The sequence below is a fragment of the Pleurodeles waltl genome, chromosome 6 (genome assembly GCF_031143425.1).
Source record: "Pleurodeles waltl isolate 20211129_DDA chromosome 6, aPleWal1.hap1.20221129, whole genome shotgun sequence".
In the NCBI taxonomy this organism is placed as follows: domain Eukaryota; kingdom Metazoa; phylum Chordata; class Amphibia; order Caudata; family Salamandridae; genus Pleurodeles; species Pleurodeles waltl.
The window spans coordinates 330,795,694-330,939,872 of NC_090445.1; the positions used below are offsets into that span (position 1 = coordinate 330,795,694).

General features: G+C 44.4%; 1 protein-coding gene across 1 annotated transcript; it reads left to right on the forward strand.

The window, feature by feature from the left end:
• The first annotated feature begins 30,750 nt into the window (after positions 1-30,750).
• Positions 30,751-104,536, forward strand: SLC22A17 (solute carrier family 22 member 17). Its single transcript, XM_069238190.1, has 10 exons — positions 30,751-30,974; positions 35,541-36,072; positions 41,322-41,425; positions 42,720-42,874; positions 44,166-44,331; positions 45,269-45,414; positions 48,572-48,677; positions 69,027-69,250; positions 70,215-70,326; positions 101,750-104,536. Exons 2-10 carry the CDS (start codon positions 35,617-35,619, stop codon positions 102,036-102,038), a joined length of 1,758 nt encoding a protein of 585 aa, XP_069094291.1. The 5' UTR covers positions 30,751-30,974; positions 35,541-35,616; the 3' UTR covers positions 102,039-104,536.
• Positions 104,537-144,179: the final 39,643 nt, after the last annotated feature.

Below are 144,179 nucleotides of genomic sequence, written 5' to 3' on the forward strand. Positions count from 1 at the left end.
AACAGGCACTACGAAGTGGAGTGAATCGGTGCTCACCCGAAGTTACACAAGAGAGTCCCACGCCGCCGGAGGACAACTCAGGAGGTCGTGCAATGCAGGTTAGAGTGCCGGGGACCCAGGCTTGGCTGTGCACGAAGGAAATCCTCGGTGAGTGCACAGGAGCCGGAGTAGCTTCAAAACACGCGGTTCCCAGCAATGCAGTCTAGCGTGGGGAGGCTTGGACTGAAGAGTCACTGGACTGTGGGAGTCACTTGGACAGAGTTGCTGAGTTCAAGGGACCTCGCTCGTCGTGCTGAGACTCCTCAGAGGACCGGTGATGCAGTTCTTTGGTGCATGCGGTTGCAGGGGGAAGATTCCGTCGACCCACAGGAGATTTCTTCGGAGCTTCTAGTGCAGAGAGGAGGCAGACTACCCCCACAGCATACACCACCAGGAAAACAGTCGAGAAGGCGGCAGGATCAGCGTTACAATGTCGCAGTAGTCGTCTTTGCTACTTTGTTGCAGTTTTGCAGGCTTCCAGCACGGTCAGCAGTCGATTCCTTGGCAGAAGGTGAAGAGAGAGATGCAGAGGAACTCTGATGAGCTCTTGCATTCGTTATCTAAAGAATTCCCCAAAGCAGAGACCCTAAATAGCCAGAAAAGGAGGTTTGGCTACCTAGGAGAGAGGATAGGCTAGCAACACCTGAAGGAGCCTATCAGAAGGAGTCTCTGACGTCACCTGCTGGCCCTGGCCACTCAGAGCAGTCCAGTGTGCCAGCAGCATCTCTGTTTCCAAGATGGCAGAGGTCTGGAGCACACTGGAGGAGCTCTGGGCATCTCCCAGGGGAGGTGCAGGTCAGGGGAGTGGTCACTCCCCTTTCCTTTGTCCAGTTTCGTGCCAGAGCAGGGCTGGGGGATCCCTGAACCGTTGTAGACTGGCTTATGCAGAGATGGGCACCATCTGTGCCCATCAAAGCATTTCCAGAGGCTGGGGGAGGCTACTCCTCCCCAGCCCTGACACCTTATTCCAAAGGGAGAGGGTGTAACACCCTCTCTCTGGGGAAGTCCTTTGTTCTGCCTTCCTGGGCCAAGCCTGGCTGGACCCCAGGAGGGCAGAAACCTGTCTGAGGGGTTGGCAGCAGCAGCAGCTGCAGTGAAACCCCGGGAAAGGCAGTTTGGCAGTACCCGGGTCTGTGCTAGAGACCCGGGGAATCATGGGATTGTCCCCCCAATACTAGGATGGCATTGGTGGGGCAATTCCATGATCTTAGACATGTTACATGGCCATATTCCGAGTTACCATTGTGAAGCTACACATAGGTAGTGACCTATATGTAGTGCACGCGTGTAATGGTGTCCCCGCACTCACAAAGTCCGGGGGATTGGCCCTGAACAATGTGGGGGCACCTTGGCTAGTGCCAGGGTGCCCACACACTAAGTAACTTAGCACCCAACCTTTACCAGGTAAAGGTTAGACATATAGGTGACTTATAAGTTACTTAAGTGCAGTGTAAAATGGCTGTGAAATAACGTGGACGTTATTTCACTCAGGCTGCAGTGGCAGGCCTGTGTAAGAATTGTCAGAGCTCCCTATGGGTGGAAAAAGAAATGCTGCAGCCCATAGGGATCTCCTGGAACCCCCATACCCTGGGTACCTCAGTACCATATACTAGGGAATTATAAGGGTGTTCCAGTATGCCAATGTAAATTGGTAAAATTGGTCACTAGCCTGTTAGTGACAATTTGGAAAGAAATGAGAGAGCATAACCACTGAGGTTCTGATTAGCAGAGCCTCAGTGAGACAGTTAGTCATAACACAGGTAACACATATAGGGCACACTTATGAGCACTGGGGCCCTGGCTGGCAGGGTCCCAGTGACACATACAACTAAAACAACATATATACAGTGAAATATGGGGGTAACATGCCAGGCAAGATGGTACTTTACTACACTTAGGTCTTTGACCTCAGCTCCCAGTAACGACTCACTGTGAATCCCCAAATTCCTATAATGATTTAGTACAGGTTCCCGGATATCAGTAATGATTAAGGATGGGTCCACAGAAGTGAAAAGTTTAAGAGCTATTGTCCTAGGGATTGGCAAGCAACATTCATATTTGATTCTCCATCTTTCTATGTAATCTAGCAAAGTTTGTAATGCACTACAATGCATAACCTCTCTTTTTGTACCCTCACAAACTGTCCATTTCTAAAATACTTAAGTCATAAGGCCCAGTTTTTTCAACACGCTGTCACTTATATCTCCAAAATGGTTCCCATACTCGCTGCCCTTCAGCATGGCCGGGAGGGTGGGAGTTGTTGGGAACAGACACAGCTGCGGCTCCTCCGCTTTGGTGGAGGAGCACTCCCCCCACCATCAGCAGACGCTGCAAACCTTTCACAGCGAAAGTATAATAAACAATCCTTTCATTGTGAAAGGGGCAGAGCCATGTGGGATGACGGGGATGAGGGGAGTGTACTGTACACTCCCCTCGGTGCGCTTGTGTGTTTGGACGGCCGTCTCGGACTGGCCAAACACACATGTGCACTGTGCTTTCTCCAGCCCGGCACTGTGTTGCAGGCTAGAGAGAGCTGGCACAGGCTCCCGGTCTGCCTGAGAGCGCCCTGGCTGGACGCTACCAGGCAATCCTAACGCTGCTCTGAGCAGCGTCAGGATTGGCCGCAGGACAGGCTGGGAGCCAGTGCCTGCCTACAGTGACGAGGGAAAGAGGAGAGGCAGAGCAGATAAGTTTTTATTATTATTTTTTTTTAAATTAAATGCCTGCCCAACCCCCTCCACTCCAGCGCGCTGCCTCTGCCCCATCCCTTCAGAGCGCAGCGAGCCACGACTGAACAAACATCTGAACATCTGAGCTCACTACAACTCCACTCTTTTGCTCCTCTCCATGAGGAACTACACATTTTCATCCCTAGGAAAACCTTTATTTATCCTAGTGTTTACTGGCTGTCCTCTAATCTCCCCATTTGTTTTATACATTTGGTGCCACAAAGGCAAGCAGAGATTGTGTGTTCATAAATCAGAAGCGCACTTCATGTGGTCCAGGTCCTTATTTTGAAACATTCTCAAGCTTTCAAATTAATACCGCTAAGGCCAGTAGATAATGGAACAAGCAAAAACAGTTAGAGCTATTGGCATTGTAAATTCATAACTAGACTTTTCTTGACACATAAACTGGTCAACCCTGCCTCATAATTTCGTCTTTTCCTGCCATATAATTCCAATGGCACAGCATTTAACTAAATCACTTCCATTTACCTTTTTCCTCTATCTTAAAACATTTACAATTATCATATAAACCTTTATCAGATATAACCTTTTGGCATTAGAGTGTGATGCTCAAAACACCAAAACAAAAATATAATTTGTGGTGGATTGGAGATTGAAAGGAAAGAGGGAGTCTGGAGTAAAGATGGAGAGGACAAATGTCACAGTAACGGTGTCATGGACCCTGGAGTACGAAAGGAAAATAGTTGACTGCAATTTTGGAAGGAAAATACAGCAATAATTAGAGCTGAGTGAGGTCCATGGGTCTCTGAGCCCCGGTGCCACTGCACCTGTGGCTCCATTGATAACTAGGCCTCAGGAGAGAAAGTGGATGGGGCAGAAAAAGAGAAGTGAAAAGAATACAACAGACAAAAGAAAGAAAGAGAAGGGGTCACAAAGAAATAAAAGAAAGAAGGGAAAGAAAATGAAAACACAACTAACAGAAGAAATAGAGCAAATGTGTGAGAGAAAAGGGAAGGAAGCTAGCGAACAAAAGATAAAGAGGAAAATATAATGAAAGAAGTGTGAAAAGAAAGAGAAAATGAACATTAGAGAAAAAAAGAGAGATCATGAGAGAAACAAGCAGCCAAAGAACCAGGGCATGTATGTACTGACATTTCCCACAGAATAGGAAAACCACTTTGACACTTCAGGTGCCAACAAGTAACTTGTGGCTTCCACACACAAGTGGGAAAAAGAGGGATCTATAGTAAAACATGAATTGACAGACAGAGATAAGAAAAACACTAGAGAAATGAACGAAGAAAGATCTAAAAAAAGAAGTGAAAGGATGCATACTGAGTCAAAGGAAAGAGCAAAGAAAGAATGAAGGAAAGAGAAAAAATAGTGAAAAAATGAATGCCTGATCAAGAAAAAGAGAGGAACGGAACAAGAAAAGAAATAACCATGTTTTTGCGAGTTTGAAAAAGGAGGTAGCAAAAGGAAGAGGGAAATAAAAAAGGGAGAGGAGTTGAAATAAACAGCTGAAAGAAGGAGCAAAACTGTTAATGTGTGGATTTTAAGAGTTGGAAAGAGGAAAGTTGGGGAGAAAGAAAACATTGAGTGTAAACAAGGTAAAGGAAAGAACGGAGTGAATTGGGTGAAACAGACCCTCCCAAATAAAGTTGGCAGCTAAGAATATATTTAATTGGCTCCTCCAAGCCCTCAAACAGAAGTCAGAGTGTGGATCAGCAGGGGGCACTGCAGAACAACAGGAAGTGCATTAGCATAGTTGTAGGTGAACCCCAATACAGCATTATTGGGGCACTTCAGATCAGGATTGGGGTCATAGAGAGAGCTGTGTCCCGGCCCAAGGCTGGAATAACAGAAAGGCAGCGGGTGAGGAATGAGAAACGGAGCGTCGTGTAATTCCTGATATTGGAATAATGGGGCAGTGCAGGTTAGGGTTGAGATGCACTGAAGGAGTTGTATGTGGGCTGCAGTACTGGAATTGTACCAGGCACACAAGGTCGGAAGTGAGGTATATTAATGGAGTTATGTGTGGAATCTAGTATTCAGTGCTGTCGAGTGTTAGCCTCGAGGTGCCCTTGGGAAGCTGCAGCTGGGGCCCAGTATGGGAGTGGCATTGTGTTGTACTCACGGTTTGCGAGCAGCGTTCTGGTGTTGCCTAGCGCGACACCAGGAGAGCGAGCGGAGCAAGCGCGGCCGTAAACAGTAAACGGTTGCTGCTCGTGTGCCGCCTCAGACGCGTTTGGAGATCGGGGGCATATTTTATAATTAATAAAATTTACCGTGTCTGCCGCAACTTTGTTTTCCCTCGCATACTTCATTTGGCGACGAGGGTCATCTCCAAAAGCTGCGGACCTGCTCGGCAAGTCTCTTGTCTGTGATTCTTCAATGTTGGAGGCAGTGACGACGTCGGAAACACCAGGAAATAGGAAAAAAGTGATTTCAGCACCTCGAGGGAGTGGCTTTGCTTCATGGAAATACTCCAACTGCATGCAAAAATAAGCCCAACGCAAACTAAGGAGTTTATTTACTACTAAATTCAAAAAGAGGTATGGATCTGGTCTACTGATGATTAGGGCTTTGCTACTTTACGTTGTCACAGTATATGTCTACAGACAGCGTTTAACAGACTTAAGACAATTGTTCTCAGAAGGTTTTTAGACTGTGTAGCGAACAGTTGTTGTTGGAAATCTATCTATTGATGTAAAAAAAAAAATAATAATAATTTAATTCTGGTGTGTTGTGGATAATTCATCAAAATTATTTTTTTTCAGTTATATATTTTTTTATAAATATTTTTGAGTAGCCTCACCATGCAATCGGTTCTGCCCCCACCGCCATTTCTAGACAGTCCAGGTGAACCAGCTATATGTTAGAAACAATGGTTTGATGCCTTCGAAACGTATTTAGGGGCGATTGGTGCATCACGTTACAGGCCAGAATGGAAAAAATGTCTGCTGCTCCATTCTATTGGCTTTGAGGGTAGAGTGATTTTCAAGCATCTACCTGAAGTACAAATGGAGGATGATGAAATGGATGATTGTGAATCTGCGGTGAAGAAAATGAGCAACAGATTTGATGCTCCCCCCAGCTTGGTGGTGGCTAGACACAAATTTTTTAAAAGAGAACAACGCTCAAGTGAAGATGTGGACACATATATTTCGGCGTTGCGCGTTCTAGCCGTAGAATGCCAGTTTGGAGTGCTGGGTGATCAACTTATTAGAGACCAGTTTATTTGTCAAGGAACAGACAAGTCTATCAGACAGAAGTTGCTATCGCTGGACAATCCAACGTTGGTGGAGACGATAAGGATTGCTAAGAGCATAGAATATTCTATCAAGTCTTCTAAGGAAATAGAATTGGCAACGTCCAGCAGAGTCAATGCGGTTGTCAACAAGGATGACAAAAAGACTGGGGTCAAATCTTGTGGACAGAAAAACAATAGGTTTGCCAATTCCAATGTGTTCTTTAAACAAAAAAATGTTTGTTTTAGATGTGGTAATTCTATGCATCAAAAAGGATTTAGGAGTTGCCCAGCCTTGGGTGTCCAATGTAGGAGTTGTGGCAGGTTGGGGCATTTTGCAAAAGTTTGTCAAGGTGGTAAACGAGAATCTGTCATGACGGTGATGGAAGAGAATGATGAAGCGGTGGAGCATCTTATGGGAGAGGTTCAGGACATGGTTTTGAGTGTGGTTGAGGGAGCGGTTAAGACTGGTGATCCGGATAATTGTGTGGATCCCTATGTTTGCATAAGAGTGGGAGACAAGTCGTTGCAGTTGCTAGCGGACTCAGGGGCTAGGATCACCATGATTACTCTGGAATTGTTCAAGCTGAATTGGGGAGAGCGTGTTCTTGAACCGCCAGACAGGGCTCCAGTGTCCTACGAAGGGAGGAAGATTGAACTTCAAGGTTTCTTTGAGGACATTCTCGAGTTTAAGGGGAGACGCATATTTGGTAAAGTCTATGTAGCGGCTAGAGGGTTGAACATTTTAGGCTGGTTCCATCAGGGCCTGTTTGGAATGGTGTTGAGACCTGGTACGTCTGAGCAGGTTGCAGTACTAAGAGATTCGGGGGAGATTGAGGCCCTTCTTAATGATTTCCCTAAGGTCTTTTCAGGTGAATTGGGAAAGTTGCATGGGTTTAAACATAAAATAAAAGTGAAAGCCAATGCCATTCCAGTCAAGCATAAACTAAGATCTGTTCCTTTTAGCGTGAGAGAAGATTTAGAAAGGGAACTGGAAAATTTACAGAACAATGGGATTATAGAACCAATTGAATCCTCTTTGTGGCTCTCTCCATTAGTAGTGGCTAGGAAAAAGAATGGGGATTTAAGAATTTGTGTGGACTTGAGAGCACTCAACAGGGAAATTTGGCTAGACTCACATCCCCTCCCCAATATCAACAAAATGTTGTCTACTATCAAAGGTGCGAAGATTTTTACGAAGTTAGACTTGGCTAGTGCGTACCATCAGGTAGAACTTGATCCAGAGTCCAGGTTTTTAACAGCTTTTGTGTCGCCTTTTGGTGTTTTCCAGTTTTGCCGTATGCCATTTGGGCTGGCATCGGCGGCTTCGGTGTTTCAAAGAATCATGTGTACATTGTTAAAGGGGATTTCCAACGTGGTGGTTTTCCAGGATGACGTATTAATTCATGCACCTGACCAGCAAGTGCATGACAATGTTTTACGACAGGTTTTACAGAAATTTATGACTCATGGCGTGGTTCTTAGGAGAGAGAAATGTCATTTCATGAAGTCGTCGGTTGAGTATTTGGGTCATGTAATTAGTCAGGAGGGTGTTAGTCCCAAACCCGGTTTGATTGATGCGATCACAGCCGCTCCTCAGCCTACAGACAAGGCTGGAGTTAAAGCATTTTTGGGTATGTGTGAGTTTTACTCTCGGTTTATACCAGAGTATGCGAGTCGAGTGAGAGTTTTATCCAATTTATTGAAAGACAAGACCAGTTTTGTGTGGTGTTCAGAATGTGATAAAGCATTTGAGGACATCAAAATCCTGTTGACACAGGCTAAGATGCTGAAACCGTATGATCCACGGTTTCAATGTTGTCTTACGGTTGATGCCGGCAATGTTGGTTTGGGTGCAGTGTTGACACAAATGATTGATGGTGTTGAAAACACCATTGGTTTTGCCTCTAGAGTATTAAGAACACCAGAAGTGCATTATTCTGTTATCGAAAAGGAGCTGTTGGCTTGTGTTTGGGCCATTGAAAAATTCAGGTGTTATGTGTGGGGGAGACACTTTCTGTTAAAAACAGATCATAAACCGTTAGTTTCAATTTTGAAAGGGACTAATGACAAAACAGGTACACCCAGAATTGCTAGATTGGTAGCGAGATTGATGCAGTATGATTTTGAAGTGATGCATATACCTGGGGGGCGTAACGTGAGGGCAGATTTTCTGTCAAGATTTCCCAGTCAGTGTAGCCTGATGTTTGATGATTTTGTGGATGACGAATGTTGTATGATTGCAGCAGTTGAGGTTGAACAAGTGTGTGTTTGTTCTGAGTCAGAGTGGAAGGAGAAGATGGCTGCTGATATTGACTTGTGCACAGTTATGAAGTGTATAGTTGAGGGCTGGCCGTATGAGAGGGACTTGACGACGGCCATTCAGCCATTTTGGAAAGTTTCTGATGAGTTGACAATTGAGGATGGTATTCTTTTGAGGAATGACAAATTAATTTCACCGGAGGGGTTGAGGTGTTCTCTATTGAAGAAAGCGCATGATGGTCATTTGGGGGCCACATTGACAAAAAGACGAGTGAGAGACAGCTTTTGGTGGCCTTGCATGGACAATGAAATCAAACAATTAGTAAGGAATTGTGTAGTGTGTTCCAACTCCGACAAGAGTTTGAAACCTGTGACACCACCCCTAATGCCCATATTGTGTCCTGGTGGTCCTTGGCGTAAATTGGGGGTTGATATGGTAGGACCTTTTCACTCACTAAATTGTAAGTTGCGGTATGCGTATGTTGTTGTTGACTTTTTTTCAAAGTGGCCTTATGTCAAATTTGTTCAGGACCCGAATGCAAAGACTCTGGTGCTATTCCTGAGGGAAGTGTTTATGAGTGAAGGGTTTCCAGAGGAAGTCATTTCGGACAATGGAGTTCAATTTATGTCTGAAGAGTTAAAACATTTTTGGAGCAATGTCATGTTAAACATCTGAGATGTTCTCTTTATCAACACCAAACGAATGGTTTGGTGGAGAGATTCAACCGTGTGTTGGGGGACTGTGTCAGGTGGGCGTTAAAGAATGGGTATGATGTGCAGGCGCCGGTCCAAGCAATGCTGTGGTTTTATAGAACAACTCCTCATTCCACCACAGGGGTATCTCCTTTTGAAGCTTTGAAAGGTAGAAAGCCCAATACGCAAATCAAACCTGGGTGGATGTCCAAGTTTTTCAAAAATATGCAGTTTGGAGACCGTACTGACCTCATCAAAACTAATGTGGATAACAAACAGTGTGCACAAAAGAGATACTTTGACAACAAGAAAGGGGCAAAAGAGTCGCTTATTGCAGTAGGCGATTGGGTTGCAGTAAAATTGCCTACTTTTGTTAAGAAGGGCAATCCCAAATTTTCTGAACCGGTTAGGGTTGAACTGGTTTTGGGTAATGCTGTAAGGGTTCAGGGCAATAAGTGGTGGAACAAATCCAAGGTTGTCAAACTGAAATGGAGATCGGATCCTCAGGTCATACGCAAGGGTGATTTAATAAGACAGTCTGATTTGAATGTAAGTGGGGCTGGTTTAGTGAAACAGTCTGATTTGCGTGACAGTGCTGGTGAAGGTTTGGTCGTGCGCAGGAGTAACAGAGTAAGAATATTGCCTTGGAAACTGCGTCAATGAGTTACCGTATGAGATTTGTCTTGAAAACTGTATTTATGAGACAACGGGTAATTTCGATGTATTTTCTGGCAACGTTAATTTCTTATGTGTTTATATTTGATTGTGGTTTGTAGCATTTGTAAATATTGGTGTATTTTTTCTGTTGGGTTGGGAGTTGTGATTGTTATAAAAAAACAAAAAAAAACAAAAAAAACTCAATGTTGTACTCGCGGTTTGCAAGCAGCGTTCTGGTGTTGCCTAGCGCAACACCAGGAGAGCGAGCGCAGCCGTAAACAGTAAACGGTTGCTGCTCGTGTGCCGCCTCGGACGCGTTTGGAGATCGGGGGCATATTTTATAATTAATAAAACTTACCGTGTCTGCCGCAACTTTGTTTTCCCTCGCATGCTTCACATTGTCTCTGAACTACAGAAGCGATGAGTCCTGAATGGCGTATGTGTGAGCCGAGTACTGAGAAGAAATGTTAGAATTGATGGATTCTGGTGGAATTGGGATGGTTTCCATCAACAGTGGTGTTGGATGTTAGACTTGAGGTGCACTGACTAAGCTGTGTTTTGCTCTTTTGGGTCCACTACTGGCTTGGCAGTGAGACTGAATATTAGAATAATTGAGCTGCTGTAATTGAACTCTACTTTGGCAGGGTCCCAGTATAGGAAAGTACTGGCACTGGCACGGCTGAGGGCTTGGAGTGTGTGAACTGTGGTGCAATGATTAAGCTGCACCTGAGGACCAAGTACTGGATCAGCAGAGTGTATTGACTGCGAGAACTGAGGTGCTCTGGCAGACAGCGTGTGTGGGGTTCCTGGAACCGGCTGGGCTGAGGGCTTGGAGTATGTGAACTGAGGTGCACTGATGGAGCTGCACCTGAGGTCCCAGTACTGGAACAGCAGTGTGTGCTTATGTAAGAACTGAGGTGCTCCGGCAGACAGTGTGTGTGGGGTTCTGGCACTGGCACTGGCACGGCAAAGGGGCTTGGAGTGCCTGAACTGAGGTGCCCTGATGGAGCTGCGCCTGAGGTCCCTGTACTGGAACAGCAGTGTGTACTGACTGTAAAAACTGAGGTGCTCTGGCAGACATCATGTGTGGGGTTCTAGCAATGGCACGGCACAGGGGCTTGGAGTGCCTGAACTGAAGTGCACTGATGGAGCTGCGCCTGAGGTCCTAGTACTGTAACAGTAGTGTGTACTAACTGTAAAAAGTGAGATGCTGTGGCAGACATTGTGTGTGGGGTTCTGGCACGGCTGAGGGCTTGGAGTGTGTGAATTGAGATGCTGATGGAGCTGCGCCCGAGGTCCCAGTACTAGAACAGCAGAGTGCACTGACTGCGAGAACTGAGGTGCTCTGGCAGCTAGCATGTGTGAGGTTCCTGGCACTGGCATGACTGAAGGCTTGGAGTGTGTGAATTGCTGTGTACTGATGGAGCTGCAAGCAAAGTCCCAGTACTGGAGCAGCAGAGTGTGCTGACTGCGAGAACTGAGTTGCTGGCAGACAGCGTGTGTGTGGTTCCTGGCACGACTGAGGGCTTGGAGTGTGTGAACTGCGGTGCAGTGATAAAGCTGTGCACAAGGTCTGAGTACTGGAGCAGCAGAGTGTACTGAATGAGAGAACTGAGGTGCTCTGGCAGACAGTGCATGTGGGGTTCCTGGCACCAGCACGGCTGAGGACTTAGAGTGGGTGACCTGCGGTGCACTGATGGAGCTGTGCCCAAGGTGACAGCGATGGAGCAGCAGAGTGTACTGACTGCGAGAACTGAGGTGCTCTGGCAGACAGCATGTGTCGGGTTCCCGGTACGCTGAGGGCTTGGAGTGTGTGAACTGGGGTGCACTGATGGAGCTGCGCCCAAGGTCCCGAGACTGGAGCAGCAGAGTGTACTGACTGTGAGAACTGAGGTGCTCTAGCAGACAGCGTGTGTGGGGTTCCTGGTTAGGCTGAGGGCTAGGAATGTGTGAAGTGCGGTGAACTAATGGAGCTGTGTCCAAAGTCCCAATACTGCAGCACAATAGTGTATTGACTGTGAGAACTGAGGTGCTCTGGCAGACAGCATGTGTGGGGTTCCTGTCACCGGCACGGCAGGGGGCTTGGGGTGTGTGAACTGCAGTGCACTGATTGAGCTGCACCCGAGGTCCCAGTACTGGAGCAGCAGAGTGTATTGACTGCGAGAACTGAGGTGCTCTGGCAGACAGCGTGTGTGGGGTTCCTGGCATTGGCACGGCAGAGGGCTTGAAGTGTGTGAACTGCGGTGCACTTATGGAGCCTCGTCCGAGGTCCCAGTACTGGAGCAGCAGAGTGTACTGACTGCGAGAACTAAGGTGCTCTGGCAGACACTGTGTGTGGGGTTCCTGCCACCGGCAAGGCTGAGGGCTTGGAGTGTGTGAACTGCAGTGCACTGATGGAGCTGCACCTGAAGGCCCAGTACTGGAGCGGCAGTGTGTACTGTCTGTGAGAACTGAGTTGCTCTGGCAGACAGCATGTGTGGGGTTCTTGGCACCGGCACGGCGGAGGGCCTGGAAGGTGTGAACTGCGATGCACTGATGGAGCTGCACCCGAGGTCCCAGTACTGGAGCAACAGACTGTACTGACTGCAAGAACGAACGGAGGTGCTCTGGCAGACAGCATGTGTGGGGTTCCTGGCACCAGCACAGCTGAGGGCTTGGAGTTTATGGACTGCGGTGCACTGATGGAGCTACAAGTGGGATCCCAGTATGGAGCAGAAGTGGGCACTGTCTCTAAGGATTGCTGAGCCCTGGTAGAGCTGGGTGCCTAGGCTATAAGCAATTATAAGCAATTCTCTGCCCTTGCTGTCAGCACACAGGCGGGCACGGCTGGTGAAGAAAATCCAAGCCAAAGAAGGCAGGGATCCAGGCAGCTGAGAGAGGGTGCAGAGAGCCCACAAAGACCAAATGTGACGAATATAACAGCCTGATTTATAGCCTTGTTTACAGTGAATCTCAGAGGAAGAATGCTCTGCAAATTAAAAGAGAGAAACTTCCCTGCATAGGAGCAGGAAACAAAGTAAAAAAAAGTCTCCTACACACCAGATAAACAGAACAAAGCATAATTATACAGTAGTTGGTCTCTGCTCCCACACAGAAGAAGGAGGGACAAAGAGGCATGACTGACCACTAGCAAACAAGGATTTTTAAATGACACTGAAACTAACAAATGAAATAGCTGGAAGCCCACAGAAGAAGTATACTTAGAAGTATACAAGAGATCGTAAACTTACGCTCGACCTAAAAAGAGACGGAATGAGGTAAGAGTAGTCTGTAACCAATTATAGGCATCTGGTAGACAAGGAAGAAGTAGGTGAGGAAAATAGGCTGTGGGAGAAGAAAGGAAGGAAAGAGGTGGGCTTATAAATCAAGGATTGGCAAAAAAGTGTGAAGGACTCAGCTTAATGCAGAATTAGGAATGGTAACTTATTAGGGATTTGACAGTGCAAGTCAAAGACGGTACAGAACCTTCTGACACACAGAAAACGAACACATGGGCACCCACCCTTTCCTACGCAACACGCGTGGTCATAAAGCACACCGACAAGAACAAAAGGACAGAATGAAGGATGGCTCCGGGCTGTTTGGATAAAGGTTAAATGAAATAGGGAGAACTCAGTGCCCAGAGTACATGGAACAAGCAACCTAGCAACATTATGTATTTTCATATTCCCAAGTTTAAATTCAACATGTTGCAGTGTTTTACAGAATTGAACAAATTAAAAAAATGCTACATGTTGATTTTGTTCTTTTTCTGTGCTAAATGTAGATTTGGGGTTTATAGTATCTTATGTTTGGGGCCCTTCGTTCACAACAGTTAAATGTTTGCATTTGCAACCTATTCATGGTTCTTTTTAACTGTTTCACAAAACCCACTTTCTGCATTTTTTTCTTGCTTACATTTATTTCAAAGCAGTTAATCACTAAAGGCAGCTGGCATTCCTGGACTGAAAACATAGTCATGCAAAGATCATTCAGCCACACAAGGGTATGGTTCATGTAGCCATCAAAGGAAATGCCTGAACGAAAGTGGTGTCTATACAAATGTACTTGGATTTTCCAAGTTCCATTAGGCCACTAATAAAAACAGCAGATATGGATTAGCATGCAAGATATGCAAGTTCCCTTGCTAAGCCAAGATGATGGCAAGCCGCTCTCTTAACAAATTGCAAAGCAACTCTAAAGACTAGCCCCACACTTCTTTCTTGTTGCATGTTGTATGCAATATTTTACCACAAATGGCTTAAGTACCAATATGTCAAACCTGAATATTACTTGATCATTCTGCAAAACATGCTGAGTAATACTCTGGTCCCTACTCTGAAGAAAGACATTAATCAAAGGGAGGGCTTGCTCAGAGGCTCATTCACAGGTTCTCAACCGCTCAAGTAGAAAAGACTAATCAACCATGTTGAAAGCCACTGCGAGATGCACCAGTATAGACAGTGATACTCCCCTTCACCTGAGGTGGAAGCAGATCATCCAAGACACCCACACAAGCTGTCTGTGTACCACGGACGATGTGCTGGCCTAAAACCAGACAAGAACTGTTGAAAACAGAGTCAGAGTAGCATTCTCCACCTTTGGCCTTTCCTGGGTAGGCTGCAGGTTAGGGGTTGCTTTCAGAGCAGGCTGGGCTTCCACAATAAGTGAACCATGTCCCTCTGGCATAGGTCTAATTGTGGCCTCATGCAGTATGGGGCTGATTTTGATGTTGTATTTTATATAGTTAACTATCTGACAATCTTGCTGGGATAGAGAGAGGGTGAAGGGAAAGGCAGTGGGATGCCTGTTGTTTTGTAGAACACAACACTATGGGGATAATTTTGAACCTGGCGGTAAAAACCACCTACCACTTGCGTGTTGTATGTGCATGTATGGATGTGTGAGTGCGTGTATGTTGTGTTGTGTGAGTGCGTGTATGGTGTGTTGTGTGAATGCGTGTGTGCTAGTACGTATGTAAGTGTGTGTGGATGTGTGTGTGAATGGATGTCTGCATGCGTGGATGAATGTGGGAATGAGTGTGTGAATGCGTGTGTGGGTGTGTGAATGAAGGTGCATGAATGAAAGAGGGGTGTAGGAGGGGGGCGGGAAAAAACATGGGGAGGGGCGGGGAAGACCCCTATCAGTGACAGGGAAGGAATTCCCTGTCACTGACAGTACCTTCCACCATGGTTTTCGTGGTGGTAAGGAAGCCAAGTAAACCGTGGCAGTAGGTGGGGTCATAATCCCACGTACGAGCTAGTGACGGCCACCTGCTGGAGACTGAAGTCTCCCGCGCGGCGGTCGCTACTGCCGCGACGGGCGGTGTGGTACATTGGCGGTTTGCCTTGAGCCAAACCGCCAATGTTTTAATATGGAGAAAAGTATGCCAGCCTGCTGACAGTACTTTCCTTCATATTAACGCCGTCCGCCGGGGTCATAATGACCTATAAATGAAGGGTAGAACTAATTCACAATATATTTCAGTAGTTAGAAAAGCACAAATGAAGCACTTTTTTGTAATTTTGAGTTGTGACAGAAACAAGGATTTAAACAGGACCAAAACAAATCAAGAGTTTGTGCACTACATAGTTGTATTAGTAAAACTGCATGTCAGTGTGAATTTATTGGAAAATGTGGTGTCTGTCAATGACAGTGTACCACGTCACCATGCATCAGTAATATATTTGTAACAGTGTGCTCCACAATGCATAACTGGCTACATACCACACCCATACCACTCTCCTACTGAATTGTCACTGGTTTATTTGCTAACTCTTGCTCTTTGTCTGATGCTTGGATTTTCAGAATCACTATGACATCAGTGATGTAACATTGATGGCAGCACCCCCACTCCAGAAAATGTTCCAGTACCACTATGAAACCATACTTGCAAATTAGCACAATACCGGTAGTTTCATTTTATACTTTTTCAATTCATCCCCCTTAATGTCATTGCACCCTTGTGACAACCCTGCCCCCAGCCCACCAAACAAAAATGTTTGCATCTCCAGCATATCTGAATCTTCATGCAAAACCTTGGTTCTGACTTCTAGTCCCTCCCAGTACTATCTTCTCTGACTCCTATCCTACCTTCCACAAACCATTATCTCCCATTCCGGTTGCTGTTGCCACCCCTCTTTCCTCACCACACTCAGCCCACAAATCCCCACCTCCCTACCTACCTTTTTTGCCTCCTGCTCCAACATCTTCCATCACCAGACATCAACAACCAGCAGCTTCCCCCGCTTACACTTCAACCCCACAGAGGTCAAGAGGTCATCTCTGACAATTCACCCCAATCCTCCCACAATTCTTGAACACAACTGGCCCCTTTCCTCGTTCTCACACCTTTGTCGAAGAATGGACATCCTCACCTCTGCTTTATTCCAGCTTAGTGACTCTCTGTCTTCCCGTCACTCCTGTCTTCATCATCCCCCTGCGGGCCCGGCTCCCACACCTTTCTAGCATACACAGAGACAGCCACCTACCCAGACCCAAACAAACAAAACCTCCCCTTGACAATTCAGACCTTCTCCATCTCCTAAAGAGTTATGCAGCTTCAAATTCTGCTACCCTCTTCTCTAATCTACCTGCTTTCCCCTTCTCCTACCTTCCCATAGGGAGCTGCCACATTTCCACTATCATCTCTGGCTGCATTAAAACTCACACACACTACCTTAGCACGCGCTTATTCCCTCATAACTTGATACAAATCCCAACTACCCTTCCGGATCAGCCAGTTCAGAATGACAACACCTTCTCCCGGAACTGCAAGCTACAAAATTGTCATTCTGTCATCAAACATTGCCTTGAGCTTTCAGACTCAATCCTGACCTATAACCTTGACATCCTGATCCTCATAGAAATGTGGCTCAACGTCTCATCTAACCATGATCTTGACCTTTTACTCCTTCCCAACTACTCCATTTTGTGGTGGGACAGGGAAGATAGTCACGGTGGAGGTCTCGCACTCATTCACCAAAACTCTCTGAGATGCTTAACTCTCCCAATGACTCACTTTCAATCCTTTGAAAGCTTGTCGGTGGAACTGTCCACATCTAATTCCTCCAACCCCACACTGAATGTGATTTACCATCCAAAGGGTCAAAACAACACCTTCATTGAGGAATGCATTGATTTCTTCACCTCCCACCTTATCAACTCCGACAACAATATCTTACTTGGTGACTTCAACATCCACTGGGGAGACATGGAGAATAGTGATGTGGACACTTTTACCTCCTTTTGCAATGCCAACAATCTTCAACAACACTGCTATAAACCTACACATCATAAAGGCACCATTTTGGATCTGATAATCTCCATTTCTCCCTGCCTAAAGACATACAACCCCATTCAAGTCGACTGGTCTGATTACATGCAGATCCCGTTCTCTCTAACTGGCTCTTACACCAAATTTCATGGGTAACACAAGAAAGAGAAAATATGGTTTGGGGATACATCTAACCTTGACAGAGAAGCCAGGGCCATGATTGCCCTTCCCATCCTAATTGCAATCACACCGCATCTTGACATCAACAAGGCCACCAACAAGTTCAACTCCTTCATGGAATCCCTGATTGACAAATGCGCACCATCGAAGTGCAAATTATCCAGACCAAAACCCTCTAGGCTCTGATTCTCTAAAGAGCTTTATGAAGAATGAAAGCTTATCAGAAAATACAAGAAAGGATGGAGAAAAGCACCATCTTACCAAAGTATGACTAACCTTTGCATAGCAAGAAAAAAATACAAAGACCAAATCCTCAGAACTAAATCCCCTAGTGAACTCTGCAAAGAACTGATCAAATTGCCAATTTGAGGGTTATTGCCTAGTCAACCAACCCGCTATCACTTCGGCTCCCAAGCCATCCATGTCCTGTGCAATGCCAGTGGATTTCTTTGATAAAAAAAGTATCGCCCGACGCCCGGGACATCTGGTTTGGGGTCAAGGGCAACAAGTTTTTATGTTTACTTTGTCCTTGGGACAAGTAGGCCCAACCCCCTGCAGCACAAACCCTTTGGCTGCCTGTTTACAGAGAGTGGAACTCTCTGCAGTTGAGGTAATGTGTTTCCAAAAGATAAAGCTGTTCGAACTTGTATTTATGGTTCATTATTTGAAAGCGTTCATTATTAGGGTGAGTGCTGTAAATAAATGTTTTAAGGTCACACTTCACTACTGACGTTGGTTCCAGTACAAAAAAAAAAAAAAACGTGTACACACGTTTGAAAAGTTTAGACTAAGAGGCTAAGTATAATGCTCCCAGAATGCTCTCTGGTTATATGCAAATTGTCATTTAGTAAAATGTGCTGATGCATGCTAGTATTTCACAAAAAATTTCTAATGGAAAATCAGTGTAACCATTTTCAACACGATTATGGGAAGCATGAAAAACAAACACTGACAAAGCCAACTGATCTGACATATTTTTATAAGTCTTTTAGTTTCATCAATGCGTGTCTTGTTTTGACATGGCTTTTGTAATACTTTATTGTTGTGGGAGCTACCAGGCCCTCAACATTGTAACAAACACTGGCAAAACCCCCTAAAAGGTTTTTGAACTCTAAAAGCACACGTTGCCACCAGCGGCATAACAAAGGCCCGCAGCCGACCTCCAGGGGGCCCCTTCAGCACAGCACCTGCCCTGAGTGAGTCTGGAGAGGGGGCTCCTCCATGTTCTTTGCAAAGGGGCACCCTCCAGTTTCGTTACGTCACTGATTGCCACTGTAGTTCCCGACACTGAACAAAACTACTTTGTGTGGCAATATGCTCCTTGTGGAAGAGCAGAATGCGATCACTCACAGTAAAGCCAGCCGAAAGAGAGAGAAATAGAAGTTTAATAAAAACAAAATGTCTTCGTTAACACCAGACCTAATTAGGGACCAAGACCCACATGTAGGTAGCTTTTTGCATGTCGCAAACAGCGACTTTCGCTGTTTGCCACGTGCAAAAAGCACATTGCGATGCACAAGCCCAGTTTTGCGATTCAGTTACCTGGTTACCGAATCACAAAACGGGTTTGCGACTCGCAATTAGTAAGGGGTGTTCCCTTCCTAATTGCGACTCGCAGTGCAATGTAGGATTGTTTTGTGACCGCGAACGCGGGCGCAAACCAATCGCAGTTTGCACCCATTTCAAATGGGTGCTAACACTTTCGCAAAAGGGAAGGGATCCCCATGGGACCACTTCCCCATTGTGAATGTCACTGCAAACATTTTCTCAGAGCAGGCAGTGGTCCTGCGGACCACTGCCCGCTCTGAAAAAATGAAACGAAAACGTTTCATTTTTCGTTTTTGTTGTGTATCTCGTTTTCCTTTAAAGAAAACGGGCTGCATTACAAAAAAACTGCTTTATTGAAAAGCAGTCACAGACATGGTGGTCTGCTGTCTCCAGCAGGCCACCACTCGCGAAGGGGTCGCAAATTGCGACCCACCTCATGATTATTCATGAGGTGGGCATTTGCGAAGCCCTTGCGAATCACAGATGGTGTCAAGGACACCATCCTACATTCGGATTTGCGACTCGCAATTTGCAGGTCACAAATCTGAACCTACCTACATGTGGCCCCAAATTCTTTAAGAAAGTCACAAAAGTGCACCCATGGTATATGTCGTACCCCTGTAAAATATTTGTGAACTGTATTTTAGCATGGGTTAAATACGATGTGTAGATTTGCTCATGTGAAAATCTATTGAGCATTTGCAAGTTCATTTTCCCTCTAACCACTTTCTTCCCAACCCTGGAAGAAGTTCTAATTCTGCCATTTGCAGGAGTAAATGTCCAACCTTTCTTATTATGGGAAAATTTTAGAGAGAAGCTGGTAAAAATCTTTAAAACATGCAGGTTAGTAGGTTTGCAGACTCAAAGGCATTCCAGCCCTGGAACTATTGCTTACTGCTTCCTCCAGCCCCAGTATGCAGATCTGCAGAAAGGTGGCAAAATAAGGAAATTGCTACAGTAGGGATTGAAACTGCAAGTATTCAAGCCCTACTATGGTAGTAGCCCTGGCATAATCAGAGAGGCTATTAATTGCGGCCATAATTTGTCGCCACACTACATGGCACCAAAGGGACAAGTAGATCTTTTTACAGGACAAGTAGATTTGAGAAGCAACCTGTCCCCTGGACAAGTAGATATTTTAATAAATTCCACACCCCTGCTCACCCGTGCAAGTCAATACAACCATGGTCATTTTTCTCTCCAATCTCTGAGCAGGACCTACTACGAATTATGTCCAAAGTGAAACCATCTAACCACCATCAGGACTCTATTGCAGAATCTAGCAGCAAATCTCTTGCCACACACCTACTTCCCAATTCCTCTCTTAATCAAGGCCCCTTCCTCAAACAGCTAAAAATGGGTCAAATCACTCCACACTTAATAAAACAAACTCTTGATCCAGAGAACTTGAACAACTACCACCCAGTTGCCACACTCCCATTTTTAGACAAAGCAATTGAAAGCTGTGTAGTGTCCCGACTAGCCTCACACATCCAAACTAACAACCTCCTAGACACTCTCCAATCAGGATTTCGTCAGGGTCACAGTGCAGAAACTGCGATCCTCTAAATAGTTGATGATTCCCTTAGAATCCTCCACTCCAGCAACTCCTGCATCCTGGGCCTCCTGGATTTATCCACCGCATTCAACACTGTCAACCATCATGACCTCCTTTGTATTCTTGAACTACGCATGGGAGGTGGAGGAATGGTCCTCAACATATTTGCTAGACCAGTGTAATGCTATTGGTACTTAACCACAGACTCCATATTGACCACTGACTCCATTTTGTACTTAGCTTAGCTTCAATTGCCGTCACATTGGTGGCTCAGGGATTTTTCCGCACAGAACTTGTTAACTTGTTTTCGCTTTTCTCACTAGGGAAGGGAACATAACATGGGGAGGCAATACTGATAAGAATGTACCAGGCTGAGAATGTTTATGGTAGAGCAGGGTACAGCTCGGTCTTGGAAATACACTGTGAAATCTGGCCAGTCACTATCATGTTTTTTCAACACTGACCTGGTATGGCCAGTCCTTGAATTTAACAACTTACTCAAAGGGAGGGTGTAGGAAAATGCCACTGTTGGCATGGTTACTGTAGGAGGCTGGACTGGCTTGTAGTGAGTACCAAGGGGTACTTGCACCTTGCACCAGGCCCAGTTATCCCTTATTAGTGTATAGGGTGTCTAGCAGCTTAGGCTGATAGATAATGGTACCTTAGCAGAGCAGCTTAGGCTGAACTAGGAGACGTGTGAAGCTACTACAGTACCACTTAGTGTCATATGCACAATATCATAAGAAAACACAATACACAGTTATACTAAAAATAAAGGTACTTTATTTTTATGACAATATGCCAAAGTATCTTAGAGTGTACCCTCAGTGAGAGGATAGGAAATATACACAAGATATATATACACAATAGCAAAAATATGCAGTATAGTCTTAGAAAACAGTGCAAACAATGTATAGTTACAATAGGATGCAATGGGGAAACATAGGGATAGGGGCAACACAAACCATATACTCCAAAAGTGGAATGCGAACCACGAATGGACCCCAAACCTATGTGACCTTGTAGAGGGTCGCTGGGACTATTAGAAAATAGTGAGAGTTAGCAAAATAACCCTCCCCAAGACCCTGAAAAGTGAGTGCAACGTGCACTAAAGTTCCCCTAAGGACAAAGTAGTCGTGTTAGAGGAATAATGCAGGAAAGACACAAACCAGCAATGCAACAACTGTGGATTTCCAATCTAGGGTACCTGTGGAACAAGGGGACCAAGTCCAAAAGTCACAAGCAAGTCGGAGATGGGCAGATGCCCAGGAAATGCCAGCTGCGGGTGCAAAGAAGCTTCTACTGGACAGAAGAAGCTGAGGTTTCTGCAGGAACGAAAAGGGCTAGAGACTTCCCCTTTGGTGGACAGATCCCTCTCGCCTTGGAGAGTCGTGCAGAAGTGTTTTCCCGCCGGAAGGACGCCAACAAGCCTTGCTAGTCGCAAATCGTGCGTTTGGCGTTTTTGGACGCTGCTGGGGCCCAGGAGGGACCAGGAGGTCGCAAATTGGACCTGAAGAGAGAGGGGACGTCGAGCAAGACAAAGAGCCCTCACTGAAGCAGGTAGCACCTGGAGAAGTGCCAAAAACAGGCACTACGAGGATGCGTGAAACGGTGCTCGCCGAAGTTGCACAAAGGAGTCCCACGTCGCCGGAGACCAACTTAGAAAGTCGTGCAATGCAGGTTAGAGTGCCGTTGACCCAGGCTTGGCTGTGCACAAAGGATTTCCGCCGGAAGTGCACAGGGGCCGGAGTAGCTGCAAAGTCGCGGTTCCCAGCAATGCAGCCCAGCGAGGTGAGGCAAGGACTTACCTCCACCAAACTTGGACTGAAGAGTCACTGGACTGTGGGGGTCACTTGGACAGAGTTGCTGGATTCGAGGGACCTCGCTCGTCGTGCTGAGAGGAGACCCAAGGGACCGGTAATGCAGCTTTTTGGTGCCTGCGGTTGCAGGGGGAAGATTCCGTCGACCCACGGGAGATTTCTTCGGAGCTTCTGGTGCAGAGAGGAGGCAGGCTACCCCCACAGCATGCACAAGCAGGAAAACAGTCGAGAAGGCGGCAGGATCAGCGTTACAGAGTTGCAGTAGTCGTCTTTGCTACTATGTTGCAGGTTTGCAGGCTTCCAGCGCGGTCAGCAGTCGATTCCTTATCAGAAGGTGAAGAGAGAGATGCAGAGGAACTCGGATGAGCTCTTGCATTCGTTATCTAAAGTTTCCCCAGAGGCAGAGACCCTAAATAGCCAGAAAAGAGGGTTTGGCTACCTAGGAGAGAGGATAGGCTAGCAACACCTGAAGGAGCCTATCACAAGGAGTCTCTGACGTCACCTGGTGGCACTGGCCACTCAGAGCAGTCCAGTGTGCCAGCAGCACCTCTGTTTCCAAGATGGCAGAGGTCTGGAGCACACTGGAGGAGCTCTGGACACCTCCCAGGGGAGTTGCAGGTCAGGGGAGTGGTCACTCCCCTTTCCTTTGTCCAGTTTCGCGCCAGAGCAGGGCTAAGGGGTCCCCTGAACCGGTGTAGACTGGCTTATGCAGAATTGGGCACATCTGTGCCCAACAAAGCATTTCCAGAGGCTGGGGGAGGCTACTCCTCCCCTGCCTTCACACCATTTTCCAAAGGGAGAGGGTGTCACACCCTCTCTCAGAGGAAGTTCTTTGTTCTGCCATCCTGGGCCAGGCCTGGCCGGACCCCAGGAGGGCAGCTGCCTGTCTGAGGGGTTGGCAGCAGCAGCAGCTGCAGTGAAAACCCCAGGAAGGGCAGTTTGGCAGTACCAGGGTCTGTGCTACAGACCCCTGGGATCATGGGATTGTGCCAACTATGCCAGGATGACATAGAGGGGGCAATTCCATGATCATAGACATGTTACATGGCCATATTCGGAGTTACCATTGTGAAGCTACATATAGGTAGTGACCTATATGTAGTGCACGCGTGTAATGGTGTCCCCGCACTCACCAAGTTCAGGGAATTGGCTCTGAACAATGTGGGGGCACCTTGGCTAGTGCCAGGGTGCCCTCACACTAAGTAACTTTGCACCTAACCTTTACCAGGTAAAGGTTAGACATATAGGTGACTTATAAGTTACTTAAGTGCAGTGTAAAATGGCTGTGAAATAACGTGGACGTTATTTCACTCAGGCTGCAGTGGCAGGCCTGTGTAAGAATTGTCAGAGCTCCCTATGGGTGGCAAAAGAAATGCTGCAGCCCATAGGGATCTCCTGGAACCCCAATACCCTGGGTACCTCAGTACCATATACTAGGGAATTATAAGGGTGTTCCAGTAAGCCAATGTAAATTGGTAAAAATGGTCACTAGCCTGTTAGTGACAATTTGGAAAGAAATGAGAGAGCATAACCACTGAGGTTCTGATTAGCAGAGCCTCAGTGAGACAGTTAGTCACTACACAGGTAACACATTCAGGCACACTTATGAGCACTGGGGCCCTGGGTTACCAGGGTCCCAGTGACACATACAACTAAAACAACATATATACAGTGAAAAATGGGGGTAACATGCCAGGCAAGATGGTACTTTCCTACAGTTACCCCCCCCCACACCTTTTGCCTAATGTTGATGTCAACTTTGATTGCAAGTGTGCTGGGACACTGCTAACCAGGCGCCAGCATGAGTGTTCTTTCCCTAAAACTGTACCTTTGTTTTCACAATTGGCACAGCCCTGGCACACAGTTAAGTCCCTTGTAAAATGTACCCATGGCACCAAGGACCCTGTTGCCAGGAAAGGTCTCTAAGGGCTGCAGCATCTATTATGCCACCCTGGCGACCCCTCACTCAGCAAATGCACACTGCCTGGCAGCTTGTGTGTGCTGGTGGGGAGACAAAGACAAAGTCGACATGGCACCCCTCCCAGGGTGCCATGCCCACAAACCACTGCCTGTGGCATAGGTATGTCACCCCTCTAGCAGGCCTTACAGCCCTAAGGCAGGGTGTACTATACCACAGGTTAGAGCATAGCTGCATGAGCAATATGCCCCTACAGTGTCTAAGTCCATTCTCAGACATTGTAAGTGCAGTGTAGCCATACTGAGTATAAGGTTTGGGAGTTTGTCATTACGAACTCCACAGCACCATAATGGCTTCACTGAATACTGGGAAGTTTGGTATCAAACCTCTCAGCACAATAAATCCACATTGATGCCAGTGTGGAATTTATGGAAAAATGCACACAGAGGGCATCTTAGAGATGCCCCCTGTATGTTAGCCCAACTGCTAGTGTAGGACTGACCAGTGTGTGCCAGCCTGCCACTTTCAGACGAGTTTCTGACCACATGGGGTGAGTGCCTTTGTGCACTCCGTGGTCAGAAACAAAACCTGTCCTGGGTGGAGGTGCTGCACACCTCCCACTGCAGGAACTGTAACACCAGGCGGTGAGCCTCAAAGGCTCAAGCCTCATATTAAAGTGTCCCAGGACACTCCAGCTAGTGTAGATGCCCGCCCCCTGGACAAAGCCCCACTTTTGGCGGCAAGTCCAGCAGGAAAATTAGGGAAAACAACCCCAGCCAGGACCAACCCTATGGTGTCCAGAGCTGAGGTGACCCCCTCCCTGCAGAATCCTCCATCTTGGTTTGGAGGACAGGGACCAATAGGGATAGGAATGTTTCCCCCTCCCCAAAGGGAGTGGGCACAAGTAGGGTGTAGTCACCCTCAGGGACAGTAGCCATTGGCTACTGCCCCCTGAACCCAACATGCCCCTAAAACTAGGATTTAAGGGCCTCCCTGAACCCAGCTCACCAGATTCCTGATGACCTCACCAGAAGAAGAAGGACTGCTGACTTGACAACCCCGGAGAGAAGAGAAGGAGACAACAACTGACTCAGCCCCAGCCCTACCGGCCCGTCTCCTGCTTCAAAAAGCTGCAAAAGAAGAGCGACGCGTTCTGCAGGTTCAGAAACCTCTGAAAAGCCTCTAAGGACTGCCTGCATCACAAAGGACCAAGAACCTCCCACCCATGGACAGCAGACCTGTCCAACAAGAAAGAAAAAAAAACTGCTTCTAAAGGACTCCCACCTCACTCCAGAAGCGCGAGTCCTAAACCACTTTGCACCCGACGCCCACGGTCCGTGTCCAGGTGGCCCAACTACCCAGAGAGGATCCCCGGGCGATTCCAACCGAGTGCCCACCCCTCCACCACGACACCTGCAGAGGGAATCCCGAGGACCCCCCTTACCGCGACTGCCCGGGACAAAGATATCCAATGTCTGGAGAAGCACTGCACCCGCAACCCCCCCAGACTCGAGAGAACCTGACCACTGGTGCAGCTACGACCAGCAGGCGTCCCTCCTCCCTATCCAGTCGGTGGCTTGCCCGAGAAGCCCTCCTGTGCCTTCCCTACAGCCCCAATGTGACCCCCGGGGTCCCCCCATAATGTTCCATTGGAAACCCAAAGCCCTGTTTGCGCTCTGCACCCAGCCACCCCTGTGCCGCTGAGGGTGTGGGATTGGTGCCTACTTGGGGCCCCTCCAGTGCTCCTCTAAACACTCCTGGTCTGCCCTCCAACAACGCGGGTACTTACCTGCAAGCAGACCGGAACCGGAGTACCCCTGTCTCCATAGGGGCCCATGTTATTTTGGCTCTTGTTTGACCTCTGCACCTAACCGGCCCGTGTTGCTGGTGCTGGGTGCTTGGGGTTATCTTGAGCCCCCAACGATGGGCTTCCTATACCCCAGAGACTAAACCTGTAAGTTTGTACTTATCTCAGAAACTGTGCTTTACTTACCTCCCGCAGGAACTGTTGAAAATTGCAATGTCCACTTTTAGAATAGCGTTTTGCCATTTTAAAGAAAACTGTATGTATTGTCTATTTGATTCAAAGTCCTGAACTTAGCTATGCAAAGTAACTTTCATGTAATGTACTTACCTGCAAACTGAATCTTGTGGTTTTAGAAATAAATTAACAAAAGATATTTGTCTATATAAAATCCTATTGGTCTGGAGTTAAGTCATTGAGTGTGTGTTTCTTCTATTGCTTGTGTATGTTCAACAGATGCTTAACACTACCCTCTGATAAGCCTAACTGCTCGACCACACTACCACAAATAGAGCATTAGTATTATCTATTTATGCCTCTGTCAAGCCTCTGGGGAACCCCTGGACTCTGTGCACACTGTATCTCATTTTGAAATAGTATATACAGAGCCAGCTTCTTACAGAGGGGGTTTCTAGAACCTTCCTCTTAAGTTTGTTTAAATTATATAAGGTGGGGAAGCTTGACACTGAGAGACAAGGAACTCATCTCTGAGGGTGGACGCATTGCTCAGAGAGTAATCCTATTGGGGTTGTTCTCTTTTGCCTCAGTTGTCACGGGTTCCACAACTTGACATTGGCAGACAAAGGATGATGTTGGATTCAAGCCCCATGGTGATGCATTTTTAATTCTTAATATCTAGCTTTACTGAGTGCATGCATAAATATACATAGTCACTATATATGTTGATGTATTGCATTTTCTTTGATTATTATCATTCCACTGCTTTGATTATTTTAAGAGTTGCACGTGTGTTGCTGCATTTACATTAAATGCTCACCTTATTATCTTTATGTAACCTGGGAAGTGGCTTAATAAATTCATTACTCAGACTAAGAGTGCTGCATTCCGTGCATTCTTTAGCTCCGTTCCCTCTCAGTCTGAAGCAAAGCAGAACAACCTGAAAGCCTTAGGGTGGTCATCCCCAAACATTTGCCTGCCTCCCTCCCTCCATTTTTCTGACTCTATTTTTGCTGGTTTTAGGACTCTGCACACTTTACCAGTGCTGACCAGTGCTAAAGTTATGTGATCTCTCCCTTAAACATAGTAACATTGGTGCCTGCCAATTGGCATATTTAATTTACTTGTAAGTCCGTAGAAAAGTCTACTAGAGGTGCCCAGCACCTGTAAATTAAATGCTAACAGTGGGCCTACAGCACTGATTGTGCCACCCAAATAAGTAGCCCCTTAACCATGTATCTGGCCTACCACTGCAAGGCCTGTGTGTGCAGTTTCACTGGCACGTCGACTTGGCATTTTAAAACTACTTGCCAAGCCTTAAGCCCACCTTTTTCCACACATGCCACCCCTAAGGTGTGCCCTAGGTAACCCATAGGGCAGGGTGCTATGTAAGTACAAGACAGGACATGTAATTATGTGTTTTACATGTCCTGGATGGGGAAAACTCACAGATTCGTTTTTGACTACTTTAAGGCCTGCTCCTCTCATAGGCCAGCATTAAAACTGCCCTTATATACTTTTAAGTGGTAGATTCTGATCTGAAAGGAGTAGCCCTGTCATGTTTAGTATGGCCAGAACGGAAATAGAAAATCCTGCTTACTGGTGAAGTGGGATTTAATATTACTATTTTGGAAATGCCACGTTTTTTTAAAGTGGGCATTTCTATGCACTTACTGTTGTGAATCCACGTCTGGTCTGTGCTGATTGCCAGCTCCCTTTGTACACTCCACCCAGACAGCCATAAACACAGGACACTCAGTCACATATGCATTCATCTGCATACTGAATGGGTCTCCCTGGGAAGGAAGGGTGGAGGAGCTCTCTCTTACACTTCCAAGGCCAGTGGCCGGCCCTCACACAAAGGACTGATAAACCCCACAGTGATACTGGCAGACAGGACTGGGCTGAAAGGGGAACTTGTGCACTTCAAAACCACTCTTTGAAGTTTCCCTCCATTTCAAAAGCAATTTTGGGTTTATATACTGGGTCTCTGACTCCACCAAATTAGACAGTTCTGGATCTACACCTGGACTCTGTCAGAGGGATTGCCTGGCTGCCCAAAGGACTCATCTGGACAGCTTTGCTGAGAAGGACTGCTGCCTTGATTGTTTCCCTGCTGTCCTCTGGCTCTGCTGGAAGGACTCTGCTTTCAGCACAAGTGCTCTCCAAGGGCTTGGATTGAGCTTGCCTCCTGCTCTGAAGTCAAATGGACACAAAGATTTCACCCCAGAGAAGAAAATCCCTGTGCATTGAAAAATCACTGCAACGCCTGCAGGAATCGACCCAGCACCTGCCTCACAGTGGAAAAATCGCTGCATTGCCTACCGGATCAGCGCAGCGCCTGCTCCTTCTACCAGCACGTCAAGGATTTTCACTGCATGGTCCCTGGGCGTCAAAATATCCCTGCATCACAGTGAGGAACCAAGGCTGCGCTCCTGGAAATCGAAGCATCACCATGCAGCGTGGAAAGAAACGAAGCATCCTCTATGCTGTGCCAGGAAATCTGACGTAGCGACTTTTCAACGCATCTCCTCCTCTACGGCCCCCGTGCGTCATTATTTTTTACGCATCCCGGGTACTGTGTGTTATAAGGATATAAGCACTGATTCTTCAGGATTGAGACTCATTTAAACCTTTAAAAAGTGATGGCTCGACTTGCGCATTTTGGATTTTTGACATTTTGCTCTTATTTTATTCCGCTAAATATTATCTAGTTTTCTAAACTGGTGTGGAGTACTTTTTGTGGTGTTTTCCCTGTGTTACTGCACAAATACTTTATGCATTGCCTTCTAAGTTAAGCCTGCCTGCTCCGTGCCACGCTACCAGAGAGTGAACACAGGATAATGTGGCTTGTGTTGTGACTTACCTGACTAGGATTGTGGCCCCTACTTGGACAGGTTGCATACCTCTGCCAACTAGAGACCTCAATTCCTAACACTGTCTAACCGTTCCCACATTGTGAAAATGGGCAACTCATTCTCAAGACTAGAGAGCATTCACCAAGGTGTCCCTAAAGGTTTGATCCTCTCCCCAACCCTCTTCAGCCTCTACCTAGAACCACTATGTGTGATTCTCAGAAACTCTGGGATTGTCTTCCACCTCTACACCGATGATAACCAAATATACTTGAAAATCCCATCCTGAGGGGATGCTGCCCTGCTTTCAAATACTCTCTCAATGATTCATAACTTAATGTCTAACCATTTAAAACTCAACCCAACTAAAACAGAATTTCTTTTGATCTCACCTCCGAAAGCAAAAACGCATGTACAAGAATGGATGGCCAACCTTGTCGCCTCTGTAGGCCGCCCTGCCATATCACAACTACCAGATCAGTCTGAATCTCCCTGGGCAGTAGTCTTAATCTCCACAGTCATATATCATCAATGGCCAACTGCACACGACACCAACTTAGGCAGCTTTGGGGCATATGATTCTGGAACAATACCTCAAAACAGTGGTTCAGTCTCTCGTTCTCTCTAGACTAGACTAAGGAATTGCCCTTCTCTCAGACATTCCCAAAGTTCACCTAGGCCGCTGAGAGCAACACTACCGGCTGCAGCATGCTTCATCGTAGGTCTCAAGAAATTTGACCACATTTCCCCTGCCCTACTAACTCTCAAATGGCTTCCCATTACAGCACAGGCCCTATTCCAAAATCCAACAGAACGCTGCACTCTTCCTCACCCTCCTATCTAGACAAGAAACTGAAAATCTCTGGAACACATAGGGGTTCCAGAAATGCCCAATCCCTGCTCCTGGAACCCACCACCTTCAAGCGAGAACAATATATGAATCAGTCCTTCTCTGGCAGCGCCATTAGAATCTGGAACTCTCTGCCTCCCTCACTGCGTCTAACCACCTGCCTAGCAACCTTCAAAAAGGACCTCAAGCGCTCCTCCTATTTGATAGACATCTTGGTTAATTCACCCTGGACCAGCCTTACTCACTTTCTCCAATGCGCCCTGGTCTGCTTTAAATGTTCATACCCACCGCCCTACTGTTGTAACAACATATTGTTGTAACTGTCTTCTGTGGTAATTCCGGTATACTTACATTGATGTAAACGTCCCAGTTCAATTACTATTAATGTAACTAGTGTATTGTCCATACGGAGCACCAGCCCTTTTTAAATTTTAGAGGGAGAGTACCTGCACTTCTCAAGAAAAACATATTACTTTCAATTGGAAAGTACTGGCACTTATCAGAAATAAGTAGGTAAGCTGGTACAGAGTACCCGCACTTCTATTGTTCCATTTCAAGCACTGGATGTAACTCAGTATTCTGTGTGTTGTAAAGCGCTCTGTTGCCTTAGGGCCATACCCGCTATATAAAATTGCAAATAAATTGAACTTCGAGGGCAGCCCACTGTGTCAGCGGCTCACGAGGCCTATGCTAGCTCCTCCTGGCGCACCCCATTGCCCAGCCCCCATTAGCCCGCAGGCTTCCCCGAGGGCCCTCTCCGCGTTGACACCTCCCTTTGTTCGTCGCTTCTGGGTGAAGCTCATTCGGGGCCTTTGCCTTGTGGGCGGATCCTGGAGTTGCAAGGTATCCCCTCCCTCCTCTCTGGCTCCTCCTTTAGGGCCCTGCCCCCAGTTCACTTATCTTGTTGTCTTGATCTTTGCCCTTCCCATTCAAAACTCTCACTTTCACGTTTACTCGCCTTATTCATCCATTGCTCCTATAGCTTCTCTGTTTCTACCTCTACCCGCATTTTCTCCTCCCGCACATCCTTGTTTTCCACTTCTGCCTTCTTTGCCATCCATCGCCTACTTGTTATTTCTCCCCTCTTCCCGGCCTCCCTCCTTTACGTCCGTTTTCCTGTCCCTACCCCTTTCTCCTCCCTCGCTCCTCCTTCTCGCCTCTCTCCTCCCTCCAGCGGCTCTTTCCTCCTCCTTCTCTCTGCCTACCACTGCTGTGCTGCAGGCCTTGTCGTGCCGCACTGTCACCTGTCAGCCTGGTACTGCCGGTCGCCCCGCTGCAGGTAGCACAGGGCGCAGGAGACTCCCGGAGCCTCAGCCGCGAGATCCCCGTCCATCACCGAGGCCGGACAGGGCAGGCCCAGGGCCGGCGGTTGGATGGGGGCACCGGGCGTCGCACCCGGGGACTGAGAAATCGGCCAGGTGAGTGAGTACCTGTGGGAGAGTAGTCGCTAGGCGCGCGCACCGCGTTGTCAGCACGCAGACGTGGGTATTGTGTGCTGAGCACTTTGTGGTGGCGGGTACTAGACCCTGAAATGAGTACCGAAAAATTAGGATTCCCTCCCAAGTAGGTGACCTGCACTGCTTGTTATGTATACATTAATAATTACTAATGATGACAAGGCAGAACACCTTGAAGGGAGGTGACTTGTACTGCTGATGTTGTGGTTTACGTCACGCCATCTCAGCTTTGGTTTCTGTCTCTAATGGGTTCTAGTTTCTGTGCCTATATCCCAATGATTTCGGAACTGTTCCGGACCCTCATTATCTCGCTTACGTCCCAACTTTTTAGAGCTTTAGTAAAGGTAAATTCTCCTTCAAGCGTGTGCATCATTTCTGTGCACCTCCAGTGAGTTAAGGTTTTGTTGTACCCCCTGAGTTATGGCCTCCCCCCTTGTGGGCTGGAGGAACATTCATCGTATTTGTGGGGTTAAGTGGACCTGGATTCTAGTTTCTTTTCCCCCATCATGGGTAATTTCCTTTTTATATCCTTTTTAGTGGGCTCTGTGGCAACCAACTTCTTTGTGAGTTCAAACACTTTGGTAGTGGGGCCTCGATTCTGTGCTCCCCTACTTGTGCATTCAAACTTAATGCTTTCACAATTAGTTAGGGCTTCTCTGTACCTCGTTCTTAAATAGGTTGCAATTTTATGAAATTTCTGTGATGCCTGTGGATTCTGTTCCTGGGCCGTGCCATTGCCTCCAGTTAATGCCTCCTCTGCCTTTTGGTTCTGTGCCACCCCTCCGTTCTTTTAGTTCTGTTTTCTAACATTGTCTAGGTCTCTGATCCTTCCACCTTTAGAGGTGCTGTTTTCTGTCAGTTCCTGTGAATTCTTCTATTGAGTGGCTTTTGGTTTCTGTTTCCTTCTTGGCCTCACCATATGTTCTGAGTTAAGCACCGGTCCTGTGAGTTCAGAAGTTGTGTTAAACAAGGAAAGGACTGTTCGTGCCACTGGTGCATGGGCATCACCCCTACCATCCCAATTACCCATATGTGCACCTTGTTTGCTGAAACAGATCCGAATTCCCAAGCTCTTCAGTAAGCGTAACCTCCATAAGTGACCAGTATCTCAATCCTTACGTGGCAGCCCTATTGAGGGGTGGCATTTTATCCCTGTAAGAGGCTTAACACATTGCGAAACTCAGTAGTCACCGGGTGTATAGGAATCTTTCATATTCCTGTATGAAGCATTGACTACTTTCCCTGACTATTTCCTTGGGGCACACCCCACACCTCCCTGATTCCAGAAGAATTGTAGAGTCGAGGGTGTGGTGTGTCTGGCCTTGATACTCTCTTTCTTGGTACATGGTGTCAAGTCTGGTGTAGGCTGGGAAGACTGAGGCGGTCATTCCAACTTTGGCGGGAACCGCCAATCGGCCGCCATGCGGCCAAAAGACCGCTGCCGGCATTCCAACATTCACGCTGGGCTGGCGGGCGCTAACCAAGTTAGCACCCACCGGCCCAGCAGGAATGAGGCCGCAACACAGAAGCCGGCTCCGAATGGAGCCGGCGGTGTTGCGGCCGTGCGACGGGTGCAGTTGCACCCGTCGCGCTTTTCACTGTCTGCTAAGCAGACAGTGAAAAGCGGGCCGGGGCCCTGTTAGGGGACCCCTGCACTGCCCATGCCAGTGGCATGTGCAGTGCAGGGGCCCCAGGACACCCCTTACCGCCAGCCTCTTCCTGGCGGTGAAAACCGCCAGAAACAGGCTGGCGGTAAGGGGGTCAGAATCCCCAGGGCAGCGCTGCTTGCAGCGCTGCCCGGGCGGATTCGTCCAGCCGGGGCAGAAACGGCGGAAAACCGCCGGCCCCGTTTTTCCGACCGCGGCGTCAGAATGGGCTTTGAAGCACCGCCAGCCTGTTGGCGGTGCTTCCGTCATTCTGCGCCCTGGCGGTCCAAGACCGCCAGGGTCAGAATGACCCCCTGAATCCCAAATATTGACGGGGAAGTAGATCATTACATTTTGAAAAGTAAGTTTCTATATTTAGTTCCACATATACATACCTTGGTAATATATATGTGTACCTTTAAGGTGTGTAGTTAAGAATAGTAAATCCTTACCTCCTTCTGTGCAATTACTTTTCAGCATTTTGTCCCTCAATACTGTGGCAATGATATTCTGTCTTATCAATATTTTGTTTTTGATATTCTCTATTAAAATTGTCAAGTCCTCGGTCTCTTATCTTGTACCTAACAGTAAACATCCACTGGAAGTTTTGCCTTCAGATCCATTCTTTGCAATCATAACAGTGCTCTTGTGTTTGTCATCAAATCACCCATTCCGCAGGGGCCAAAACTTTGCACGGGTATAGGACAGATTGCACGTCCTTACCATTCCACTAACTTTGAATGTCAGTGACACAGTGGAGCCATTAAGCTTCATCCAATGTATGCTGGATTTTACACACAACCATGGGCACATCCTGGACGAGATATCTGGACTTTACCTAATACGATCTCTGCTCATTTAGGTCTATGGTTGTACTGACTGGTCATTGGTTTCTGCCTCTATTCCTTCACAAAGGCCAAAACCCTGACAGCAAGCTTGGTTCCTTCGACAAAAAAAAGGTTCCTGGTCACCAGATCGTCAGTGCACTCATCCTTTGCCTCGCCCGTGGAAAATACCAAGCACCTCTGCAGTATTACCTGACTTCAGTACTTCCAGCAAGGTTTCTCCACCACAAATATTTGTATTTTCAATGGAATGCGTTGCCTTTATAAATATTTGGAAGGGCCTAGCCAACTTCTGTTTCTGCTGTAAATGTTGCAGCCTATGGGTTCAAGAGTGGAGACATTATTCATCTGATTTGTAATTGTCCGGCTCTTCGCCCTCCACATGAGTGTTCATTGTGCTTAATTGTTAGTCAAAGGGTGTTAACTCTATTGAAGCCTGCAGTAAGCAGTGCTTGTCCACCTCTTCCAGTATGGATCTGAACCAAACCAAAGAGTAATTTACTCTGCCAGATATAAATCTGTGCCTATGTGTCCTCAGGGTAAGTTTTGTCAGATCATTATATACACAGTTAATGTCCGATACAGATAATGTTGACACAGTGATACATTTAATAATGAAGATATGTATATGTGTGAACTTATTTATTCAGCAGAGGGTTCATACATTTAATGTATTCACAGTCCTTCCAATGTGTCATACTTGTTAATATGTTTATTCAATTGAATATAATAATTGACATGGAAATGTGGAAAGTGCAGAGTGTTTTATGCTCTGTGAAAGTGCGTCATCAAGTGCCAAGACGACATGGCCTTGTATAAAAGTCCTGATGTGAGCATTTCATCTTGATAAGGACGATGATTGATCTATTCTTGCTCTGCTACCAATGAGAAACAAAGCTGAGTGTACATCTCAAGACTTCTAGATATGGCTATAATTCATTTTCACAATTAACTTGTACATTTTCAACAACTGTCCGGCAGCCAATAACTTCAGCTCTGATCTGTTAGCGTCCGGTATGTGCCAGCTCTAGTGTGTCTGTGTCATCCAGACCCCATTTACATGAGCCTTATTTTGCTTTGTAAATGTTCAACATTTAAAAGCACTGATAAATAACCATTTATTTGCATGCAATTCTGAGCCCTCCTAAATACATTTCTTATTTTCTGGAAGCCTTTACCTTCCTCAGGATGGTCTAGACTAGATACATTCTACTCCAGAGATGGTTCTACTCCATAGCAGTATTGTACAAATGTAGCCATCCATCTAGGCGTGAAGCAACACAGTTACGGATCTATTAACGTAATTAATGTTGTATGGTCTCTGCCTATTGGTAGCATTTTTTTGGGCCAGGTTTCTGGTTGTTAGTATTTCTACTTGCAGTACAATTGGGACAAGAATAGCCTTGAGGAGATCTGTCAGAGCCTCCAGCTGATTTCCAATAATCTGTCCACAGCTGCTTCCTTCAGCTCCTCTATAAAAGTTCCATGAGATAGTTTGTTCTGCGTTACTTTATTTGGGAACGAGATCTGTGTCTGCCAGGATTAGTTAGTATTGCAGATAGTGCATTTTTTAATTACTTTATGCACACAGAGAATAGAAATGTTTGGACGCAATGTCTTGTCCACCAGATCCTCAGGTCATTTTAGCTCACACTTAATTATGGCTCAAAAATGTATAAAATACAAAGGTCAGCATGATTTGGTGTCACCCTGCTAGCTACCCAAAAGGCCATACACATTCACACAGATCCTCGCAATCTTCTCTCTCATATTCTTTCTGTCTCTCTTCCTCCGTTTATCTTACTATCTCTCTCTGACAAGTAAAAATGTCCAGTTGCCCCATTGTACATTTGTCACTTTGAGTCTCCTGTATCCTTTTCCCACATCCAGCGATCAACTCATTTACTATTAATACTCCAGACCCTACAGATCACATGACTTCACTCTGCTTGTTGCTTCCCAACCTTTCTTCCGCACTGTCTCTCTTCTAATGCGACTTTTAATGCTTACCAAAGTTGTATTCTTGTTTCTTGCAGGGAGCACCTCAGCGTCTCTCCCGTACCATCAGCTTCTGATTTTTCTTTGGACCCCGTGGAACCAAATTTTCCAGAGATGGATGGGTCAGTGACAGAGCCAGAGGCCCCCTCTCTGCCAAGGGATTACTCAGGACATAGCACACTGGAGCCTGCTCTTGAACCACCATCCTTTGAGGTCACCATGGCGAGATTGGAGGGCTTTGGCCAGCACCAGCGCCTTCAGCTGATTCTTAGCTGGCTGCCTAACCTCCTAGTGGCATTTGGAATCTTCTCTGATATCTTCATCACTTTGACTCCTGATCACCAGTGTCATGTGGACCTGAGTGACCTTCCTTTGGCGCTGCGCAATGCCACGGGTGAAGAGCTGCTCAACGCCACCATTCCATTCAGTCGCGATGGTGAGGGGGACTTAACACACAGCCAGTGCAGCCGCTATTTCTACAATAGCAGTTCTCAGAGGCAAGAGGGGCCTTGTGACAAAGGATGGGTGTACAGCAGCCAACCAGCACTGGCAAACAACATGGTGACCCAGGTGACCAATTAAATGAGAGCTATTGTAGTGGTGTGTTGGGACTAGATAGGAGGGTGAAGGTGGTTTAGCAGGTCCTATAGGAATGCCTGGCTTTGGGCGTTGTGGAGGGTCAGTGATTGAATATGTCTTTAATTTGACTGGGGCTGCTAGGGTTAGTCAGGGGGCAGTTGGGATTGGTTTACAGGAGGTTACAGTTACTGGATAGTCATACATTATGCCGAGGATGCCAGGAGCGGACTGGGGTGTTGCAGTTTATTGAGCGGAGCGAGGTTTAGGTATGTTGCAGTTTGACCAGGGGGATGCTAGATTTGGACTGAAGTGCTGTACAATTGGGGATGTTAAAATTGGACTGTTCTTGTACTTCCAATTGGGGATGTAGAGGTATTTTTGGGGCCCGTTCGTATGCATGACAGTGGGGTGCACTGTTCTACAGGTGAAATCCGGAAGGCTTAACACTCCGTTTTGAGGGTGACTTGGGGTTTAGACATTATACCAGATTGACCAGTGTTATGTTGGATGGGTAACTAACTTCACACTAGAATGTGTTATTTTGACTAGGAAAAACAAATACGTGGAATAAGGAAGGCTGAAAGATCACAGAATATGACCTCCTAATCTAACCAGTACTACCCATTTACATATGCTGCTCAATTAATGGAGGAGAGGATAGTCTGTCTGTAATGCGTCAGCCTTTAATTCAAAGGACTACAGTTCTCACCCCCCTGCGGTGGCATGCGTCATCATAGGGCTCCTTTTTACACCAACGCCAAGCGTGGTGCTGGTATAGGCTACAGACGCCAAGGGAAGGAACTCATGGGGTGTTCAAAGGAAAGGAGGGAGACCTCCATAAGGCGAATTGCAAAAATAAAGATGTCTGTAGAGGCTGAAAAACAGTTAAAATCACTTGCTGGTGGACCTGGAAATGTTTTATACCTGGTCCCATTGGGCAGATAGATAAAATATATAGGGTATAACTAGACCCAATTCATAAGATCATCATGTTTCTGCCTAAATGGTACCCTCAAAAATGAGGCGTGGGTCAATTCATCAGGACCAAAACACCTCTTTACTAATATGAATAATCAAAAGAAGGTAAGTAAAATGACAATTCTACAACTAGTGAGGGCTAATTACGTGCTGGATTGCACTGCCGTTCTGAACCTGGATTTATTCGAAGATAGGAAACAGGTAGTTTACATGACACAAAATAAACCCGAGATAGAGGATAAAAGGTGCGATTCTTCAGTTGTGGGTACCGGAGCCATAGGAGTACCACAGAGTAAAAGTGACAAGTGGACACCATATTCTCGCTACCTCTCCCTCCTAAACACCCCACCGCCCCCCAGAGAAAGTTGGTGAGTGGCTTCCACACTTCCAGTTGGGATCACGCCCCAACTCTGCTTAGCAAACCCGGCATGAATTAATCTAAACGGGGCCCCGGGGAGGGGTTAGGCAAGATACGTGTATGAAAAGTCAAAACCATCATATTCAGAACGTAGTATAAACAGCAACATTTTGTTCCTTCTGAGCGGCCACCAATAATGACTGGTGATATGGCACTTGCAGCCTATAGTAGGAAGTAATGGCGGACTCACAACGTTTGAATTACTGAGTGCTTGGCAATGTTAGAAGTGCAAAAAGCCGACGACGTCACCTGCCGGTCTGGCGTGCCAGGGGCAACAATGAAGGCCCGCGAGCGACCATTATGATGTATAGATACAAGGAGGCGGTGGGCCTACCCTGTATCTTCCAGGCCACCAGGCTGCGGTGCCTTCTGAGGCACTTGCCATAGGCTGGGTCAGCCATTAATACGGGAGCCTGTGCCACCCACACAGCAGCAAGAACTTCATTCACCCACTGCATGATTGATGCCGGAATGTTCACATAAGCCTCGCGAGGGACAGTTTTTAGTTATATTGTGCAGACTCAGTGATGCCTCTTAATACGACGTGTTGCCGCACGTGTTGCAAAGGAAAAGGTGTGATCATGCTACCCACATAACCTAAACATGCATTCTCTTACTCCTTACGTAGCCATCCTATAGCCCTCAAAGACAACCTTCCGTTAAGACAGTTCCTCAGACTCAGAAGAAAGTGTTCCAATGTACATACATTTAAGACACGTGCTAATCTACTGAGTGAACAACTAGTACTGAGATCATATCCCCGAAAACTGGTTGAGTGACCTATGAAAAGAATCTGCAACTACGATACACTCGCACTTCATGAGGCCCATAATACACCTGCCTCAGAGAGACTAGTCTGTGTCAATATTTTCCAAGGGTTCTCTAATGATATCAAGAACGATATCCATAAAAACGGGCACATCCTCAACAGAGGACGGATGACCCTAGATAGCTGACTTTTTGTGTTCAACCATAGTAACAACTTGAAGGACTTTTTAATCCACACCAGATCAAGGCAGACTTCTTTTAACTTCCAAACAACTCTGTGGAACCTGCCAAAAATATCGGGGCATCATCAATGTGGCAATTGTGGAGTTTGTATGTTTACAGAACAAAACACTAATCTTGATTTAAGTTACACCACCTATTTAGAAGTTTGTAAGCTCATTAACTGCAACAGTGAGTGTGTTATTCATCTGATCTCCTGCCTCTGCGGTTATTGATATATAGAGATGACTACTAGAAAGACCAGGATTACAGAGCCCAGGAGCAAGATCAGATGTAGACACTCCTGAATCAAAATAACAATACATTTCTTACAATTAGGTCATAATGAAAATGACATTAGATGGATGGCCATCAAAAATCTCAGACCTCCATTCATACATGTGATTCCAGTCATTCCCTTTTCTTAAAAGAACAAAGCAGGGTTAATGCCAGCACTTTATCTAAAGCGGTGGGGGCAATTTTTGATTTTGCAAAGATCCTGGGGGCACAGCCACTACAGGCCCTGGCCAAGGTGTATCAAGCCAAATGTATCCCAGTGGTGTTGTGGGTGTGATGTCCGAGGATACAAGGATATGAGAGAACTACAGACAGAGGAAGTAACTTTTTGCGCTGACTATTAGTAGTTCCTCATGGAGTCCCTTCATACATGTTATGTGAAGGACATGAATTGGCCTGGGTTACATTTCCGATCTCGTGGCCTTGGCCCATGTAATGAGATGAATTAGGATATGGGCGAACCCTGACTTAGAGCTCAATAAGGCTGTGATTGAAGACTGTTGGTACCTAGAGGGTGCAGCACACATCCCGTGGCTCAGTTATATTAGGATATAGTATGCATCCCCCGGCATCCAGAGCTTTTCGATAATTCAAGATTGATCGTTAAGAAGGCTTAAAAGGCATTAAGAAACTTTTATTGAATTATAAATTAACAGAGATAAAGGCGAGAGAAAGTGTCAAACCCCCCAGTGCAGTCCTACATGTTATTACAAACCAGCACCTCTGTAAAGCCCTATTTAGTGATGGTCTCCAACTCGCAACATTGGTTCTTATTAACAAGGTTTATGTTCTACCTCGCGCATCGTCTTTTGGCGACATCTAATGAGCATTATAGAAAGGAGAAGATGGGCCCGTGTTTATGTGACAATTTTTCTAAACAGGATAATTTGCATTTTATTCTGTTCTGTGGTCATTATTGTAGCCCAAGTCATCGTTTTATAGTTCCACTGTTAAAGGGAAACAATTCGCACCTAATATATTTGTAAATGCGGTCAAACTCAGGGGTAGGTTTTGGAGTGCGAAGCTTCTTGGCAGGTGCACTTAGAATTAGGAAAAAAGGTGTAGGGTTAATATGATACTCTTATGCAAAAATGTCCGAATGTATGTGATGTATCTTTTATTTGGATGTTTAAGTTTTTTTATTAACTTGGTGAATGCCTTTTTATGGTTTTAACCGTATGTTAAATATATAACGGTGTATTTAAATGTATTTATAATGTTTTATGGTACTCTTATGGTTTTAAGTAGCCGAACAATGTATTTTCGGACCCTGTGTTATTCATCTGATCTCCTGCCTCTGCAGTGTAGGATATGTAAGGATGACTATTAGAAAGATCAATACCTGGATAACAGAACACAGGAGCAATATCATGATGTAGACACTCCAGAACCAAAATGACAACACATTTCTTACAATTAGGTCATGATGAAAATGACATTAGATGGATGGCCATCAAAAACCCCAGACCTCCGTTCGTCCATGTGATTCCAGCCATTCCCTTTTCTTGAATGAAAGAACGGAGCTGGGTTTTGAGGCCCCCTTCACACACTCTGAGCCTCAACAACGACATTGCATTAATATCCCTATTTACATCATAAAACACAACCTCCTCTGTTTTTTAGCATCTTCGCCCTTGACTTACATTGGCATGCATCTGGATAAATGTGCGAGTTCTGTTGGTAATAGGATCATATCTGTATTTTTTGCAATACATGCTGTAACAAACCCTCTTGCTACTCTGTTAGGAGGTATCACAAGGTCTACAGCCTATGATTAAAAGTGTCCCTCACCAAGGTTTATGTGAACATCATGGCATCAAACTGCAATCGGACTACATATCCCTTCAACCCCGTCTGCAGCGCAACATGAAGGACGCCACTGCTACCTCGCGGGCCGCACACTCTCCCTTCTTAATGGCTGACTAGGCTTGAGGCAAGTGTCTCTTCTGACTCGCAGAGAGCACTGCGGCCTGGCGGCATGAAAAACAGAAGGTAGATCCTCCACCGCCATCAGTTTAGAGACCATAACAGACCCTCTCTGGCCTTTGTTGTCACATTTGTGACCAGACCAGCCTGCAGCTATGCTGTCTTTCTGCAATTATTACATTGCAGAGCACTCAGCAATTTAAATATTTTTAGTCCATCTTTACTTTATGCCATAGGTTGCATACTACTAGTCATTAATGATAACCACTCAGAATAAACAGAACGCTGTGTTTATACTACGTTCTACTTATGATGGTTTTGACCTTTTACAGCCCTCTGAACACCTCATGGAGTCCCCTCCCTTAAGCTTTGTATAACCCTTGTAATTGGTATAACGAAGAACCTGATGATGGAGCATGCTACCCGAGAGTGGGTGAAGACTACAGGCCTTTAAATTAATGTGTCTGACACAATACAGACAACTGTCCCCTCATCCATTAACTAACCACAAGTCTTATTGTGTTGTAATATTTTGACTGTACATTGCAATGTGACTGCCTGCTAGTGTGGAGTTAGTGAAATGTTGACATGTGACACTAACACAGGTTAACACCCTTATGTGTTTTTGCAACAGTGGAATCTGGTATGCAGCCAGTACTGGGAGGTGCCTCTTGAGGAGGTGTGCTTTATCATGGGGTTTCTGACTGGATTCCTCATCTTGGGATTCTCTGCTGACAGGTAAGAGAGAGAGAGGCTGCTGTTGGATAAGAGATGCTGAGGAACAATGCGAGTGTGTGCCTGCTGTATAGTTATAACATTCATGCTGCTCATTGCTCTAGAAGAGGAACACTCAGGTTGGTGCTCGCTTCACTCATGAACAGGAATGTGGTCTAGGAAGTGCAGAGAGGTAAAAATGGAGATTGGCACTGAGGTAACGTGGAGCCCGGATCTGAATCCTCTAGATATCCATCAGAATGAAAATATGACCCTAGGCTTTATTTTGGGATCCTCTCGAGTCGTGGGTATTGGCTATGTCAGTCCCTCCAGTGCACAACGGGTGTGCTAGTACTAGAAGGCTAAATGTGGTGCCCTATCCAGACTGCTAGAAGGTTGCAGTCAGACAGCTTAGACAGACAATTTCATTTTTGCAAAAATCTTGTCCTACTATTTTATCTTCCCTGTTCTCACCACATGCCTGACTGAGGTTACTATAAGCAATTGATCACTTCACTTACAGAGGTATTAACAGTAGACTGTACTTTTTGGCTCTTCACAGGCCCTGCATAAAACAGCACACCCTCCAAAAGATAGCAGTAGTTTCCGTAAAGGCTTTAGTCTTTAAAGTGATCAGAAAGTGATCAAGTTTTTTAGTTACCCACAATGCCATGTTCTGGATGTTGCTTTGGCTGGAATGCATCGTTTCTCATGACTTAGGAAGTAAGGAATTAAACTGGCGGCCCTCCCTTTGTCTCTTCCCCTTTGCCTCATTTGTTATAAGCATGGCAATTATAACAATAACATCACTATAACACACTTCTATTATTGATTAATTTAGATAAAGCACTCTGGAATATGTTTTTAACTATGGCTTAGTTCCTCAGGTAAATTGGTGGGATAGATTCTGCTCTTGACTCTCAAAATTGTCTCTGACAACAGTAAAGGGTCTCTTGAATCCATGACGCCGGTTGCTTTGTATTGCAAATTCATCTGTTTTGGTTCTAGTGAAGCTCCTTTCCTTGCTCATGTTTTGGCTGCCCCTACATAAGTTCCACTTACACTCCTTGCTTGCAGAAGTATCAGACAGGGTCCTGTGTATTGTGGTAGAGATAACCACTGACTGTTTCTTGGGAAACCATCTTGGCTTTGATCTCTAAGATGCAGAGCGGATATTGCTCCAATATGGTCATGTTTGTATTAGGGACCATGTCTTGAATGCCACGGTGCCTGGATATGAGAATGATGAACTCTACCATACCTCATACTCTGTTTTCCTTGCATTTCTTCCTTTCTCCCTCCTCCTCACACTGTCCAGGTTTGGGAGGCGTCAAACCTTCTTTCTTTCCCTTTTGCTGGCGGTGTTGTGCGGGACACTGTGTGCAGTAGCTACGTCGCCTGCAATGTTCATCCTGACAAGGTTCTTCCTTGGCACCATGCTGGCCGGAGTCTACCTCTCCCTCTACGTCATCCGTAAGTTGGGGCCAACAAGTACCTTACTATTTGTAGGCTGGAGGCATTCAAGTTATGGACATCTCTATGGAGGGGAAAAGCACCCACATTTCTGACCTCAATCTAGATGAAATTTCTGCTCAATATTAGTAACTGAGGGAAGTTTTTGCTCCATGGTATCCTTCTCAGACAAATTATTTTGTTTTACTTGCATGACTCTGACCCACACAAATGGACCTTCTGTGCAGGGCCTTATGTTCCAACCTGCCTAATCCCTTTCTATGATGCTCTTCATTCTCACACTCCATCCACTCTCTGCTCCTACACTTATTTGTGGGACTGGAACTGCCCTCAGACCTACACTTCCTCATTTGGATTATCCTTCACTACCTGGTTTTCCCTCAACTTTCTAGATACATTACAACTATTTGAAAAGGTTTGTTGCCTACATTTCAGCCAAATCTCCATTTCAGTAAGGACTGTAACCTTATATCACATGGAAGGTATTGCCTCTGCAGGAAAGTCTTCCTACTCTGCACTTAAAATAAATCTTAAAAAGGAAAAAAAACAAAAAAACATCATGTTCATCCCTTACCGGTAGGAAGGTTATTTCCCAGCTGGTAGCCTCAATCAAAGAGGTAGTTTTTGCTTTTAATATCTTTCATAGAATTGCTTCGCTTTTGATGACCTTTAAAGGCAACATTTCATGCACCAAAATGTTTCTTACAAAGAACATTTCTTGGTTTCAGGAACAGTTACAGACATTTAAAGTCGCTTGTGTATATGTATATGTGTGTATGTATATATATATGTGTATATATATATATATATACATACATACAAGTTCTGCCCTTTATTACTTTCAAGTTTCTGCCAGATAATAGATCTCATGTTAGACTCTGCCGGTCCATACACTATGCAATGAGTGTTTTCTGGTAATAAATACCTATTAGAGACATTACATTCTAAAGAGTATTTTTCTGTGACGTCTCTAAAAGAGGCTAAAACGTCTATCCATTTGGAGGAGCTTTGCCTGGTGCTTAATGCAGGCTTGAGCAATACCTCCACACCAGTTCATGGCCATTGTAGGGTTTACTTTCTGGCTTTTATTAGGACTCTTTGATGAGAGTCCTAGTAAAGGTCAGGATACACTTCTTGGCACATATTTCATGATTAGTAACACACCTCAGAGAAGTTTCTTGTGTGAGTTTGTTTTTCTTTTCTTAACTCTCCCTAGTTTGTTTCCTACAACTCCTTCAACCCTTTGATTTCTTCAACCCATTCAACACAGCTGTTTCCTCTTTGTTCTTAGGGCTGGAGCTCTGCCGCCCAAGCCAACGTCTCACTGTTACAGTGGGGGCCGCTTTGGTCATGATTGCTGGGCAGTTCCTGTTGCTTGGACTGGCTGTAGGGTGCAAGGATTGGAGGGTCCTGCAGTCTGCGATCACTGCTCCGTTGGCAGTCTTTCTGCTGTATGGGTAAGACTATCTTCCATTTTAATGTCTGGGTGAACCAGCCATGGCACTGTGAGTCTTTCCTGTGACTGGGTGAGCACCTATTCCCCTCATTGTCTGATGAGCTCCTCTGGATGAGCTAATTTCACTAATCCAACACTATTCAGACTCTCTGACCCTCCATGTCTGGATTAGGACACCCTTCAGATATAATACTGGCAAATCCCCTGTCTAAATGTATGGCTGCAGGAACCTGTATCCCCTTTGATGTCTTGATGTGCCTCTCTCTCTCGACTGTTACTGTTGGTGAGCGAACCTCCTACTCTTCCAGTGTCTGCATGAGCTATTCACTCTCCTTGACTGGGCGGGCCCCTTTACCCTATAAAGACTGGGTAAGCCTTTTAGCTCAGGACTTGAATCACCATCTTTTTATTCATTGCCAATCACTGAGCAAGCTGGTGAGGGGATGAAACATTCATGACTGAATACGCCTCTCTTGGTCTTTTCTCCTGTAACTGGCTGCGCTTCTCTGTCCTACCTGGGATTAACCCATCTGTAATGCCTGGGGTGCTTCCTCTCGCCCTCAAATTACTCAATGTCTCTCTCCCTCAACCATTATTAGATGATATCTTTTCCTGTCCATCAATGAATGATTCTTTGCCCTCTTACCAATGTGTGGATTAGCTTCTCTCCCTCCTCCGCCAGCCTCAATCCTCCCAGGATTTAAAGAGGCCCTCTCATTCACTTATAAACGAGCCTGCCCTTCTTTCTCGCTAGAGGTTGGATAATACTTATCCTCTCTATCTGCACATTCCTGAGTGAACCCCTCTGTTCTACCCATTACTGGATGTGTTCTACCTTAGCTGCACATTATCGTTTAACATGACTGTTTTGTTCTCTCTCCTTTTCCCTCTCTCCATTCCATCACACCTCTTTTTTTTCTTCTCCACCTTTTTCATAGATTCCCTCATCTCTTCTTGGAGTCTCCCCGCTGGCTGCTGGCTTGCCAGAAGATCCCTGAAGCCAAGGCTGTGCTGAAAGTGTTGGTGGAGCGGAATGGACGGGGGTTTGAGGGCATGAGGCCTGATGCTGAGGATGTATTCTTGGGTAAGGATCAAGGTGTCCCTCGCCCTTCCTCAAATATCAAAGGGAAAGAGTGGAGCTTCTCCTGCTGGTGATGTGGAAAGCCGGAAACCAAAGGCTAATCCTCTTATCCCTGTTACTTTATCTCTATCTTGGCCTTGGTCGATTCTGAGGTGTTGCTGCCCAATGAGATGGGCCAGGTTCAAATAAATCCAACCTACTTGACCGTGGTCTTCCATTCCCAGTGATTGTGCCTCAGTTCTATGGTGTCCATCCTCGTTTCTGAGCTGTTTTTACCCCGTGTGTCCCGGGTTTAGTTTTAAAGTGTCCCACTCCAGTGGTCTGATCTCAGTTTTCTAAAGCCTAGCTTTGCAGGGCTGTGCCCATGCTCTTTGAAGTGTTTGTGAAGGGGATGCTGTGGTTGACTGCTTTAACATCCATCTCTCTATACTTCTCAGTCACCAATGCAACAAAGCTGGGGAGCTATGTGAGACCTAGTCAGGTGGACCCTAAACTGGACTACCAAGTACTCCTGATAAGCATTTGGCCCTCTCAGGGTAACAAACCTGAGCTCCCCAGGGCTTACTCAAGGAGGTGGTGAGGGTTAGCTACAACTCAGAAAAACATAAGTAACGTTAATAACTGAGTATCCCATCAGTGTTAACCTTATACTGAGAAAACAGATGTTATATACATAGAACTAGAGTTATAAATAAAAGAATAATGAACGAAGAAAATCAGAGCTGTGTTACTTTTTTCTCTCCGGAGGTTGGATTCCACGAACTACTATTGCTTATAAGCGCTATATTACTGTGAAGCCTATGGCCAATGCCCTTTATTGGAAAGCAATCCCAATTCTCAGTGTGCAAATTGTATGATGCAATGGTTGTTGCTGAATTCAGTTGGAACTCCTTAAAGTGGGGTTGCAAGCAAGATACTGGCTGTTAATGACAAAGTGCGCGATCTCAGTGATGCACCGAATACAACATATACCACCACGAGCCAGCTCGCCAGTCATATTGATACACTTCAAAGGTAGTTTGTAATTGTGTGTAAACTTGTTGCGATTGCTATCAGCAGTTCAAAGTTGACACGAATATGATGGAAATGCGCAGAACAAAACCTTTACAGTGGGTAACGTTTGCACAGCAGACCTCACCCACACATGCAACAGTGTTCCCACCCAAAGCCTGGCAAACAACCTGTGATTATTAAGTAGGGGTGGCAGGGGGCGTGAGAAACGCAGCACTCAAAGCAAGATGCCAGGGATGCCCTCCAGTGGGCCCAAAACCTGAGGAGGCTTTAGTAGAGGACTGCAACTGAAGACTGGTGCTCCTTCACCAGTTTCCCCGCACAATTTACTTTATTTCTGAAACTGCCTTTTGCGGTTGGAGGTTTAAGACAGTTTGGGTGTCTGGGATCATAGACTCAGGACACGGCAGCAACTTCAGCAAGGACTGTACTGGTGACGGGGATTGGAGGTTCAAATAAGTATCTCCACAGTTGTACAATTAGGAGCAGTTTTCTGCTGCAGTCATGGGGAAACCTTTTCACGTGCACACAAATCCCAACCATATGTAAATAAACGTCCAAGGTATTGAAGAGTGGCGGAACGTTTTATAAAGGAAACCAGGCAAATGACTTGCCCGTTCTTTAAAGTAGGGCTGCCTCCAACAGTACCACAAAGCCTGGTGACAGAGGATATTATCACTCTCCAAAAGTGGGCAGACTTTGGGTGCCTACTTTGCCCTCAAAGAGCTCCTCTGGTGTCTCTGTTCATATTACAGGGAGGCCCGGCACTGAGTGCACATGATTGTCGGACTCACCAGGGAAAATTTTAAAAAACAAAACGATTACAAAAAGAAAGTGACAGAAGAAAGGAGAGCATGCTCTCAAGAGCTAGGGAAATTCCTTTTCCAACAGACAACCCGCTCAAATCAGAGCGACTTGAAACTACTCCCCAGCTGGAGACGCTTGAACACCCAGAATGTGTGCATTTTCTAGTGATAATCATAACTCATGCGCCACAGTGAAGCCCAGCACCTGGAGGGAAATTAATCACAAGAGCAAGCTTAGGTTTTTACCTTTCATTGCCATCAGCGAAATGCTGAATTTTCAGACCACAAACTTTCACCCAAAGAAGTATGGTCTGAACGCTCAAAGGGCTCACAAAGTAGCTAACCATTTATTCTTAGTAACAGCTCAGTTCTGCTCCCAAGGGAGTAGTCTGTGGCAGATAAAGGACAATGGATGCCCCTTCCTCTTCTTATCATACTGGGTCCGAAATGCCTCAACTCCTTTGCCAGAAACACCAGTCTATACAAAGAAGGGTTGACGGTGTCTTCAGTAGGGGTGCATTGCTGCATGTGCTTGCAAATCATCAAAAAAGCATTCTCTGTTTTTCTATTTAGAGGTGAGTGTTGTCGCAGTCAGCTAGTCCCATAGCCACAAAGGTCTGGAAGTAACGTAGGCCCAAGAATGCTCACCCATGGGTCTGGGTAGTAGGAACCAAACAGTCTACCACTGCACACCTCCAGTCCAACCTCCAGGGGTCAGCTCTTCCCACCACCCACCTGATGCTGAAGATAGACATATTCAGGTACTCCTACACAGTATTTTCACATAATCCCTTCTCCACAATATTGCTGGTATGTAGAACACCCACTATATAGCCACTGATACACTACTTCTCCTCTTCTTATATCTAATCATCACACAGTGATGAACACACTCTCTACCAGTCTCTACAGAAAAAATAAAGCAGCGTGAGACTTTGCTGCTGCAGCCAAAATTTCATGTGATCTGGTCGAAAAAAATTTGGTCAGGTTCATCCACATTTGGGAAATCCAGATGCGCAAAACCTAACAATTTATAATCAGGTGGAGTGACATTAATGCATGCAAGAATGCATTAATTTTCTTCTGCCTGATTTGTAATCGGGCCATAAGAGTGAAGAGCAATACAGCTAAATACAAAAGACATTAAGAAATCCATCTCTGAATGGCACTATTGGCTTAGAAATATGGAGAGTAAATACAGTTTTCCGGCTATGACTAATATTAACAGAGAATATGAAGACTGTGCTAAAAGAGTAAATGCCTAGCGGCTTCATAGCAGTAATAGCCCAAAAGCACTAACGCAGGTAATGGGCTTGAAATTGATTTGTTGTTTCTCTTTACAGAGATGGAGAGTTCCCTGCAGCCTCACATCAACAGTCAGCCATCCATCACCACGCTACTGAACTGCGGAAACATCTGGAAGAACCTGGTCATTCTAGGATTTACCACGTAAGTGCCCTGAACCTGGTGAGAGGGTGTTCAGTAGGGGTCCCACTTTGATGAGAAAGGGGAAGTGGTGTCCAACTTAAAACGAGGAGTGAAAGCCTCCCTACAAAAGCTAAGGATGAGTGAATCCTCGATAGGGGTTGATGAGCTCAATGTTTGTTGTAGCTGATGACTTGTTGACAGACAATTTAACTGTAAGCTCAGAGAGTTCTGCTGATTTCCTCCCACTATGAGCTGATAGAATGCAAATGTGCTATGGCTTTGCAAGAATTCTGCACAGCCATCACTCCCTGCACATCTTTCTTGGATGATTTTACAGATACAAATCACTCAGTAATAGGCAAATGTTACAAACATTTAAACTTGTCAACAGAATACATTTTACAAAGGTTTTTGAGGGGAATTGTGTAAAAGAAAAAAGAGAGAAAGACTTGAGTACACTCCAAGGCACTGGTGAGTTGCAGAACATGATTGGTGAAACCAAAGACAGTTGATTGCTTTTCATTGAATAAATAACCCCTCCTCATTCATACAGCGTTTATCCATTACTGCCCCTCCTTCCAAATTGGTTTATTTATTTAGCCTTCTGTTGATGGGCTAACAGCCACCACTAGATAGCCTGAGAGCACTTAGGTTCAGATATAGGGTGGTAAGTTAGGGCATCCAAGACATTCCGGTAAAAGCAAGAGCCAAAAACATAGAAACTATTAGGGGTAAAGTGTTTCTAAAATGTTTCTTACTTTCTTGTTGATGGCCATTTACATAGCAGAGATCTGTAAGGTAGTCAGCTGGTGATTAATTTGTATTTCAGGGTGGATGCCAGGTAGGTCAATCTCATTGAAAAATCGCTTTGTGTGTATTTGTTGTGTTCCCACCTATGGTGCCTCCTCAGGGGGTCCACAACTGCTTAGAAAATTAAATAATATTAACAAATTAGGTCCCCAGCATTCAGTAATGACTCAGTGGAGAGGTCCCCGGATTCCAATAATGATTCTGTGGGGGTCCCCGGGTTTCAATAATGGGGTCCACAAAAGTCAAAAAGTTGGGAACCTCTTTGCTATTTTTTTTACTATCCACCACATGATGTTTGGCATGGACTTGCTGTTCTCTTCAGGTCTTATGATTATCAGTAGAGATCCCCTCAAGGGGAATGATATGTTACCTACCTTCACTTGAATCTCCACTAAAGGCCTTTCTCTGTGGTGGAAGAGACCAGACATAGATTAGGTTAGGTATTACCATCTACCTGAAGATGCCCTGACAAAATAGCAGTATGAAAGTTAGTAATTGACTTGTATGCCAAACCGCTGTGGGAAATTTCAGACACAATGTCACTAACCTGTTGAAATCTGCTGCCAGGGGAACCACACACTGTGTGTCACACCAACGTAATTACCCCCAGCAGAAGACTGTTATTTGTGTGTTCTCGCAGACCATGCCACTTGTATGGCGAAAAAAGATGCTGCAAAAGTCTAAGCATTTGCCTATGTCTCCCTAAATTCTCCATGCCATAAGCTTGTGCGGATCTGCTTGTATCAGTGGATGGGTAAGGCCCTCTGGGTCCAACAACTGCTTAGGAAACTTTTGAATTTGAAATGACAGGTTGCAGGAGAGTTGTAGAAAGAGTAGAAACTGTGACTGAGTCTTCTAAATCTGAGTAACTATAACCAATTCTTCCTCCTGTTCTAGTACTTGAGTTGCAACTCTTCAGATTATTATGAACGGAGGGAAGGCATAAAACAGCTTCCTCTTCCAATCCTGAGGAAACACATCTGTTGTAAAGGGCTGCTGGGTCTGGACTTCAGCTGAAGAACATATCTAATTACCTGTTCAGTTGGGATGCAAATAGATCCACATAGAAGAGACCTCACAAATGCGATGAAGAAAAATCAGAACATGGAGCCACCAATTTCTGTTATCCCTAAAATGCCTGGAATTCCAGTCTGCCACAGTGTTCTGTTGGCCTGGAAGATACTCTCCTATCATAAAAGGTAGTGTGGTAGACAGTAATGCCAGAAGTCCTTCGGTGTGTCTGCAAGTATCCGCAAACTTGTGCTGCCCTACATGGTGATATAGCAGACAGCTTAGATGTTGCCCCTCGCCAGTAAAATACAGCAACTCACTTTCTGAGGTGACAGTGTCCTGATAGCAAACGAATACACTAACCAACTCCATTGCAAAACGTCTGCCCCCAGGAGATATCTTGCAGCAGCAAGCACCCTTACCCCATCTGCTGGCATCAGAGTTGATTGTTATCTCCAGCAAACATTAAAAGGTGGCTCTGTCATTTCATGCTTCCATGTGCTCGAGCCACCACGTTAATTCTGTTTGCATCAGTTGATAGGAGGATCTGATTGGCATAGTATAAACTTCTGCTAAAATGTTGATGTTTGAGACGTTGTAAAGCCCTGTAATGCAGAAGACCCAGGAATATTGCTTGGCTTGACAAGGCTAATAGACCCACAATCCTGGCCAACAGTCTCAAGGACACAGTCGGTCTGGACAATTCCAACCTCCACTCCTTCTAGATCGACTTCATTTTGTGACCAGAAAGACACAATTGGGCCTGGAGTGAGTCCACCTGAAACCCTAAAAATTCAATGGATTGGAATGGGACCAACATACTTTTTTTGAGAGTTTATCACAAATCCCAACTCCTGAAGTAGTTAGGTTGCCCACGAAAGATGCATTCTCACTGTACGTGGATCCTGGGCCATAATGATAAGATTGTCAAAGTAAATGATCCGGCGAAAGCCTTTTGAACACAATGCTTCCACCACTGGTTTCATAAGCTTCATGAACCACTATGGAGCTGCTACCTCGAAGCTAGAGGAACAAGTCACAAGATGGGTATGCTTGCCTTTGTTGCTGGCCGACAGGGTGGCAATAATGAAAACGGTAATTCTACCCAAGTTCCTTTATGTCTTCACAAACATCCCCATCGTACCAACACAAAACCTCTTTAAAACTCTTAAATCACACTTGACCACCTTAGTCTGCGTGGGCAAACAACCCAGAATCATCTAGGACACGCTTACGCTGTCATATGAGCTGGGTGGATTCGAATCACCAAACCTATACGTCTACTACTAATGCGCTCGGACACACTTTGCTCACTAATGGCTTGTGCGCTATGGCCTTGGGCTGAGAAGTATCATTCGTATGTAAAGGCCTCAAGGAGGAAGTCCAGGCTCCTGTTCCTGTGGTGAAAAAACCTTAGCACCAGGAATGACCGATTCCCCCTTACTCAGTGGCTTATTCATGGTATTACTAAGCACAGTCTATTAAAAGGCATTTATTGGTGCACTAATCACGCCGCAATCTACTCAATTAATCAAACATTTATAGAGCGCAGCAAGTCACCCGTGAGAGTCTGGAGGTGCTGGAGTTGAATGCTGCTGCGTGGAGAAATGATCATTTGAACATTTAGGTCTTTAGTACTCTTCTGAATTGCTGGAGTGATGGTGCGGTCCTGAGGTGCAGGGGGAGGTTGTTCCAAGCCTTCGCTGCCAGGTGCCAGAAGAGGCTTGACGGATCCACGGGGTGTCTACGAGGGAGAGGGAAGCTGATTGGAGGTGTCTGGGACGGTTGCTGGAAGGTGAGGCGTTTGTTGATGTATGCTGGTTCTTCATTGCACAGGGCCTTGCAGGCATGGGTCAGTATCTTGAGCTGGCATCTCTTCTGGGTCGGGAGCAAATGTAGTTTTTTTAGATGGGTGTGATGTGGGTTCTTCTGGGGAGGTCGAGTAAGAGTCTTGCTGCTGAGTTCTGTATTGTCTGGAGTCTCTTCAGGAGTTGTGCTGTAATTCCTATGCAGAGAGTGTTTCCATAGTCCAGTGTTCTGGTAATAAGGGCCTGCGTGATGGTCCTTTTGGTGTCAGCTGGGAGTCACCTGAAGATCTTGCGGAGCATGCAAAGGGTGTGGAAGCAGGCTGATGAGAACTCGTTGACTTGTTTCTTCATGGATAGTTTGCCATCCAGGAGGATGCAGTGGTTGCTGGCGTAGTCTGTTGGGGTGGGGTGCCCAGCCATGCAGGCCACCATGTGTCAGTCCATGTCGAGATGTTGTTCCCAAAGATGAGGACTTACATTTTTTCAGTGTTGCGTTTGAGACAGCTGTCCTTTATCCATTCCACTACATTCATCATGAATCTGTGGAAGTTAGATTTTGTAGAAGATGGATCTTCAGACAGTGAGAGCATGAGCTGTGTGGCGTAGGAAATGATGTTTAGCCTGTGTGACGGTGACAGCCAGGGGGGGTCCTGTAGGTGTTGAAGAGGGTTGGACTGCGAGACGATCCTTGGGGGACTTCACAGATAATTTTCGTGGGCTCTGAGGCAAACAGTGGGAGACTGATCCTTTGGGTGCTGCTAGCGAGGTTCGAGGCAATCCATTTGAGGATGTTCCTTTGAATCCCAATGTGGTGGAGTCTGTTGATCAGGATGTGGTGAGAGATGGTGTCTAATGCGGCAGAGAGGTCCAGGACGATGAGGGCTGCTTTTCCCTCATGGTACAGGAGGGCTCTGATGTCCTTTTTGGCTGCAATCAGGGCTGTCTCAGTGGTGTGGTTAGCTCGACATCCAGATCGGGAGGGGTCTAGGAGGTTGTGGTCTTTTAGGTGTTGGGTGAGTTGCTGGTTGATTACTTTCTCAAGGACTTTTGCTGTATAGTGGGGAAGAGAGATGTGCCGGTAGTTCTTCAATTCGGCTGGGCCGACTGATGTTTTTTTCAGGAGGGGCCTCACTTCAGCGTGTTTCCAGACCTCTAGGAAGGAGACTGCAGTGATGAAGGTATTCAGGACGTTCTTGAGCTCGTCACCAATTGTCTTGCTTCCGAGGTTGAAGATGTGGTGGGGAAAGGGTCCGTTGGTGCTCCCCGTGTGTTCAGAGTTCATGATGGCAGGTCTCGAAAAATCTACTCGACCACTCGCTATGGCGAGTTTTATTTTATGAGGTCGAGCTATTTTCAGATTCCACTCGACCCTTCTGGCGAGTGGCAAAGAGCAGGTGTACTGTTCATTCAGAAACTGAATTGGCAATTAAGATGCCTTTAAATCTTATTCTTGTCACATTTGCTCTGTGTTTAGAGACAGAGGTAAAAAGCCAGTTTGTCTTCCTGCAATGCAACTACTTTTCCTTGTGACTGCAGAGTTCCAGGATTTTGTAAGGTGAACTGCCTAACCTATGTGAAATGAAAGGCTTTTGGTATCAGGTTTTTCCTAACACACAACATTTATATAACTAACTCAACTTGACAAACATTTCAAAATATATTTCAGTAGCTGTGAAAGACCATTTTTTGTACTTTTGTGTGATGAAAAAAATATTTTAATAGGATGAAAAAAAAGTCAGAACACTATTTGGTGATGTGTAAATGATAAATGTTTTTTGTAACCCAGTTTTCACAGATTATTGCTAATACACTATATAGTTTTTTCAGTAAAGCTGCAAGTTAGTAGGAAGGTTTTTGGACATTTCTTGAAAAATTACGGTCTGTAAATGACAGTGCACTACCACATCATGCTTTAGTAATACATTTATTAAAAATGAGTGTTTAAAAAACTGAGAAACAGACCTGCACTGATGGCAAAGCAATTAGTAACCTAAGAGGCAAGTCATGCATGGATCTTGTGTACCTTATATGTGGGCTAGATTTATTATACATGGAGCAAACGTTTAGTGTATTTAATCAAACAAGAGGATTTTTTTTTATACAGCAGAAATGCTGAACTCACATATTTGAAAGTGCACTCATATGTGAGAATGAAGAAAAAGGTGACTGTGAAATGCAATATTTGCCTAGGATCACACAATTTGAGACCCCTTTCCGGGTCAAGTACATTACAGTTAGGTCAAGCTACTAGACCCGCAGGTCTAGTAACATTTTTATGTTTTTTTGAGGCCTGGATGGAGATAGTGTCTTGCGTGGTGAGGAGTTCCCAGAGGGTGAAAAGGTGTTCAAACTTCATGTTTGTGCATTTGAGCTGGTTGTGCTGTTTGCGGCAGAAGGCTGGCAGCCGAAGTTTTCATAGATAGCCAAGATCTTGTCAAGGAAGAAGTCCACATGGTTGTCAAACTGTTCCTGGGAGGAAGTAATGTTGTTCTCGGTGGCTGTGGGATTGGTGAACTCCTTCACGATGGTGAAAATTTCTTAGCTGTGGTTTGTGCTGGGTTTGATGCGATCTGTTAGTGTATTCTTCTTGGTCTCATTCAGGAGGCAGTGGTACTGGTTGAAGGGGGTGCAGTCTCCTTTTTTATTTTTTTTGATGATGCACCACTTCCTTTCAAGTTGTCTGCAGTTTTATTTGGAGGAGTGCAGTTCCTTGGTGAACTAGCTTTCTCTTTTGCTTTGTTCTTGGCTGTCTTGGTGGGGGCGATGGCATCACTGTATTCTGTGATCCCCTGGGAAAAGCTCCTTGCTGCTTGTTCTGGGTCGTGTGTAGATTATGGGAGGTGGGAGCGGAGAGTGTAGTGGGGGCACAGTGCTGGGGTATGTGGGTCCGGAGATGGTGAAGTGTACGCTGTGGTGTTCGAACCAGGTGAGTGATGTTGTGTAGTTGTACCTGACTCTATCACTGGAAGTGAGGATGGCGTCAAGCATTTGTCCTGCGATGTGGGTAGGGTCGGTGATGAGCTACTTGAGGCCGATGTTGCTCAAGCTTTCCTGGAGGTCAATTAAGTGGGCATCGCTGGGGTCGTTGAGGTGGAAGTTGAGGTTCCCTAGGAAAAGGGAGGACGCACTAGAATGTAGAAGGAAGCACTCAAAAACAGAGAAAGAGAGCAGTGAAAACGAGGCAAATAGCAGATCAAAGTACTCAGAAAAACAGGGGGTAAGGGAGGTAGTGAGAAGAAGGCAAGCAAACAAGAGAGAGTGATGTAGTAGCAGGGGAGAGTTTGCCTGGGACCACTTAACTACACTGGCGAATTCCATTGTAAACCACAGAATTGTAGTGGAAGACCTGTGTCATTCTAGGTGGAAGAGAAGGTATTTGGATAACAATAAGCTCCCTGGAAGCAGAATATCAAAACAAACATTTATTTCATTTATTACCAGTAACTCAGACTGACTCCCTCATCCCTCCTCAGAATACACCATATCCACATGATTGTTTCAACAAATCTGCACTCTGAGGCTCTGTCGGACATTCTGACAAGGTCCTTTGTGCCTCTCTTTGTGGCACAAAGAGAGGAATCAACTCTACCAAGACCTATTATTAATAACTCTTTCCACACACCAAAACTTTAAACCTCTTAATGACTATGTAAGGAAAAAATAGATTCCCTATCTTTTCAATTGACCACTTAAGTTCATCTTCTTGTGGAAGGGGAGAAATGGTAAAACTGAGGGTAATTGACTGCGGAATCTATAACAAATTTAACACCCAGGAGGAATAGAATTACACGGCCAGAGGTCCATCTGCAAAAAGTCACAATCTTGGAAACAAAGGAGAGGACCGCCGTCGGGTCGGGAATTCACAACCAAAAAAGATACCCTGCAGCCTTTGAGAAGAGAAGCCAAAAGTCAGAAGGCATCCGAGCTTTTATTTTCCAGTGACTAATAAGATGAGTGCTGGATAATGAAATGGGGAAAGTTTGGGTGGGGGACCAAGGGACAAGTTCCAAGCACAAGAGCACATCAAAGCGTGTATTTCTGCACTAATCTCTAGCAAGTACACTCTTAATGTTGAGGATGTTTGTTGTATGAGTAAGTGGCTATAAATATTTTTCATGTTGGCAATGAAGAATTTAATATGTTTGTTATTGGGCAGTGTACGTAGGGTGGGGAAATGGGTGTGAGGGACCTGCTGCTGTCTCATTGGATGGGAGAATATGCAAGAGGAAACAGGGTTGCACTAAACAGCATTAAAGAAGCTTTATAAATGTGCTTGCAGCTACAACTTGGTGATTTTGATCATTTGATTATTGCAAGAGACTCCTTTGTTATGAGAAAACTCAGCTAGATTAAAATTGGCAGTTTACCCATGACAATTTCTCCACTTGGGACCATTCCAAAATGAAGGGAATTGCAATAGTACTAGATACTGGCTTTTCAGGGGAAATACTCAAGGTTCATGCAAACAAACAAAGGTAGTGCTTATTTTTAATACTAAAATATAGTTTAAGAACATATTAACAGAGACCACCATCTAGGTTGCCAGTGGAGACAATACATTTTGTTGAAATACAATAGTTTAAATTATTCTTTGCTGCTGTGAACTAGATCATTGGTGGTGATGGAGAGAGATCAGGAGATTGCACTCTTCATAGACCTATGGCTAGAGGTTAGAAGGAATTCACAAACTTGGTGGGCCGTATTGACATCTGGAGTTTGACATGCAAGGAATCAATCAATCAAGCTCGACTTGTAAAGCGGCTAATCACCCGAGAGGGTATCCAGGCGCTGAGAGTACTGCTGCATGGGCTCAGTTGAACAACCAGATCCTGAGTTCTGTATGGATTCCAGCAGGGATAATGAGGTTCGTAGGTGAAGTGGGAGTTCGTTCCAGGACTTTGCAGTGAGGTAGAAGGAGGAGTGTACTCAACTGTTGCTGCAGCGGATGCGAGGGATATGGGCAAGGCAAGAGGAGGCGGAGCTCAGGTGTTTGGAGGGAAGGTGGAACTTCAGTAAGTGCTTGATGTACGCCGGTCCCTAGTTGAGGAGGGCTTTGAAGGTGTGGATCAGCATCTTGAACTGACATCTGTTCTGAATGGGTAGCCACTGGAGTTTCCTGAGGTGGGGGGGGGTGTTGTGGGTCAGGTTAGAGAGGTCTAGGATGAGTCTTATGTAAAGTTTGCATTCTCTTGAGGAGGTGTTAGGTAATTCCTGTGGAGAGTGTGTTGCTATAGCCCAGTCTGCTGGTGACCTATGGCTTGTGTGACTGTACGTCTGGTGTCGGTGGAGAGCCACTTGAAAATCTTGCAGAGCATGCAAAGAGTGAGGAAGCAGGTGGAAGAGACTGCATTGATCTGTCTTTTCATGGTGTGCTTGCTGTCCAAGATGATGCCAAGGTTGCGGGTGTAGTCGATCAGAGTGGGTGGGGGTCCTGAGTTCCAAAGTGAAGAGAGGAAGGCTGATTCTCTGGGTTATTCCGCTGAGGACAGAGGTGATCCACTTGAGGGCATCTCCTTGGGTGTCCAATGTTGTGGAGCATTTTGATCAGGGTGTGGTGTGATACTGTGTCAAATGCTGCCGAGAGGTCGAGGAGGCTGCAGTTTTCCTTGGTGGAGGAAGGATCTGATATTGTCCATGGTTGCAATCAGGGAGGTTTCGGTGCTGTGGTTGGTGTGAAATCTGGATTGGGAAGTGTCCAGAAGCTTGCTGTTCTTGAAGTGTTCTATGAGTTGGCAGATAATGGCCTTCTAAAGGACTCTGGCAGGAAAGGGGAGCAGAGAGATGGGGCAGTCGGTCTTGAGTTCTTTGGGGGTCAGTGGATGGTTTATTGAGTAGAGGCTTGACTTCTGCGTGTTTCCATTCTTCAGAGAAGGTGGCTGTGATGCGTTGAAAAAGGCAGTGGGCTCACAGCTGATCGTCTTACTCCTGAGGTTGAAGATGTGGTGTGGAGAGGGGTCCTGAGTGGACAGAGTTTATGATGGCAGTGGTATCTTGCGTGGTGAGCAGGTGGTTGTGTTCCTCGTACGTGGGGGCAAGGAAGTTGGTGGGTTGAGATTTGAAGTTTGTGTAGATGGTGGATATTTGGGGAACATCCTTTTTTACGACTTTTTTTTTCCGAAAGTCGTGGTTAACAAAAGCGCAACAACGCTTTTTTTAACCACGACTCCTGTTTTTTGTGCCTTAACTACGTATGTTCTGAACAACGAACATGCGTGGTTAAGGTACAAAGAAGTGAGTTGGCGAAGGTAAGTGGTGGGTTTAGGTTTTGGGGAGGGGGTGGGGGGTCAGGGGGTTTTAGGTTTGGGGTGGGGTTGGGGGGGTGGGCCGTTTTTGGTTTTGTGGAGTGGGTGGGGGGGTCAGGGGGTTTTAGGTTTTAGGGTGGGGTTGGGAGGGTGGGGCGTTTTTGGTTTTGGGGAGTGGGTGGGGGGTCAGGGGGTTTTAGGTTTTGGGGTTGGGGGGGTGGGGCGTTTTTGGTTAGTGGGTGGGGGGTCAGGGGGTTTTAGGTTTTAGGGTGGGGTTGGGGGGGTGGGGCGTTTTTGGTTTTGGGGAGTGGGTGGGGGGTCAGGGGGTTTTAGGGTGGGGTTGGGGGGGTGGGGCGTTTTTGGTTTTGGGGAGTGGGTGTGGGGTCAGGGGGTTTTAGGTTTTGGGGTGGGGTTGGGGGGGTGGGGGGGCGTTTTTGGTTTTAGGGAGTGGGTTGGGGTTAGGGGGTTTTAGGTTTTGGGGTGGGGTTGGGGGGTGGGGAGTTTTTGGTTTTGGGGAGTGGGTGGGGGGTCAGAGGGTTTTAGGTTTTGGGGTGGGGTTAGGGGGGGTGGGGTGAGGGATGTAGGGTGAATGGTGCCTATTGCTAATGATTTTATCAGGAATGCCTTTACAACGAAATATCTTTGTTAAGGCATTCGTGGTAAAATCATTAGTAGTAGCAACGAGGTCGGTGTAACATCTATAGACCAATCCCATTCCCCAACATGGATGGGAAACTATTTGCAGTTCTTGCTTCACATTTATACCTGCAGATGCCAACTTGGGTATGTCCTAATCAGTCTGGGTTCATAAGTGCCTTACAGGGTAGATTCAACACAAAAAATACATTGGGGGGAATGTTGGGAGGAGGTGTCCCTGGTAACCAGATACGCAGGAAACAGCATTTATTCTTGTGAACTGGAGATTTATGGAGGACAGCCTGATAGCTGAGGAGGACTTTTGGAAATGTGGAATACCATGCTTCTATAGCTAGGAAAAGGGTGACCAAGATAGTTCTATAGCTCTTCCAGATGACAAGGCAAACAAGTGCTGCGCCATTTCTCTACTTCTTTGTTGCCGTCACCATGGAGGTACTAGTGCAGCATATCCTTCAAATACAGGGCTAGCGCAGAATGTATTGAATGACTTCCTGTACTCAGGTGTCATGATGCTATTGAAGATGTACTGCATATTGTCACCAACAGATTTATTTATGCTAGAGTTACGGGACCTTTGGCAGGCATGTCTCTGTGAAGATGTGAAGTGGATTTTGCCATTGCCAGCCCCTTTTAGAACTGGCTATGGCAATTTAGGGCACTAGTGAGATCTAAAAACTTGAAACACTTGTGGCAGAATCCTGGGGTGATTCACACAACGCAGTGGGCCAGATGGCCTAAGAAGCAGGGGTGAATGCTAGTCCCTTCTGCAGAACAGTTTAGAGATTGCACTGATCTTCGATGCAGCAGCCTAAAGAAGTATCTGTGGCGGTGCCTCGCGCTCCATATGTGGAGGCTCCTCGCGGAACACTTTTTCAGGCAAGCAAGCAAGGAAGAGCTCCATGATATACTAGATCTGTAGGGGATTCACCCCTTATTGCCTGGTGATAAGGCAGCAAGGTTTGCCGGGAAAGCTGCAAGGGTATTGGGACAGAGACTGCTTGGCTGTGAGCACCAAGCTGAATGATCACGATCACCATACAGCAGATCAGTTCAGGAATGAGCTCTCATCAGAACACAAGAGATATGCGAGTTTCTTAAACTTAAACAGCTGAGATAATTGCAGTATTACACCAGCATTCCTCCCAAAACAGAGTAAAGTGGGTGGAGAAGCTTGAAAGTAAGTTGAGTTATCATGCTGGCACACTTTTGGTTCAGGAAACATCGCAAGAGATTAGAAGGGATTTGAGCCAGAAGAAATCGCTGATATTAGTTCTTCTGACCTATGAGCTCTTGCTTGGGGAATGTGCAGGAAGAAATTTGAAAATTAATGGTGCTCTCTAGACAGATTGGTTCAACAGTTTCTTTCCCCGTTTTACAGAAATCCGGAATGTACGCCCTATCAGGGGCTGGTCAGATTGGTCAGTGTGTGAGCCAGTTTCTTTTAGTTTTGTGGGCCTGGTTACGGTCTAGTGGTCTGTTTTTACTGTAGATAGCCCTGATGTTACCACAAACATTGCTTGTAGCAAGACCAAATGCATGCAGCCTCACACACCTTGCAAAACACATAAAGAACATGTCTTTACAAGTTCAAAAATACCATATTTGCAAATGTGGACCACTTTTTTAGCTATATGATTTGCTAATGAGGGCCCCTTTAATTTTGCTGTCAAGGCCTACTTTCTGCTGCAGTCCCACTCTGGAGGCATTATACCACTAAACAGTTTGAGCAATGGTTACAAAATGGAGACCAACACAGACATGACTGAGCCCAGATATATGCAAGTTTCTTACCCAAGTGACAGGGTCCAAGAAGGTGAGTTATAAAATTGTGTGGGAGAAAGAACATGAGAGGGGGATACCAAACGGGAGTTGGGTGGACAGCTTAGAAAGAAAAAGGTATACAACCCATTATGTTGTTGGGATTGAATTCATATTTAAATGATTACACTAATAGTACTACACTCCAGTAATATTGATTGAATAAAGTGGATTGAAATAGGTTAAAAATAGGTGGGGCTGGAAGAAGAGCGAACACTGCTCAATGTTTTCTGGAAATGTTCTACATTTTGAAGATTTGTGTATTGTCTAATTGGAATACTTGAAAACATTTGTCACTCAAAAAGTTTAGGAATCATAAGAGCAGTTATGGTTGGCAGCCAAACTAGGAGTTGCTAAACACTGGGGAAAAGATCAAGGGTCAAAACTAAACATGCACGCACCTGAGCTACTTTGACTTCATTTAGCAGACGTTATTGAATTGTTTATTCAAGGAATTCAACTAAATCACTCGCTTACGTTATACAAGACCTTTGAAACTCATTCCACATAGTAAAAGTTTGCTTTAAGTTCATTGGGGAGGGGTGCAGTGACAGAAGAATATAGCATGTGAACGAAGCACACTAGAGGGAATAGTGGGGGAATGAGGTGAACTAAAAGTTACTAGACCTTCTTCCCAGCGTGAAACTAAGCCCAATATACACCCGTTTTTAGATTATCCCTTAATGGTAATGCGAGGGACCTGACAACTCAAGTGAGTCTGGAGGAAATTGTCTGTTGAAGAAGATTGGCCACCTGAATAACTATATGAGATCTCTAGCTGCTAAAGTCAGTTATTGGTCTGCTAAAGGTGCAGAGGCTTAGCATTTTCCCCGGCCCACTTGTATCTATTCTGAATCGGTTCATTTCCCTCCCACCGTCTTGCTTGTTCATCACTATACACAGTGTCCTAATCTATTTGTGCCAAAGTTGCTATACATTTTAGATATATGGGACAAAGAACCCCTGCCGTTCACTATAAGGATATTGAAGGTCACAGAGGAGCTCCGTGACTATATAGAGGAATGAGGCATGAGTTCCTTTATGAGGTAACTGAACTCAGAGGTGACTTGCAGTATGCTTACAATGCATGGCAGGGGGCTATTTCATTACTTATGGTATACGGTCACACCACTAACCTTTCTGCAAACTAATTAAATCCTTGGTGTCTTACTCTTTCATATGACAGTGATAGTATGATTACAGACTTGAAGAATAAAAGTGAAATTTAGTGCAAAACTGAACACTGCAAAAAGCAGCTTGTCATTTATTTCAAAAACATATTAAAATAAGTTTAATATAAGTCAGATTTAAAAAACCTGCTGCGGGTCAGAATGTTTAGGAAAATGTAGAGGGATTCTACTTTTCCTTTAATGACCTTAAGTGTGCAAAAAAATAAACAGTTTGCCATACATATCTTCTTTCTGGCCATCACAGTTTGTTTTAGGAAAACGGCTCATAAGAATAAAATGTCAGTTTTCATTTTTGTTGTGTTGTTTAAACAATGATGTTCTATGACCTGTCTGCCACCTTGGCTTCTGGCTCTAGTAGGAGGCATTGTGACATCTCAGCTCAACTGTAATAGCTTACTATAGTTAACAGATACACCATTTCATTATAGCAGGCGAGTAGAGATGTCACAAGGAGACAGACATTTTTTACAAGGATTGCTGGCTCCCATGTAGTATAAGGGTATTAAAATCAATTAAAACCCTAGTTTGAGTGCTCTTCATTCTCTTTGTAGCAAAGTGATTACCTGTTACTGGAAATCATTCAGAGAAATTCAAGAGGAAAAAGTAACAGCCACTTTCTGAGCTCAGGATCAGGCTCTGCTGATGATCACGCCCTGTAACCAGTGGCATCTCAGGCACTGTCACAGGGCTGCTTTGTTCCTCTTTGGTCCAATGGTGAAAAACATAAAACAGGACGCGAGCAATATAAATACTGCCTGACCCCTCACTTGTGTGCTTGCCTCTACTGTAAGCTAGAGGAATACCTAGTGGGAAAGCATTGTCTCATTTTCTGGAGATTTCGAAATTTCTTGATCCTTGACAGTAGTTTCACTCAGATCAGATGGAGATTGTCCTGGCCATGGTCCTTGATGTTATCTGATGCTATCTTGACAGACAGTGCTATGACTGGCAGAAATCTTCTTGCTTGACCTCTCCTCTGCTTTCAACACCATGAATCATGACGTTATGTCGCAGAGACGCATGGAAATATGACATAGGGTACGGGTCAGAATGTATAAATCGTTCCTGGCAGGGCGCTAGCAGATGCCATCTCTTCCATCTTTTAGATTAGGAGGGACAGTGGTACAAGGTAGGGGCTGTAGAGGTCCTTCTCGTCTCATCTCTTGTTTTATACATATGTGTGCCCTTTTTGAAGTGGATTAGATCAGTTGATTGCATGTCAGACTCTTATGAGGTGACACCTACCAGATTATTTGTCTTGATAAAAAGACACCTTTGTCTCTTTTGAGACTGAAGTATTTTTTGGAAGGTGTTCAACAGTGCAGACCATTTCCCGGAACATAACATGGACAGAACTGAGCAGCTGGTTATCGGAAATTGTCCTGTGTTTTGAACAATGCCTTGTGTACTCCCATCCCCTGCTATGAAAGTTTCAGGAGGGGCCGTGGATTATCACGTATCCCTCAAAGTGAAGGTCAGTGCAGTGTTTAGCACCTCTTTGCATCTTTTCTGTTCTCTTCACGTCTAATTTCCCACTGTTGTGACTTTGTGTATTCTCTTGGTTCTAGACTGTTGCACTCATCTCTACCTTGAACTACAAGCTTACTTTTTTCAGTCTTGCAGTTATCAGAATTTCGTGGGTAGAATTGTGCATTGTGCAGTGTTCATACAGTTGATCACTTCTCTGAGCCAGCTGAAGTCTACATTAACTAGCATTTAAACAAGGGGTTCAACTTAAATGTTTCTATCAGCAGCATAGGTCATTTTATGGTTGTGAAGTTTAGGAGAGTTAACGGGAGAGGAGAGAACAATGAAGGGTAATGTGTTTGGTATGTCAAGATTCAATGAAACATTTGCATTTAAAAATTAAGAATGGTTTCTTTTGTGGATGCAGTTAGGTACTCTGAGGACCCAGAAGCCTGAATCCATGAGCATGATGGAGGAAAGAGAGAGACGTTCTCTTTTCAGTCAAATGACCCTTATTCCCAAAGACCAGGGAATGCTGAACATTGTCATATAGGGCTGTGAATTATGTCTTTTTTTCAGTCACAGGTCGTCTGGGATTTCAGAAATTCTGGAGAAAATGTAAAGCATTAAAATCCTCGTCTTTGAAGTATCAAACTTGTTTGTGTATCACAAGGGACTGATTGTATTCTAGATACTTCTTTATGCCAAGAAAGACCGTGGTGTACAACCTTGCTTGAATACTTTATTTCTTAATCTTCCATATTACCTCACAAAAAGACTTCAGTGGTTTGGTACACAGCCACACTGTTTGTGCTGGACATAAACAATGCTGTACATATTTCTTCACCCCTTGCCGGCTACATTGGTTGCCTACATACCAATACTGCATTTTCAGTGTGCTTTGCTTATGTAGTAGGGCAGTTTATAACGTTCCTTCTGACCATTATATGTTGTCTCTCATTCCGACATATATCCCATCTAAGACTTTACATTCAGGCTCACGTGTTTTTTACTCTGCCACGGTTCAGATGTTTTAGGTTAGGTGGGCATTTCTAGGATGAGATGACTGAGAAGGCTTGGAACACCCTTCCGTCTCTCATTTGATCCGAAAGGTGCCTTAATAAATTCCAGAAACTGCAAAAAAACTCATCTGTTCAGAACCCCTTAGTGTTGGCCTTTCCTAATATTGTTCCTTCCAGCCAACACCAGGACACTCTTTTCTTGGGGTGTTAGTACACTTTATAAATTCTTTAAATAAATGTTTAAGACCTAAACTTCTTCCTCTTTGGGACAGCCTTCCACTATGTAACTTTAGGCCATATTGCTTCCCAGGATGACTACTTCCTTTAAGCTGATAATTGAAGAGCACTGTAGGTCCCTAAAATTGCTATTGGAGCTCATTACCACTAGGGAAGATGTGGAACTTAATGCCTAAACGTTGCTCCTTCAGCGTTAACAAAGGCTGTAGCGGATGTAACTGCTCATCTTGCCTTCAATGCATACAACTATTCTCTTAGCAGGACAACTGGCTAGTAAAAGTTCCATCTCAGGGGTGCTTTCAGAATGACTTTTGCCTGGATTGCAACAGCACCCACAATCTGGGGTTTGAATCAATCAGCTTAAATTCCAGAAAATTCTAGACACTAGTCTAAACTATTTAACACTTTTCCACTTTTTCTGCATCATTGCCTTGCATGTATTTTTGCGAGCAGAACACTCCCTCTAGCAAAGACACTGGGGGCAGTTCACAAACGCATTTACTAATACTGAAGAACTACTTCACATGTTCATAAATGTCTTTGTGAACTGGCAGCGAAATATCAAACACCCAATTAGTAAAAGTGCAAAAGGACAAAGTCCTTCTTCTGTGCTAACTGTATATGAGTACTTCTTCAATGTTCCCATTTTACATATTTTGGGACCAATTCACAAAAAACAATGAAGGATTCATAACTGTCTTTGGCTTGATTCTGTCCAGTTCTGTGGAACATACTTGAAATCTCTTGTACATATGCCCCTGAACCCCCTCTCTCAATGCCTCAATCCACTGAATTCTGTGAGTAGAATAACATTTCCACCTGTTTGAGAAAAAAGTAAAGCAGAAGCAGAGCCTAGGAAAATCATCCTCATGTTAATTCTGGTACTTTTAGTCACCCTTTAATATTTCTTCTTCACAATACTCATTCAACCATCCTGTCGGAGCATATGCAGCACCTTGTAATGTGCAGAAACAACGCACAGAACCTGGAGGGGCTGATTGGAGACACATCGTAGGAGTAGGATATTTTTTAATAATGAAGCTCCTTTAGAGAACATGTCTGTTCCAGCTGTGGAAACTCTGCTTATGATTAACACTCTAAAACTCTAGATGTTTTTTTCCAAGCACAGCCACTCAATAATGGAATAATGCAGAGCATGTTGAACTACTATTTACTCAAACTTCAAAACATTTTAAAATATTTTTCTCATGTAACCCTCTTGTTCGATGGCGTGTGTGGTTGTAGATACACATGCTTTGCATAAGTCTGCCATCTAGTGTTGGGCCCAAAGTGTTACAAGTTGTTTTTCTCCGAAGAATCTTTTTGAGTTACGAGATCGAGTGTCTCCTCCTCTCGGTGATAGTGTGCATGGGCATCGAGTCCTTTGTTAGATTGTTTCCTCTCCGCCGTCTGGTTCGGACGTGTTTTCTTTCGCTCTGTGGATCTCGGTTTCGTAACTTTTGAACTTTATTTTCCATCTCTCTTATCAACATCGTATAGTTTTCGATCACATATTTCACACTTTTACGATTCGATCTGATCTTTATCGCTGGGTTCGGTTTAATGCCATTAGGGGCGTCCACCCCTTCTTAGGCCTACTTCAACAACTGTTGACAGAGAATGATAGGCTAATGGAACGTACTCTGTTTAGATTCAGCCCTAGATGTCACAACAAGTTTACGTACACGGATCAACCCTTGGTGTGTAATTTGTGTCTGTCCCTGGAACACAATAGGAGACCTGCGACACCTGTAGGTCTTTTCGATCCGAAAGACCCTTTAGGACTAAAGATCATGTTATAAATACCAAAACACCTTTGACACTGACCAAATAGACAACTACATCTCAATCTGTTTTGGGATTGAGTTGAACAGTCGAATCGACCACTTCAGCGCCAAAGAAACAGACATTGCCATATTTCGGAGCCAACACTTTTGGCTCAAAAAAAGCATTCAGGACCACAGATTTCTGAACTGAAAAGTATAGTGAGCAAAATTCTACAGTTTCCCCTGAGGAAACTTCTTCTGTAGAGCCTATTTCGGAAATGATGGATGCTAGACAGCGAAAAATTCACATACAGAAGTGAACAGGAAGAATCATGGCTTCTCCTCCTACTCCGATCAAAAAGAGACTTACATTCCAAGAAAGATTGGACACTGCGCCTCCCCCTAAAAAAAGTCTCCAAAGAAAAAGTCAAGGCTCCATAACAACCTCTTTATTCGCCACCTCACTCTCCAGTACATCCCTCTACTCCACCACAATCACCTACATCCTTTATTCACCCACAATTTCCCCACAAGTATCATCATCATCACCTCATAGAGATTATTTAGGTGATGTTCAACAAAATGTGGATCCATGGGATCTATACAGTCCAGATTCCATTCTCCCTAATTACCCTGACCTTTATCCAGCAAGGCCTTCTCCCCCTGAGGATACAACTGCAGACAACCAAGTTATTGCAAAGGCATCAGAGTTTTATAATGTGTAGATGCATTCAGACCCAATCGGAGAACCTGTTAGGGCAAGAATAATTACACCAAGGGTAGACAAGAAATATAAAGCTTCACCCTCAGATCCAACTTTCATAAAAATATAACTACCACCAGATTCAATAGCGGTAAGTGCTAACAGTCAGTCCACAGAGGATGCTCCTCCTCCAGATAAGGAAAGCAAAAAACTGGATGCAGCGGGCAAAAGAGTGGCTGCTCAACCTGCAAATCATTGGAGAATTGCTAATTCTCAAGCACGTCTGGCCAGGTATGACAGGGCCCACGGAGACGAAATAGAAGAGTTATTACAATAACTTCCACAGGAACACCAAAAAAGAGGACAGGAGATAGTTGCAGAAGGAGAGGCCATCTCCAATAACGGGATCAGATGTGCCATTGATGCGGCCAACACAGCTGAACAGACATGCCTAGTTGAGGTGTTCGGGATTTAAGCCAGAAATACAACAGGGAGTCCTGAACATGCCTTCTGACAAGGCATTTATTTGGCCCAGAGGTAGATACCACTACAGGCAAATTAAAGGAGGGCTCTGAAACAGCTAAAGCCATGGGGGCCTTATTAAATACGCCCACCAGAGGTCATTTTCGTGGGCCACAATTTAGGGGTGGTTTCAAACCAGCAGCCACCGAACCTTGCACCTCACAAAATAAGCAAGGAACACATTTATACAACAGGGGCTCCTTCAGAGGATCTTATAGAGGCGCAAATATTAGAGGGAGAGGTAAAATATCCACCTTCAGGGCATCTCCTTCTAATACAAAATAGTGGCTTTTTACAAATTCCCACAGCACATACATCTCCAGTGTGAAGAAGATTGGCAAATGTTTATCCCCAGTGGTCCAATATCAGTACAGAATAATGGGTTCTATCAATTATCCAACATGGTTATTGTCTAGAACTAATTTCCAGTGCATCAAACATACCTTCTCGTTTTCACAAACTCTCACACGATCATCTCATTCTGTTAAAAGAAGAGGTATATTCCCTTCTTCTCAAAGGGGCTACAGAACCAGTCCCCCATACCAACAGGGGTCAGGAGTATATTCACTATACTTCCTCATACCAAAGAAAGATGGTTCCTTAAGACCATACACACTCCTTACCTCACCCGCCTGTGGTAAAACAGTCTCACAACGGACTTGATGCCCATGCGCACTATCATAGAGAGGAGGAGTCACTCGAGCTCGTGACTCGAAAAGATTATTTTGAAGAAAAAGAACGTGTAACACTTTGAACCCAACACTACTAGATGGTGGACTTATGCAAAGCATGTGAATCTACAGCAGTAAGTGCCACGAACAAGTCCCTACTGGGTAAGTAACATTTTCCTTCTCTGTTATAGTAAAGGGACATTGAATAATTGGAGTTGGGTGAGGTGATCCCGTTTTCTTTTAAAATAGTGTTGTTTGAACTGATTTGCAGACATAGGACTTCTAAAGTGGGAGATGGAGGAGGAGGCTAAATATGGGGTATAAACACCAAGATGAGTACCCACTATATAGTATAAGAGGATTAATATTAACACGGGAAATCAGTGTGTAAAAAGCCAGGCAGTGTCTAATTAGTAACCAGCAGGGTTATCTGTCTCTTGGCACAGGTGTATTGCCCATGGAATTCATCACTGTTATGGCACTTTCCGGAAGGACATCCAGGGAGCACGATCTGGACTCTACCTGTCCTACTTGCTGTCTGCGGGTGCTGGTCTCCTCGCCTGCATCTTCCTCTGGGCAACGGTTGACCGCTTTGGGCGTCGAGCAATGTTGCTGCTGTCCATGACCCTCACTGGCATCGCTTCTCTCACTCTTCTGGGGCTCATCGAGTGTAAGAAATGGTGTAGTGCACACACCGCTATGAGCATTTAATAGCAAAAAATGTTATCTCAACTTGTGTGCCACAGCAGTTTTACACAGGTGCATTTGTTTGTGAGTGGTAGTATGGTGTTGAAATGAATATTTCTTTGTCTGTGATAGTATGATGATACCCGTGTATTTGTTTGTGTCACCGTGGCTGTCTAGTGTCTGATGAAGTACATGTGAAATGTGAGAGTATTGTAGACTCACAAATGTTTCTTTTCAAATGAATATTAATTTCTTTCTTTCTCTTCCCTGTTTCTTTCCCTCTCATCTCTTTCTTTCCTGGCATGGGTACCCGTCTTGCTCCTGTTTTATTCCTTTGCTTTTCCATTCCTCTTGTCTTTCTATTTGCTGCCTCTCATGTGTCAATCTAATCCCTTGTTTTCTCCTCCTCCCTCATTTGTACTTTGTTCCCCTCTTCTGTCCTTTCTACTTCTTCCTCTTTCCTGTTCTCTCCTGTTTCGTCTCTAATCTGCTTATTTCCACCACCACTCTATGGTGTGACCTCTCCTAACCTGGTTTCCCCCATTTTCGTTTCAACCTCCTTCTTCCATCTCCTTATCCTCTCTTTCGCTCTCTCTCTTCCCTCCCTTTTCTCTTTCCTTACTTTATTGTCCTTTACTCTGCTTCCTCAAAACGTCTATCCATTCTCCTTCTCTGACACCTTCCTCTCCTGTTTTTCTTTTGTATTTTTCCTCATCTTTCTTTTCTCTCATATCAACTCTCCATTCCTGTTTCACCCTCGCTTGTGCTCATCTTCTTCCTCTTCTTTGCTGTCACCTCACATCTTCTGCTGCCTCTCTTCTTTATTGTCCTGTGTCATCTCTTTCCCCATCTTTCATTATTCACCTCTATGTATCATCCCTTTTCTGCTGTTTTCTCCCTCTCTTCTCCTGCCACATCTCCTCTGAGTTCCCTCCTCTCCCCTGCAGATCTGAATGAAGCCATCATCATGACATTCTCAATTTTGGGTCTTTTCGCTTCCTTTGCTGCTGCCTCCCTGAGCATTTTGTTTGCTGCAGAAATCACCCCAACTGTTGTCAGGTGAGTGTGTTTGGGCAGAAGGCCAACTGATGGTGACCTGGAGGGCAAAGAGGAACTGATGTTGAATTGATAGGTAAAGGGGAAAGAGACCTTGAAAAAGGAGGACGATGAAGAGTATCCTTATGCAGAACATACTGAGAATGAGCTGAACCATCTCCAAAGTGCAGGCTACGCAACCTGTAAATAACTCTTACTATTAGTCCTATAGCCCTTTGATAACATGCACGAGATGCCAAGTTATTACACCAGACTCTAACAGGTTTAAGGCTCTCTTTGGGGGGGGGGGAGTACTGCCATCCTGCCTGTACTCTGTTCCAAACATTTACACTCTAACATTTTTGCTTCAGCCTGTGAGTGGCAGTATGTTATAACCAGCATGCTTTGAGAGTTTAGAGGTTGGCTTGATTGATGGAAGGGGATGGAGGATTAAGCTTGTCACAGTTACTATGAGGAGTACCTTCCTGCACATCACATAATGTTCTACGTATAGGAGATTGCCAAACAGAAATTACATTGAGCAGGCTAGCAGCACAGTCTAAGATCTAGTATGTCCTCCTATATGAACTGACCAAACTGGGTTTCTGTTCAAGAACGTTTTTTGTGTTGACAGTTTGGAATATACCCCTTTTAATTTAAAGAAGAAATAATCACTACCTCATCAAGAAACAGCTCAGTGCCACCAAAGGTTTTCCGGAACCTGGATTTTATGGTCACTTTTCTGCAGGTTAAAGCTGCTTAGTTTTGAATTCTGTGAATTGTCGCCAAATTATGTCTCTTCTAGTTTTGATTTTGTGATTAGTTTGCAATACGGGAATTGCCCTTAATGAGAGGATCCTCCCCAACGGAAGTAATCTGTCGAAAGAGCTTTACTAACCATGCTACTAAGGAGGCTGTATTTAGGTTAGTGTGCCAATAAAATGGTAGAGAAGGGTCATTTGGGTTTCCCATGAGTACAGCCTCAGTCGTTACCATTCAGGAACAATATACCTAAAAGTACCGGTGCCTGAGACCATTTCTTTGGACATTTTATTAGACAATACGTATTTCAAAATACAAAGCACCATATCGTACCCTCCATAAATTATCATATCGTCCTCTGCTATATGCGTATGCCATCTAATTGCAAGCAGTTAAACATTACAATTGTATAACTGTAGACTTGGTGCTTCCCATCTGACATCACTTTCATTTGACCAATAGAGGGTTACATTGTGAAGTTCAATCCTCTGTAGGATTGCCAATGTTGTCATATTTTGGACCATTGTTTTAGGCAACCTCTGCCTTCATATATTTGGTGTTCCATCACGCACCAGACTATGTCCTCTTTCCCACTGTTCAGGTCTGGTGGGGTGGATACCCCTCACCCGTGGGCAACACTCTTTTTGGCAAGCATTAACTCCAGGGTAATGAACAATTTCAAGTGTTTCAGTGGACCCGCTATGCCCCAGGTATTCAGCAAGGCCACCCTGAGTGGATGTCGAATTTCTGCTACAGTAACCTGTCTCAGGCAATCCTGGACCTCAACCTAGAATGGCCGCAGTGTATCGGAGCAAGTGGAAGAAAGTCCTCATTTGACCACATCCCCTTGTGAGAGCATCATAGCTCGTTGTTCCATCTTCAAAAGTGTATTCTAAGTAGAGAAGCGTGAGACCATTTATGATCTTGAAGTAATGGTCTTGATTGTTCTCCAACTAGATGTTGGTATGAGTGTCATTAGTGTACATGTGGAATAGTAGATAATGTTGGGAGAGCACATTGCCAAAGTTTGCAGTAACGAAAAGAGCTGCCCCCGAGCACTCTGCATTGCACAAGTTTGGTTGGAAATTTGTTGGATTCCTTCTGACAAAAAGGACCAGATATATTGCATACTGATTCATTGACCCTTGCTCATTGTTCCTGATAAATGTATAAGAACCCTATGGTTCACAGTATCTTACACAGCCAAGCAGCCAAAAAATTAAGAAGAAGTAGTTTTCCAGATGGTAAGTGTCCAGTGGTAGAAGACGGTCCTCACAAATGTGTGCCAAGGTAGTTGCCACCCTCATTCAAGTAGTAAAGTCTGATTGACAATCATGAAGGATCTTATGTGATGCCACTAAGATGCAAAGCTAAAAGTTAATCTTGGGACCTAGAATGTTGCTGATAACCTAGAGGATGTAGAGGGCCCATTATGATGGCAAGAGTTCATTGTCTCTGTAATGTCGGCTGCTGAGTTTCTTATCCAGTCTTTTATGTGTGTAGCTGGACAAGGATCAGCTGACAAGATGGAAATTTTCTGCAACATCGTATGGGGAGATGTGTTTTTTGTTTAGAAATCTCAGAATTCCATGTTGGAAAACTTAGACACCTAGTAGAAGAGGAGCAGATCATGGAAAATGTGATTAAACCGTGGTTAAACCGTGACCTATGCCATATTTGACAAGGGTTTTAGCTTTACCTTGTGTAGTACTCCACTTGAGTTCTGTTCGTTGTCATAGAGAATTGCTGTGGAGGTTCTGCCGAGTCGGGTAAGATAAAATGGCCTTTGAGGGAGTGATAGAAACGGTTGAGTTGAATGGATGTCAGCACTTGTCATTAGTAAGAAAAACATGGGAATTTGAGATACCAACCCCAACAAACATTATTATGGACAGCGTCCCTATGCCAAAAATAAATGAGATGGTCTTGATGTTGAATGGGGAAAAGTACTTCTGAAGGTTTAAAATTAGAAGTATTTATCACCATGATAAATTACACTGATTTGCACAACCTCGCACTGTGTTTATAGTCACTGAAGGGATTTTTCAGTTCAGTTAAAAAACCTGCCTGTTGGCATCACTTTGGCGGCTACTGCATCCCAAAAGTTCTTGACTCACGTATTCTGGGACCAGAAACAATTATTTTCTCCATAGATGATATACTTATCTTTGAGTAGATGGTGGAGGACTGTTAACATGTTCTGGGATTATGTTGAGGAACGATAAGCACAACTTCCTGCAAAAAGGCAGAATATTAGGGATACACTATCTCTGCAGAAGGGGTGAAGCCAAAGACACAGCTGGTGAGTGCAATTAGGCTTCTGTCAAAGACAAAGTGAGATCTATCATGTGTTTGGTGAAATTGTATTCTAAATTTATAAGCAACTTTGTAGAGAAGTCAGAATCTTTGAGATTTTTATTACAGAAGGGACAGGCTTACATAGGATCTAAGGCACAGGCATATGAACATGTGAAACAATGGAATTGCAAGGTTAATATTCTCACTCCATTTAATGTACACAAAAATACCTTTGTCCCTGGCTTATGAGATTGATGCAGTCTTGTTGCAATGTTAAGGGAGTATTAAGACACTGGTAGTGTTTGCTTCCTGATTTTTCATTGTAGCTGAGAGAAACTGCTTAGTCATAGATAAGAAGGCATTGGCTGCTGCTTGGGACATAAAATATTTCCACACATACATTTGGGAGTTGAGCATAGTTTTAAGAACTGACCATAAACTGTTGGCTATAGTATTACACCCTGGAGGGACGTGTCAGCAAGGTTGGCAGCCAAATTGTAAGGTTGTAGTTTTAAGGTGGAATGCGTGCTGGGTTGGCACAACAAACAGGTGGCTTGCCTATAACCTTTGCCTTCAAGTCTTGAAGTGAAGATGAGGTGGTTTGTGAAGATGTCCGGACGAGTGTGCAAGATGGAGTAATGAACATGAGGCAGTGATTACCAAAGCAGAATGGTTAGCTATAGATGAGAGGTTGAAAGCATTAACATCACTGATTTGAGAGTAAGGTGAGGTAAACAATAATGTTATCTAGCACACTGTTTTTAACGTAAGGGAAAACATGATGATTGGAGCATATAGCATCTTTTTGAAAGGTGAAAAGTCCATTCTTCCCTGACAGTGGTGCTGCAAGTTGATTCAATTGGGTAGTGAGAGACAGTTAGGACAGATACCTCATCCTGATGAGGTTGAAGTAATACATTTGGTCATCACAGATTCAAAAAGAGGTATTGGGTGAAGACTTGCAAGGTAGATTAGGAGGGGTAGAATAGACTGAGTTTGGGGGGTACGGAGTTCAGCATGCAGTGGAACCACATTCCCTTTGGGTATGGATGTTGCTGGACTTCATTGGGCCCATATGGAATCTGCCGAAAAGGCTTTGTGGTGGTTGTGCGCAGTAGGTTGCTTGAGGTGGAGTTTGTAAAGGAAATAATTACATCCCACAGGATTAAGGTTTTGAAAAAAGTGTTTATGAGGGCAAGAGCACCTAGGTAAATAGATGCAGCTAAAGGTACTCATTTGTGTTCTAGTGAAATTGAGTTTTTGGAGGAGAATGGAGAGAAACATTGCAGGACAATGATGTATAACTCACATGCTAGTGGCATGGTGGAAAAGGTGAATTATGTAATTACAGTGGTGATTCCAACTTCACATCTTCTGAGTCATCCCTCATCACACAGCTTGGCAATGCAGACGATTCCTTGTGCTACAGAGGACAGGTGCCCAGTTCCTCTTGCACAGCACCGCGAGGATCTCCATTTATAGACAGCCTTCTCTTTTGTGCATGGATATCTGCAGTACACCTCTCCACCAATCAGCAGGCTTCTTCCTTCATTCCTTCAAGGTAGTTCAAGGTAGCTTCTTTCAGCAGGATGCAGAAGTTCCAGGTTCCTCTTACCGAACATGGCAAGGGAAAGTTGGCAGCAGAGGACCCAATCATCCAACCCCTGGAGCTCAAACGTCTTTCTTGGTCTCCATTGGTTTGTAATGTATGGCCCTTGTTGGTAAGAAATCCTGCTCCTTGACTGGCAGCTTCTCCCGCATGCCTCAGTTTTGCAGAGGGAGATTGTAGATTCCAGAGACACATCTCTGTGACTGGTTTTAGTGGTTCCTGTCTTTTTGGGTAATCCTTCCAGACAGGTTAAACCACAGTCTTTATCCTATAGTATCAGCAGCAAGGAGGAAGTGGGCCTGGGATCTCCTTGTTATAGAAACCCAAATTAAAGGCACGAAAGAGGGAAAACCTTTCTCAGTCCCCTACCCTGCAATCTATTTGAGATAACACCTTTGAGGAAGAATGGCGCAAGAAGGGGGTGAGATCTGTACCTGTATTTCAACCGAGCCCTGTGTTTCCTATGCTCCAAACCCTAGAGTCCGGTCCACTTCAAAAGGATCTCAGTGATGCGTTGGAGGAGTCCCTCAACGTACATTTCAGTATGGCAGGCTTCCTCCAACTTCCTTGAATACCATCCAAACAAGAGATCTAAAATAGATTCCTGAATTGCAAGAGTCAATCACAGAGTATATACTCCACACCCATCCCACTGCACATAAGCACTGTAAACATACATGTAGCTAAGGGTGCAGTTGTAGATGTCTGGCAAACCATTTTAAACAGAATCAAGTAAGCAGCTCTCCTGGGCCAACAGGTAAAAAGTTATTTCCCCGCAGCTATAGTTAGACATCTCTACCTTCCCCACTATTTTCAGCAGGCCACTGAGCTGGTGGTAGTTACACTTGGAAAATAAGTGGCATATAATGTGCCCCTCCGAACCACTCTGGGTCTTAGTCAGTTTCTGTGAAGGGGCTCTGTGCACACGTGTAATTGTCAGTAATTGAGCAGTTTGTATCCTTGATGTTGATGACAAATTCTTCAGTTGGGATCAGTGATTCCACCTCCTCTGTCTGAAGTCCTGTTTGTGGATATTCCGAAATATGAAGGGAGTAGATCAAGGAACAAAACGTGGGAATGTTGATGAAGAACTGCATTTATGTTTTGCCACGTATGTGGCATATTTAAACTTTGATTGCATCACAGGTTTGTAGGATGTCTGGTAGATGAGAGGGTGTTAATCAGGCCCTCATGAAATACCCTGTTTGGTCTAGTTTGTCTAACATTGATGAAAGGGTTCCTTTCAAACAGGTCAGTGCTTAAAATATGCAGAACTGGCACAAACTAAAGAGATATGTTGACTTCCAAGATAAACTTCATGAAGCAGAAAATTTAACAGCAGTTTTGATTTTGACACTGGGAGAGGTTGTTTGCCTGCCTGTATGCAAAACTAAGGATGGGCAAGGGCAATGCCAGTTAAGAGGCAGTGGGAGGCCAATAACCCTGAACCAATAACAGACAAAGAATGTGACATAACCAGTCAACACGTTAAGAGCATCTCAATTAGTGCCATATACATGTTGGTTCAGTTGAGGTATTACACAGAATATGCCTGACTCCTGTAAAGTTCAATAGAAATTTTTCATCATGTCCCTCAGAGTGCACAAAATGCAGATAAATATATGCACAGCTTTCTGCTCATGACGTTGGCCTGCTCAGCAGTGGCAGACTTCTAAAAGCAGATCTTAGCTAGACAAATCCAATCACAGGTGGAACTTCTGTAGTGAGGATGTTAGGCATGTTCCCAATCCCCAGGAAGGGTAACATGCAGCTTATTTTGGGTGTGTTGGATGCAATATTAGACAAAAGACACAATGTGATTCATTGATTGTGCCCAAGAGAAACATACCTGAGTGCCTTGGTCAGAGACACACTAGAATGTTCCATGGCTGAGGAGTTAAGATGAAGTTAACAAGCCAACAATAAGCTCATATAAGACCTAGGGCAGTGGTTCCCGACCTGTGGTCCGGGGACCCATGGGGGTTCGCAAAACCTCCTCAGGAGGTCCGCGACTGCTTAGAAAATTAAATAATATTAATAAATTAGGTCCCCAGCTTTCAGTAATGACTCTGTGGGGGATCCCCAGAATCCAATAAAGCTTCAGTGGGGGTCCCCAGGCTCCAGCAATGATAAAGTGGGGGGTCCACAGAAGTCAAAAGGTTGGGAACCACTGACCTAGTTTATTAGACAGAGCTAAGTCAGAAGCTGTCTGACCCCCCGCCTCACCTCCCAAAAAAAACACCTGATGGATATACACCACCTACATAAGCCAACCAAAGTAGATATCATAAGGATAGATGCAAGCAAATACATAGACACATCATAGCGGGCAGGTGGGAAGAGGTAAGTTAGAACTGAATGGAGACTAAAGGCAAGAGATGGGTCTAACAGAAGTATAATCACTTTGAGTGCCTGGAATCAAGATACAAAGGAGTGCTGCTGAAATACAAGGCTAAGTAACACAAAATTATATAATGTCCCAGTTGCTTTGCAGTGTTGCATGACGAAGAACTGCGCACCACCTCCATATATAGGACTTGTTATGATATTACTTGTACTGAAAGATATCCTGCTCTAATTTGTGCTTGCCCTCTAAACCATGTAAGGTTATTAAAAATGCTATTTGTTTCTGGTATTGAAAAATCAAAACAAAAGTCCTTATTTAGTGCTTGGCTGCCAGAGTACTCCACCACAAATGTGGCAGATGTCCCATCTGCTGTATTACAAGTGCATCATAGTAAATGGCACTAATAATACGGCTTATGGAACTTCTTTACATTTGTGACAGTGTGCCCTGTCTGCCAAACTCTAAATAAGGCCCAATGTCATAAAAAATGCAGAAAAAAACACTGGTAGAAGGGTGTATCTTTGATTCCTAAATTCTGTTGGTTGGTAAATGGCAGTGTTTAGGGATGGTAGTATTTGGAGCTATTGTCCAGAGTGGATTAGGGTTAGTGAGTCTTCCCCAGGTCTTTTTAGACTAGAATTAAAAACACATATAGGACCCTGAAGCAAACATGAGGGTTGGTAAATGACTGAGTTGACCTGTGGCCCTTTGGGATTTTTTATTCAGATGGTATTGAAATTGAATTAAATGTTTTAAGCAAGATTGGATACCTGGCAAGTGGAATAACAAGTTATATGTATATCTGTCCTGCACTGCATCTGCTGAAATTGTGGATTCTGGCATGGTGAGGCTGCTAAACCACTCCCAGTTCACAAGCTCTGGCTACTAAATATGGTTTATAATTGCATAACCGCATTTGACATATCTGCCTCTTGGGTAAAACGATAGTACAGTAGTGCAGATATTGCACAGAGGCATACCAGTCACATTTTTTATATGGGCTACAAGACAAACTTCCACAACCCACTTTAATGTCTTTAAAGGCATGGCATTAACTTTGTCCCATAGCACATCTGGGTTGCTTCTACAGGGCAAGCTGCAGTAATCCTATGTCAAATTGTATGTCAAAATCAACATTGTTCTCATTTTATGCACCCTACGTTTAATATCAACCTGTGAGTAGTGCCTTGAAATCCAATAGGACAAGGTGTTTAATGTGTAGGAATGGGACTTGCCAAACATGCAGCTGATTTGCCTCTGTCATAGAGATCAGCAGCCTTTCTATTTTTGTTAAGTAATGTGTTAAGTATAAACTTGTGTTGTGCATTTGTGGGTATAGATACACAAGATCTGCATACTCCTGCCATCTAGTGATGGGTCTGGAGTGGTGCAAGTTCTTTTTCTTTGAAGGAGTCTTTTGAGTCATAGGATCGAGTTACCCCCCCTCCTCTTGCTGATATTGTGCTTGGGCATCTACTACTTTGTTAGATTGTTTTCTCTCCGCCATCGGATTCGGACATGTGTCCCTTTGCTCCATCTATTGATACTATGGTTCATTTTTTCCATCCCAGTCTCACTTTAACACTATTGTTATCGTTCACGCTTTCCTTATATTAGCACTCATGTCATTTAGGGTTCAGACCGACCGCTTTCCGGGGTGCCAGTACCTGGCAGGGGCCTACCTTCCACACAGTACCAGTGGGAATGATTCCCTGATGGAACGGACTTCATTCTGCTTCTAACCTCATTGCCACACCACATTCCCGCACACTGACCAAACACCTTGTGTGCAACCTTTGCCTCTATTTGAATCATCACGAAGCCGACTGCAATGCCCGTAAGTCCTTTTGCTCCAAGGAGACTCTAGAGTTATCATGCCACAGGTGGACAAGAAGTATAAGGTGGCTCTCTCTGACCCGCTTTACATCATGGCACAAGTTCCACCTGATTCTATTGTGGCAACTACAGCTCGTAAATGAGCAAACAGGCCACTAGAGATTCTCCTCCCCCAGACAAGTAGAGTAAGAAAATAGATGCTGCAGGGAAAAGAGTGGCAGTGCAAGCCACAAACCATTGACATGTAGCCAGCCAACTCTCAAGTCCTGCTACTGGGCTCACTGGGACGAAATGGAGGAGCTCCTTCAATACTTACCTGATGAGCATTGTAAGACAGGACAACAGATTGTTGCAGAGGGTCAAACCATCTCCAACAATTCCATCAGGTGCGCCCTAGATGCCACCGACACAGCCGCTCGTGGCATAAACACCAGTGCCATTCTTAGACGACATGAATGGCTGCGTTGCTCAAGGTTTAAACCTGAAGTCCAGCAGGCAGTCCTCAACATGCCCTTTGACAAGGAGCACCTGTTTGGGTCACAGGTAGACACCACCTCATAGAAGCTCAAAAAGAACACAGACACTGCTAAAGGCATGGGTGCCCTTCAGACCACTACACAAAGGGGCTTCTTTCATTGCCCCAGGTTTATAGGCTCATACAAGTCCTCCATCTCAGAGGCATCTACCTCACACTGCAGACAACCTCAGTCCACGTACACTAGAGGTTTCTACAGAGGCTCTTACAGAGGTACCAACAATAAAGGGAGGGGAAAGAGCACTGCCACCTGCACATCCTCCTCCACTGCTAAGCAATGACTACCTCCTTTTTCCCCATGATCATCCAACACTTGTCGGGGGAAGTCTCCAACATTTCTATTCAACCTGGGACACCATTACCACAGACCAGTGGATCCTTGTCATTATCCAGCATGGTTATTGTCTGGAGCTCATCACCACTTGTCCCACTATTGCCCCTTGCACTCACATGCTCGTAGGAACACTTGACACTTCTGAAACAGGAGGTCGAAGCCTCCCTCTACTTCCTGATTCCCAAAAAGGATGGCTCTCTCAGACCCATAGTAGACATCCAGCTTCTGAACGAATACATCCTTTCAGAACGCTTCTACATGGTCACCCTTCAGGATGTCATCCCGCTCCTGCAGGAAGGTGACTTTACAGCTCTAGACCTAAAGGACGCTTACTTTCACATTCCGATTCACCGTGCACATCACAAATATGTAAGATTTGTTATTGCAAGTGAACATTACCAGCCCAAGGTCCTTCTCTTTGAAGTTACTACCGCTTCCAGGGTATTCACAAAATGTTTAGCAGTTGTCGCAGCACACCTGAGACAACAGCGCATTCATATTTTCCCCTACCTCGATGATTGGCTCATCAAAACTGGCACATTATTCCAGTGTCAACTAAACACTCACTTGACAGTGTATCTCCTTCACAGTCTAGGTTTCACTCTCAAAATTCTCAAATCTCACCTACAGTCTTTACAGGTACAACCTTAAATGGGCAATTTTGAATGCACAGTTAGAATTAGAGTATCCTAATCCAGCTCGCATCTGGAGTTTTCTGACACTTCTACCTCCGTTTCAGAAAAACTAATCCTAAACAGTAAGGGACATTATGCGTCTGTTGGGGAAGATGGGGCTTCTTGTTTCGCTATAGTTCTCCATGTCAGACTCCACATGTGTCCCCTACAGCAGTGTCTGATGCATTACTCCTGGGTTGGGGTGCTCACATCCAGGATCTTACAGTACAGGGCCTCTGGGATGCCAAGCTCCAGTCCCTACACATCAACTACCTGGAGCTTCAAGCAGTATTCCTAGCACTGAAAACCTTCTTGCTTCACCTATCTCACAAGGTTGTCTTAGTCTGCGCGGGCAACATGACATCCATGTATTACTTACAGAAATGGAGGGAGGGGACACAATCTTCTCAGCTCTCACAACTCAGACCATCTGGAAGTGGACTCCTAACCACTACATTCACCTGGTGGTGGAGTATCTCTCCAGGATGGGCAAAAACTTTGCAGACCTGGTCAGCAGGGTGCAGCAACAAGCCACAAGTGGGATCTCCACCCACAAGTCCTCCATTCATACTTCCGAAAGTCGGAAATACATTATATAGACCTGTTCGTAACAGCAGAAAATGATAAATACCCAAGCTTCGCCTTGTATCCACATCCTCTATTCAAGGGCAACGGTCTATGGATGAGTTGGTCAGGGATATTTGCTTACGCTTCTCCACCTCTCCCGCTCATTAATTTTCTGGTTTGGAGGATCAAGCAAACATCTCACCATGATCTGTGTGGCTCCCACCTGGGAACGTCAGCCATGGTTCACCATGCTATTGGATCTCTCAGTGATCCCACATGAGAGACTGCCTAACAGGCCAGACCTTCTCACACAGAATCAAGGACAGATAAGGCATCCAGACCCCAAGTCACTCAGACTTGCATTATGGCTTCTGAGGTCATAGACTGTGGCTACCTGTACTTACCTCCAGAGTGTATGGACATTATTAAGGACGTTTGAAAACACACTACCAGAGCATGTTATGTTGTAAAATGGAAACATTTTGTTTGCTAGTGCCAACCTAAACACATTAACCCTATCAAAGCCACAGTTAAAGACATTGGGGGTCATTCTGACCCCGGCGGTAAAAACCGCCGGGGTCGGCGGTAGCACCGCCAACAGGCTGGCGGTGCTCCGCCGGGCATTCTGACCGCGGCGGTACAGCCGCGGCCAGAAGCGGAAAGCCGGCGGTGTACCGCCGACTTTCCGCTGCCCATGGGAATCAGCTTGCTGCGCCGCCATGGGGATTCCGACCCCCTCACCGCCATCCTGTTCCTGGCGGTTCCGCCCGCCAGGAACAGGATGGCGATGAGGGGTGTCGTGGGGCCCCCGTAAGAGGGCCCCACTTTGTATTTCAGTGTCTGCCTTGCAGACACTGAAATACGCGACGGGTGCCACTGCACCCGTCGCACATCCTCCACTCCGCCGGCTCCATTCGGAGCCGGCATCCTCATGGAGGGGTGTTTCCCACTGGGCTGGCGGGCGGTTCCGCCCACCAGGAACAGGATGGCGGTGAGGGGTGTCGTGGGGCCCCCGTAAGAGGGCCCCACTTTGTATTTCAGTGTCTGCTTTGCACACACTGAAATACGCGACGGGTGCCACTGCACCCGTCGCACATCCTCCACTCCGCCGGCTCCATTCGGAGCCGGCATCCTCATGGAGGGGTGTTTCCCACTGGGCTGGCGGGCGGCCTTTTGGCGGTCACCCGCCAGCCCAGTGGGAAACCCAGAATACCCGCGGCGGTCTTTTGACCGCACAGCGGTATTCTGGCGGTTCCCTCCAGGCGGGCGGCTCCCGCCGCCCGCCGGGGTCAGAATGACCCCCATTGTTTGCTATCTGATTCATTTGCAGAAACCAAACAGCATACATTTCTATTAGATTACATCTATCAGCCATAGCAGTGTATCTACAGAACAGACAATATATTTCTCTGTTCAGAATTCCAGTTATTAAGGCTTTCATGGAAGGTCTTAAACATATCATTCCACCTAGGTACCCCCTGCTCCTTTGTGGAACCTCAACATTGTGCTCACCAGACTCATGGGTGCGCCTTTTGAACCACTCCATTCATGTCCACTTCAATTAGTCTCATGGAAAGTGGCTTTCCTAGTCACCATCACTTCACTCAGGTGTGTTAGGGAGCCCCAGGCACTAACCTTGGAAGAACCTTTCTTCCAAATTCATAGGTATAAAGTAGTTTTTCACACTAACCCTAAATTTGGTTTCCCACTTTCACATTAGCCAGTCCATTGAACTGCCAGTATTCTTCCTGCAACCAGACTCTGTTGCAGAAAGAGCTCTTCACACCCTAGATATCAAAAAAGCACTCAGGTTGTACATTGACGAAACCAAAGAGTTTCAGAAAACAAAACAAATCTGTCTAGCTTTTTCACCACCTCATAGAGGTAACCCAGTATCCAAATCAGGCATTGCCAGATGGATAGTGAAGTGTATACCTATTGTTATGCTAAGAGGCTTTTTGCCTGTTACCCCTAAAGCACACACTACTAGGAAAAAGGGTGCTACTGTGGTCTTTCTAGGTAACATTCCTTTAGCTGACATTTGTAAGACAGCTACATGGTCCCACCACACACTATCACAAAAAACTACTGTTTGGATGTCTTGGCATGCCAACAGGCTAGTGTATGCCATGCTGTGCTACTTACACTTTTCCAGTTCAGTGCAACTCTTTCAGGCTAGCCACCGCTTCTAAGGAGTGACTGCCTTACAGTCTATGCAGAGCATGTGTATCTACAGCCACACACGCCATCAAAAGGGAAATGTTACTTACCCTGTAAGCATCTATTTTTGGCATGTAGTGCTGTAGATTCACGTGCACCCTTCCTCCTCCCCGGAGGCCTGTGGCCGTTGCAGTTACATTATTTTTGTACATATGTACTTATGTTTTGCATGGGCATCTCTTTCTCTATATTTTCCTTCTTTACACTCCTTTCCCCCCCGGGGAAAACAATCTAACAAAGGAGTTGATGTCCATGCGCTGTATCACTTAGAGGAGGAGTCACTTGTTCCGATGACTCAAAAGACTTCTTCAAAGAAAAACAACTTGCACATTCTGGTCTCAACACTAGATGACAGGAGTATGCAGAGCAGGTGAATCTACTGCTCTACATGCCACAAACAAATGATTACTGGGTAAGTGACATTTTCCTTTTCCATAAGTTAGTTTAAAGAATGTTTAGAAAGTCATTTTTCGATTTTATGTTGTTGCTTATTAAAAAATGTTTAATTCATTAGTAAACATAGGTTTTAATTAAACAAACTAAAATATGTTACAAAGGTTTATGCTACAGCAGTGCTGTAGTGTCAGCATGCCTTTGATGTTGACTTCCACCTTGTTAGTCAACCCAAGAGATGACTTGGACCCAGAGTCAGTCTGGCTGGAGTTTCCATTGCTATTCAAAGGAAAGTAACCCATTGTAATTGCCTGTCCCCGGGAAGGGCTGAGAGGGCTTTATTAGTGTAAGTAGCAGTCCACTGTCTTTAGAAGTCCCTGAATTATGCTTTCTGGGTTGGTTTGCAGTAAAGTTGCTGATGGGTTAACTGAAAGTGAGACAGGCCTGTAATCAATATCTAGTGGTTATTATAAGAAATACTGCACCCACAGAGACTGTAGGGCACAGCTCTGCTTGGAAGAAGATACCAAGTTGAAGCTTGGATCCTGCTTTTCATTTTACTCAGACTTTGGATGTTCTTCCGAAGAGTCACAGTTTGACTGGACAAATAAGACTGTCTTTATGTAAACCTAGCTGCCCAGTTGGGACTGGACTTTGGCTAGACCCTATTTGAAGCGAGTGGTTGAAGCTCTCCCACTACTATCTGTGCCCTGGTATCCTTGAAGCTGTCAATAGCAGCATCAGAAATGAAAAGAGTGACTTGGAGAAAGCTACACAATAACCTGAGAAGTTTGGACTTAAAAAGAGGATTTTGGCAGAGTCAGCCTAGTCCTGCTGGAGGATTTGAGCTACATAGAAGTGCAGATGAAGAGAAAGAGAACTGGTGAAAGCAGCAAGGTGACCCCAGTGACAGAAAGGCTTCAGCTGCTACAAGATGCAAGTTTGGTACGTTTTTGGCACCAGAATCCAAGAGTTTGACAAAACTCAATTCTGACAGTGGCCTATATCCAGTCACCATGTCCCCAGTTGGAGGTCTTTGGGATCTAGAAAAAATGCTATATGTGAACAAACAGTAGGAAACAGCAGCCAATTATTTCCAGAAGTGAAAAAACCTCAACATCTACAGATTTCAGCCATGTGGAGGTGTTGCCTACCTCGGCAATTTGCATTGCCCTGCTAGAGAGTTTCAACTTCCTTCTAAAAAATCTATTGAAATCCATTAGACTTTGTAAGCGACCTGCTTGACCCGGGAGGCCTTTGCTTCTGCCTTCCACCTGTGAGAAAGGTATTCAGCGGTATTTTACTGTGGTGGTGGAGGCACTCACGCAGTACTGAGAAATTCCTGCCTATCAATTTCCCACATTTTATACAACAGTCATTAAATTTGCAGTTTGCACATGTTATGTGGTTCATACTCAGATAAGAGGACTCTGGGTTTAGTACGGCAGAACATCAGAGTGTGGGACACTGAGGTCCTCATTACGACTTCTGTGGTCTTTTTGAAAGACCACCGAAGCTGTGGACACCAAAAGACTGTCAGTGCTGGCGGTCCGAAGCCTACCCTATTATGACGTTGAGCTGATTTGCACCTGATTGGGCAGAAATCCAACACCATCGGCCTGGCCGTCGTAATAGAGGCGCATTCCACCGCCGGCACTGCCACGTCAACAGGGCGCCGCCTGCCGTATTACGATCTGTAATACAGCGTAGCGGCTTCCTGCACGGCGCTGCAGTGCCAGTGGTGGAAAGTGTCCGGACCTATCCCCTCCCGGATGGCCACCTCACCGAAGCAGGTAAGTTGATCGTCCAAGGGGGGTAAAAGGTTGGGGGTTTGTTTGAATGTGTGCGTTGTCTGCTTGTGTGTATGAATGTTTGTGTGTGAATTTGTGAGTGCGTATATGCCAAAGGGGGTGTTGTGTATGTGAGGGAGTGTATGTTTGTGTGAATGCGGAGAGGGGATGTCAGTATGAGTGCGTGCATGCGAGTGTATGTGTCTGAGTGCGTGTGAGTGAATATTGGTATCTGAGTGCAGATTTAGGTGCAAGTGTGTCAGTGTATATAAGCAAATGCGTAGGTGAGGGGGGTACGTGAATGTAGGTGTGTGTTCGTGTGGGGGTGTATCTGCTGGTGACAGGAATGGAGATTCCTGTCGCGGGTGCATGACCACCAGCATTTTGGAGCGATGCAACTGCCACAAAAATGCTGGCAGTCTGCTAAATTGTAATTCCAATGACGGTATTACCCCTACCGCCTGGCGGTACGGACGGTGTTTCGGTGGTTTGGCTTTGGCCAAATCGCCGAAGTTGTCATATGGCAGTCTTTGGTGGTAAGACCTCTACCATGAGTCTGGCGGTCCAAGGAGCCCTAGACTGGTAAAGAGGGCCTGAATCTATCCACGCCACTAGTAACTGTCGGCCTAACTCCTGGCTAGCTCACAGCACCTTACCCAAACCCCCAAACCTACTGGGGTGGAAGGTGATTGTGGCAACTTGAACATGACACTCTGACTCCCCAGGGAAGTCGTGGAAACAGATCTTACCTCATTTGTGATATTCCTCATGCATACCAATGCAAGATACAAAAGATGTGAGAAGTTTTCAATACATTTATTAAAACAATTGCAGTCTGGAATGTAAAGTGTGAGCTGCAATAATTAGGCAGATAAAACAAAGCAAAGTAACTAGCATCACATACATGGTAAAGAAGATAAATAATCCAACCATGGACATTCTAGAGGTTCTTACCTAACCCTAAGTCTACACTGAGAGCATAATGGTGTACCCTTCTGTCTGGCCCGATCTAAGGATTAGCCCCACCCCGTACATGGAAACAGTGTCAGGCGTCGGTCTCTGGTGTATGTGGCAGTCCTCTCAGGAGGCTGGTAGATAAGCGCAAGCTGAACTGCATGCCTCACATTATCGGTCCCAGGATAGTCGTAGTCGGAATGCCATCTGCCCCCTCTGGGTTAGTACATCATTTACATAATAAACCATATTGTGTTGGAAGTATAGTCCTGATGCAACGCTGTTTCTAGGTGTTAGAAGCTGTCTCTTGAACAGGCAACACAAGCTGGCATATCATGTCGTTCAAAAGCTAACTAAACAAGCAGTTTGTACCGCTATTCCAAAAATAAAAGCAAGCTGATCAAATATGTAAAAATCATTGTAAAAATAGGCTTACTAAAATGAATACAATATGAACTGTAAAAAGAAGCTAAAACTGGGATGACCATTGCGGGTCCAAGAGCTCCTCACGACAGATAGACTTGCAGAAATTTGTACGAGCAAATTCTTGTAATTTGTGCTTCTGTTGTCAATAACATCTCTTTTTAGACATCATTTGGAAAAAAAAGTCTGCCACTGAAACCTCTGTTTTTCATTCTTGCATCAAATAGAAGTAAATCCTTTTATTGGATGTTTTCACTAGCCAGCCAAAGTATTACATTTTTAAGGCACCCACTGGAATAAAGGATAAAAAATCTCTTTGGTCTACAGGAGCATGTTAAAATGCAAGCAATTGTACTGATACGAGCCTGCTAACACATCTAACTAAGACAACCCGTTTCCCAACATATAGTTTTTATTGCCTCGATATACTTGTCCATAGACTTCCAAAAACTCAGCTTGGATGCATTTTTGATGCCAAAAGATATAACACATCTGCAGTCGTTGAAAATGGTTGCAACCCTGAGGCTTGACAGAGTTACTCACTTAATTTGTTGGGATAAATGTAGCCAATTTTGTAGCTCAATTCTGTCATTGAAGGGCTTTACATGCTCCTACTTCTAGTATTTGACTACCGAAAAGTCCTTCAAAATGAGTGTCAGCAGGAAGAGCCTCTGCCTTAATGCATTCCTGATGTTGTCCGTAATCCCAGATTAAATGGTGGCATTGACATTCCTGAAATCAACCCGTACTTCATTGTTTTACGTGACAAAATGTTGCTATTGACATTGTGATTTATATATTTGGTGGGTGTAGAACCCTCAGCAGAAAGAATGCTTTTAAAAGCTTACTTTTTTGAGTTGAAGAAGATGAGCAATTATGAACATGATAAAGATAATCAGTGGTTGCCATTGGACCAGAGGTGACAAACATACAACACCACAACAATGTATTACATCACCTGACCGATGTTTGCGTACTGCATCGGTAGTGTAAGCTCCATTAAGAAAAAGGCAGCCTTACTTGAAATAATTCTTGCAGTGGGGCTTTATGGGCTCTTTGATACCTGCTATCCATTGGGCCTCTGGTGATTTTCTCTCCTTGTAGCCAAGGTCCAAAGAATGTGCAATGCGGTAGGCTTGAAACAGGGTTGGTACTGGATCGAAACAACTGAGGTCATCAAGGGCTTCTTCAACACTTAGAAGACTGAGATATGCACATAACCCAGATCTTCTGCCCCACTTATGGGCTGTAATTTAAATCAGGATTGTAGCACCCATTTGGATGCTTTCTTCCCAAGATTCTATTCCCCTACCTGCAGCTGTTGCTCAGAGGAATGTGCAATACACCCAGTGGGGTACGCTGGTCCTTTAAACATAACTGAAGATGCAGGAGAGTCTTATAGGCCCCTCATGACAGTGGCACCAAGGAGAGTTGTCATGATTTGAACAATGCCACAGAGCTGCCTGACATAAAGCGAGGTAAGATCAAGAAGCTAGGGCAACTCATTAGCATGGGTGTATTCCTTTTGTGAAATGCACTTTTGAGGAATCTTCTCTCTTGCAACAATGCCTTCTAAGTAAAGCACACCATAACAACCTCACTCAACTCAGGAGACTCACAAGATGAGATCTCCGTGGATGAAATGTTGAATGGATTTCCCAGACTGAGGGGGAATCCTAATAATGGCGAATGACCTGTAGAAGGCTGCACGTGAAATTGCGGATAAAAAGTCCACTGAAAGATTTCAGGGGCAGAATAGATGAGAGCAAAAGCATGGTAGCTGGATGTTGTTCTGTGAGAAAACAAAGAGAGGAAAGGATTTTGAGGACTGTGCCTATACACCACCCACCCATTTAAAGTCTAAAGTAGATTACCTAGAAAATAAAGTGAAAGCTTCAAACATCCCAGCTTTGGAGTGCTTGGTCACATAAGCGATGGTGAGCTGCAAATGGAGGGGCAGAGTTTTCTTCTAAAGAAATTCCCAAGAACGGGCCCAATGGCAGTAACACTGGAATGGACACATTGATGGTGGACTTAAACAAGCACCAGCAGCAAGAATTAGTGACCACGGCTCCAGTGAAGAGGAAGAATCTGACTCTGAATGGAACAAGGCTACACATCTTTCCTGACCCGAGCCTCTTCACCCTATTGCAGAGGTTAGACCTTCAGACTTTCAAAAAGGAGCAGATATCCCAGGAGTGGAATCATCCATGTTGTATTCCTGTAGGCTTAGAATGCTAGTGGACGGAAAGTATTATTTTTTCCAACAGCACAAGAATCCCTGGGACTTTGGAAACTGAGTGGGTGGAACATTGGAGAAAATGAAGCATCCTAAATGAATTCCTTAAATAGTTCCTTGACGCTGAACGTCTCTAGCAATAGTTTTTAGCTCTGTTAGGTTCTGAATTTTGTATGGCCCCCCGTGAGCTACTTATTTAGGTATTCTGAGCTGAGTTGTAATCCTTGTTTGAAATGTTGGGGTAAAAATTGGATTCTCGATTCTGCCTGCATCCTCTTCCCTTTCAATTTCCCATTAGTTTCTTAACACTTGTTCAGCTCTGTGGATGCCAAAGAATTTACCTTGACGGAGATGGCAGAATTTTTTGAAAATGTAAATGTTCAATCCTTGAGATTGTAATGTGAGCTTTTTGGAGCATCACTGTTTGTTGTATATTTACTGCTATCACGTTTTGATTCATCTGCTTCATAAATACTATGCAGTTCAAAAACTGATATATCTTGAAGATGGATTTTCAGTCTATAGATCTCTTTTCACCAAATGAAAACTCACAATTTTCATACTTAGAGCACAAGTACTCAGAGAAGTCGTCCTTGGAGTCTTTTGATTGACTGGTCCTAGTCTGGGTACATTTTGCCATCTGCGTATTTTACAGATTTTCTCTTAAGTATTAAAGTATTTTATATTTACTTAATTTAATTTAACTATCTGGAAGAAGTTGCCCCTTTTTTAGACATTACTTAACAGATGTAACACTCTATCCATTTAAACTGAGCATTTCATCACAAGCCAGCTGCACAGGCTTTCTTCAGGGGCTTGAAAATAAAGTTCAGTCTTGTCAGATAGTTTTTTTTGCAAGTTCCATGTTGAACTATTGATATGCAAAAGCCTTACGTTTTCAGATATTGTGAATTGTCAGAAATGCATAGATGTCGCTGATATGTACTGGCTCTTCCAGAAACACATTTGCCTTTTAATAGTCTCTATAACCAAGCTGGGAATCTACAGACCTAATAAATGACGATCTTGAAAATGTGGTGTCTCTCTATGACAGGATGCAGCCATTGTACCCTGAAATCAGATCTCCTGCATTCTCTGACACCTAGAAGCGTTATAAAAATACTTTTGACAAGAATTCTTCACAAAATGTATGTTTCTTCTTCAGTTTTAACCTGCAGCAATAAACATGCTTTTGAAAAGGCTGTCGGCCATTGCCAGATGTTTGATTTTTTTAGGCCTTTGGAACATAGTAGGACCACAGCCCTGAAGCCACACTGGTCAGACTTACCACAAAACCATGTGGGAGACTCATCCAGAAGAATATTGCCTGGGAAAGCTCCTATTCCGAGTGCACCTCCTGCCTTTACCTGGGAACCCACTGTACAATCTGCTTTGGACAAAATGCACCAAGGATGCTCCAGTGTGGAAATGTGAGGTTCCCTCCAAGACGAGTAGATGGAACAGAACAGCATCTCATAGGAAGCATAGAATGCCTCTCTTTCTGTAGAGGTTTAGAGCACCTGCACATGAAGTTTAGGCACTGAATGTGAGGAAAGGCAAGGAATGTTTCTATTCCCATAACTTGGTGCCAGCAGAAGGGTTCCTCCAGTGATACAATTCGCCTTATTGAGGAAAACAAGGCTTTGTCAAAGGATAACATCTTGGTGGATGACCTCTTAGTCTTTGACAATGAAAAACTCGTCATTGAACCAGCATGCCTTCCAACTTGATCAGCTTGAAGCAGTCCATCAACTAAGAGGTCAGTCAATGACAGCCTTGTCATTAGAGGACTGAGTTTTATCATTAAGGACTCTTCCTTGGTCATTGAGGAGTGCTTACCATTAAAGTTTGTGTTGTACGCTAAGGACCTCTTGTTACAGGGTCTGCCTTGAGGAGCATCCCTGCCTATCTCCCTAAGGTCAATGAGGCACTTCTAAAGTTCTACTGTTTCTTCCTGAACAGGGCTAGTATTCGTGCTCCTCGGTCTCTCCCACCATAACTTTATTACTGCATCAGCAGCTGATGGAAAATTTAAGCTGATCTTTCCTCCATAAAAAGGTATCGGGCATATATTGCCCATCACCCACTTCACTGTTGTGTACGCTGAGTTTGTTTTTGAGCCACTCGTTCACGTTTAGATGTGCAGCTTGATAGTGCAGAATTTGCATCATGTTGCTATGGCGGTTCTTGGTGCACTGCCAGTACAGAGCTACAAATCTTCTAGCTGAGCCAAATGAAGAACTTAGGAACTCTACATGAGTGGTTTTGGCTTTGGTATAGGGTGCATAGTAGCTAAACCATTTTGACAATGGCTACTTTCTGCATCAGTGATAATGAGAGAGGGGTCCAAAAGTAAGATTGCTTGGTAATCTTTTCACTTGAGGTACTAAGTTGCATTTGCATATTTAGATTTATTTTCTCTAGATATATAAACATTTAAATATTTAAAGCTCTGTTTTGCTTGGAGACCCATTGTAGCACCAGTTCCCCAGCCCTTATTGGATACACTAATAATTTGGATGAGTTTACGTATATGCCATATATTCGTTAAAGATGCAGAGCATGGCCCTAGGTACTGACTCCCTTTCGGTGTGGACGGTACGTAAGCATGTCATCTTCTTACAAGGACCCACTATCTGCTATCCTAGGTGCACGCTCTAATCCTATTAGCATGGTGTCTGTCCTGCTTCCTTCCACCAAGGATTCGATTGCAATGGAGAATAGCAGGAGGTAAGTGGGCATCCCCATCTAGTGCCCCTTTGTATCTGGAAGGTAGATAATGTCTATTGGTCCATGCATACCTTGGTTGTTAAGTTTGTTTGCAGGAACCATATATAATCCCAGGAATCTAAGTCTGAGATTTATCCTGCCCAGAAGAGCGAACAGGAAGTCCTAACTCACAAATTCAAATGTCTTTTCAAAGCCAACCATCAGCAACCCTAGTGGTCCTTCCAGCCAATCGGACACTACTATGCAAGCATCTAATGTTATGCCTTGTGGCATGAAGACATTTGTCTGGGTGAGTTATGGGGTCAATCACAGCAACCAACCGAGTCACCAGTACTTTGGCTATAATTTAGGCTTCAATATAGATAAGCAAGATCCGGCAGTAAGATGCTCATAGCTCCTGTGGCTTATCGGGTTTGTGTAAGTCAATAGGGAGCTCCCTCCCTACAAAAGCTTCCAATAACATTACTCTAAGGAGCGGGGGATCATTCGTGCCATGTGGAGGGCCGGACTGGTGAACCAAAAACCAGGCTGCTCCCTTTGTCCCCTTGCACAATCTCTCTCTTTCTATCCATCTATTCTCTCTCTCCTCCCTCTTTCATCTTGTTTTCGCTACTTCTCGCGCCCTCGCTTTCTCACTTAAAGCTTCTGGGTGTCTTCTGCAGTTAACTTTAGGGAGCGTGGGACAATGACAGAAGCACCAGGAGTGGACCTGGGCTTTCAAAACCTGTCTCCAAGGGCTCCAGCACACCAGGGAAATGCCCAGTGGAATAAAATGCCTTTCTGGACCTGTTCTGTAGAAACAACAGTGCGGTTCAGCATTTTCCTGCTTTGTAGATAGCCTTAGGTATCTGTTAATGCCTTTTCACTAATTTCTTTTTCTAGTTTATCTCTGTTAGTATTTGTCTACTGATGTATAGGAAGGTTTTATACAAAATCATGCAATGCAGCTGGATGAGTAGGATCTATTTTCCCATATAATTGTGGATAATATGTAGCAAATTCTTGTGCAGTTTGGCAGTGGTCACTAATGTGTCATTCATCAAGGTGCTGTTTAGAGGCAATGTGTATCCGGGTGTCTTTGGATTGGCATAGTCAATGTAGCAGTTTCTCAACTGACTTATTGGGTTGGAGGCCAGACAGGCAGTTTTTGACTCTCTCACTAGTATTTGTGTAAGTTTGGGGAAGCAGTGTTCAATATTTTAAAGAATTTTGGGTCTTGCGATCGTTACATGCATAGATTCTAATTTTAAGAGGATTGCCACCAATTGGGTCACTTCCTCTTGTCATTGCCTGTTGTGTTCAACAGTCTTACTAAATACTCTTCCCCTAAAGAACACCTTTAAAGCTAGACAGATAGTCACCTGAAATTTCTATCAGCTAACGTTCTATGTGAAGTACCTCAGTTTTGATGATTTTCACGTCTATGCCCTCCTCTCAGCAGACCAAGTGTTAACTCCACAGGTGACTGGTCCGAGAGGCCTCGGGCCAGAATTCACTCATGCATGAATTGAGTGGGCTTGATCCCAGGCATCAGGAGTTAATGTAACTGAGGGAGGTATTTGTGTGCCCCAGAGTAAAAGGTTTGGGTGGGCACAGCCTCAAACATGGCACATTGGTACACTTCATTTGAAAGCACCTCCTATATCACCATAAATCTGGTTTCAGGCCAGTCGGGCACCAGACTACACTGGCTAACATTAGAGAGGAACTTCTGTTGTCCTTATAGAATGAAAAAAATCACGAAAGATGCTAGAGGTCTAGAGTCATGCAAGGGCACATCATGCTCAGACAAGGAGAATAATTTGTGAGCATTTCGTGCAGTTTAAAGGATAGTAGGCCCTCACCCACTCTATGGTGGCATGCTTCATTATAGAGCCCTTCGTCACACCACTGTCCTGAAGGTAGCATTATAGTCTCCTGCACTCTGTGAAATTTATATGGGGGCACTTCGGGGGATCATTTCTTGAGGTGGAAATTCTATGAGGCTGTCGGTGTGGGTCAGGAATGCAGAGGACTGGGAAAACTGTTTTAACTTCCTGGAAGCACAGTACATGTCTGGTCTCCAAAGAGTAGAGGTTAAAATAGAGAAGGATGCAATTCAACCATCCAAAGGTAGTCAGCATGTTTCTACCTATATCAAAACTGTGTCACAAGATGTGTAGGCATTCTTCAGGGCCATGGGAGGAATCACTCTACCTTCATAGTAAATCAGAAAAGAAAAAAGGTATAATAGAGTACAACTAGTAGCAACATAAATGAAGTTTGTTCTTAAGCAACTGCACTTGACCTCACCACAGCCTGCAATACAGCATGACATCCTCCTGAGAAGACTTGTATTTGGCTGGAGTGTATCCAGTCATCATTTCTTTTAACTGCTGCCAAGAAGTTTGCATCGGATTAACTGAATCCTCATCGCTCGCCTTGACATGCAAAATCCAAAAACGGTCATCCTTATCATGCCAGCTCTTCAGTATGCCTGTCCTTGCACAGCATTTCAGTTTGTTTCAAGTGAATCTTGAAATGCATGCTACTTTCCAAGCGCAAGTGGTTGCCTGAAACTTCACTGAACTGCAAGGATTACATCAGCTGTCACTTCAAAGGCACAGCCACTCCACCTGGAGGAGTCTTCTTCTACATAGCCATAGCCCGCAACCACGTATTGCATGAGACCTGTGTCTATTCAGTAACAGGGAAGGTAGTAGAATCTGTTATGTTCTTCAAACACACTTCTGTAGCCAATATCCGAAAATCCTAAGCACACCACTCTGCACTTTCATTGCTTTCCATCACAACACCTCATTGCTTGGATTTTAATGCTATTGGAAAGGCTCAAAAAGTCTATATCTCGTTAGTAAAGTGTTTGATTATACTATATTTCCTTCTTTCGTGACAGCTAGGACGCCTCTACATAGCATATAACTGTCAACAGTCCGCAAAAGAAGTTACTTATCTGTAATGCTCGCTTTGGAGCTTCATAGCTAGTCTGCAGACACCTGTCTACAACTTCAGGTACAGATGGAAACAAAAAATAATACATAGCTGCCCTTAAATTATTACATACAGAATTCATTCTAAGAGCAAGACAAAAGCCACAGGATTGCTGTCAGTGACATCAGGGTCTAATTATAGACATGTCTTTCTTGACGTACAAAGTTTATTTTTCAAATAGTATTGAAAACTTGAATAAAGGCTGAATGAGAATGTCAAGAAAGCTACTGAATCAATAATGCAGAGAAGTCCAATGTTTCTTGTTTAGGTAGTATGTCATGAGATAGACTGTAAGAGATAGTTGTGATCTCTGACTTATTATGTGTACAATAACATTTCTATCTGCTGCCATCTTTCTGCCACCCCTTCAACTCCCCTGTATTTTACCAGGATTTTTGCCTCCCTTATTTCATTTCTTTGCTTTATTCCAATGTTCCCATTTTACTGTCTTGCCCTCTCCCTTGTTTGCGCTCACCAGTTTCTGTAGTCTCTGGTTTCTCCTGCTTTCTAGTTGCAGCACTCCCTGACTCTTGCCAGCTGGGTATCTGTGCTCCATAATGGTATCTATGCTCCATAGTATATGTAAAGTAAGCAGGATAAATCAAAGTCAGCAGGAAAGTCTTGATTTGTATACAGCAGATTCAAACATTGGTCTGCTCGGAAGCAGCGCCTCGCGTCTCACCATTAGACATCTTGATCACCTTTGCTTTGTTCCACCAATGTCGACCCAAACTCCTCATGGCAGACCCACATACTCTGTCCACCACAACAGGCTCATAAAACTTTTGATCACCTTTCCTTATGAACCCTGTTTTTTTGTTTTTTTTTAATACGGATCAGATCACCAATCACAATAGGTTTATCCTTCAGCCTGTTTCTTTGATCATAAGACATCTTCTGTTTAGACTGAGCCACCTCTATATTTGATCTCACAATTGAGTCTTCTGCAATTGTTGGTCTTTCCAAGCAGGTCTAAACTGCGTGGCCAGTTTCCTATTTTTGAGCTCCACTCAAAGTCTACTTGTGATTTAAGTAGCATTGAAATGGGCCTTACTTTAGATCCCAAATCTGTGATGAATCTAGACTAGAATTCACACATCCCCCAAAGTGATTTGACACTAGACTTATCCTTGGGGTGGGGGGGCACTTTTACAATGGCATCAGTCGAACCTGGCTTTGGGTGAATACCATCACATGTAATCACATGACCCAAATACTCGACTGACTCTTTCAGGAATTCACACTTCTCTCTTTTTAGAACAACACCTGCCTTTTGAAACTCAGAAAGTACTTTTTGTAAAATGCTATCATGCTCTTCACACTCCTTAGCATATATCAACACGTTGTCATAGAAAATGACAACATTTGGGATCCCCTTGAGCATAGTAGTCCTAGGTCTATGAAATACGGAAGCCGCAGATGCCAAACGGCATACAGCAATATTGGTAGGTTTCTCCAGGGAATACAAATGCCGTAAGATGACAACTCTCTGGTTTTAACTCCACTTGGTGGTATGCTGAAGCTAGGTGAAGTTTTGTGAAATACTTAACTCCTGAAATGGTCAAAAGCATTTCGTTGATGTATGTCAACCCATATTTCTCTTTTGAGTGCTCTCAAATCCACACACTCTTGTAGTTCAAGCAATTCAGCAGGTTCAATGATTGCTTTACTGCATAAACTTTTCAACTCTTTTTATAAATCACACTGAATGGAACTCCCCTTAATTTATGCTCGACAGGGATAGCAGTATCTTTGGTTCTAATTTTGTGTTTGAAACCTTTCATCTTTCCCAGTCACCAGAGAATACTCTGGAATATTGATTCAATAAATCCTCAATACCACCTTCTTCGCGCACCACTGTTCACTGGTGCCTGGCCATCAAACCGTGCCAAACAGCTCCTGGTGGAACCACCCTAATATGTTCAGTCCTTTATTAGCTACATAAACGTTACCATATATGTGCCTCCCATTAAAAGTTAGGATATCTTCAAAATACCCCTGTAAATCAATTTTCTCCCTTAATATGATACTGGTGATCTATCTGGTGGTTCACCCTCATGTTCGTTGAAATAATTATTGAGTGAACATGGGGATCCTGGCACTGGAGTCTATTAACAAACTCACCACCTTTTCACCAATCTGAACGTCCTCATATGGATGAACACAGCGCAGTGGGTCTCCATGTTTGACCTCAGTGTCAAACATGCCACCAGAACCATATATTGTACTTCATCTGTTAACTCATCCACATTGCTTTCGCACTCCACACATGCTGCAGTAACATCAGCAGATTTGTGTTTATTACTCTGACACACTGCAGCAAAATGTCCCAATTTCATGCAAACCCAACATTGAACATTCCTTGCTGGACAAGCCTTGTTTCCCTTAATGTGTGAGGAATTAACACATCTAAAACAGATATTAGATTGTTTGAAAAATGAATTATTTTGTCCATCTCTATTCACAGGAGTCTTTGGCAAAACTACTTTGTTACTCTTCCTCTCCTTTGCTTTAACGCCATTGATCTGTTCTTGTTCTTTAGCCTCTAGTTCTTTTGCAGCTCTGACAGAAGTTTCAAAACTTTTTGCCACCCTAATAGTTTAAGTTAATGAAGAGTTTCCCATCAAGAGTAACTTTTGCCTAATTGCTCCATCCACACAACGACAAATTAACTGATCTTGAATCAGTTGATCTGTAAAATGTTCAAATTGGCATTCTTCACTTCGTTTTCTTAAAACCGATAGATATGTATCCACATCTTCACTGGGTTTCTGTTTCCATTCAAAGAATTTGTGTCTCAGTATTACTAGACGTGGTGGTACATCAAATCTTTTCACAAGTTGTTTGACAGTTTCCTGGAAATCATCTGTGTTTTCTCCCTCTACCACTTGAACATTATGTAGATGTTTGAAAATAGACGACCCTCAAATCCAAAAGAATGCAACATAAATAATTTCTTCTGTTCTGGCATAAATCTTGATGCGCCAATCACACCCAAATATGTTTCAGGGGCATCATACCATTGTCTCCAGGGTACAAGGGGGTCTCTTGTTGTTTCCAAAAATGGTGACGGTGGAGATACAGATTGCATCACGGAACTTGTATTAAAGCTTCGTAGCTTGCAAAAACAACCACTCTATGGGCTAATACAAAACACTATAAACTATAGTAGAAATGTTGTAAGTAAACTGCTGTTTCTATTTCTTTTGCGAGTAGCACAGATAATCGAAACATTATATGGCAGCCAATGCAGCAATTAATACGCAAGATTTGAAACACTGTTGTATTGTTTTCTAGAGTCTATAGTTTAAAACATGTTGTGCACATAATATATACAAACACTGCTGAGAATGATGGCGTGCGTGTCACTGTTATTGATCCTTGACACACTGTATGTGGATGAGGTGTGCTCGACACCATTGAAGTAAACTAAATAGTTTTGATGTGGCACGCTGGTCATGAAACATCCTTTACGTAGATAAGGACCTGGTTTTCCATGTGTGGTACTGTAAATTAATTCTTTCATGTAAATAATAAAATTTGTATATAAATAATTAATAAATAATCTTGTAATTATGTACAGCATTGCATATATCTCTACAGTAATCTTTTTCACTGTCAACCTGTAAGTATCAGGAGACTGTCTAAGATGGCTGCCTTTACGCCTCTTAAATGGTGGCCATACATCGATATACTTACCATTAGTTTTTTTTTTAAATAGTCGTTGGAAGTTGTTGTGAAGCAACTACTTCGTTTATTACAGATAGTTGGGTGCACCGTATTCAGTACACCTGTGTGAAGCGCAGATGTGTTCCACTGCTTACAACGATGTCAGTTGCCCCAGAAGAACCAAAATGGTAGTGTCTCACCGGTTACCTCCGGCATTGCGAAAGTGTCCACTGTACGCGCCGCAAGGAGCACTCCTTCGCTGATCCTCCGTGTATGCGTACACCAGGCCTTAAACCAGCATGATCAACTGTAAGGCTTTATCTTTTGCACCTTGTGAGTCGCCATTTTTTAGGTGACCAGCCACTCGTCACCACGTGAATTAAGCAATATAAATCAAAGCCAGCAGAAAAATCTTTATTTGGATAGAACAGATTCAAACATATGTCACCTGTTTTACTCACAGGCAGGTCCTCAACCACGTCTCAAACGCTGACCGCCAAAAACCGTACTCTCAACATTCATAGAACCAACAACTACAGTGGCTCAATAATGGAACCTCTTTCTATAAGCTTTACAATACTTTCTTCTGTAAATATAAGCACATCTGTAAAATACTTTTTTACAACACTACAATATGCTTCTGTTGTCCATGGTTGATTTGATGTCAGTACTCACCGAGTTCAAGTTCCATGATGTCTGACCACACTTAAAATTGTCTCTAGTCCCTACATGTTGAAATTTTGTGTCCAGAATTCAGCCATCAATTTTGTATAGGTCCTGGTCCATCTTCTGGTTACTACGCTTCCTGAGTCCTGCATTCCCTGAGCCCTTCACTTCATGATCCTTGTGCTCTCTGTTTTCAGTCCTCTGCTTATTAAGGCCCATATTTATACTTTTTGACGCTAAACTGCGCTAACGCAGTTTAGCGTCAAAAAATTTTGCGCCGTCTAACGCCATTCTGAAGCGCCATGCGGGCGCCGTATTTATGGAATGGCGTTAGCCGGCGCAAGCGGACCGGCGCTGCCTGGTGTGCGTGGAAAAAAACCACGTACACCAGACAGCGCCGGGGTAGGGGGAAAATGGCGTATGGGCGTCTTAAAATGGGGCAAGTCAGGTTACGTCGAAAAAATAGTCGTAACCCGACTTGCGCCATTTTTTTTCGACGCCCATCCCCCATCAACATGACTCCTATCATTGTAAAGATAGGAGTCATGCCCCCTTGCCCAATGGCCATGCCCAGGGGACTTATGTCCCCTGGGCATGGTCATTGGGCATAGTGGCATGTAGGGGGGCACAAATCAGGCCCCCCTATGCCACCCAAAAAATAAAACAAAAATATAAAAAATAATACTTACCTGAACTTACCGGAATGTCCCTGGGGTGGGTCCCTCCATCCTTGGGTGTCCTCCTGGGGTGGGCAGGGGTGGCAGGGGGGGTCCCTGGGGGCAGGGGAGGGCACTGTGGGCTCATTTTGAGCCCACTTGTCCCTTAACGCCATCCCTGACCCAGGCGTTAAAAAGCGGCGCAAATGCGCCGTTTTTGGCCACGCCCACTCCCGGGCGTCATTTTTGCCCGGGAGTATAAGGCCCATATTTATACTTTTTGACGCTAAACTGCGCTAACGCAGTTTAGCGTCAAAAAATTTTGCGCCGTCTAACGCCATTCTGAAGCGCCATGCGGGCGCCGTATTTATGGAATGGCGTTAGCCGGCGCAAGCGGACCGGCGCTGCCTGGTGTGCGTGGAAAAAAAACACGTACACCAGACAGCGCCGGCGTAGGGGGAAAATGGCGTATGGGCGTCTTAAAATGGGGCAAGTCAGGTTACGTCGAAAAAATCGTCGTAACCCGACTTGCGCCATTTTTTTCCGACGCCCATCCCCCATCAACATGACTCCTATCATTGTAAAGATAGGAGTCATGCCCCCTTGCCCAATGGCCATGCCCAGGGGACTTATGTCCCCTGGGCATGGTCATTGGGCATAGTGGCATGTAGGGGGGCACAAATCAGGCCCCCCTATGCCACCCAAAAAATAAAACAAAAATATAAAAAATAATACTTACCTGAACTTACCGGAATGTCCCTGGGGTGGGTCCCTCCATCCTTGGGTGTCCTCCTGGGGTGGGCAGGGGTGGCAGGGGGGGTCCCTGGCGGCAGGGGAGGGCACTGTGGGCTCATTTTGAGCCCACTTGTCCCTTAACGCCATCCCTGACCCAGGCGTTAAAAAGCGGCGCAAATGCGCCGTTTTTGGCCACGCCCACTCCCGGGCGTCATTTTTGCCCGGGAGTATAAATACCACGTAAAGGCCTGGGAGTCATTTTTTAAGACGGGAACGCCTCCCTTGCATCTCATTAACGCAAGGAAGGGGTTCACGCTAAAAAATGACGCACACTCCGGGCACTTTGGCGCCCGAAGCGTCTAACGCCATAGTATAAATATGGCGTTAGTTGCCGTTGGTTTTGCGTCGAATTTGCGTCGAAAAAAACAACGCAAATTCGGCGCAAACGGAGTATAAATACGGGCCTAAATACCACGTAAAGGCCTGGGAGTCATTTTTTAAGACGGGAACGCCTCCCTTGCATCTCATTAACGCAAGGAAGGGGTTCAGGCTAAAAAATGACGCACACTCCGGGCACTTTGGCGCCCGAAGCGTCTAACGCCATAGTATAAATATGGCGTTAGTTGGCGTTGGTTTTGCGTCGAATTTGCGTCGAAAAAAACAACGCAAATTCGGCGCAAACGGAGTATAAATACGGGCCTAAATCCCTAGAATTCCTTCATGTACTTGACAGTTGTTTCATACTTCCAGGCCTCTGATTACCTTATTTCTCCATTGTCTCTTTTTGTACTTGAATCCTACTCCTGATTTCTGTACTCCATGTTGTTAGTCCAGCAAATCCTGCATTATGTTCTTCCTGGGGTTGTTTTTTTCTGATTGTAGTGGATTTCTTTTTGTCCATTCTTACTATCCTGGTTCTTGGGCACCCTGATTTATTTGCATCTTTATTATTGCATTCTTTAATTTTTACCTTGTCTGATTTCTGTCCTTGATGATCTTGTGAATGTTCTTTCATGTCCTAGGGGGCGCTGCCTGGGCCTTATCCTCGCCCTTGCCTGGCTGGGGAAGCTGAGCTCCCCACTTCTGGACCTGCACAACCAGCATGGCTACTTCCTGCAACATGTGATCTTGGCCTCGCTAGCCATCCTGTGTATCCTCAGCATCATGCTGCTTCCTGAGAGCAAGCGCAAGCCCTTACCTGAGACTTTGCCAGATGGTGAGGGTTACCGCCGGCCCTCACTGCTTAGAGGCCACAACCGCCGCCTTCAAGACAATGTGCCACTGCTGTCAACACCCAACCCAGCTATGTGAGTTTTGGCAATGGGCAGTGTACTAAATTATCATGCAAAGTGAGAGGGATCAATCCCTCAATGTGGAGCGCACATCCATGCATGTGGTCATGGTGATGGATGGCACTCAGTTATCAGGTATGGTGAGATGGACCCAAAATCACTGTGTTATGGACTCTGAAAGGGAATTGGCAACCATCTGAATATGTGAATTACAGTGATAGCATCATAGGATGTATCCCACACAACATCTGAGGCATTGTAACTTGTGGCTCTCTACCATGAGAGACACTATAATAGGTAGCAATCAACTTTGCTAGGCTGGAAGATGGAGCCACTCGACTAACAGGCATGGTGAGATGGACCCAATCCTGCCATCTGAGACAGAGTGGCAGACGGCACCCGTCTGCGCAAGGGATGGCGTTACTCTTCTACTAGGAACAACTGATGAACAAGCAACCTCTTTCCAGTTGTTGGAACTGGAGCTAGATTAAGGAATGTTGTGAGCAAAAACGTACCTTACATTACTTACAAAGCAGTTTTTTGGGATATCTCAGGGATGGGGTTATTACACAACACAATGCTTCAAGTCTCAGCTTAGGGAATACCACAGCAAGGGTTATTGCAGAGAAGGCTGTAGACAACATACACACTACTGAGCAAAATATTTACACAGACTAATACAATACTGGAGTAGATTATATGTCAATGTCTATTGAGGACAGTTGATGCATCTCCATCCCTATCTTTTAAGTAGATCCAAAGGCCCCAATCCCTGTTCATAGGCTCTGCATTTTAGTGTTAGTCTAGATTAGATGGGGGTGTCCTGGAACTCACTACAAGAAAAATTGTGTACTACAGAAATGTCAAACTACAGTAATAATTGTTACTCCAGGATACCAGGCTTTAAGGGTCCTGTCCATGACACCAGGCATGTGCTACCCATTTTGGTTGTCCTGGCCTTAGAGGAAGCTGGTGACTTTTGCTGAACTACCTCCTCTACCCTTTGTCTTACCTGAGTTTGGTAAACGGTACAGATTGATGAGGTCACTTAGGGACATTTTCAAACCTGCCTTTTGAGCTCTGCTTGGCTTTGAGGTCTGGGTTCGGCAATTTACTCATACACCCGAAGTGAATGAGATTCAGATCACATGTACAGCACATCAAAGCGTCCTAATGTGCCAAACCAACTTTCGCCTTAGCATACTTTTCGACTCGTCACACAGCAGTGAATCCGGGATCCGGGTCATAGAGACCTGCTTTACCATAGACGTTCTGGGATTCTCACATGGTAAGTGTCCCCACACTTCTACCAGTGCCGACCTCTAATTATGCACTTTATCATAGACAACCTACCTAAAATAAGACTGTTGGGGTCCTGGCTGCACATCAGCGATAGTGGGTCACGTAGGCATATCTTGCCAAAGAGAGTGAAAGAAGGCCCAGCAGCAGTAGCATGAGCTGACCATAAGGGGCAGTCGAGCGGCGCAGGCATCTACGGATACTGAGAATGAGGGTGCAGTACAGCTTCCAAGTGGTAATAAACTGGTGATGATGAAGATACTTGCACACATTAAATATTTAGAGGCGGTCTACAAACCGAAGGTAAGATTTCACATAGACACCTGTGACTGCTGTTCATGCTTGCAAAGAAAGGAAAATACCCAAAGGGAAAAAGATCTTGGTGTGCATCGTTTGAGGATCCTGAAGTTCCATTAATGGTCTAACAAAGAACACCACTGATATTTGGTAAATAATGAGGAAAGAACCTGGCACTCGAGAGCCACTGAACCTTCCTTGGATGACTGGACCACTCATTTGATTGGACTCTAACCCTCATTCTTTTCCAACTTGGAGGCAGTGTGTGGGATTGGGGAGGTAATTTGTTATATCACTGTGTCTTGCCAGGAAGCAGAGAATGATTAAAGGTTCATGGTGAGCAGGGCATTTGGGCAATGATAGGAAGGTCACCATGGACTTTCCCAAAACCTCCTCAATCTCATTCTTTGTTGATAAAACTGCCATCTGAGGTGCAGATCCCGGTGCAAGCCAAGTAGAGCTTTCTGATCAGAAATGGGTTACTGGGCCCATATTCGGTAATGACATTGGCACCTACTTGTATAACACAATTAGAAAGTAACAAATATGTGTTGGTTATTAAATAGTGAGTGTGAGTATCCTGGACTCTCGCAAAGGATAGCCACAGTTAGGGTGCAACATTAATTTAGTGACTGTTAAGGACAGAACAATGGATAGCTACTTCAAGACATGTCTGTTAAATCTTCGGCCATCACAGGTGAGGGATCAAGAATCCATGTTACACTTTATCCTCAGTGCCTGGAAATAAAATGGACCCCATCTCCATCTTTCACCACCGTCTAGAAGCCTTTGATAATGTACGAATGCTTAGGTCAGTCCAGGACAGAATACTTGTGCGGGCTGCGTGCCTGGGGTATGCTGGAATAGCTTCTGTTTGCAGTGAAGTGCTGTTTGAACACCAAATAAAGTGGATAAAACTGGAAACAAGAAAAACATTGTATATTTTAATGCGTTTTTTCAAAAGATCTTAGCAATTTAACCTTTTCTACTGTCTCTTTCCGGACTTGTTATCCACTCACTTTCAAACCCATATCATTTCAGCACAGTACTTTTATATGCCTATCCCTGGTTTTATGAAGAGTCCTGAATATCACTGGGTTTTTAACCAGTGGCTGCAAGTTTTGCACTTCAAACCCCTCTGTGGTTTCACAAAAGCCCTGCACTCAAGTCACATTCTACTCCCTCCCCATGATCTCACCCCTGTTGTAGATTTATTATAATGCTGGACCCCTTCTGTTATCTGACCAAAGGCCGTGCCCGCCAGTCACTTTTTAACCCCTCTGTGTTCTCATCAGGACCCTATACGCCAGCCTCTGCAAACTACTTCATTGACTGGTCATATGATTGCCATATTCTAACTCCTGTGGTTTCCCCCAGAAAACTTGCTTTTCATTTGCATGCTCTTCCAACACTCATTTAACCAACAGAACTTCAGTCCAGACTGTTTTAAGCACTATAGTCTCACCCAGCGTCCTACACAACCATCACTTTTAGATTTCTTTGTGGTCTCCACCTATGGCCATCCTTCAAAAGTAAGTTTCAACCTTTATACAGTCAATGTTTAATCTGTGTGGTATTACCACCCAAGACAGTGTGATGTACATTTATAATCTCTCTGTGATTTTAACACATACTGACCCATTTGACACCTATTGCAAAATCAGAGAAGGCACAAAACGGTGCATCCAGTGGTGTCATCTGTTCTGTAGACAAATAATAGTGCTTCATCCCTGTTCCTGCTAGATATTGGGCTTTTGATTTTAATGGGGGGGGGGGAGGAGCATTCTCAAGCAGCAACCAGAGTCCTTGTCTGGGTGAACCACAAAAGTCACTAAATTAACCTGTGCTTAACTCTCTGGTACCTTGGCACAAATGCAGGCAGGCTTATCTTAGAGGCACTGGGTAAGGTATTTATGCAGCACACAACCAGCAATAAAGTGAATCGCCACGCAAGAAAAATCCCATACTACTTTGTAAAAATAGAGAAAAATGTAATAAATAATTTGACACCAGAATGACAAAATTCCAATTAGAACCAGAGTTATGAATGTATTTTTTTTGTGAAAACAAGTGCCTTAAGGATCAAAACACAAACCGTGGGCATCTAGTCACGCGATACCAGGACAAATTCAAAAGTTATGTTCAACCACAATAGAGCGTGGTTTTAATACAAGAAGTGGATTGGGTCCTGCCTCGGCTTACCTTCGGACTTAAAAGATTTTTTTAAAGAAAAATGTCTGCGAAGGTAAAGTTCAGTCGGGCAAGGCAGCTGGCGGTGTCTAAGGAGGAGGCGTTGTCATCAAGGAGCCACTGGACCAATTTTGGTGAAGATTTCTATATTTGGACTTTGTCACTGTTTTGGGAGTCTAAAATCTCCAGCAGGACTAAACTACAGGCCGGAGCCGATGAGGGTTCCACAAGGCTGGATACCCTTTTGTAGAGGAGCAGCTGAACAGGATTTGCTGCCGTAGAGAACACAGTGGGAGCTGCCACAAAGTCAAGCTGACTGTCAATGCACCTTGGGCAGATTGTCAAGCAGGTAGGTCCCAGTCTCCTGTTGGTTCCCAGGCCACTTTTTAGTAGCAAAAGTCTCAGAATCTCAACCTTTGTTTTTGGCTATTGGGGCACCTTTGCACCACGTCCAAGGGTCCAGGACTGGTGGGCACCCCTTGTAGCAGATGACTTACTTCAGACATGGTCCAGGTGCGATTTCAAGGTTATTGGATCTTGTGTGCATGTAGCTCAGAACAGGAGGCCAGCCAATTAGCTCTTGAAGTCACTCTGGTACTCCTGGAGTTAAGCAGCAAGGCAGGCCTTATTCAGCAGGGCAACCCTGTGAGGTACAAAGCAGGCCTCACGCAGCAGGGCAGTCGTCTGAAGTACAAGACAGGCCTTCTGGGGGTTCTCTGCAGGTCCAGGGGTGAAGTGAAGAGTGGTCTGAGGGTTCAGTATGTATACCTGGTGCCAGCCTGTGAAATGGCAGAAACTTATAGAGTACCACCACCCCAGCATCTATCTTGCTCAGGAATTTCCTTCTTCCTTTGCCCAGGTTCCCAGAGGTCTAGGTGACAAAGGACTGGTGTGAAGTTCTTTGTGAGTGTGGTGGAGGCTTCTCCTTTGTAATGTTAAGTGGTGCAGGAAACAGCTCTGTCCCTCTTTACCTTACATGAAGGCCCACCCTCCCCACATCTAGTCATTTTTTGTCTCACTGGGAGTAATACACAAAGGCTAACCACCAGCTATTCACAATCATGTGACCCAGGACACAGGCTCCAAATGGTTAGGGCAAGAAAATGACAGCTTCCTAAAAATGACATTTTCAGAACTGTAACTTAAAATCTGATTTCAAAGTAGAATTCTTTTGAGACCAAACAGACTTTTCTACCTGTTTTCTAGCCTGCAACCCCTCCCCTAATGACGAATCAGTGAAAGTATAAAAATCCTTAATGATAGATCTGGCTCCTGCGTGCAGGCCGTGTGCCTAGAGTGAGTACAGGAAGTAGTGAGGGCAGGGAGCTGGGAAGAACAGAATTCCTGATTGGATACATGTGCTGTCAAGCCGTTGTAATCTGGGTATGCCCATGAGAATATTCTTGTGAACCGATTTGTTTATAAACTTCATTACCCTCTCCTCATCCCTGTCCTAATCACTGAGGCGACACGTGTCCCTAAACATGCCTTTTTAAGCCCTAAAGGCCTTATTTTTCAGCTTCTCTCCTAGGAGGGCTAAAAAAGTCAACCTCCCAGAAAAAGTCCTGTTTTTCACGAGGCAAGCTCCTGGGTGCTGTTGGCTCTTAGGCAAGGCACTAACGTTCTTTCACCTTTTCCCGGGGAATCCTGACGTACAGGTTTCGGCATCTTCTAGCCTATGTCTGGAATTGGTGACACTGCTATGTACAATGTTCTTTATAGAATAAGACATTTTCTGTGGAGGCCGGTTTCAGTTCATTTATCTGTGGAGAAGTGCAGATGCCCTTTCTGTATGCGCCGGGACTTCACTTTCTGGATTTGTGTCTACGTTCCAGCTGAAAGTGAAAGGAGGAGGAATACATCTTGCGACGTCTACGAAAAATGGCACCGCAGAGATTGTATGTGTGTTTATTGTTTTTCTTCACTGTGAGAGCTGTTTTGCTACATCCTGCTTAAGTAAAGTCTACTTCAGACTTGGATATTGTGCAAGATGGTCGCTGGGCAGACTGATATTATGAGTGACATAAGTGCTTCACACAAGCACTCCTGCAGAGGAGGCAGATAGAATCAACGTTTAGGAGCCATTCATGCTTTCATAAGAGACAAACTCAAGGATTGCCATTACGCGTGCTCTCCCTTTGTTACTCTGCCTTCTTGGCCTCCTCCTGCTATACCACTGCATGATCCCGTCTCATCATCACATTTTATTAAGGAACAGTAAGCTCTCTGTTTGAAAAGTGTTTTCCGACTTCTGCACCCACAGTTCCTCCTCCCGTTGCTACTGACAGCGATCGCGGGAGATATGGAGGATCAAGGGGTTTACTCTAGAGCAGGGCCGGACTGGTGGCGCCCTGTGCGACAGTTTATTGTCACGCCCCTCCACCCCATGACCTCCTCGGTTGTACCCGCATAATGTGCGCCTCAGCTCTCCATCGCTCCCCTTTCACATACATTCATGTGCTTGAAGCACTTGTAAAGGCTGGCTTTACTAAACCACTCAGCTAGCCACATAAGATATAAGGGCATAATTAAGAACCCCTGGCGCCATTCTAACACCAAATTAGCTTCATTTTTTTTACGCTAATGTGGTGTTAAAAGGCCAGAAACGCTGTGCCATATTTACAAAGTGGTGCAATGCATGCATTGTGCCACTTTGTATCCCTTTGCGCTACATTGTGCCTGCGCCAGGCATAATGTATGCAAAGGTGGCATTCCTCCGTTAGGGAGGGCCAAAAAAATGGCGCAAAGAAATCTGACGTATTTCTTTGCATCATTTTTTTCCCACACTTTTAAAGCCTGCTCAGAGCAGGCATTAAAAGGAGGTGTCTGTTGGTTACAATGGGCCTCTGGGTGCTTTGCAGGATTAGCATCAACATGTTTTACACAAATCCTGAAAAGCGCCGGACTAGCGTAAAAAATTCTGATACTAGTCCCCTAACTACCGCCATGTTGCGCCGTATTTTAAAGACAGCGCACACATGGTGGCGTTAGGGGAGCGCTAAGGGGCGCAAGAAAACTGGTGCAGCACTGTGTGCAGCGTCACTTTTTCCAAATATGCCCCAAAGGGGCATATTTAAGAGCCCCGAGTGCCATTCTAACACCACATGTGTACTTTTTTTTAAAGCTAATGTGGCATTAGAAGGCCAAAAAAGCTGCGCCAATTTTACAAACTGACACAATTCAGGCAATGCCACTTTGTAAGCGTTTGCGCTACATTATGGCTGCGCCAGGCATAATGTATGATTTCTTTGCGTCCTTTTTTTTCCACCACTTTTAACGCCTGCTCAGAGCAGGCATTAAAAAGTGGCTTCCATTGGTTACAATGGGCCTCTGGGTGCTTTGCAGGATTGGCACCAACATTTTTTATGCTAATCCTGCAAAGCGCCGGACTAGCATAAAAAATTCTGAAGCTAGTCCCCTAACTACTGCCATGGTGCGCCGTATTTTAAATATGACACACACATGGTGGTGTTGGGTGGGGGTGCTAAAGGGCTCAAGAAAAGTGGTGCAGCACTGTGTGCAGCGCCACTTTTTTCAAATATGCCCCATAGGGCAGTGCTTAATTTGTAAATAGAAAAATGCCAGTGCCCAAAGCCCTCCTCTTAAACACGCGGCTGCTGCAATTGAATGTGTTAGCACGGAATACAGAAGCAGCATAATCATGAAGCCATCTCGGGCCTCTTCAATCCATTTATAGGCACTCCGTGCCCCTCCAGCTCCCTCTTGTGGATTTCTGCTTTTTCCCATTGTGACACTTTTTCGTTTTTCTCTTCCTCCGTCTTTCCCATATGTGTCTTTTTCTTGCAATAAATGCTTGAGGCAGAAAAATAAGCGCCGGCCCTCAAAAATAAGTGCTGGTGCTATGTACCAGAAACAACAAGCACAAATTAAGCACTGCCAGAGGGACATACTTAAAAGCCCCTAGTGCCATTCTAACGCCACATTAGTGTCATTTTTTTACACTGGCGTTAGAAAGCCTAAACACTGCCATATTTACAAAGAGGCGCAATGCATGCCTTGCACCACTTTGTAACCCTTTGCGCTACGTTATGCCTGCGCCAGGCATAATGTATGCAAAGGGGGCATCCCCACGTTAGGGGGGACCAAAAAAATGACGCAAAGAAATCTGTTCGATTTCTTTGCATCATTTATATCCGGCAATTTTAACACCTGCTCACAGCACGCATTAAAAGGAGGGTTCCATTGGTTACAATGGGCCTCTGGGTGTTTTGCAAGATTAGTGTCAACATTTTCTATGCTAATCCTGCAAAGCGCCGGACAAGCATAAAAAATTCTGACGCTAGTCCCCTAAGTACTGCCATGGTGCACCATATTTTGAAAATGACGCACACATGGTGGCATTAGGGGGGCGCTAAGGGGTGCAGGAAAAGTGGCGCTGCACTGTGTGCAGCGCCACTTTTCTTAAATATGCCCCATAGTTCTGTTTTTTGCAGCAGGCATATTAACCCTCTATGCTACTTTATGTTGAGTCAAAGCTGCCACTAGGCAAAACTCCCATCTCTCTCTCTAGCAGGATCATTAACCACAAGAGGTATCCTGTCATTTTAATTGTTTCTTGAAAGCTAAACGCACAAGGAACTTTTCCGCAGATGCTTTTAAATGGCAAGTTTCAAAGTTATTGCTAAACACAGCGCCCCCCTTGAGGTGGGGGCCCGGTGCGGTCGTACCGCTCGCACAGCCCAAAAGCCGGCCCTGCTCTAGAGTATGATGGGATCCGTTTTACTGATACGTGTTGACGCCAGTGAGCACGCGGCGTGTCGGGATACTCCCCGGTACTACCTGAAATCTATTAAATTCCGTGAGTATTATTGGATCAACTTTGCAGTTATTGTGCTAAGACGTATTTAGTTATCGTAGTCTACCGATGGGAAGAGACGCTGGGGTGTGCTCTTATGTACCGACTATGATGTTAGTTGTACGCCATCTTCAGAGATGGGGAGAGATACTGTTGACTATTTTGTGCAGACAGATTCTGGTTATCACGGTACGTATTGTGGGGCCATTTCTGACTCGTAGGGAACTACGGCGTTTACCGGGACTTAGATATGATGAAGCGTGGATGTTCCCACGTATGGCTTCGCATTATATCAGTCGGTTTTACTGATACGTGTGGCGTCCAATGGCGGGACATGTTACGTGTTATGTGCATCAGTGGACTGTGTTATGACATTTCACATACTGAATTACGCTTATAAGGAAGCAGAATTTTATGCAAATTTTAACTTCGGAGACTACGTTGTAATTAGGAACGAGTAATTGTACCCTTAACATATATACCCTTAACATATATTTTCCCTACGGGTTGATATATTAAATATATATATATATATATATATATATATATATATATATATATATATATATATGCGACTGGATTATAGCAACGACCAAATGAAGAATATTATGACCAGTGCGACTGGGTTATAAACCTATGCATTTCTAATTTCTGAGTTAGGAACTTGCTTAAATCAGTTTTCCTTCTTCCAGAACTAGGATTCCTTGGTGCAAGCTGTTATGTCTCGTAATTGGATTCAATTTATGCAAGACCTGATTTGTGGTCCACAGCAGTGGTGCTGGATATGGTGTGCTCAAATACACCTTTCTCTTAATATTACACACTATCTTGCTCATTAACAGTAGTTGGTGGTAGCCTTATATCTATGATTTTTTTTTAGAGTCTGTCAAATATATCTATCTTATTTTTGTTTCCTTACACTTGGGCACTGGTCCTCTGTCCACTTCTGGGGGTTCCCTTGCCTTTCATTACATGTAGATTGACTCACATTGAAGCGATCTTTCTCACGCCACATGCCATAATTGGTGTAAGGTGTATCATTTAGTTTGGAGTAGTTTTATTGAAGGTACTTTACCTGTTTTTTTGTAGCCCTGATGAAGTTGTAGGTGCACACTCATGTACGACGAAGCACATGTTGGTTATGTTGTCACAAACAAAATGTATTGCTGCACCCAAGAATGAAACTGTGATGATTTTACCATTACAATTGAAAGCGAGGTTGTGATTACCAAAGAACAGCTCTTTGGATTAAAAGACCAACTGGGAACACGAGGTCTCTATGGTGTTAAATAACAATGGGTTGCTCGGAGGGTTGTTGTGTCAGAATTTGTGTATTTTCGACAAACCTAGTTTCAGTTTTTTTCATATTGCTTTGAGGTTCAAATCCTAGGGATTGCTTAGGCAAGGGTACCCTGCTTCCAGTAGTGTTCAGGGGGCGTTCACGGAAGCCAGAGAGTTAAGAACCACTGCTTTAGGCTGTTAGATAATTGGGACCCCATAAATGTATTGGTTATAACATGTTCACGTTCCTTGGGCTGCACATTCTAAGTTCAGTAGAATAGTGAGTGTTAGAAAAGGTAAAAGAAGATTATGCAATTCTCAAACTAAATCTATGCTTTTATTCTCCTCTGTAGTCAACAATATTGCCAATGTTTTTTTTTCTTTGATGTGCTGCTGAAAGCTCGGGACTCAGTGATAATTACTCAAGCTGATGAGAGTGTCTCCATCATTTCCCATTTGATCAAAGCAACTTTCTCTGGGGAAGGTTTCATGATGCAAGAACCCAGAGCCCATGAACCCAGAAAATCAGTCACAGGACAGGGAATGCAGGGGAATTTATAAAATATTGCCAGAGAGAAATTTCCAGGTCCAAATGGGCAAGAAGACATGGTCATCAAAAGGATTATTTCCAAGTAAATAATTAAACTCATACTCAGACACTGCAGGGGATCCACCATTGCCTTGAGAACTTAATGAAGCACGAACGGGTAAAGCACCAAACCATAGGCAGTGAAAGTGCCACATCTGGTCTCGCCAGTCAGACTTTACAAACATTGGTTGGCCTTACCATCTAGTCACTTGATATAAGCAAGTCCCATTAAAAGTTGATAACCTTCATCCTTCAGTGCTAATAGATCACCATGAAGCTTAGCTGCGGGCTCGGAAATTGTGAACAGCCTGAGGGCCTTTTCTTTATTTCCTTAACCGAAAAAAGGGTACTTAGAACTTCTCTGGAAGGGAGATGGAACAGTGGTGCTATTCCTGTTCATTTTTGAGACATGCTTTTTGAGACATGCTAGTCCACAAAAGTGCCCATAGGAGGTAAGGAGCCAAAAACGTTTACATGTCACCCAGAAACTGTGCCGAACCTATATGTCTAAAGTGATGGACCACCATGGATAACATATCCTCTTACCCCATGGGGAAGCCTGGAATAGGAGCAGAGAGGGGTTATTCGAAGTGGGAGGGCCAGTTGCTTGAAGCCTCAGTTGGAGACCCCTTTGAAGGCTCCACTTCTGCATGGGAAGAAGGTCAGCATTCCAAAGAATTAGTCCTATGCTTACAGAAGGAGTGGTGAAGGAGTGACCTCCTTGAGAGTCAGACAAGCACTCCCTCATCCTACAATGATTACCAGTGGGACGAAAATACACAGCTTGTGAAACAGATTATACTGAGGACTGAGTCTCATTCATGAAGCTGAAAGTCAAAACTTTATTGTCTTCGATAAAGACTTTCCAAGACAGATCAGTGTTTTGTACTTTATGCACAAAAGAATGGCAGAATGGGTATCACCAACAAACACAAAGGCTTGTTGGTCATAGAGACAGATCAACCTCATCTGGGTTTGCCCAAAGGTGAAAAAAAGGACCAGAGACATCCAGGAACCGGTTCTTGCAGTACTCGTGCACAATTGATGAATCTATGGAGAGTCCTGGTCAAAGAGGGTGTTATCCTCAGGAGTGGGTGTCACCTTCCCAGAGACTGGAGTAGTGAGAATACGATAAGCACAAGGCATTCCAAGCAGACTTCTTCAGGAGAGAGGTAAACCAGCAAAACGTGTGGGCGGGACCCAATTACGCAAGTGTCTCAACTTCAATGGATGGAACACTGGCTTACCCTATTGAGTAGCTATTTTAGCCATATTTTATACACGTTATTCTAGCCACCTATGCGTGCAGCTGTGCACTTTCACCTTCTTATTTTCTATCAGGAGCCTCCTTTGTGTTATTTTTATTATTTCTATCGCATTGCCCTTTTTCTTAGGAAAGCATTGCGTTCTTAGTAGAGACTGTGCTCTTTCCAAGGCTACAGTCAGATAGGATTGCCGACAAACGTGGTATGGTGTGTCTTCAACATTCACAGAAAACACACAGTCATACACGGGGACTATTTCTTAGAATGCCAGCTGTTTTATTATAGAAACACCCTTTTGTCCCAAACACATTAGAGGGAGATTCCAGCCAGATGACCACAACTGTATGCTGATTGCTTCACTACAGCTACCTGCTTAGATGGCTGAACCCCTGGATCTATATGGGGACAATGTCTTCCTAGACTACAAGCCTCTTCTCCAGGTATGAGGGATGATGTTCTCCCAGTGGGAACCCCGAAGAGCAGATTAGCTTTAGTGTGCTGTATTCATAGGCCAGAGGATTATAGATCCATCCCTTTTTGACAGTATGGTAGGACTGTTTTTGTGTTTTACACTTCTAGTCACATGCTTGCTTTTATTGTGTTTTTATCATCCTAGTTATTGCTATACCTACTCTTTTATCTATGATGCAATTATTTCAGTAAATGCTTATTGAACTTTATTCTGCCTCTGTTGTCTCTGCTTGGGCGAGACTTTTGGTAACTGAGAGAAAGGGATGTGATCTAATTAACCACGATTCCCTGAGGAGTCTATCTTGCCATGTGCTCGGTTGCCACAATCATCTTGGCCAGAGATGAGGCGCTGCTAGTTAGCCGGAAAACCGTGACTAGGCCGACAGGTGTGACCTGGTGTGGAAGTGTCCTTAGTACCCGCAATCCATGTGATCCTACCGCTCAAATCCAGTAGCCTCTTTAGCATAATGAGAACCTATGAGACAACCTTGTAGGGCCAAATGAATGGCCTTGGTTGGGGACTGGAATTCAGTGAGGCTTGGGAAGAAGAGAGAATTTGGAGAGCAGTCAGGAAAGAGATTTCCAACATCTTCATCTCCTGCAGGTGGACTTTCGGATCATGGTTCTTCTTCCTCTGCATCATCCTGACCGCCCTCCCTAATAAAGGCATCGCACACAAGACAATATGGTCCATAAAAGGGATAACATACATTTTGCCATGTTGTTTCAATATATTACTGACTATTGTGTGCTACTAACATGGTATATTAATTTTGGAATGCAAATGACATATTTTTCACTGTTCTAAATGTTATTAGAATATAAAATACATGCAGAGCACAGGAATATTTAGATTATTATTAGTTCAGTATATACCGAATATCCAGTGTTTTGAATGTGCCTCTTACGTTCGTTCGAGAAGCCCACAAGGTCTTACTGTGGGCTATTTTGAAATGGAATTTTCATGATGTAAGTCCTATAAATGTGTGTGGGTTGTCAAGGAAACAGAAGAGAATGAGTAGAGAGGGTGAAAGCTTGAAAGAGGCTCAATGGTTGAAGTAGCAATTGGTAGCTTCCATACGGAGATGTAAAGATTTCTTAAAAACGAATCCTGACAAAGGGAAAACAAAACTTCAGAGGCATAGCTCTCAGATAAAGAAAGGAAAAACAGGGACTTCAGTGCCGTTTATTTTCTAAGTGCAAGCTGAAAAAAGCCCTTTATGAATGGTGTTCTGAGCAGCAGTATACATTTGATTGAAATGAAAGGTAATGTTTCATATATAAAGCAACAAAGATTTCAACGATGGTGCAAAGATGCCTGCGTTGGTACTGGCAGCTAAATTTAGCGTCAGAGCAGGGGACAACACGGGGGTGAATTGTATTCACTTAAATACGGCGCATCCCTGCGTTTCTAAAGTAATGCAGCACAGCCCTGCCAATTTTAGCATAGCATTGCGCTGCGCCACTTTTCCATAAATCTGGCCTATAGTTTTATATCTAAAATTAAGTTACCATCCTTTTTATATGTGAGATTTTAACAATGGATAAAGATTGTGTTGATACCTCTACAGATATATTTGTAGTAGTTAAAAATTCTGTTGCCACTTGTGTACTAGCCTTCATACCAACTGAGGTCTCATTGTGAGTATTTACAGGTGTAAACGAAGGATAGTTCATCTTAAATTTCAATGAAACATTGTAATGCCCACATCTATAAATGGGTAAATGGTCATCTTGTTGCCCTTGATCATAACAAATCCAAGTGAACTGTAAAAAGGGGTCAGAAGAACATTGGGGTTACATATGCTGCATAATCTGTAATTCACGTTGAATAATTAAAAAAATGAATCAATTTAAGACTTGTGCAGAAAGTGAGAATTAAAATGGCAAACACCTTGGACATGAAATTTTACAGGGAGGATGGTACTCTGCACATAAATATATACAGTGAGTCAACAGTGCATAACACCTAGCTGTGCTTTGAATGGTTCCACCTTGGTGTAATAAGAAAGCACTTACTCGAAACTGCAAACAAGAATAAGTCAACATGAACAAGATGGTGTAGTATACCAAGGCAATGCCTGCTGGTGAAAAGCAACCAAGCCAAGGAAGATGCATGTGAAGAAGCATGTCCAACAAAATGAATGCAAGTATTTTGAAGAACTGATCAATGTTGAATGTAGGTAGGACTTAGCTCACTAAAATATGATTTGCCTTCAAAAGGGGGTTTCTTTTCCCCTCCCATTCTCCCAGTATCAATCTGCCTCAGTGGTGTAAGTTTGCACTTAATAAGTATCTCATTCTTTCAGAGGGCTGACCATCCGGACATACTGGTTCAAACATTGCCACAGACAGAAATCAGGCCTACTTTAACAACTCCCTGGTGAGTGGACAAAATTATCAATAAGTTCTGATGTAGTTCGCAAGACCCTTGGGGGCATATTTAAGAGCCTCTAGCACCATTCAAATGCCACATTAGTGTAATTTTTCTACGCTAACGTAGGCCGAAAACACTGTGCCATATTTACAAAGTGGCACAATGCATGCATGTAACCCTTTGTGCTACATTATGCCTGCACCAGGCATAGTGTATGCAAAGGGGCGTTCCCCTGGTAGGGGGGCCAAAAAAATGTCGCAAGGAAATCTAAAGGATTTCCTTGCAACATTTTTTTCAGCACTTTTAACGCCTGCTCAGAGCAGGCCTTAAAAGGAGGCTTCCATTGGTTACAATGGGCCCCTGGGTGATGTGCAGGATTAGAGTCAGAATTTTTTATGCTAATCCTGCAAAGCTCCGGACTAGCGTCACTAATTCTGACACTAGACCACTAACTACCACCATGGTGCGCCACATTTTAAATACAGCGCTCCCACGGTGGCTTTAGGGGGGTGATAAGGAGCGCAAGAAAAGTGGTGCTGCACTGTGTGCAGCGCCACTTTTCTTAAATATGCCCGTTAGTATGCAGAAGAGATTGTAACTTCAGAAACTTTGCATACCTAAGACTGATACCAGAAATGTTATGCAGAGGTTATCCTAAGGAAGTGAAAAGGAGGATTGAGGAGGGATGCAGGAGCTGTCTCAGAAACGGAACAACAGACCTCTTGTTGTGAACTGTCAGTCTAAAAGACATAACAACAATGATTTTCATGGACATTTTGGACTATGGGAAAACTGTCCTTGATAGCAGTAATGCGGAGAAAGTTCTCCTTTATTAGGAAAAGAGATGGATTTACTCAGCAGTCGCATTCCAATAAGAGAGGCAGGTAGAGATCTGCTCTTAAAATCTATTAATTTTGAAAGAAAAATATACAACATTGAAACCGGATATTACTACCTTGTTACAAATTTAATTTCACGGAGTGCGAGCACTTGCATTCAAAAACTGTCCCACCCACAGTCTTGTGTACAACAATCCCCCTTTTTAAGCTCATTACACAGATGATCTAGCCAACGCGTGTTTTGTCTGGTCAACTATGACCCTGACTTCCTCCGGGCTATTCTTAATTGGTCCATAATTGTATCTTCTATGAAAATGTAAGTAGTTATTTGAATAGTATTTAGGGGCATATTTATACTATGTTTTCACCGAATTTGCGTCATTTTTTTACGCAAGTTTGGCGCACACTAAACTCCATATTTATATTTTGAGGCTAGACACATCTAGCGTCAAAATATTGGAGTTAGCACCATTTTTTAGATGTGTGCACCTACCTTGCGTCAATGAAATGCAAGGTAGGCGTTCCTATCTAAAAAATTGTGCTAACCCCATACCTCCATATTTAATCCCTGTGCTAAAATTACTCACGGGTGGGAGGAGGGGCTAAATAATGGTGCAAAGCTTGCTTTGCACCCTTATTTAACGCCTGAGTCAGACCAGGCGTTAGGGGACCTGTGAACCACCTTGGAATGGGCCCATAGGTGCCCACCCCAAGCCCCAGGAACACCCACACCCAGACCAGAGGGACACCAGAGGATGGTGGACCCCATCCCAGGTAGGTAGGTTAAGTATAGCTAAGTATTTTCTAAAAAAATTGAAGTGCCATTGGGGGCCCTGACATGGGTCCCCTTTCATGGCACTGGGTGCAATGGCCATGACCAGGGGACCCTGGTCCCTTGCGCTGGCCATTTTGGAGGTGGGCATGACTCCTGTCTTTTAAAAGACAGGAGTCATGTGGTATGGATGGTTTTGCATCAGGAAATGATGCTAGGCTGGTTAGCGGTATGTTTTTTTTGCCTCTAACCAGCCTAACATCATTTTTTGAGGCACCTGTACCGCCACCCGCCCCCTGGCTAATGTAATTTTTTCTGACGCTAGCCCAACCTGATGGCCGGCTTGCGGCATTCCATAAATGTGGCACCTGCCTTGCGCTTTGGAATGATTCAAGCAGGTGCTACTTTTTGCCGTAAAACTGTGTTTGTGCAGTTTTGCGGCAAAAAGTATAAATATGGGCCCAAATATATACTGTTCCTTGCTGTCCTCTAGATTCTGCATCATATAGATCTATGGTAATGTAATAGTAGTAAATGTTTCACTCACAAACCTTAAGCATTAATGGTATACTTATTTAATACCAGCCACTGACAAGAAGCTCCCTCGCCTGCCCCTAACTTTCCTCCAACTGTCACCCTCGCACTTCACAGAACCCTCTTGTTGCTGGGATTCTGCTGGACACAATGGCAACAGGGAGAGTTGACACGCAACAAGCCCATTACAACAGTTATCTTCAAAAGAATTTCAGGCATCCTTACAGTTGTGCTTTAAATCAATGACGCTCTGCATTTTGTTGTTTCCATTAGAGACAAAGTCCAATTATGTAGTGAGCCACAAGTATGCAATTTGGTTGAGACCGTTGATCAGGTTCCATATACCTCCAAATATCAGTCACACAGTGTTGTTATAAACTTAAATCTCTGAAACCAACCCCTGATCCCCAATTAGCCACCTAACTAACCCCCGTCTCCTCATTAAGCCACGCCGTCCTACTTAGAACACTCATTGTGCATACATGTGACAGCATGCCCTGTCGTCTACTTCCCAGTTCAGAGTTCTTGATCCAAAAATCAGAGCCCACTCTACTTCTTACAACAAGTTAACACACCAGTCGTCCAAGCTTACATAGGTTAGTACTTGGCTTCACAACCTGTGCTAAAAATAATCTTTGGGCCTCTTTGTGAGGCCAGCAGTCTTAAGACCACCAGCCTCGCAGTGGTGGTCGGACCGCCGCACTCCAGGTGGTCCGACTGCCATATTACAACCCTGGGGGTCAGACCGCCAGGGTACTGCTGCCACTGACAGGATCGGAGTCTTGCTCGGCCATGGCGGCGCTGAGTTCAGCCCCGCTGCGCTTATCACAAGTCCAGTTTATGCCAGCCTTTTCATGGCGGGGAGACCGCTAACTCCATGATGGTCTCCTCTCCATGGGGCTGGAGTGCCGACGGTCGACCTGCCAGCCTCGTAATGAGGCCATTTGTCTTAAGTACTTCACCAATCTCAGCTAGGACTATCCCCTTTGTGACCATAACTTTGAACATTGTCACATAGTCTGTCCTCCAGATTGACAGTAAAACCTATTTTGGTGCTAGAAATAGCTGTAATTACGCATTTCCTATCTGCTCAGATTGGGTCTATCTTATCGTATCATGGAGACAATAGTTGTCCTTTAATGGGTAACCCAGCAATGATACTGTCCGACCCTCTCCTACATCCTTACTGGTGTCCTGCTCTTAGGAAGACCAGCAAGAGATCTCAGTGAGTTAACTCTCATTGCGGACAAGTATTGTAATCTGCAGTTTTCACATCTGAATCTGGTCAGGGCCAAACCAGCCTTCAGCCCTGCAGAGGGCAAAAAGAGCGAACTATTGACCACTATTAATTTGGTAATATTAACAAGTATTTTTTCAGTGCTTTAAATGGCACTTTATTGTGTTGCCACTTTGTTGCCCCTTGCCCCACATTATGCCTACACCAGGCCTAATGTATGCAAGGGGGGTGTTCCCCAGTTAGCTGAACCACAAAAATGTCACCACAGAATTTATGAGATTCCACTGCGCCATTTTTGGTGGCTATTTTGAATGCCAGCACAGAGTGAGGAGGCACACCATTGTTTTCAATGGGCCCCTATGTACTTTGCAGGATTAGCTCCAAAATGTTTGGGGCTAATCCTGCAAAAAACAACAATAGCGTCAAAATGTTTGACGCTATTGTCCCTAACCTGCACCATGCTGCACCGTATGTTTAACACGGAGCACACATGGTGGCATTAGGGGGGCACTAAGTGGCGCAAGAAAAGTGGTGCTGCATTATACGCAGCGCCACTTTTCTTAAACATGGGCCTGAATTCCTCCACTCTCCTATTGTGCTGCAAGCACACTGCTGAAATAGTGTCCTATGTTTGTACACATCGTTTATCATTACCTCCACAGCCATTCTCAAAGGGGTGGAGAGAGGGTAAAACTAGCCAGCATGCATACACGGTGCTCTACAAAATTGTAGGTTTGCTGTAAATTGGAGAGGTTTAAGATCTCACCTGGGGTATGAAGCGTTATTTAAAAAACTTAATCAGACCACCCAGAATCCCTCAAAACATACTACTCATAAATGACTAATTTTACAGGCGAGGAAACCTAACCTTCCAGTGATTTCAGACTTGGGGAAAGAGATCCATCATAGGGACGAGGAATGTTATCTAGTGCATGACCCAACCATGAAATCCCCTAGGAAGCAGAAAACTGTATCTTATACCAACTTTTCTTAAGGAGAGAAGCTAAAAATAAGACTTGACTGTTGTCAACCTCGCGTATGGTTGTGCATATGAAACGAGACAAGGACAAATCCTTTGAATGTGAAAAGAAGGAAATAGAAATAGCCCAGAAATTAGAGAGACTGAAGTCCACCATTTTGAAAAAATGTGATCTCTTTGTCTTCAAATTTGGAGAAGAAAATCATATTGCATTCTGCTCCATCACCACAGGGAGCAAAAGTAATTACTGGTACTAGGGTGCATCACTGAAAGAACATTCCACAGGGGACCTGTTCAGGACTGCCAGAGTGCATCGTTTATCTAAGCGCGTAAATGGTCAAACATCAGTCAGTTGTAGCCTGTAATGGCCAACTGCAAAGGTGAAAACCACTGTGAACCGAAACACTTCATTAAAAGCCACAAAATTTACCTCTCCCATCTCCACCACCGAAGTTCCAGTTTTCACGGGGGAACAAAATATGGTTGTGCTGGAGACTAGTCAACACGACAATACAGTTTTTAAGTCTTTCAGCAGTGAAGACACAAATCACAAAGTTAGAGGGGTCATCTCTGCCTGGATTTATAGATTAGCTATGTATTTACCTGAGATACGTGAATATACACATATACATACTCTGTGATTACTTCAGAAGCGCAGTCAAACCTTGCTGCCATTTCTTTAAAAGCAACCGTGGAGGGACAAGCCCACCTATGCAAAAAATGTGGAGATAATACTAGAAGTCTATAAAGAGACAGATAAAACTGGCTGCATCAAAACAAAATATGGTAATTTGCAGGCCTGTATCACTGACCCTGAGTTCCCTCTCCTCCAAATCAATGCTGAACATAATTGTTTTTTTAGACACCTAAGTGACAATCATATCTTTCTTCAATAATAAAAATGACTTCTATAAAAACAATGTTGTGTCATCCACCTCTCCAGCCCACACCTATAGCACCTAGAAGCCCAGGTCTGTACCACTACTCACAGGACCCTACTCACAAAGGTCAGATCTGACTTGGATGTTCAAGTGATTGGATTTACAACTACATGGAATTTGCATAAGGCAACCTTGCTGCCATAAGCCATTTAACTCATGCATAAGCGTTATAATTCAAATATGTTTAAGTCAAGAGGTAGGAATCACCAGATCATGTAGGATGCTTCTTTATTCCGCAGTTCCCTACACTCCGATGGAAGAATTATATAAAAGTCAACCAATCAACAGGACATCTCACCAGGAGCTAGGACGTCTCTGCTCAGTTTCCAGACCCCAACCGCCTCACACATGCACCATTCCACACCCAACGTTCCATTTACACATCATCACTCATATAGGCTGAACAGTAACATAGACAAAGGCCATAGATATAACACATCCCTTGCCTTGTAAGAACAACACAATTCCAGATGTAACATAGCCTCCTCCTTTACAAGGGCATAATTTTCGCACAACCATCAACTGGACTACAAATGACAACCTAAACCACATGCCTAAACACCAACATACCCAGCCACTAAACCACGTTGTTATTCTGCAACTCATTCCAGCCACACTACTATCTTTCCATGTTCACTAATACACCCACAGCCGCCATCCTAAGTAATGATCAACACTTGCTAATAATTCTTAAAGGTCAGCCTGCCACAAACTTCTCTAATTATAATCAATGCATACATTTGCATAGCATGGAGGGTACTCAGATTCCCCCCACACGAAGAATAACCAAGGTCACTCCCATTTCCCTCTCATATGCATAACATTGGATGTTCTCGTTCCCCTCCTAACACAGCAGCAAAATTGGGTATTGCATTCCCCTGCGAACACATCTGCCAAATCCAGTATTCTCATTAACTCCCCCACCCCATTTGCATGATAGGGGTACTTCATTCCCTTACAACTACATGAAAGAACACATTTGCCAGTCAGGTGCACTCATTCCCCACAAACACATCTGCCAGACTGGGTACTCTGTCACCCTCACCCAAGTAAAATCGTGATGAAATTCATTTTACAGCACATTTATAATGCCGTGGACAGGTAGTTAAGAAAAGATCAGGCTGGGTTCCACAAGGGCAGTGGGTGTGTTGATCAGATTTTTACTATATGAAACATCATAGAGCAGTGCATGGAGAGGCGGAGACTTCATTGATTTTGAGAAAGGCTTTAACATTATCCATCGTGACAACCTCTAGTGTATACTGAGAGCCTATGGCATACCTCAGCAGATAGTTCTCGTCATCAGACGATGTAAGTTGGGAGAGTATAGGTTTGAAGTCAAGACTGTGTGAGAGAGGGATATGTAGTCAGTGTTGCTTTTCAGCCTAGTCATCGACTAGGTGATGCAATGCACAGCTGACGACCAAGCCAGAAGCCATCAGATCGACCTTATTCTCTACACTGCAGGACCTTGAGTATGTGGATAACCTAGCCTTGCTCTCTCACACACGAGTATATGCAGGAAAAGACTTCTCGCCTCAACATCTACGCACAGTAAGTGGACCTGAAGATCAGCACAGAGAAATGAGAAGCATGCCACTCAATATTCCAAAACCTTCATCAATCAAGGTGGATGGAGAAGACCAAGCATGACCGAAGAGTTCACCAATCTAGGCAGTACTATCAGACATGAAGGAAAGGCAGACTAAACAAGGCAACAGACTAAACAAGGACGGGAATGCCTTCAGGATGCTAAACAATGTGTTGAGGCCATCTCATTACAGCACCAGCTCCAAACTGAGGCTTTACCAGTGTTGCGTTCTGTCCATATTCTTGTATGGATCACAATGCTGGCAGATGATGAAAAGCGACATCACTGAATTGTCAGCCTTCCACACCAGTAACCTAAGAAGAATCTTGTGCATTTTCTGGTCATGAACCATCTCCAGCCAGGAACTACTTACCAGATTCAAACAAGAGAGCATAGACACCATCATTATGAGAAAACGACGGTGATAGATTGGACACACTATCAGAAAAGACAAGACTCCATTACAAGAATAGCTCTCTGATGGACCCCAGAAGGCAAATGGAAGAGAAGCAGACCAAAGAACACCTGGAGGCGAACCGTGGAAACAGAAATGAAGATCCTGACCCACAGCTAGGGTAGCGTACAGAAACTTGCCCAAGACAGAAAGAAGTGGAGGTCATTTGTTACTGCCCTACGTCAGACAGCATAATCACCATTAAAGCATAGTCTAAAAGCAAAATTACTTCTGTACCACAGGCGTCCCACATGATGCCCAAATTCACATCTGATACCATTCTTCAGCAGGCCAAAAATAGAACAGTCACAACAGCAAATCAGTTTATCACATTACCATTCTGGAATAAGGAATTCATTCCCCCCAAAACATGATGCACTGTTTGCCAGTGTCTGGAGGCAGACAGGTTTAAACGAAGAGTCACCAGTAAATTCGAAAACCACGTCTCTGGCAATGGGCACTCACTCCTTGACAGTAGCAGGGCTTTTGAGCCAGTGGTTGCAGGTGGGCCTACTGGCACTCATTTTTGAGGAACAACACTTATTTTTCCTCGTCACAGAGCAAGAGAAAAATGCACAAGAGGAGGAAAGAAGGAGGAAGAGAAACCCAGGAAAACTGTGACAAAGAAAGGGTTGAAAAAGAATCTGAAAGAATGAGATTATGAGGTAGACAGTGAGTGTAATGTGATGGATGAAAGCGGCATGAAGTGAAATCAAGAATCTTCCGCCTTGGGATTTGGCACTCCTACATTAAATGGGACTGGCTCCAACTCCTTAGGAAATCTTTTGGCCCTGGCACTTATTCTTTTACAATTTAAGCACTACACGAGATCAACGTGCCGCCACTGTGTAACAAGTGGCTCTGTTGTTTGGTTGCCTTTGAATTTCACCGGACGTTCATTGAACATTCCACAGTTGCCTCTCAGTGCCCACGTGTTTGATGTACACCAGCTATATGGCCCAGATGAAAAGACGTACAATAAAGTTCATTCAGCTGAGTGCAGAGAGAACCGGAAATGTGTCTGCTGCTGTTGCTCACCAGCCTTTATTGAGTGAAATGGGGCACAAACAGATCACTGACACTCTTAATGTGTGTGAAAATGGCTGCTTTATTTAAACAGGTGCACACTATAAAAACATCCTGGGCTTACTGCCTTACAAAACTAAAATCTTACCATACATTCAAAACCCCCTATAATCTATCCCCCCCAAACCTAAAGCCCCACCCTCCCCTTAAACTTACCAACAAATCTATAGGTCATGACCTACTGCACTCCGATGATTGTAACAATTTAACTCCCCCCCCGTTTAACAGTGAACATGTAAACATGACCACACAGAAACTTCCTGTGACGTAACCTTAAGTTCTGACTTCTTTCTGGTCTGAACTTGCTCAGATCCTCCCTTTACAGCTTGGTTCACCTATGTCAACAACAATAACCTTCTCTATAGCCCTGCAAACTTGTGGGCCACCCGCCATGACTTGCCACCTGTTTCAAGCGACAACCAAGAACAAAGCTCTCCCTAAGCAACTGTCCCTAACAAATTTGCTGTAAACCACAGACAAAATATGTCCAAAAAACTCCGTAATCGGAGGGAGGGGGGAAGTTGCTCAAAATGTCTTTAACTGATGTAGCCCATATTAGCCCAGTTGTCTAGACTGTGCTGCAATTCCACCAATGCCCCGGGGGACAGACCTACCTGTCTGAAAGCCCCAAAGAACATCCACATCATTAATGTGGAAAACAATGTGACTTCTGGTACAGATGAGCAAATATTTGTCAAACGGCCTAACACGCTACCAAAAATGCTCATAGTCAAGGGCTTCCTCATCGACCCGGAACGGCCTTGCTCCCTTAGTCCATTGTTCCAATAGCCTCTTTCTCAATTCCCCCTTTGTAGCCCCCTGGTAGTTTTCCCATAAAAGCAATGTCTGCCAATTTCCCTGCTATTGTGACTCAAGAGAGCCCTTTTTTTATCTGCCCCAGCGTAAACTGTACCACATCTTCCACCATTTCCCACTCCCCAAAGTCCTACAAGACCCCAAGCTGAGAGATATTCTTCCCACGCCTGAACATAAGGCCTCCAAGCGGACACAGCCAGGGATCCTACCACCTACTGAAGCATCCTCTTTCTCCTATTGTCCAAAAATGCAGTGGCATGTGGGTATTGTCCACTTCCACCTCCATGGGAAGACCATGAAATTTCTCCCACTATGACCGAGACAAAACATCCGCAGTCAAATTGTTCACTCTTGGTATGTATTTGGCCTTAAACAAAATATCAGGCTGCAAGCATGCCAGTACAAATACCCTCAGCAACTTCAGCCCCTGTGGATCCCTCTCAGACTGTCTGTTAACCACCTGCACCACTGCCATGTTGTCCTGTCGAAATAGAACTCTCTTGTATTTCAGCAAATTGACCCACAGATTGATGGCAACCACCAAAGGAAAAAGCTCCAGAAAAGCAATACTGCAACCACCTCTCTTCCACTCAGCTGGCCATTTCTCCGCGCACCATCATCCTTGCCAATATATTCCAAAGCCTCCTGACGCATCAGAATATCAGACCTGCCAACCTGAAAATAAAAATTGCCATGTGAGCAGGGGGCATGGCTGTGGAGGGGGCGGAGATTTATGCTGAACTACCTTTGATGCCCATCTGCCGCCATGCCCTGCCCCCATTCACCTCCTCACCCCATTGATCTCCTTTACCCGCCTATGAAAAGATAAAAACACAAAGGTTGCTGGGGTGCAGTCGATGTCCTGGTGTATTTTCACTCCTCTTAATGGACATCAACTGTTTACAGCTTTCAAAGAGGAGCTGGAAATCCACGCTTTTCAGTGGTTTCCAGTTCCTCTTGCCTGCCACCATGTGATTTCGCCTCTTCACTGGGTGACCGTGTGAAGACTGCCGAAATCGTGTGACACACAGTGGCACCATATGAGTTGGCAGGTCTGGAATATATCTGTACATCCCACTCCATTTCTAGGGGTGTGTGCATGGAAATGCCATTAAAAGATTCTAAAAACAGGCACCACATGTGCAAATCCTCTCTCACTCCTGCAATCTTATTTTGTCTCCTACAAAATGTTCTGCCAGTTCTTACTACTCTGCAGGCGAAATTAAGATGACTCAAGGGCACCTGCACCTCCCTGACAATGACCTTGGGTTCCGCAAGCATGGCATCCAACAGTAATTGTATACCCACCTTTTTGTCCAGCGCAAGGTGAGCCTCAATGTTCTCAGAATCCAGTTCCATTCCCAAAAATGATAGTGTTGTCTATGGCCCCACTGTTTTTTCGAGTGCCAGCGGAACCTCCACGTCCTCCATGAGCACCTGAAAACTTACCAGCAATCCCTGGCAGTACGCGGAACCGGAGTCCATGATGAAGAAAAAATCGTCCAAGTAGTGGGTCCCAAAAATCATGTGAATAACCATAGTAAAAAGGGACTGAAACAGTCAAAAAGCTCAGATTATATAGAACAGCCCATAGGTAGTGCCTTAGCCACATACCAGTTGACTCCAAATTGAATATCCAGTAACTGGCAATCATCTGGGTGTAACTGCAGCAACCTAAATGCTAATTTGATGTCACATTTTGCATTGTGTGTGCCTTTTTCTGCTTGCTCCACCAAGGCCATTACCTCATATACTGATGAGTAGAACACAGAGGACACATCCTTGCCAGTAAAGTCATTCACTGAGAGTCCCGCTGGCCAGGACAAGGGTTGTATCAGCCAGAATTGCCCTGGCTTCTTCTTTGAGACCAACCCTATTGGGGACACAATCAGATTCTCTATTTGTCAGTCATTGAATGGACTGGCCATCCTCCCCTCCCTGGCTACTGTCAGATGTTTCTCTCTCACTACCTGTGGGGGTGTCTTGACTGACTTAAGATTCCATGCCCATCTCCACTCCCTAGGCTCCTCATACCCTGATTGAAAACCCCATTGAAAACCTTCCAACAAGATCTGTGCATCTACCTTGTTAGGGTGAACTGCAACCAAAAAGTCGATCCAGCCTAACCGGTGTACAAGCCTTTTCCACCACGTCTTCCTGGCGACTGTTGCTGCTGACAAGAACTGCTCCTGGCATGGCCTCCCTGGGCACTCCCGTATTACCGTAGCAGTGCATGAGGGTGTGTTTCCGGACCACTAGGAACATTGGTGCTTACATTTACAGTATTCTCTTCTGCAATGTCCTTCATTGAAGTCCCAACAGGACCCCAGAGACTCTCCTTGACTCTTGGCTGTGGGCCCCACACCTCCCCAGGTGGGATTAGTCTGAAAGGGCCAGTAGACTATTGGTAGCCCCCTTGCTGTGAAGACTAATTTAACGCATTTCGCTGGCCCCATTGTGTGTTGCCACACGTCTGTACCAAATTTCTTCCATTTTGCCTCCGGGGCGACAGCCATCCTAGCCCTGAACTCATTGCCATATTGAGCCCAGGAACTATACCCCAAATGAGAGTTGTGCCTTGTGGATTAAAACCATATACTTAATTAGGGCACACTCCTCTTAGGGTACTTTTAACAATAAATGATGGCGTAGATTAGAAAAGCTGCTGTCCAATTCTATATGGTCATTGGCACCCGTGGGTGTTTAGCCAATTCGTATTCCTCTTCCTTCGATCTCTCTTTAGCCCTTAATTCTTTATGGAATAGCTTAAACATCTCCACATATTCCCCTTTCCATATCTTCTCCTTTAAAGACATCAGATGGGCCCCCAGAAGCTTAGTCACCCCCATGTAGGGGAGTTTCTTTATCTTCACCTCCTTATTCTCTTTGCCATCGACCCTGGGCTTACCTTCTGCCTTCTCCCCTTCTGCAAAAGCGGTGTTCATGGCCCCCTCCTGCTCCCCGTCTGCTCCCCCCTTTCCACTGATGTCCCCAATTGTGTGCCACTCACTACACCACTCACTTGCTAGTTGACTGAAACCCTCCCTTCTCCCTTTGTTCACTTTTCTTCAGTCCCCACTCCAGTATTTTTCAAATACCTACCCTCACCTCTTCTTGTCCCCTGTACAGACCAAGTCAATCCCCTTAGACATCAGTGCTGGTACCTTATGCCCTTTCTGCATGTTCTTACCTAGTGTTAAGGTTGGTATCTACTCTAAAGCCTGCCGCCTTGCCAGGGAAAGGTTCCTCTCCGTTGTCGAGGTGGAACTGGTTACACCTGTGCTCCTCTTGTGTCCTGAAAAACGTCACTGCAAGACTGATTAGTTTGACCCCCCTCCACCATGTGTGCCCCTGTGTTGTGTGGACACTAGTAGATCCAAGAGCTCGATTACAGTAAGATTCTGTTGCCCACAACATTCAGACTTATTTGGATATATATACATTACATCCTTGAACATCAAGTTTGCAATACTCAATGCTTGTTAAATGCCTCATTTATTATAATCATTGCTAGTTGATTATGCACATTGTATTCCACCTGCTCCAACTGTAACTGCCAAAACATGTGCCCTTCACAATGTGATCTGTATTGAATATGTGCCACAATCAGGAGGATAATTGTTAATTTCCTTAACAAGTAATCAACTGCCAAAACGCACATGTGCACATTGTATTATTTAAAGATGCTTGTGAGTCTGAAGCCTTGCTTGGCTCCATACCTATTGCTCTGCTCACCTGTTTCCAGTCAAATCGAGTTCCTTGTTCTCCAGCCTCCTTCCAGTCCAGTTCCAGCATTTCTTGTCTTCTGGACAGACTCCAGTTGAGTTCCAGCGATCCTCGCCCTCCGGTCGCCTTCCTGCAGAGTCCTGGCTTTCCTCTTCTGTCTTCTGCTGACTATCCTGTATTTTCTGTAAAAGAGAGAAAATAAGAAAGGTGAAAAACCCCAGTTTGGGTTCTTTTGAAATTTTCAAGCAAGTAACTTCATTTCAAGGTAAAAAAAGATTAATCGCTTAAATTACACAAAACAGAGCACTGTCTTTTAAATAATTTATGACTATAACAACTAGCGTGATTTATCGTTTGGGTGGGAATCCAGCATACCTCTACAAACACATAAAGGAAAGACGTATTTCCTGTCACAAGCGCTCCCCTGAGAATTAGGAGCTTGGAAATACAGCAAGTTTATCAGAACTATTATTGGCAAGAGATTACACCAGAACACAAAAAAGCCCTTTAGTCAAGTTGATTGTTTTTGAGTTTGGACATTGCTTCAGAGACTCTGAAAGTATTGTAAAAGAGGAGTAGACTGGTTTAACCTTATAGAAACATATGCACAATGTGTCAACAATAACTGACACTATGCAGCGTGCAACATCTTATGCAAGTTCAATGTATAAATGGAGTAATTATTTTGCAGCCCAGAATCCTAAAAAACCAAGACCCCAGTATTTTGAGAGAATAGAAGCCTGATGCCCAACACGACACACAGTCCAGGGTCCAGCAGTCCGTTTCTGCAGTCCGCGAAGATGAAGCAGAAGCTAGTATTTTCTCTTCCCAAAACCCCCTTCCCCTTGAGGACTTGCAAGAGGGCAATGTACTCTTCATGGCGGTCACGTTAGTCCTCACTGGGATTTGGGAATTGTCATCGCCCAATCGGAACGCCTGGAATTCAGGTGAGTGGCTTGCACAGAACATGCTGCTTGATTCCATTCCTGTTCCACACCACTTGGAACAGCCACATCTACAATATCACCTTCCTCGAGACTGTCCTCGTCATGGTCTAGCTCCACCTCATCTAACCAGTTCTCTTGCACCAAAATCCCTTTTTAACCAGCCACACTTTGCACCCCACCTTACGGTTTACCACCATCCTACCTTGAGAGGCTGTACCATACCCACTCAGGCAATCCTCAGCCGCAGGCCGCTAGACCCATGTAGGCAGCCAGTCGATGATGCTCTGCACGATTCCACTGATCCCCCAATCAGGCCTCCAAAAAACCTTTGTGGGGTGTCTAATGCCGGGTCCCACAATGCCATCTGGCCAGCAGCTCTGCACCATGCCTTCTCTTCCCTTTTGGGTAAATAAGCCACACTGCTCTCCCGAGTCCGCTTCGGGCCGTAGGCTGGGCATTTGCAAAAGAAATGCTAAGTCCGGTGTTCCGCTATCCTTAAAACCTACCTCACACTTCCCCAAACTAACATCTTCTGCAGACTGGCCTTGAAAACCCCCTGAAAACTGTTAGCTGCATTGGCCCGCCCCTTTCTTGCAAGAATATACCTGCTGCGGCTTACTATTCACCTCCTCTGCAGGGCTTACCCCACCTTCTTCCTTGCTCCGCTCCAACATTGCTACAGCTATCGCTGAGCTTGAGGTCATGATCTGGAGGACCAAAGTAGATGATTGACATATGGCCCCTTGGCCCCTGGGAGGCTCCCCACTGCGATCCTCTTCATTCCGAACCTAAAAATACTGTTAAGCCTGCATTGCCTGGGACGCACGATCTAACCAATCTCACTGGCTTTCACTAACCTGTCCTGAAAATGGGCTGACCCCTCAACCTCCTGAACACCCTGGCCCACCCATGCCAAGTCCAGTTCATGCCTTTCCTACTCCTCCCATCGGGGTGAGTCAGCGCCCTCGCTGGGCCTCATTCGGCCTCCCTTTACACCATCAAAATGCTTGGGAGCCCACTCCTGACCTGTCAAAAGGCCCTTGCCTGTGCCGGCCACCTCTTGTGTACCAACCTCTCCTCGTCTCTGCTGTGCCCTGAAATTAGTAAGGCTACATAGCCCCCGCCGCTCCGATTCATCCGTATTCATATTATTGTCATTAGGTCCTCGGGGGTACAGAATGAGCTGTTCACATTCCCGCAACCCTCCCAAGCCAATAATATCATCCGGCCCCTCCTTCAACCCACCCAAACTCCTGTCTTGTGGGCCTCACTGTATGCTCGTGGGCGACCCCCAAGCACCTACCTGGGCTCCCGGTGCATTTTCTCTCCTAACACGAAGTGGGTAGGAGGTGAGGATGGCCGTGGCCACCACGCTGGACACGCGTCTCGCAGGGAGAGTTGGCCCAAGCGCGTGCAACGTTCCACTAAAAGATCTACGCATCCGACTTCCTTGAGAACTCGGAGAGCTTGCTGGACCTTCTGCTCCTGTGCTGACACCATTCTGCAGGTAATGGAGAAATATCAACAGAGTGAAAGCTACTCTAGCCTTAACAACATGCACAACATGAGCTGCTCAAACAATCTAAGGTTTAGGGGCTGCCACCGGGTACACCTACCACAAAGTGGTGGGTGGCAGCCCCGAAATGGCTGTATATATAGCCTTGGGCTACATCCTTTAACAGATGTAGCCTCTAGTAGCCCAGTCGTCTAGACTATGCTGCATTTGTCCCAACGACCCAAGGGGACATACCTACCAGTTGTTTGGTTGTTCCCAAAACCCCTATTAATTAGTTTGCCACGACCTTTGTATAGAAACAGTGTTCCCCTTCACGCACCACTGGATATGAACTAAAGAAAGAGTCTGGCTTGTGCCCACTGTTGCCATTTTAAATAATGAGACAGTATGCTGCTTCCATATAGGTAACAGTTTAGTACACAGCGACAAGGAAATAAAAAAAACTGTATTGTACCGGTATCGTCTAAACCACAGTTGACCAGTGCTGTAAATCACAGCAACAAAACAATCCCAACACAGGTTGTTGTACACTTCTCAAAATATATTAAATCTCTTTAAAAAAATGTAATTCTCAGTTGTTTGACAAGTCCTTCTCTAATCGGGCTTCTATCTTACTTAACAGTGCCATTTCTAAGTGCTTCCTTACAGCTGCTTTATAGCTCCTTGCTAAGAGCTTAGCACTATCCTAAGCTGTAGTACCTCTTAAGCTCAGTCAATAAGATGGACGGCTTCACTCTTCATGTGTGTATGGGGCCTCAGGCAGATAGCTGTGAACGTGACTTGCCAACGTGAACAAAAAGCTCACTGTTTGAGGAAGGGGTGGGGCCAAGGAGGGGTGGAGTCTCATGCCTAGAAGTACTCATGGCACTTTTTGGCCACCCTGACCCCTCCTCCAAAAAAACTAAAAAACCTTACTGGACATCAGCAGTTCAAAGTCTCAGAAAACAATCTGGAAGTCCGCAATTTGCAGTGGTTTTCAGCTTGCTTTCCTTGCCACAGTGGGATATTGGCTCCTCACCGGGTGACCGTGTGATAGGAGCTGATATTGTGTGAATTGGCAGGTCCTGTGAACTATCGACACCTTCACATTCAGTGGCTAATTTAACTTTTGACAACAGCTGAAGAATGACACTTCTGTCCTGTAGCATTTTTACCAGAGAACTATCACTTCAACCAGTGTTTTGTTTAGTACCGTGGAAGTATTGTGGAAGTGAATATCCCAAAGCACCTCAAAATTCAGATCACCCCAAATTGTACCTTAGATCAGTGGTTCACAGCCTCTGGTCCTGGGACCCCTGGTGGGTCCTCAAAGCCTTCTCTGGTGGTCCGTGACTACTTAGAAAATTAGCTAATGTTAACAGATTGATAAAGTATATATAAATAAAGTGGCTTTAAAACACACTGTAAATGTCAAGGAATTTGAAATTGCAAGCTAAAAATTAAATTAGTATCCTCAGATTGATATGTGGGAGCAGTGCAGAAACATCAAACCGAATATAATATGGAAGATATGGGGCTTCAATTAAATTTAGAAAATCTCCAACTTTCCTATAAATTTTTTTATTTATTTTATTTGATTGCAAATTAAATAAAATGTGTTATGATTTGTGTATGTGTTTGAGGGAATGTTTGTTTGTGTGTTTTTTCGTATTGTTTTGCAGCTCAAATCATCGACAATGTTTGGGCTGGGGCCCCAGCTTCCATAATGAGTCAGTGGGGGAGTCCCCTGATTCCAATAATGATTCAGTGGGTGTCCCTGGGTTCCAATAATGATAAAATGAGGATCCACAAAACTCAAAATTTTGGTAAGCACTGCCTTAGATGGTTCTGCTCCAGGTTCAGCTATCATTAAAAGCCCTCCCCCCCACATCAGTTTAGCAGTGTAATAATCATAAGTAATTGGAACCACTCAAGAACTTCAGGCCAGATGTATCAAGCTCCCGGTTTGCATTTCTTAAATAGCGAATTTTAAGAAATCGCTATTTAAGAAATGCAAAATGGGATGTATGAAAATTGCGAGTCGGTACTAGCGATTTCTTAAAATTCGCAATCGTTATTACCGAATCGCAATTAGGGAACCGGACTCCATTCATCCCTATGGGCCTGTAGGCCCATAGGGGCGAATGGTTTCGCATTACCTAATTTGCGAATTCCAGTTAGGAATTTGCAAATTAGGTAATGCAAACCCCAGGGTGCTGGGAGCCTAAGGCCCCATTTGATGCACCCAAAACAAATATTTGCAGATATGTAAAGCGCACACATGCCCTAGGGCAGAGGTCTTCAATCTGGGGGTCGGGACCCCGAGGGGGGCCGTGGAGACCTGGAAAGGGGGTCGCACATTCCCCCAGCTGATCCTTAAAATGCCTCAGCTGAACTTTAATTTGAGTCTCCTGTGCTGTGAAAGCCGCACAGACAGCTAAGGAGACTTTCAGCCCAGGGCTTCTGCTTCCTGAATGAAAAGCAAATGTGCTCTACGAGCTGATCTGCAAATGTAAAGGGTGCATGGTAGCAGCTTTAAATGATCAAAGCTTTGTGAGGACAAACATTTTTTTTTTTTGAGGGGTAGTGCGAAGCGTTAACAACTGAGCTGTGAAGTGCATGCTTTTAATTGTAATTGTATTTTAACAGTGTTCACTTCACCTGGAGGTGTTGAAGGAACAGCTATTAAAAAAAGAGGTATTGCATATGCTCTGATATTACTTAAATCCACATTTTGGAAGCACTGTTTTATAATAAACCTTTTTGTAGTGGCCTATATTATACTGTGTGCAATGCAAGTATAAAATAATGCCTTTTTATATATTCACAGTGCTTTCTGTCACAGGCTGTGACCTCATGTCACTAAAAAATACATAAGTCACTATTCTCAACTGTACTAACAAAGATTTAGTTCTGTTGCTCTCCGGTTAAACACAGACCTCTGCAGTGCATTAACTAATAGAGGTTTCATAATGCACTACAGTGCATTTCCCAATGAGTAACAACTTTATTTTATTTATTTTTCATTTCAGCTGGCTATTATTTTATATGTAGCTACCTGGCGGTAAAAGACTTAAAAAAAAAAAGGAGAATATTTTGGGTTTATTTATGAGAGGCTTGCGCTGCTGGAGCATCACTTTTTTTGATGCTCCAGCATCACAAGCCTCTCACTCGTACCTATGAGCTGACTCAAAGCCACCCTGAGTGGATTGAATGGCCTTGTTGATATGGAGTAAGGCAAGGCAGTGCAAGTTGCTGCATTGCCTTACTTTGCGTCAAGGAGGCGTTCCACGGGCGTAGTGGTGGGTGTTCCTGTGCAACACCGAAGGATTTTGACACTGCCCCAGATTTACAAAATCACGTAAACTGGGGCAGTGCCAAAACCTTACGCCTCCCCAGAGCAGGCATAATGAGGAGAAATGTTTTAATTTCTCCTTGTTTTTTTCTCTTTCCATGTGTGCTGCTATCTTCCACACATGTAGAAAGAGGTACAATGCTTTTTGGATTGTTTTTTGTGCAGGAAGGTGCCCCTTCCTGCACAAATACAATCCTGCCTATGTTGGCACTAGGCAGCAATTGTGCGCCAGCGCAGGGGGAAAGGACAGAAATGTACTGTATTTCATAAATATGGTCCATTCCTGCCCTTTTGTATTGAGAGTGTGGAAGTGTAGCAAGAAGACTTGCAGCTCTGCCCCATGTCAATTGCTAATAAATGAGGACCATTGCTTTTAGCCACACCCTTGACCATGCCCCCACACTCACCGATCTTTGATTTGCTAAACACTGTTTAATATTATTTCCTCACAGTAAAAATTATTTGCTGTGCGAAATGGGGATGTTTATTATTGTTGATGATGAGGAGTACCAGGTTCTAGAAATTTTTATCAGGAGGGGGTCCTTACACCTAAATATTTTTAAGAGGGGGTCCCGGCATCAAAAAGTTTGAAGACCTCTGCCCTAGGGTCATGTGTGCACTACATGTCATTTAAAAAAATGCATTTATAATGCATTTTAAAAACTGCACATGCTTACCACCAACTTGGATTTGGTGGTAATTGCATTTCCTAAATGCCCAATTTGCATTTAGGAAATGCTTGATACATTTGCTTTGGAAATCTCAAATAGGAATTCCCTATTTGCGATTTCCTATTTGGAGAATCGCAATTCTCTAAATGGAGTCGCAATTTCAGGGAATCGCTATTTTAGCAATTCATTGAAATTGCATTGTGAATGCCTTTCATACATCTTGAAAGGGATTTTTGCATTTCAAAACGGCCGAATTTCACGATTCGCACCGTTTGCCAATCAAAATTGTTTGATACATTTGGCCCTTAGTTCTAGATCAGGGAAAATTTAAAGTGTTTTATTTCAAAATATTTAAAAATCAGGAGGTACAGAATAAATGCCATGGAGGGTCAAATATAAGATTATACAGAGTAGTCAAGAATCTGAAATTTTCTAAGTCTTAAATGAGCAGCAAACACTTTAAAGAAATCAGACAGCATCCCTCTCTGTAAGACGTTCAGGAAAATCTCTGGCTCACTAACAGAACCAAGGCGTTATCTACGCAATTCTTGCATAACAAATGAGAGAAAAATGCAGACTCATTTCGGCATGATCTCAAGTAACAAGTTTCAGAAAGTCAGAGGATTAAACATTACTATTCAGTTCATAAGTACTAACCGATTTTAGGAAAGCTTTGATCATCTTCTGTGTTACTGCCATTTGGGTGAGGTCAAAAATAATATGCACCACTTAAGACAGTGAAGCTTCACACCAATGAATAAGCCTAGAACCAGCAATGGAACTACAGTAGAAAGGTCTTGAAATTTGATATAGTTAGGAACACTAGAAAGTTCATCCACAGCACATGCACACAGCACTGTAAAAATCCATCACATCAGTTTGCCTTTGCTTATACAGAACTTGTGGGAGTTATGTGCTGGGAGATTAGATGGGAGAGGGAGAGGAGCAGGAGTGAATGTCAAAGCAACATCAGAACTGCATTAATATCATCCACTATGGTGATTTTGTGCAAATGTGCCACAAATAAATTATATTAATAAACACACTTCTATATATCAAATTCACCTTGTTTCAGTAGTAATCATGTTAATTCAGCATTTGCGTATTAGATCCATCTTAAAAATAATTCTTCTTCTTAATATCACAAAAGTACAATCCCAGGAAAAACAGTACCACAGTATCTTCTCTATACTTTTTGCCCGTGTTTCTTCCTTGATGCTAGGGGCTACTTCACAATTGTCATCTAAATGTTAAGAGTCTTCAAAACCTTCCTTAGCCCTGTACTTAATCTGAGGCTGTCTTGTGTGAAAAGACACTGGTGGGACATCCAGTGTCTTCAGTTTCAGGCTTTCTTTTCATTAGATGAGGTGCTTTCTCCTTCTGCACACTGGTTATTTTTCAAACTCGTTGGCAGTGTTAGGGTTAAGTATCTTTGCAGTCAAGAGGAAGAATCCACCAGATCCTGTACAATACTTTTTTTTGTAGTTCCATGTACACTTTAATGGAGAAGTATATGAGGTAAGTTGGTCAATAGGACACCCTACCTGGAGAACTTCTCTTCCCTGGCTCCAGACCCCCAACTGATTCACACAACCAACATACCACACTTATTCCATTCATGCATCATCACTCATACAGGCTGAGTAATAACATAGACAGAGCCATTAGATATAACAGTAAGTTTACCCCAAAAACCTGTAGCATAACATATGAATAAATCTCACTAAAGAGGTGGAAAGTGTGTCTTTCCAGGACCGATTTGTCTGAAAACATTGTAAACATCTACTAATTCGGTGAATTAATTTATTATGATTCTCAAACCTTTCTTAAATACCAACCACCCAGAGAATGGTGGAATATTCTGCCAGGGGCAGGAGTGAACATATTTCCTGAAATGCTGGGGAATATAACACCTATAAATTCTTATGAGGTGTAAGGAAAGAGGTTCCTCCACTGTGAAAATGTTTTCCCTTGGAGAATTTTTTGTTTTTAAAAGTGTTATTGCAAAAAGACCCAGGCATTACACAGTAAGTAACTCTAAAATGCCTTTCCCAAGGAGAAAAAAAGATTAAACCCAGAAAGTTACAACTGGCTTAGATTTGCAGACATAAGCAGTCATTACGAGTCTGGCAGTCTCTTGACCGCCAGATTATGACCATGGCGGTCATGCTGCAGTCAGACTGCCAGCACCACCAGGATTAGTCGTCCCATCGGTCTGGTGGTTGTGGCGGTCCTAATCCACCAGGGAAGCGCTGCAAGCAGCGCTGCCCTGGGGATTACGACTTTGTTCTCTGCCAGCGATTTCATGGTGGTAACACCGCCATGAAAAGGCTGGCGGAGAATGGGTGCAGGTGGCCCCAGGGGGCCCCCCTGGCCAGCACCCTCGCAATGTTTACTGTCTGCTTTACAGAAAGTGAACATTGCGAGGCTGCCGGTGCACCCTGCATCCTACAGCATTGACGCCGGCTCAATTACGAGCCGGAGACAATGCTGTAGAGTGTTTCCCACTAGGCCGGCGGTCGGAAACTCAGGTTTCTGCCCGCTAACCTAGCAGGTAACTCGTAATAGGCCTGGTGGGGAGGTAGCCACAATTGCGGCAACCTCCCCGTCGGAAGTTAGGCAGATGGGCAAAACAGCCCACCGAACTCCTAATGAGGCCCATTGTCTGGAAATATGTTGTGAATACCAGAAAGACTTCAATTAATATCCATATGAGGTCAGAGAACTGCAGGTACAGATTTATAACTTTTATTTGTCAAGCAGGTGCATTGAGTTTACTCCTGCGTAAGAACTGGAGATCACTAATAATTCTACCATCATTCACAAAATCTGTATTACCTTAACACATCTGCAACACAAAAGGCATCAAGCTCTTGTTTTCATCAACAACATCATTGATGCCTCACGTTTGATAAGCAAATTCCAGCTAAAAGTGAAATGTGTTATTATTACACCTACCTTCAAAGGTTGACCCTGAGATTCTGTTCAGTTACAGGCCTCAGTAATAAAGCAAACAGCAAACACAGCTATTCAGAACGATCTGCTTCAGCCAGATTTCCACCATGGGTGTAGGAAAGAAGGTGCACTCCTGAACAATAGAGAAAAGTCATTTCTTGCAAAAAAGGGTACTACTGAGTCTTGCCATTGCTAGACTACCCATCAGCAGTTGTCATAGAAAGGTGCTTCATTGAAGAGCAACATTGTTGGATCAGGAGTCACCATCCTCATATGTCTTACTGCCTTCCTGAATAATTCTCTTTTCAGGTCAGACTGATGCTATGTTATCAGTCACTACACATTTAATGTGAGGAGTCCCCAGGACTCTGCACTCTCGTTCTGTGGATGTCACTCATTTAACCATTAAGCTGGAGTCAGAAGCATGGAATATCATTGGGGTATCAACTGTCTATGCTCAGTATTAGATGCAATAAAATTGGCTTAGATGGTCACCGAAAACTTGAAGATCACGTTTGTAGGCCTGGTGAAACACTCACCAAAGCCTTTTACTTAGCTTGGATCAATGGACTCATCCGCAGTTCATAAGGAATCCAGTAAATCTCCTTTTCATTTGTCACTTCAGTGACAAAGCCTATTCCACTATCTGCATTTGCTTTGGCGTGCACCGCCCTCTCTCCAAATCCCACAGGTCACCTTGTTTTTTTTTGTGGTTTTTTTTAGGCCATCCTCGGATGGTTCCTAACGAAGTCAAATTACAATTCATACTGTAAGGCTCATTCGTTGAATAAGGCATAACAATCACATAACTCCATATCTCAGATCACTTTGTTGGCTTCTAATCATTAGAAGATCACAGTGCAAAAGTCTCTGACATAGATTTACTAAATGTTGAGCAGGTGATTTTTCACTGCACTTGTGGACTTTTATAATTCTTTGCTTGAGCATTCACACAGAGCCTTAATAAGTAACCCTCTTAGTACTGTCTACAATCCCCTCCTTGCTGAGCCATAGTCTCCTTAGCATCCAGCCTTATCAACCAAGTGACCCAAGATTGACAACTACAAACCTACTGGTCATACACTGAACTAAGAAGAAAAGATTTGGTGGTACACCTCTCCAAGTTATGGTTGGGCTTGTTGTATTGTTTACATGCTTTAATTTGTATCTTCCTTCTATCCCTCCTTTCTTATCTTTTATCTCCATGGTATGTTCTCATGGAACGTTTATGTTCAAATGAACTGGGAGTTGGTAGAACTCTGCTTGAGGATATTGGCTGTGGAACTGCATTGTGGTGTGTCTGGAGTTTCTCCCTTGAATAAAAGAAAGTCATAGCATCCTGTATTCCTGTCTTTGGTGTTGCTTTCATCAGGATGTCATTTCACATTGGTGACGATTGGAACAGAATACTTTGGAAGAAACTTCAACACATATGTGAACGATACTGTGAGAATCAAGCCTTAAGGTACTCTGCTTGTTTTCTTTAATGCTTAGTCCTCATCTGATCCTGAACCTCCCTGCCGGCGTTTTACATTTTTTTGTTATCTGCCTTTCATATTCAGCGTCCTCAATCTTTTTTAATTAACTGCTTTTTTATGGGTCCGTTTTCAAGCTTATGCCACTGTCTGCACCTGCAACACTTGCTGCATTCTAACCTTCTACTCATGCAGAACCCATGGCAGACGCCTACTGTGCTGTGCCCCCTGTTGCACGCACAGCTCCCACTGCAAACGCATCACAGCACGAGTCAACCAACTGCTGGATTGTTCTTTCTGGAGTGTTTTCAGGCAGTATGATGCTTGCTCTGCCTTCAACCGGATGCTCATAGCAGAGCAAGCTTTGAGGGATTCTTCACCTTATGGCGCCATCATCACCTCACCAGACTACCAAGCAGGCCCGGTTCCAGGAATTTTTATCTGGTTGAGCCAAGAGTGCGTTCAGGTGGGCCAATGCGGGCCCAATTTGTGTAAATTCTGGAGGAAGCCTACAAGCCCTAGATTACACATGAACGTTGATTCACCAAAATGCCAAGGGTAGCGGAAATAACACCACACACCCTTGACCTTAATGACATCACAGGAAGTGACATTTGACCCTCAGTGTTCTTACGAAGTGATGTCACGTGATCATAACCATGATGACACCACAATAATTGACATCACTGATGTTATAATAACAGAATAATTATATAATACTACAACATAGAGTATTTGGTGTTTTAGATACCATTTGTATTAGGTTGCTGGCGTGATAGGCAAGGAGGTCATTAGTTTTTTCTTTTAGTATTTCATGAAAAATGTTGTGTTCATCTGAAGAGGATAGAGTAGCACAAAACACACAACAGCACTGAAAACCTACATGTTTTATACCACAAACGGTCATTATTGAATAGTTTCCCTACTGTATGCTGCAATGAGAAATGTATTGCAAAAAAATAGGGAGAGAAAAAAGGGATTGAAATAAAACAATAGTAGTTATGTCCACGTCTTAATTTTAGTCAAGTTGATCATATGTTGAATATAAACGATATTACTGGTGTAAATAGTTCTTTACTGTTAATACATTTTGGTTTAAGATCACCTGCAAAGGACCAATCACTCATGTGAAACACAAAGGTGAAGGTTTTATTCAGACACTTATTTTTTCAAGTATTCACAATAATGAATACTTAAAGGAAAACGAGATGCATTACAAAACCAATCAATGAAACGTTTTTGTTTTATTTTTTCAGAGCAGGCAGTGGTCCATAGTACCACTGCCTGCTCTGAAAAAATGTTTGCAGTTCCATTCGACCCCTTTCCTTTTGCGAATGGGTTACCACACATTTCAAATGGGTGCAAACTGCGATTGCTTTGCGACTGCGTTCGCGGTCACAAAGCAATCTGGCATTGCACTGCGACTCGCAATTAGGAAGGGAACACCCCTTCCTAATTGCGACTCGCGAACCCGTTTTGCGATTCAGTAACCAGGTTACCGAATCGCAAAATGAGTTTTGTGCATTGCCAAGTGCAGTTTGCATGTCGCAAACAGCGAAATTTGCTGTTTGCAACGTGCAAACTGTTTGCTACATCTGGCCCATAGTGCCTTATGAAAGCTAGTCCTATGCGGTGAAATATGAAAAGAAAACAACCACTATTTAGGAAATGTGACCAAATAGAATAGATGATTTTTTGTCTTAAAACTGTATGTATGTTGTTAATATAGCAGTATAAAGTGTATGCTGCAATTTACACAGAGACTATATCTGAAAATCATATTTTGTTTGTGGCAAAACATAAGAGATGTCTATTTTAAAATATACCTTTTGAATGAATTATTTCTCTCTGAGGTAAGTTTAGATAATTAGCCCGTGTTTATATATTGCCAAATTGCATAACCCATGGTAGCTATTTTTTTACTGTATTATAAACAGTCCCATTGCTAGTACATGTCATTAGACAAAGAGTAAGATCACTATAACCAGGGTCACTAAAGTTATGCAGCAGGGGAGGATCAAATTATTGCCGGGCTGAATAAATTGTGTGAAACGGAAAAGGCAAATTATATTGCATAAAGCATCACATTTTGTGATAGTATTATTTCATTATTTTGTTATTTTTTCTGCACTTGTTGACACTGTCCGAGCATACGTTGTACCTCTTTAGTACAAGTTTAACATCCGAGAATAACAATAGGCAGTCGGACCGCCTTTAACTGTATGGCTACACGAGTTGCAGCATTTCTAGTAACTTTTGATCACCTACAAACACTTTTTTAAACCAGGAGATGATGGATTATATGCAAATCCATAATTATGTGGAAACCACCACAACAGCAAAATCACATAAATCCAATAGCCCTGACTGTAACCTAGGAATGTGCAAAGTACTTCAACGAGAATCAGAATATGAAATGCTGATATTTGTAACCCAGCTGTACCAGTGAGAATAAATTCAGCCCAGCACAATATCTTAAATGAGATAAAGTGGTTATTTAGTTTATCAGGGCATCTGGCAGAAAACAGACACACATACTCAAGTAGGCATTGTAATTCCACATTTACTCTTAGATAATGGTCAGACATTTATGATTCCCTTGTGGCTACACATCCAACGAGGAATGCAGTGCCACTATGTGATTAGTATAATGTAGGCCCCATTCTACAGTATATTACTACGACCATCATACTCAGACTAAAATACATAAACAATTTCAGAACTCCCGTACAGGAACAGGTAACTGAGGTTCAGAAGGACACTCCCAGCCCTGGTGCCACTGCACCTGTCGCATCATTAGCAGGTAACACCTTATTCCCACTCCCCAAATACACACCGGGCAACTGCAGCTTGCCTCAGACATGAGCTAGGGTTGCCAAAGGGCCATTTTCTTCCAACGTGAATAATTGATTGTTTAGCCAGTACAAAGTTAGAGAAAAACATCCAAAGCTGACATTTTACCCCTTTACAGTGCATACTTCAAACAGTATTTATATAAAAAAAAAATGCACTTTAAAATGATTTCTAGAGGTTCCTTAATGACCCCAGACTAGGGTTGCCACCTGGCCCAGTTTCTATGTGCAGCAATGGTATTGTAATGACTCAGCTCGTACAGAAATAAGCAAAGTCACTTAAAGCCGGCATTTTTAGTCCCCCTCTGTACATACTTCAAACAGCAACTATAAGTGCAATATACTGTGAAATGTGTTCTAGAGCTGCAAAGATTCGTTACTAATAAAGTAAATACGGATAGAATAGTCATGTTACAAATGAATACATTCAATTGTATTCATAGTCTTATTTAGTATCATGTCCAGGCCCTTGCACACTCTTAAGATTACAACAAATGTCGGTATCAGTTTTTTTGGGAAAGGTCGTGATCCCACCCCTGACTGATAATTAACGTATACAACGTGAAAAACAATCACAAGGTTTGGCCGTCCACATGGAGGGAGCAAATATCAGATGCAGTCTCCAAGGCCTCTTCTGTCCACTGGGGAGGGCCAAAGGTCATATCGAGGTGGGCCTGGCTCACCTGGCCCATCCGCTAGAACCGGGCCTATCGCCAAGTTCTTTCATAAACTAAGGGCACCTTAGTGCTGCCAATTTGCTTTCCTTTTAGCTCTCCTCAGACCTTTTGGATTTGCTACAATCTCTTCCTTCCGCGAGACTTCTTTTTGGCCGGCTTTTCTGCTAAACAGG

Bases quoted from the DNA above. Each gene is read 5' to 3' on its own strand.
- SLC22A17 (XM_069238190.1), top strand. From the start codon at position 35,617: ATGGATGGGTCAGTGACAGAGCCAGAGGCCCCCTCTCTGCCAAGGGAT. The intron at 41,426-42,719 runs GTAAGAGAGAGA...CACACTGTCCAG, and splicing joins TTGGGATTCTCTGCTGACAG to GTTTGGGAGGCGTCAAACCT. The intron at 42,875-44,165 runs GTAAGTTGGGGC...CTTTGTTCTTAG, and splicing joins CCTCTCCCTCTACGTCATCC to GGCTGGAGCTCTGCCGCCCA.